The sequence below is a fragment of the Anomaloglossus baeobatrachus genome, chromosome 12 (genome assembly GCF_048569485.1).
Source record: "Anomaloglossus baeobatrachus isolate aAnoBae1 chromosome 12, aAnoBae1.hap1, whole genome shotgun sequence".
NCBI lineage: Eukaryota > Metazoa > Chordata > Amphibia > Anura > Aromobatidae > Anomaloglossus > Anomaloglossus baeobatrachus.
Genome location: NC_134364.1, coordinates 37,986,904 through 38,123,423, shown reverse-complemented (window position 1 = coordinate 38,123,423; position 136,520 = coordinate 37,986,904). Strand labels below are relative to the sequence as shown.

The following is a 136,520-nucleotide window of genomic DNA, read 5'->3' as shown; positions in this document are numbered from 1 at the left end:
TTATGAGGGCTGTTATCTGAAGTGCTGTGAATTTGCATTTTCAGAGGCTGGTGACCCTGATGAACTTATCCTTTGCAGCAGAGGCAATTCTTGGTCTTTTCCTCATGAAAACTAGTTTCTTCAAAGCGATTGAGGATTTTCATGATTACACTAGAGCAGGGATCTCAAACTCAGCTGGGTGTATGGGCTGAATATAGAAAAAGAAAATGAGGGGCCGCACTCTTTGCAGGACAAAGTGACATTTTTAATGATTCCATGGTTTCGTTTTTATACATCTTTGGCTCACTTTTTTGAACATTTTTTTGCTTGTTTATTGCAACAAACCAGCACTTTTTTGTTTCGTTAAGTTTATATATAAAAAAGCATTTTTCCTGGAAAAAAAAAAGTCATACTTTTATTATTTATTTTTTTTTTTTTTACATTTCATCACCTTCTTGTAATAATGTTTTACAATTAGCAGCATCATATAGTAATCTTAGCTAACATCTTGTAGTAATGTCCCCATGCTGCAGTAATGTCCCCCATCCGTGTGCCCTGTAGTAAGGTGTGCACATCCTTGTAGTATTTTTCCCAGTAGTATTGTGCTCATCCTTGTGCCCAGTAGTATTGTGCCCATCCTTGTAGTATTATACTCATCCTTTATTAATACGCAAAAAAAAAAATTCTCACCTTTTCTCCGTTCCCTCTTATTAGGCTGTGTGCCCTCGATCAGTGTTTTGGATGCAGCATGTTTCCGCTACGACCAAAACACTGCATTGTACAGTACAGGCACAGTGGATGGCATTTCTAGAAATCACCTGCCCACTGTGCATGTGCATCCGCAGCGTAAACTAACCTGCGGTGTGGCTTTCAGAGGCCGCAGCATGTCAATTCTTTGCTGCGGAGTTGCAAGTATCCTTCCTAGGGAGACCGCAGGCTCTGAACCCTGATTGCGGGCACAGGCACCTGCGGTCTCCAGTGGAGGAGACTCACGGCCCCGCAGGTCAGGACCCACTGCGACCAGGACGCAGCGGGTCCTGATTGTGGGCACGTACCTTAACCTGCTTGTTGTGGCCCATGACAATCGCAGCTCTATGACGGGGTCGGCGCCGGCAGGACATTACTACAGTTGAATCATGTGCAGTGACGCGCAGAGATGCTGTCTGCGCTATACCAACGCCTGCTGCCAGCCAATCAGATGCAAGGAGGTGACGTCATACAGCGATGTCACCTCCTTGCAACTGATTGGCGGGCAGCAGCCATTGGTATAGCGGAGAGGTTGAGTCTAGAAAGTACGGGCTCCTGATAGGTTATGGGCGTGGTCAGCTTGGTTCATGGGTGTGACCATATGGGTTGGTGGGCGTGGTGATGTATCTTCCTGTCCACTTTAATCTTATGCAAGGGGGGGCTTCACCCCCCCCCCCCATGAATACCCCCCATCTAAAGGTCTTACCACCAGACCCCTGCTTCTATTATATCACCTCTATGCCCATGTGGACTTAGAATAAACATTGTTTTTCTGTCTGGAAACATCAGGCTGGAAACATCAAGCTGCATTTTGAACACTCCCCATCACATGACAAATTACATCATACTTGTCAGGAGCCCGCACATTCTAGCATCTACCATAGCGGAGAGGGCTCCTCTGCACGGCACCGCAAATGATTCAACTGTAGTAAAGCCCTGGGGGTGCCCACCCCTGGATAGGGCCACGATCGTCACGGGGTCTGCAGGCCGCAACAAGCAGCCTCAGGGGCTGCATGCAGCCCGCGTGTTTGAGACCTCTGCACTAGAGGATACCTTCAAGGTTCTAGCAATATTCCAGATTGACTGACCTTCATGTCTTAAAGTAATGATGTGATTCTTGCCATATTCTGGTTTATAACCGTTGTGGAACAGGGCTCTTCTCTGTGGGGAGCTGTGTGCTAAAGCTGCCTCTGCAAAACACACCTGATAGTCAAAAACACTTTCTGAAGGCTGGAGATTTCATAAATGAACTGTACAAATAGTATACCTGTTCATTGGAAGCTATTCCATGTGACTAACTGATGAAGCCAAGATGGTGTAAAACTGTCATCAGAGAAAAAGGGGGATACTTTGAGGAATCTAAGGTTTAACACATATTCTGGTTTGTTCACACGGGTGAATCTTTGTGGTTTTGCTTCCTTCAGTCAATCTACAATGTGCAAATTCCAATAAAAAAGCAAGAAAACCATTGAATTAACTTTTAACTGACGCTATTCCATACAAAGAATATATTTTAAAAAAGGAAGACGACCAACATGAGCACCAAACGTTTAATGACCAGGGTGAGATTGTTAGGGTTGAGCAAAAAAAATTCAAGGACCTTGTTCCTGCAACAATATAGATAGAAAGTTGGCGTGGTGGCCACAGACTATTACTTGCAACATGTCTGGCATTTCTTTTGATTAGTAGGCCTGATCCGATGTAATTACGTTGTGTTGCGATGCATGTTTAAAGTTGAGGTGGCAAATAATCAGAAGAGGAACCAGGGATGCTGCAGGAATTAGGAATTTTGCAGTGCCATGGTTCGGAAACCATGGATTTCCAACGTGGCTGCTGGAACAGGGTCCTACAAATTTTGCTCAGGGTGAAACTGGGTGTTTTTAGATGTGGGAAACAGACAACTGTAGTCACAAATGGTGTAGAAGAGACCCATGCATAGCTCAGAAATGGGGACGTTACCCAGCGTTGACTTTGGGTTGGTACCAAAAAAGAGCCAACTTGGAACTCCTGATGAAGGAGGACACATTGACTGAAAATAGAGACCTGCATGAGTAAATGGTCCATGTGTTATGATCCAGAACCATGGAAGATCACAATAGATCATTGGCAAAAAGGTGACAAGAGCATTGGCAACTAATCTGGCCACCATCCCCTTACTAACCATCAACACTAGAAGTAGCCGAGGGGTGAACTAACATCCTGTGCACCGCGAACCCAGCCGGAGAACTAGCTATCCTAAAGGAAGGAAGGATGAATAACTCTGCCTCAGAAATAGACCGCAAAAGGTATAGCAAGCCCCTCACATTTAAAGACTACGGTGATACAGGAAAATACAATACACAGATGGATGATAGGATTAGCAAAGGTGAGGCCCCACTAACTAAATAGAAAAGGATAGGAAAGGGGCTGATGGTAGCCAGAGGAAAATCCCTACAAAACCCAAATACAAAAGTACAAAAAAGTTCTCAGATCGCACGATCTGCACTCCGTCCTATATCAGGTGCTCTTGTCAAACCAATGAACAGAAAACCGGAACAATTACAAATTCAAAAAGGAACAAACACATGGACTTATAGGAGCAAAACTACAAACATAGCTGCAGGGAGCTTTCCAGCTAAGCAACAAAGAGGGAAGATTCCTGCATGCAAATAAACTGACAATAACCACAGTAAATGACAAACCCAGATAAGAACAAAAATAACAAAACAACTAAGAAAGAACCAAGCACTTATCTGGGGTAGATGTGGTCTGGAGCAAGATGAAAAGGCTGGTGAACTAAAGAACAAATGATAACCGGCCGAGACAGCCATTAAGCAAGAGCTTAAATAGGCAGAGAGTTAGCAATGGAAACGCCCATTGCTCCAGCACACCTGGTCTCTGTCCAAACCATTCCTGGCCACAAGAGGGAGCCTCACAGCAGCAAAAGCATAACTGACATTCACAACATCCATGTATAGTAACTATGATATCTTTGAATTGACTGTATGTAACCCAGTAAGACTATGTTCACATTTCCTGTAGTCATCCATTAGAACGGCTGCATTGGGAAACAGATTTCTGCCAGATCAGTTTTTTGTTGTTTTTTTTTACATGGGAGTCTACGGACAATGGATCCGTTAACGGATGGCTATTGTAATGGATCTGTTGTTTTCTTAACGTATCTGTTACAAATGGACGATAAATAGCAATCCATTAACGGATCTGATTTCCATAGATTCCATATGTTATAAATAGATCCAAACCGACATCTGTTATTTAACAATGGACAAAAAAGTTGTATTTGCACATTTTTGCAAACAGATCTCTAACGGATCGGTGATTACAGATGACTACAGGGCATGTGAGCTTAGCCTAAGAAGGGTGGAATATGGGAAAAAAAAGTCTTACAATATGGGCGGTATTTTAATACGAGAGTTGCTGGTAAAGTTATAGTACCATAGTATAATATACAGTAATATCCTTTTAATGCAAAAGTCCACATAAAAGAACAAATGTCTTTGTATTGAAGATCTCAAAAGACAAAACCCACTCAGTAACCTGGCATGTGTACGTACATAAGTGAAGATGCATGCTTAGTCATCTCTGACATTTTGTCGCCCGTTTCATCTCCATCATTGCGTTATCATCCCTTTGTATTTCAGGGGTAAACAGAAGATCTAATCCTCTCCTGCTAATAGAGCCGACTTGGGGAGCAGGTGTCACCGCTTCATAAATGACTCTGGTATTTGATGGCTTTGCAAAACCATCTGATTGCATCATGTTAGATAAAACAGATTATAAATGAGGGCTCCAGGAATTCTTCTCCCCGAGGAACGCTCCTTGAAGTGCCTTAAGATATCACATTTCTTTTATTTTTTTTTTACTTGAAAATAATAAAATGGTTTCTGGCAGACAGGCCTAATCACGAATCCATATGCCTGTCATGTCGGCCAATTTTAGAAGCTATTTGAAGTGTGGGGAAAAAAATAAACCCATTAAAGTGAAAGATATTATGTGTTGCTCTGCACAATGATTTCTATAAAATAAGCAATGTGTTGTCCCCATTTTAACTCTTCAACCTACAAGCCAAGAAATGCGCAAGACATGAGAATATTAGTTCTATACTGTGATATCCAAATCTTTACAACCATCTGCTCAAGCCTACGTCTTGGAGGAAATCCACAAGATGAGTGAAATGATGCATTATAATTTGTTCACTTTATTTGTAATCACATGCTGTGGGAATATGCAGACACATAAACCAGCTCCATCTTTAATTGTTTTTTTCTTTAAAAATAGCTTTTTATGCTTATGGGATACATTTTCTGCCAGTGATACATATTCCTTAAGGAGAACCGACCAGCAGGATTTTCTTATATAAAGTGAAGCCAGTGCTATACTGGCACTAGGAGGCTGAATGTAAGCATAGCTTGTGTTCTGAGATTGGAGGTTTTATTTCAGAAATATGTGCAAGTGAAGGTCCAGCAATGCACTGCTATATGATTGACAGCTGCAACAGGAAGGGAATATGTGGGTCAGGTCTTGCCAACGATTCCCGCCAGTATAGCACTGCTTTTACTTTATATATGAAAATCCTGCTGGTTTATTCTCTTTAAAGGCAACATCAGTGATTCATATTCTTCTAGTGCTACATTGGCAATTGATATACCCCTAGCGCTACATTGATGATGGGTACTCTTCTAGCACTTCATCAGTGATGGATATATCCCTAGCGCTACATTGATGATGGGTACTCTTCTAGCACTTCATCAGTGATGGATATATCCCTAGCGCTACATTGATGATGGGTACTCTTCTAGCACTTCATCAGTGATGGATATACCCCTAGCGCTACATTGATGATGGGTACTCTTCTAGCACTTCATCAGTGATGGATATATCCCTAACACTACATTGATGATGAATATTCTTCTAGCACTTCATCAGTGATAGATATACCCCTAGCGCTACATTGATGATGGATATTCTTCTAGCACTTCATCAGTGATGGATATATCCCTAACACTACATTGATGATGAATATTCTTCTAGCACTTCATCAGTGATAGATATACCCCTAGCGCTACATTCATGATGGATATTCTTCTAGCACTTCATCACTGATGGATATACCCCTAGCGCTACATTGATGATGGATATTCTTCTAGCACTTCATCAGTGATGGATATATCCCTAGCACTACATTGATGATGGATATTCTTCTAGCACTTCATCAGTGATGGATATATCCCTAGCACTACATTGATGATGGGTATTCTTCTAGCACTTCATGAGTGATAGATATACCCCTAGCGCTACATTCATGATGGATATTCTTCTAGCACTTCATCAGTGATGGATATACCCCTAACGCTACATTGATGATGGATATTCTTCTAGCACTTCATCAGTGATGGATATACCCCTAGCGCTACATTCATGATGGATATTCTTCTAGCACTTCATCAGTGATGGATATACCCCTAGTGCTACATTGATGATGAATATTCTTCTAGCACTTCATCAGTGATGGATATATCCCTAGCGCTACATTGATGATGGATATTCTTCTAGCACTTCATCAGTGATGGATATACCCCTAACGCTACATTGATGATGGATATTCTTCTAGCACTTCATCATTGATGGATATACCCCTAACGCTACATTGATGATGGATATTCTTCTAGCACTTCATCAGTGATAGATATACCCCTAGCGCTACATTGATGATGGATATTCTTCTAGCACTTCATCAGTGATAGATATACCCCTAGCGATACATTCATGATGGATATTCTTCTAGCACTTCATCAGTGATGGATATACCCCTAGCGCTACATTGATGATGGATATTCTTCTAGCACTTCATCAGTGATGGATATACCCCTAACGCTACATTGATGATGGATATTCTTCTAGCACTTCATCAGTGATGGATATACCCCTAACGCTACATTGATGATGGATATTCTTCTAGCACTTCATCAGTGATAGATATACCCCTAGCGCTACATTGATGATGGATATTCTTCTAGCACTTCATCAGTGATAGATATACCCCTAGCACTACATTGATTATGGATATTCTTCTAGCACTTCATCAGTGATAGATATACCCCTAGCGATACATTGATGATGGGTATTCTTCTAGCGATACATTGATGATGGATATACCCTTAGCGCTACATCAATGATGGATATTCTACCGCTACATCGATGACGAATATACCTCTAGCACTACATCAGTGATGGATATTCTTCTAGCGCTACATCGATGATGGATATTCCTCTAGAGCTATATTGGTGATGGATATTCATCCAGCGCTACATCAGTGATGGATATTCATCCAGTGTTACGTCAGTGATGGATTTTCTTCAAGCGTTACATCAGTGATGGATATTCCTCTAGCGCTATATCGGTGATGGATATTCATCTAACGATACATGGTAATGGTTAGTCCTTGAGCGCTACATTGGTGAGGGATATTTTTCTAGTGCTACATCGGTGATGGATATTCATCTAGCGCTACATGGTAATGGATATTTCTTGAGCGCTACATCAGTGATGAGAGTTCCTCTAGCGCTACATCTGTGATGGAAGTTCTTCTAGTGCTACATTTTTTTTATGGCAGTTCTTCTAGGGCAGGGATGGCGAACCTTTTTTTTCCCAAGGGTCATTTGGGTATGTACTATCATTCATGAGCATAGGGTTATCCTCATCTCTGCCTTTCATGACTGAGATGGGGAAAACTACTTCTAGGTTCAGGCCACCAGACGCCAGCATACAAAATCATGAGTGTAGCTGCATTATGCTGTTTGCATAAATACCATAGAAAGATATGTTATATACTGTAATTCCTGGAATTTACGTAACTTTAAAATAAATTTTAACAATCATATCGTCTTAGCTGCATTTTTATGCCATTCATTCTCTGTTATGCAAAACAAGAATGCCGCGAAGACACCATCACGTTTCTCAACGCTGGCAGGAAACTAGCCAGGTCTTTCACCGGGAAGGAACAACCACGGGAAGGGCAGTCTCCAGTCAAGGAAACCGCCAATACCAAAACATGTTATCCATCCACAGACAGTTGTTTCGGGGTATTTGCCCCTCATCAGTGTGGAGTAGGAAACTCTGTTATGGACAGGTAGGAAACTCTGTTATGGACAGGTAAGCCAATACAAAGTGGTGTTTGTTTTAGGATGAAACATGAAAAAATACCGTTTGTCCTGTGTCTGAGCAGATTAAAAATTAAGATAACCTTACCCTGTTGTAAAAAGTCATGTTAATGTTTTGCTTCCTATGAAAATATGGCTCCTATATTTTGTTAGTCAGTTTCAGTACCCCTTTATAATAGAGACCTGATTTACCCTCTTTTAAAAGGTAATCTGTCACCATGTTTTTAGCCAATTTGAGAGCAGCATGAAGTCGGGGCATGGACTCGGATTCCAGCAATGTATCACTTACTGGGCTATTTGCTGCAGTTATGATAAAATTACTGTTTTATCAGCACAATATATACCACTTTTCTAAATGCTGAGCTCTGAAAAACTCTGCCACATCATAGATTGGCAGCTTTTAGTATACAATTGTTATGACTAAGCCCTTCCACTCAGAATGGGATGAACAAACCAGGGGAGACAAGACACCTAAATTCAGGGGAGACTAGGCAAATAAACTAAGGTGGGAGGAGCCCACACTTAGTTAACAACAACTCATAAAGACATGACAAACTAGAGAACAATAATGAGTGCAAAAATTGCTAATTAAACAAATATTTATTATAAATGAAAGTGCACAAAGACACATAACATAGAAGAGGAGGAAAGGGATGGTAAAACTCTGGTACAGACCCAGTAAAAATCTGTTATACATTTATATAGGTGTCCTACTACAAATATAAGGTATCACTGAGGACTGAAGAATAAAAAAACAGGCCTTTATCTAATTTACCAAGTGGCAGAAAAATTACCCTTAAATAGATCGGTCACAAAGTGCAGAGTACAGTCAGAAGAGCCAAAGGCAGTCTAGGATAAAGTAATGCATATAAGTGTTTTAAGGAGGACATAGATGGAATGCAGAAACCCCAACAGTGGGGAATAATTACCAAGCTTTGTAGAGAAAAGAGGCCCCAATGCGCGTTTCACAGCCCTAAATGGGTGACCGGCCGCTTTACCATAGGGAGACAGTCTGTATATAAGAAAACCTGTTAGTAAGGGCATACGTTGAGTTCAGGTTGAGTCTGATGAGTGTAAGCAGAGACCACCAGATCCACAGTCTCTTTCAGCTGCGGCAAAACCTGTGATCGCGGATGCATCACATCCAGAGATAAACTCTGCATCTGGTTTGAAAGAGCCATGACTGGATCCATATTTGAATTCTGGAAAAAAAGGGCCAGTGACAATGTCACGCCAGGGTGGGATGATGTCCAGCATGCAGCGCAAAGTGAAGGGAAAAAGGAAAGGAAAGGGTCCCTGGCAACGGAGAGAGGGGGTATGAGTGACCCCAAAACACTGCCCTGAGGCTGAATTCTCTGCTCCCTATTATCCTTAGATGGCTCATTCCCCTTGTCTGGGATCACATGCCTAAGCCCTTCCTGTTTTGGGAAAGCCCTGGCTAGTGAGCTTGGCAGCAAGACACTAGTCTTACTACTACACAAAGACAACAGGAGGAGAAAAGCAAACACATGGGAATACCAGAACAAATGGATTTCCTCAGCTTTCCGCAAACACAACTTCTCCAGTGAGGTCAGTATAGAAGAACTATCACTGGCATGTGGTACAACAATGAGTGAGTTTTAATAATGAAGGGGGGTGGCAGCAAAGTGCAGCAACTGAGAATAGAGCTATATGGAATCTGGGCAGGATCAAAAAGGAGCTCTTAACCTCTTCAGCACCAAATTAATTTAAATCCACTTTATTCATGTTAAAGAGAACCTATGATCTGCTAAGCGCCGTGATCTTCTAATCCCAGATCCACTTGTGACAGCACAGATTTGTATGACGGTGCATGTCTGTGTATTAGGAGTTAAATAAAAATGAAAAATGATTCAAGTAAGACAATCCTCTCTGCTGGCTCATGTTCTTAGCAAAGATATGATTTGGGTTTTTTCTATTTGGCATGTGAGAAAGGAATTAGCCTCTCGATCAGAATAAAGAGAGATATTGCATTCCCATTTCCCTGCAAAATCGGCAGTCATATAAGCCACAGATTGCAAAGCACTGGTAATTTAAAACCGCAACCAGCTCAGCTTGATGTAGAGGGTGAGGGAGAGACGCTAACACCTCCTGCCTTATAATTAAAGTGGAATAGGCTTAAAATAGGCCTGGTCTCCAGCTAGATCAGTTATATCAATACACTTGTTTTTGTCCATGATGAAAGTCTCTGTGACATTGATACGGCTCGGGGGTCAATGAGAAGACGCCACAGAATACTACTTAAAGTGAACCTGTCAGGTCCAATATGCACACAGGACCACGAGCAGTTCTGGGTGTATATTGCTAATCCCTGCCTAACTGTCCCTGTATACACTAGCATAGATAAAGAGATCTGTAGAAAACATATTTCTAAAGATCTTATACTGTATGCTAATGAGCGCAGGGACTAGTCCCCTGGGCGTTAGTTCCCATTAGCAAGTTAGTACGCCCCTGTTGGTGTACTAACATGCTAATGAATACTCAGCGTCAGAGGATAATCTCACTCACCTCTCCGCTGCCATAGCCACCTGAAGCTGGATTTTGGCTCAGTGCACATGACCCCGGAGTTTCGGTCATGCGCACTATGAAGTCGGGTGTACGTGTCCTGGCTTCATTCTGAAGTAGTGCGCAGGAAGTCCGGGTCATGCTCACTGAGCCGAAATCCAGCGTCGGGCGGCGATTGCAGCAGAGAGGTGAGTAAGATCATCCTCTGATGCTGCGCATTCATTAGCATGTTAGTACACACACAGGGGCATACTAATATGCTAATGGGGCCAACTACCAAGGGTTTCCGGGCTTACATGCATTGGTCAATTCATAAACTAAAAATCTCATTTTTTCATATAGCAGTAATGCAGTACCAGAGTTCCCTTATACATTGATGGCATTTTAGTGTGCAGCTGTATGCATTTTGTATTTGCTATGTTTTTTCAGCTGGCACCTGTACACACTTTTAGGATGAGCGGGTCAGTTTTTTTTTAAATATTTGTACCAAGGGAACTAACGCCCAGGGGACTAGACCTCGCTCTCATTAGCATACGATAAAAGATCTTTAGAAATACTTTTTCTAAAGATCCCTTTATCTATGCTAGTGTATACAGGGACGGTTAGGCAGGGATTAGTAATATACACCCAGAACTGCTCGTGGCTCTGGGTGCATATTGCACCTAACAGGTTCCCTTTAATAGAATTGCAGTCATTGCTGGAGTAAGATTTGTGGCGTAGTGAATGCGGCGGCTCGTTAAGAATTTGATAAGTGGCGGTTCACATACTGTGAGAGAACAGAATCCATTTTATTCTTATAATCTCCATCTTGTCTAATAGCAAATGATGTCATAGGGTTCAGCTAACACTGATGGGTTGGGAGGTTTCACATTTCTTTTCGCGCCCCTATAGCTTTTATTGGTGCATAGTTCAGAGGGAACTAATCCTATAAACTGGTCACATGTACTAATAAAAGGAGAATTCTCTGAGTACATCATACAAAGCATGTGTGCTGTATTTACTCGGGAAAAGCACTCGTAAAACACATTTTTTCATTTGGAGTTCAGGAGGCATAGAAGGAGTGTATTTTGTTCACAAAACGAAAAAGGGTGTTCCTATCTTGGATATTTATGGGATATCCACTGAAGTCAGTGAGGGCCCCAGAGGTCAGCTCCCATTGATCATAAATTGATTTCTATTTTATGAGGTGGTAAAACTCTTGTAAAGGAGGTCTATTAGTTGAAAGTAAGCACATAGCCTTGTAAGGTATATAGCTCCTATAAAAAAACAAACAAACATGTAGTCTCCTATTTTCTGTATCCATGTTCTAGAAAATGTAGTTTGATCAAATATGCTAAGAGGGTGCTCACATTACCCTTAAGGCCGCTTTACACGCAACGACATCGATAACGAGATGTCGTTGGGTTCACGGAATTCGTGACGCACATCCGGCCTTGTTAGCGACGTCGTTGCGTGTGAAACATATGAACGACCGCTAATGATCAAAAATACCATATCGTTGATCGTTGACACGTCGTTCTAATCTCAAATATCGTTGCTGTTGCAGGACGCAGGTTGTTCATCATTCGTGCGGCAGCACACTGCTACGTTTGACACCGCAGGAACGAGGAACAACATCGTACCTGCGGCCGCCGGCAATGAGGAAGGATATTCCGGCCGCTCATCTCTGCCCCTCCGCTTCTATTGGGCGGCCGCTTAGTGGCGCCACTGTGACGCCGCACAAACCGCCCCCTTTAGAAAGGAGGCGGGTCACCGGCCACAGCAACTAGCGATGTTGTGCGCCATGGGCAACGACTTGCCCGTGACGCACAACCGACGGGGGCGGCTGCTTTCACCAGGGACATCGCTAGCAATGTCGCTGAGTGTAAAGTGCCCTTTAGTGTGGCTGAGCAACTCACTGCACTGCTCCTTCTACAGGATTTGCATACGTCTTCCTCCCTCTCTGTTGATTGACAGCATATGCCTGATTTTCTCCACAAATAGCACTTCCTCCGGACAAGCCAACATAGTCAATCAAGAGGGATGTGGTAAAAAAAAGTGTGGGGATCGGTGCACTAAAACACTCCACCATGACATAGGGGCCCCAAGCACTCTATGTAGCATATGAGAGCAAAGTTACATTTTTCTGGAGAATGGAAGAGGAAACTGAAAAGAAAAGGTACGTTTTATAGTAGATGTATTCACTACAAGGTAATGTGCTTACTATAACACTGTCAGTTTGGGCTGGCAGACTCCCTTAGAGCATCTGCGGTTTAATTACTATCTAATACATATACAATGGGTGAAATAAGTATTGAACCCGTCAACAATTTTTTAACTAAATATATTTCTAAAGGTGCTATTGACATGATATTCTCACCAGATGTCAGTAACAAGCCATCCAATCCACACAGGCAAAGAAATCAAATCATAGATGTCAAATTTAGGGATGTTTAATAGAGAAATGAAACAGGGAACAAGTGTTAAATACCGTGTTTCCCCGAAAGTAAGACAGTGTCTTACTTTCTTTTTACCCCCAAAAGTGCCACTATGTCTTACTTTCGAGGTATGTCTTATATTGGAAAAAATCCCACAGCAATCGCAGCAAGTCTCCATGCAATGTACCATATGGGGACTTGCCGCGATTGCGCCCTAAGTGTACCGCAAGTTAAGGAAACTTAACCACCAGCGGCTGCACATGAGGGCACTGAGGCTGTGTGATTTTGTATGTTGTCCATGGTCCTGATGGACCACGGACAACATTACTGCAACATCTCAACATTTCTCGGTAGCCGAGCGCTCAGCTGAGCGCCCGACCGCCGGCATGTGTCAGCTCTCAGCTGAGCGCTAAGCCGCCAGCATGTCAGGGCGTTCAGCTGAGCGCCAGACCGCCGGCATGTGTCAGCCGGCGGCATGTCAGGGTGCTCAGCTGAGCGCTTTGCCGGCGGCATGTCAGGGCGCTCAGCTGAGCGCTTTGCCGGCGGCATGTCAGGGCTCTCAGCTGAGAGCTGTCACATGCCGCTGGCTTGTTAAGGCGCTCAGCTGAGCGCTTTGCCGGCGGCATGTCAGGGTGCTCAGCTGAGCGCTCGGCCGCCGGCATGTTAAGGCGCTCAGCTGAGCGCTTTGCCGGCGGCATGTCAGGGCGCTCAGCTGAGAGCTGTCACATGCCGGCGGCATGTTAGGGTGCTCAGCTGAGCGCTTTGCCGGCGGCATGTCAGGGCGCTCAGCTGAGTGCTCGGCCGCTGTAACTGTACTGTAAAGAGGAAAAAAAATAAATAAATAAATTTTTACTACGTCTTACTTTCGGGGTACGTCTTACATTAGCCGACCCCCCCAAAACCCCCACTACGTCTTACTATCGGGGGTGTCTTACTATCGGGGAAACACGGTATGCTTACTAAAATGTATTTAATACTTTGTACAAAAGCCTTTGTTGATGATGAGTGACCGCTTCAAGACACCTCCTGTATGGAGAAACGATTTGCATGCATTGCTCAGGTGTGATTTTGGTCCATTCTTCCACACAAAGCCTTAAAATCCTGAAGGATCTGTGGGCTCCTTCTATGCACTCTGAGATTTAGCTCCTTCCATACATTTGCTATTGGATTCAGCTCTGGTGATCGCCATTCTAGCAAATGTATTTTCTTCCTCTGAAACCAATTGACAGTTTCCTTGGCTGTGTGTGTAGGATCATTGTCTCGCTGAAATGTCCACCCTTGTTTCATCTTCATGATCCTGATAGATGGCAGCAGATTTTTTATCAAGAATGTCTCTGCCCATTCATCCTTCCTTCAATTATATGATGTTTGCTAGTGCCATCTGCTGAAAAACCACCCCACATCATGATGTTCCCACCTCCAAACTTCAATGTTGGTATGGTGTTTTTGGGGCGATTTGTTTTTTGGCCTCCAAATATGGGGCACAGTATGGCATCCAAATGTTCAGTTTTGGTCTCATCTAACCAGGCTATATTCTCCCAGTAATTCACAGTCTTATCTAAATGTCGTTGAGAAAATGTAACACACTTGGACCTGCTTTTTGTTCAACAATGGAGTCTTGCGTGGTGAGCGTGCGTACAGGCCATTGAGGGTGAGTGCATTACTTATTTTCTTTGAAACAATTGTACCTGCTGACTCCAGGTCTTTCTGTAGCTCTCTACAGGTGATTCTTGGACAACTCTTCTGACAATTCTTTTCACTCCTCTGTCTGAAATCTTGCAGGGAGCACCTGGTCGTGGCCGGTTTATGGTGAAATTATGTTATTTCTACTTCTGGATTATGGCCCCAACAGTTCTTACTGCAACCTTCAGCAGTTTAGAAATTCTTCTATAAGAAATGCCAGCAGTATGTTTAGCAAAAATAAGGTCACAAAGGGCTTGAGATAGCTCACTGGTTTTACCCATCATGAGATGTTTATTGTGAGACACCTTTTTATAGGCCATCAGTTGACCCAGCTGATATTACTGTATTTTTTCATTAAGTGGCAGAATTGCTTTCTAATCATTGATAGATTTCAGCTGGCGTCAGGTCTCTCCATGGCCTTTTGCAACCTCTCATCCTTCATGTGCTCAATACTTTGTCCCTGTGTCATTTCTTATTATTGCACATAACTTAATTTACGGACGTTTATGGCTTAATTTCTTTGCCTGTGTGGATTGCATGGGTTGTTACATTTGGTGCGAAATTCATGTTAATAGTATCTTTAGAAATATCTTTAATTAGGAAACTGGTGATGTCTTCAATACTTATTTCACTTGCTGAATCTAAATTATGGCTATTTTGTAAAGTACCCCCAGGTCCTATGAGTACCCAAGAAACATTAATATCCCAGTAAGACAGTTGGTAAAGAAAATCCATAATGCACCCTGACCTGGGCACATTGATAAAACAATATGGAACTAATAGTTAGCTCTAAATGGATGGCCACATTCACTGTGATGCATGTTTTCCCTTATGCTTTGTCAAGGGCCCATATTACCTTATCTACTATGTAGTTTTTAATGTTGATACTGATATATTGAATAGTCTTATTATTACTATTTATTTATGCAAAAGTCTGTGAAATCTTGACTTAATTAAAATACTTTTTGGCAGACCTGTATACTTGCCTTGGAGTTATGCCTATTAATTGAATGTCCTTATACGTGTCATGTATTTTTCTGATTCACCTGTTTTTGAAAAATGTTTTTCGATGTTTCACATACATCACTGGGGGTATATAGATCTCAGGGGGGCACAGACAGCCATGGGGAGGCCGGAGTGGCACAGACAGCCATGGGGCGGCTGGAGTGGCACAGACAGCCATGGGGAAGTTGGCGGGTCACAGACAGACATAGGAAGGCTGGAAGGACACAGACAGGCCTGGGGAGGCTGGAGGGGCACAGACATCCCTGGGGAGGCTGGAGGGGCACAGACAGCCCTAGGGATACTGGAGGGTCACCCAGCGACACAAACAAATTTGGGAGACGCGGGGCAGCCGCTCTTCTGTGGGACAAGAGTGCATTGCGCGCTTACACCGCCCACAAAGTAGGTCCTCACACTGGCTTTGGACAGAGTGAAGATGTAATCTTGGATGGAGCCCATACATTCTAGGCTCAACCGTGTATGCATCGCAGCCCGGGTACTGTGGTCCCTGAGAATCTGTCTGGGGGGCCGCAGAAAAGGTCACATGGCCCGCGGGCTAGAGATTCCCCACCCCTGTTGTAGATTCAATTAGTATCTCTCAATTAGTGACTTTTTGATTCATGAGAAATTCATCAAACAATTTGCGCCTTTTGTGGTTTACTTGGTTTTCTAATTTTTACATTAATGTGGATTTTACAGAAGTATTGGTGTATGTGCACAAACTTTAAAAATTTTCTGCATGAAATCTGCACCTTCTGGCAGAAAAATGCACCAAAAAATGCATCGAAAAACACATGCGGTTAAGGTGCATTTTTGGTATTTCGGCAGGAAAAACACCCCAACGATTGACATGCTGCGATTTGTTTCTGAACCAAAATCTGCAAGTAAAAAAAGTAAGTTATGCACAGCACTTCAGAAATCTCATAGACTAAAGCCTGCTTTACATGTTGCAATTTCGCATACGATATCGTATGCGATTTGCAACGCCCCATCGTATGTGTGGCACGTTCAATTTGTTGAACGTGCCGCACAAACGATTAACCCCCATCACACGTACTTACCTTCCGTACGACCTCGATGTGGGCGGCGAACGTCCACTTCCTGGAGTGGGAGGGATATTTGGCGTCACATCGACGTCACGCGGCAGCCGGCCAATAGAAGCGGAGGGGCGGAGATGAGTGGGACGTAAACATTCCGCCCACCTCCTTCCTTCCGCATTGTGGGCCGGGAGACACAGGACGTAGGTAAGATCTGTTCATCATTCCCGGGGTGTCACACACTGCGATGTGTGCTACCCCGGGTACGATGAACAATCTAACGTGCAATTCTAGAGACAGGTACGATGTGTATGCGATCAACGTTTTAACGTTCAATCACAATCGCACGGAACTGTCACACACTGCAATGTACCTTACAATGCCGGATGTGCGTCACTTACGACGTGACCCCGCCGACACATTGTAAGATACATTGCAGCGTGTAAAGCAGGCTTAAGGCTAAGAACGCACTTTGCGTTCTCCTACTAGCAGTTCTAAAAGCACGTTTTGGGCTTAATTGATTTGACCAAAGTTGCCTTTTTCAGAACTTTAGCGCTGAAAACGCATGCGTATTTACCGCGTTTTAGATGCGTTTTCAGTGCTTTTTACATGCTTTTTCACCTGCGTTTTGACAGATGCGTTTTGAACATCAAGACACTGCTAAATAAAGTTTAAACAGTCAAACACAATGAAAAAAGAGAAAAAAAAGGAACACAGAATTTTAGAAATAATTTAGAAAATAGAAATAATGAAAAAATATATAGCGGTAATTTAGTATTTATTGGAAAAATAGCAATAATTTATTATTTTTCTTTAATTTAATTGTCGGACTATGTGTGTGTGTAAAGGGACATATGAAATCATTATTTTAATGTCCAAAAAGCATGCGTTTTGGTAGTCCAAAACGCATGTTTTCTGCACATAAAAAGCAGTAAAACGCAGGAATTTGTAGGAATCTTGGTTTTTGCCATTTCTCATTGACTTCAATGTTAGCAAAACGCACCCAAAATGGCAAAAACAACTGACATGCTGCTTCTTTGAACGCATGGTTTTTGCCACAAAATATGCAAATTAAACGCAGCATTTAGAAACGCAAAGTGCGGTCTGAAAATCACCATTTTCCATTGACTTTGCTGCAAAATCAAAACGCATGCCTTTTGGCATGAAAAAGGTGCTTCTCAAAATGGACCTAAAAAGCAGTGGAAACGCAAAGTGCGTTCTTAGCCTTAGATAGCTTCAGGATAGGCATGCAGATTTTTGTGCAGATTTCTCAAAAAATGCATCAAAATCTGCATAAAAAAAAACGCACTGTGTGCACATTTCATAGATCATGAAATGTGACTAATTAAAAAAAAAAAAATCCCAAAATCTGGTACGACTGTACTCCAGCTCCACCCGGAGTGATTTTATGTTTGCCAGTTACTTGTGCACATTTTACAAAAACGTGCTCCTTTTCTGATTTAAAAACTTGCAAAACCAGTTACAGACAGAAAAAAAAGACAATTTTGAGCTTTGTGAAAGATTCACGAATTGCCATTTTGATTAATTTGGGGCAAAAAATGTCAGCGAAAACAAAAAGTCAAAAGTGAAAAGTGACTAAAAAACACTAATGATGAATAAGGCCCCAAACCTTATTGCAAACCTTTGTACTGTTTTTTGAATACAGATGCTTCCTTAAGCCCCCTTTACACGTCCGTGAAAAACACTGACGTTTTGCACCTAAAGTGTTGAAGTTGTGCATGTCCACCCGTGTGCCGTGATTTTGGCACAAGTGTGTTCTCCGTGTGCTATCCGTGATAGTACACGGACAGCAGGAACATTTTACTCAACTGTCCCAGGAGCTGATGTCTCCCGCGCTGCTGCTTCCGGTTCCGTGGTGCAGTGAATATTCATGAGCATAATGAATGGGAAAGGAAGCAAGTGACAGCAGCACCGAAGACAGCAGCGCTGGAGACAGGTGAGTATAGAAAAGCATTTAATTTCACAGACACATGTCTTCTCCGGTACGTGTCACACTGATGTCACATCAGTGTGTGGTCCATGTGACATCAGTGCTGCCAGAGAAAAACGGAATTGTCTCTGTAAGGAATACACGGACACACATCCATGAGAAAACACTGATGCGTGTGCAGACCCGTTAATTTTAATGGGTCTCTGTATGTCAGTGTCTCTGGTATGTATGAAAATGGACGTCACACGTACCGGAATCACTGACATAAGGTCCCATCATGAACAAACTAGGATTCTACTATATATTTTACAAGCGTCTGCCTCCCTGACTCTGCTATAACCAGATCATTAGATTTCATCTTGGGAATGACACTTGATAGTACTTTGCATCGCACTCTCCACATCTCGTTCCTTTCATATATTAGGTTACACCATGATGCAATTGTACGGTCTCTGGCAGGGAAACGGTTAATCTTACTCTCTTATCCCAGACGAGCAAGAATCCTTCTAGCTGTGGGAATCTCATTAGGGAATTCCATGGGCTGGAAGTTAATAAAAAGGGAACTCATGAATGGCTCACATGCACAATTGATGGTACCACCTCCATCTCTGGAGGCCTGGGGATGCTGTATGATGTAACTTGCCTCCCTGCAGCTTCCATTCACATCTATTAGGCAGATGGCCAGGACTCCTCCTTCTATGTAGATGAAGTCATCCTGTCCCTATATTTTTTTTATGGCTACTACGCGGTGTGCACTATAGATCCACCAGGGTTACGCTCCATCTCCTGCTCTGAAGATGCATGGATTTTTCACCCTCTTTCCCCGACGGCTCTTTACATCCTATGACATGAGTTGTCTCTTTCCCTGATTTTCCAGGAAGCAGCATCAGCACCGTGGGTTCTCCGATCTGTCAGTATTCCCACGAGCAGTGATAAGCATTGGATACGAATCCTAGAGAAGCCTATCTGATTTACCGCTATCCTTGCCTTATGCAAGACACAACCTCCCTGCAATCGGTAGCTAGACGGAAGAGATAACCAGCCCTGTATTCTCCACAACCGATGCGGAGTTTATTGGAGAATGCAGTGAGAAGCAGCATGTTTTCCAGTGCCGAGCTAACCTTAAGCACCGTAAAGGTCATTGGTATACACCATTGCAGCAAAATCCGCCGTATTCTTTTGCACTGAACTATGTTCTTTTCGGAAATGGATTGCAGAACGTAGAACTTGGGGTTCACACCTGACTTGGCGGACGTGTCCAGATACACCCAAGGGCTACAGCATGAGAGCAAAATCCGATATCTGCATAACTTTGGCCAAAAAGAACCTCCGAGCTGTTTGTTTGGAGGACCTAGAATGAGAACGTTCTTTTTTCTTCTGTAACCCATTGCAGTATTGACCAGAAGGAATTTGCAATCCTGGGAGAACCGGAAAGAACCGATCAGCATCACGATGGCAAACGAACCGGTGATACTAAATGTTTATGACATGGTAAGTTCTGTCTGCCGCCCGAGTCATCAAAGGGTTAAATATTCAATCTATAGGTGGCAATATGGAACGCTGCAGCTCTTTCTTGGAGAGCAGCACCCCTCTCGCTTGCTTGTTTGCCTGCTGTCTCAGAAACACTGGGTTTCCTGCAAAATATACACGGGTCCATTAATTCCGGTTATTTATAGTTTTTTTTCTCCAGCTGATATCAGTGTGAATGTTTTCTAGTTTGCAATATATGGCTTGGCTTTTTTTTAGTGATATTTTAGGTTGTGAAATAAATTGCAAAGATTGATTGTGGTCTACAGAAGTAAAACACTATGGGTGGCAATCCTTATAAATCATGGCAGCTATTAACTTCAGTCATGACTGCCGACATTAATCTATAATTCATACGTACGGATTGGATTTGTTTTAGGAAATGTTGGCTTAATTTACAAAAAATAGATTTTTTTTTTTGGCTGGCCTATTTCTAGGCGTTTGCTCCTATGAGGTCAGGCGTGGCATCTGTCAGGTTAACGAGAAAGTTTTATAGGCGATGAATAGCTTTTGAGCAAAATGTCTCCAAAATTGAACATATTATTTGTGCCTATTGTACTATATGGATATATTATGCAAAAAACTTTATTCCTGATCTTTAGATTAAGACTTCGCCCGTCTCATCTTCTGCGAGTAGTTGTTTACTAGATATAGGTACTTATACGCTAATCTTGGGGTCAATGCAGTCACCAGTGGGTTAAATAGAGAAGTCTATGGTGCTTATGCCAAACACAGATGGGCTTCTGGCGGCTAGCAAGGTAGTTGCCAACTGTACATAAAGAATTGCACGTGCGTGGTCTTCAATTATGATCCAATTAAGCACTACATACTCTAGGGCTCACTTGTGGTAATGGGTATTGTCATAATTCTGTAAGAACATATGCAGTGTTGGCCTGATATCCACCAAAGGAAAAGATTGGGATTATGGTCCACCCCCACCTATACAAAATGTACATGTAAAATTTTAATTGTAAACTTATTTGAATCATTGCATAGAAAAGAAATGTCATCAATATGGTCTAATAGGTAGAGGTTGTGAATAAACCCGTAAGTAAAGACTCTTGCGGAAATTGGTTAGTTCTAAGGTCGGCCCCAAAGATGGCTTTTCTGTGACGTTTTGGAGCAAGTCGATGTTCAGAGCTTGGGCCACAGAAGGCTCATCTGGAAGGCCTGTACGTAGACTTGTTTTATGGACATGAACATAACTTTCTGATCGCACTACCCAACCGTCTTATCACTAAGAAGAATATATACCATGCCAACCAGAGGGTTATTTTTACACTAAGTAACATAGGCTCCAAATGAAACATAATGCCCTACAGCTCATCTACAATATTGTGGTGTATATTACAGTTGACCAAATAAATTCTCAGGACTCTGGTCCAGAGGAAACGTCAATACTCCATGGCAGGTGGATCAGAGCACTGCAAACTTACATACTACCTGCTGGCATCCCCGGCAACTCTTCTGATTAGTAGACCCTGTGATGGCATAAGTAATAAGAAGAGGTGCCACAAATATAGGCAGGTAGTAGGATGGTTGCAGTGTTTTGATCCACCTGCGATGGAGTACCGACATTACCGGTTGCTGTGTATTGATACACCTGCCACGGAGTATCGACATTACCGGTTGCAGTGTTTTGATCCACCTGCCATGGAGTAATGACATTACCGACAGACCAGGGTCCTATGAATTATTTTGATCAATTCTCGCATATAGGCTTTTCTAATATCTCCTAACTAAAACACACTCTTGCATCAGACCAGACTGAAATGAGACTGGCATGCCTCAGATTTAATCTGGTAGTCTCCTGGGCCGTGGTCATTTTCCCTCTCCAGAGCCACAATCAGGTTTGGTCACTGTCCTGGTTCTGAACACTTTGTTTGTTTTACTTTCGGCCAACAAGTGTTTCCAATTTTATAATTCAGCCTGCCCTATCACCTAGCGGGTGTGACTATATAAATACTCAAATACTCCATGGACTTGCATTTCCTGTTGGTGATATTTCTGAAGTGGACCCTGCTTCGAATTATAGCCTGTCTGCCAAGTCCTGTCCTTAGACATCCAGTTAGAGTTGTTTCAGTATGCACAGTGGCATTTAGGGACTACGCTGCTGGAAACCCTAGTCTGTACAACAACCAGGCAGGTAAGGTGCATTAGTTTTGAGTTGGACCTTAGTTTACTTTATTTTCCACATATGCCCTATAGTCCACATAATAGAGACATTATAGAGATGTCCGACACCCTACTTACCAATATTTGCAGGTCAAAATTGATCAATTGGCCAATCCATGTCCAATGTCGCTCTTCAAAATGGGTTAATGCACAAGTTTAATCATTTTAATACGAAGGCATATACCCATATGAATGAGTCATGTAGTGTTTTAGAGCACTGGTTAGTAGGCAAAGTGTTTTAAAGTATTCATTTACGAGTCTATATAGAGGCCTATTGGTTTAGCTAAAGCATGTAGGCTTCATTGACTTATTGGACATTTGCTAGCAATTTTGTAAAGGCCACTTTACACGCAACGACATCACTAACGAAATGTCGTTGGGGTCACGGAATTTGTGACACACATCCTAGCGACGTCGTTGCGTGTGAAACGCAGGAATGACAGTTAACGATAAAAAATAATCACCATATCATTGATCGTTGACACGTCATTCTAATCTCAAATATCGTTGCTGCTGCAGGTACAATGTTGTTCGTCGTTCCTGCGGCAGCACACATCGCTATATGTGACACCGCAGGAACGAGGAACAACATCGTACCTGCGGCCGCCCGCAATGAGGAAGGAAGGAGGTGGACGGGATGTTCCACCCCTCCGCCCCTCCGCTTCTATTGGGCGGCCGCTTAGTGACGCTGCTGTGACGCCGAACGAACCTCCCCCTTTGAAAGAAGGCAGTTCGCTGACCACAGCGATGTCGCTAGGCAGGTAAGTATGTGTGACGGGTCCTAGCGATGTTGTGCACCACGAGCAGCGATTTGCCCGTGACGCACAACCGACAGGGGCAGGTGCTGTCACCAGTGACATCGCTAGCGATGTCGCTGTGTGTAAAGTGGCCTTAAGGTTAAAATATATATAAGACCCTATAAAAGTATTTAAAGAAAGTAATTTTATATGATAAATTATATTAGTCCTATGAAGGCAGCCTTCGTCCTATTACCTTGTGTTTTCAAGTAAGAGCAGCCCTTGCTCTGGCATACTCGAGCAGGACAACTATTTCATGGTTATCTATTTATTTAAAGGGACTCTGTCAGCACAATGTGATGAGTGTGTCATGGCCTGATGTGATCTCGGGGGATCTGTGATCAGATTGTTGATTGCAGATCGGCTTTAGTGCCCGCTGAATTGGAGCATACTTATTTCCACCCGATACTAAAGGGGTTAAGATTAATTTCTATTCTGCAGTGATCTAACAGGAAGTTGTAGCTTCAGCTGCGACCATTCCCTTCTGCTATAAAGATCTGTGCCTTACTCATCCCTATGACAGCTATAGCTCATACCCATGCTGTCCACTTTGAAGGAGCCAAAATCTGAAGAAACTGAGATGTCGCTTCCATTGCAGATAAGAAGTTCCTGCTGGAGAAGCTGTGAAGTGTTATTTGTTGTGTTTTCCCCACCTGTTTGTCTTTTTTTCCTCCATGTTGTCTTATTGCAGTGGCGAGACTAGTGTCTTTCTGGCCATCACTAGTCAGGGTGAGTTCAGGGCCAACGAGCCAACGAGGGTCTAGGCATGTGACGGTGCACGGGGGGGGGGGGGGGGACCCAACTAGGGATGTTAGGGAGTGCAAAGATCAGCCTCAGGCAAGTAGTTGGAGGTGACCCCGCTCCCCTCTCCATAGTGCCAGGACCTTCTGTTGTATTGCTACCCTGGTTGCCTCTGTGGTTTCCCGCTCGCTGGGAGTCCTATCATACCTGGCGCAACACCTGAAGTCACAATGTGACACACAAAATGATTGTTCAAACCAATCACAGGTGTTTGGTGCAGCATGGCATGGCCACGCAGTTCTCACCTACTTGTTTTGTATCTACTACTGCCCTCCACTTTCTTGATTGAGAGCTCTAACTTTATGTCAACAAGAGAAGAGCGAAAACCAAGAGTGCACCCGGTCGTCTGTGCTTAGTTTTAACAGTAAATTTCTGCTATCAGACTCCCTTAAAACGAGTCACATACCAGTCAAAAGCTTGGACAAACCTGTTCATGCAATGGTATTCCTTGTTCTTATTGGTATGTGCACATTGTAGTTCCTGACTTGAAGTCAGCAAAAAGAGGTACATGAATGGGAACAAAGAGTAAGTAAACAAGTATGAAACTAACCAGAATATATGTTAAACCTTATATTCATCTAAGTACACCCCCCTTTTACTCTGATGACAGCTTTAACTCTCTTGGTATTCTTTCGAGCAGCTTCATGAGGTTGTCATCTGGAATAGCTTCCAGCAATCATGAAGGACTTCCAAGAAGAGCAGAGGTCTTGTTGGCTGCTTTGCCTTCACTCGTCAGTCCAACTCATCACAACCCATTTCAGTTGTGTTGAGGTTGGGTGATTGTTGAGGCCATGTTATCTGACGCAGCTCTCCATACTTCACTCTCTTGGTCACATTGCCCTTACATAGTCTGGAGGAATTGTCCTGATGCAACACAAAAAATGGTCCCACTAAGTGAAAACCAGATAAGATGGCAGAATGCTGAGAATGCTGGGGAAGTATGCCATGAATTTGGAATACATTACTAATAGTGTCACCAGCCATTCACCATCACACCTCCCCCTTCATGCCTTACAGTGGGCACCACACATGTAGGAACCATAGGCTCACCATTTCAACATCTCATAAAGATAAGGAAGTTAGTACACAAAATCTAAAATTTTACATCATCAAACCATAATATAGATTTTCACTGATCTAATGTCCAGTACTTGTGCTGTTTGACCCAATCCAAGTCTTCTTTGTTTGTGGGCCTCAGTAGTTGCATTGTTTTCAGTAATTTTACACTAAAAGCCTGCTTCTCGCAGTATCCATTGGACAGTTGATGTTGAGATGTGTCTGCTACTGTCATGCTTCATGTCTGTGCATCATTTATGAAAACTTATCTAGGTGCTGTCAATTTTTGTTTTCTGAGGCTGGTAACTCTGATCTGAACTTATCCTCTGCTGCAAAGATAGTTTTTGGTGTTCCCTTCCTGGGGTGTTCCTCATGAGAACCAGTTTCATCATAGCAATTGATGCCTTTCATAACTGCACTTGAGGAGTGTTGCGGGGTGTTGCATGCATGCCATCTCTTGCTAAGTGCCATCATTGCAAAGTGCCTGGCAGTTATTTCAATGGCAGTTAGGGCAGGAGGCAGCAGGTAAACTACTCTTTGAGACAGTCTGTTTTAACCATGACTATTATTTCTATCTCTATCATTCTATATGCTTTTACTGTCCACTTTCACCGCCCTGTCACCCCTCCATCACCACTCATCCACATCAGCCCCTCTCTCCTCCCCTCTCCTATGCACAGCTCACAGGCTCTTTTCACCTATCTTAATAATCTCATTCAATCAAGCTCCAGGGACTTAGGGTGGTGTCACACACAGCGATGACGACAACGACGTCGCTGCTATGTCACCATTTTCTGTGACGTTGCAGCGACGTCCCGTCGCTGTCGCTGTGTGTGACATCCAGCAACGACCTGGCCCCTGCTGTGAGGTCGCCGGTCGTTGCTGAATGTCCAGCTTCATTTTTTGGTCATCGCTCTCCCGCTGTGACACACACATCGCTGTGTGTGACAGCGAGAGAGTGACGAAATTAAGAGAGCAGGGAGCAGGAGCCGGCGTCTGGCAGCTGCGGTAAGCTGTAACCACGGTAAACATCGGGTAACCAAGGGAAGACCTTTCCCTGGTTACCCGATATTTACCTTCGTTACCAGCGTCCGCTCTCGCTGCCAGTGCCGACTCCTGCTCTCTGCTCATGTAGCTGCAGTACACATCGGGTAGTTAACCCGATGTGTACTGTAGCTAGGAGTGCAGGGAGCCAGCGCTAAGCAGTGTGCGCGGCTCCCTGCTCTGTGCACACATAGCACAGTGACACGTGTCGTTATGATCGCTGCTGCTTCTGCTGTGTTTGACAGCTAAGCAGTGATCATAACAGCGACTTACAAGGTCGCTGTTGCGTCACAGAAAATGGTGATGTAACAGCGACGTCGTTGTCGCTGTCGCTATGTGTGAACCCAGCTTTACACAAAAAGCCATGCCACAAGTCCAAAAATCATCTGATCTTTCTCCTTCTACTCCTACTTCTTTCAGGTGATATCTCTCCCAATCCCGGGCCACCCCATGCTAACTTTACCCCCTCCCCCACCTCCTATAAAAACCCTGCTAACCTTATTAACATTAGTTGTACACCCTCACTTCCCTCTTTTAATTGTGCTTTCTGGAATCCACGGTCCGTATGTAACAAGCTTCCTTACATCCACAATCTCTTTCTCAATAACTCTCTTAATCTGCTAGCCCTCACTGGGACCTGGATTCAGGATTCTGACACTACTTCCCCTGCTGCCATCTCTCACGGTGGTTTACACTTTTCCCATTCACCAAGACCTGGAAACAGACATGGTGATGGAGTCAGTTTACTCCTGTCTCCACAATGCACTTTCCAGGTCATCCCCCCAGCTCCATCACTCTTATTCCCATCCTTTGAGGTCCACACCATCAGACTCTTCCATCCCCTCTCCCTCAGAGTAGCTGTCATATACCGTCCACCAGGCTCACCCACCCAGTTCCTTGACCACTTTTCAGCCTGGCTGACGCACTTCATGTCCTCAGAGTTACCAACCCTTATCCTAGGAGACTTTAACATCCCGATAAACAGCCCCTCCTCCCCATCTGCATCCCAGCTTCTATCTCTCACCACCTCCCTTGGCCTCTCACAACTCTCATCCTCTGAGACACATGAAGATGGTAACACCCTTGACCTGGTCTTTATCCGCCTCTGCTCAATCTCTGACTTTGACAACTCACCTCTTCCCCTCTCTGACCACAACATCCTCTCCTTCAAACTCACAAACCCTTGCCCATCCCAGCACACTCCCACCAATCACACATTCAGAAACCTACAGGCCATCGATTCTCAGACACTTTCAGACTCTTTACACGCATCACTGTCCCCTATCTCCTCACTTTCCTGTCCTGATCTGGCTGTAAAGCCCTACAATGACACACTCAGGACTACACTAGACCAAGTAGCGCCCCTCAGCCTCAGAAAGACCAAACACAGAGTAAAACAGCCCTGGCTCACATCCCAAACTCGATTTCTTCAGCGATGCTCCAGGAGTGCCGAACGCCTATGGAGGAAATCCCGCACACTAGAAAACTTCATCCACTACAAGTTCATGTTAAGGACCTACAACTATTCCCTTCACCTCGCCAAACAGACCTACTTCACCACCCTTATTTCCTCACTTGCCAACAATCCAAAAAAGCTCTTTGACACCTTTCACTCCCTCTTCAGTCCCAAAGTACAGACCCCTGTCACAGCCCTTCATGCTGATGACCTGGCCTCGTATTTCACAGAGAAAATAGAAAACATCCGCCAAGAGATCAGCTCCCAGCCACCAAGCGCTGTGAATCCCATCTATCCCCATATCCCATCCAGCTCACTTTCCACATTTGACCCAGTCACAGAGGAGGAAGTCTCCAGGCTCCTATCCTCCTCTCGTCCTACCACTTGCCCTACTGATCCCTTCCCCACACCTCTACTCCAGTCCCTCTCTCCGGTTGTCACCACTCACCTAACTAAAATCTTCACTCTCTCTCTCTCTTCGGGTATCTTCCCTTGCTCCCTCAAACACTCTATCATTACTCCATTATTAAAAAAACCCTTCTCTTGATCCGTCCTGCACAAGCAACTACAGACCAGTCTCCAATCTCTCCTTCATCTCCAAACTCTTGGAGCGCCTGGTCTATTCTCGTCTCACCAGCTACCTCTCCTCTCACTCTCTTCTAGATCCTTTACACTCTGGCTTCCGCCCTTTACACTCAACAGAAACTGCCCTTGTCAAAGTGACCAATGACCTATTGACAGCAAAACGTAACGGTGACCACTCTCTGCTTATTCTTCTTGACCTTTCTGCTGCCTTCGACACTGTTGCCCACAGTCTCCTTCTCTCTATGCTCCATTCTATCGGCCTAAAGGACACTGTGCTCTCCTGGTTCTCTTCCTATCTTTCTGGCCGTTCATTCAGTGTATCATTTGCTGGCTCCACATCTTCTCCTCTCCCTCTCACTGTTGGGGTCCCTCAAGGTTCAGTCCTTGGCCCTCTTCTTTTCTCCCTCTACACTGCCCCAATTGGACAGACCATCAGCAGATTTGGCTTTCAGTACCATCTTTATGCTGATGACACACAGCTATACACCTCATCCCCTGAGCTCACCCCCGCTGAACTAAAGAACACAAGTGACTGCCTGACTGCAGTTTGCAATGTCATGTCTGCTCTCTATCTGAAACTTAACCTTTCCAAAACTGAACTTCTTCTTTTCCCTCCATCTTCCAACCTTCCTCAACCTGACATCTCCCTCTCTGTGTGTGGCACCATGATAAGTCCTAGGCCGCAGGCCCGCTATCTGGGCCTTATACTTGACACTGATCTCTCCTTCACCTCCCACATACAATTTCTTGCCCGCTCCTGCCGCTTGCACCTCAAGAACATCTCTAGAATCCGCCCCTTTCTCACTATGGAAACGACAAAAACCCTCACCGTGGCCCTGATCCACTCTCGCCTTGACTACTGTAACTCTCTATTAATTGGTCTCCCCCTAACTAGACTCTCTCCTCTACAGTCCATCCTTAATGCAGCAGCCAGGGTCACCTATCTGGCTAACCGCTACACGGATGCCTCTGCTATGTGCCAGTCATTGCACTGGCTGCCCATATATCACAGGATCCAATTCAAATTGCTTGTTCTCACCCACAAAGCTCTCCACAGTGCGGCACCCCCCTACATCTCCACCCTCCTCTCTGTCTATCACCCCACCCGTTCTCTACGCTCTGCAAGCGACTTTCGACTAACATCCACACTAATTCGAACCTCCCACTCCCGGATCCAAGACTTCTTCCGAGCTGCACCAACCCTCTGGAACGCTCTACCCCAAGAAGTTAGGATAAATCACAACTTACTCAGCTTCAGATGCACCCTAAAGACGCATCTTTTTAGGGCGGCCTATCACACTTCCTAATCAGATTCGATTCACATAGTCCCTCTACAACTTCTCACAACATAACTCCACATCAAACTTCATGGCACCCAAAGGCATCTCAAGGCTCGGGCCCACTGGTCGAGGAAACCACTATCTAGCCCCCATTTCCGTGAGATGGCTGGATTGTCATTGTAAATAAGCACTTGAACCTTGCCTCTCCCCCCCATCTCATTGTAGATTGTAAGCTCTCACGAGCAGGTTTGTGTTTTTTCTTTTTTTTTTTCCCCTCTAAATATTGTATTTCTATAACTGTTACTTGTTTGTATATGATCCTCCTGAATTGGAAAGCGCTGCAGAATATGTTGGCGCTATAGAAATAAAGATTATTATTATTATTATTGAGGATACCTTCAAGGTTTTAGCAATTTTCTAGATTAACTGACAACCATGTCTTAAAATAATGATATACTGTCATTTTTCTTTACCTAGTTGAGTGGTTCTTGGCTTAGAACAGTTGTGGAATAGGGCTTAGTACTCTATGGGACAGTGCAACAACACTTGATGGTTGCAAACACTTTCTGATAAAACTTTGCAGCTGCACTTCTGTTCTTCAATCACCCGCCAATGCAGACAATTACACTATAGTATGACAACACTAACAATATTATATTTATCCCATTTTCACTTCAGAAAGGAAGATTCTCTAGTCAGGCCAAAGTTATATGAGGCTAAATCAATACTAAACTTGTTATGAGGTTAATTCATAAGTGACATCTAGTATGGCCGGACGTCCTGCTGGCACTGATGTAATAAAAGCAGAAAACGATGCCAATATCTCTGTAGATAAAACCATATTGACTGTATAGTCTACTTTAGCAGGAGCATTTCAGGCCAATAATGAGTATTGATCATCTATACTATTGGGTAGCACAGTGGCTGAGTGGTTAGAATGTTATGGGCATGTTACTGTGTTTTCCCAAAAATAAGCCCTGCGTCGAAAATGAGCACTACCAGGAATATTAGGCCTTTTTGGAGCAAGGCTTAAATATAAGCCCTACACCGAAAGTAAGCCGTAGTTGCGGTTCAATAATGAAGCGTCCATGCAGCTAAAAAAGTTAAAGAATACTGCAGGACACTTAATTATAGAAAGCAGACACCCCCAAAAGAGAGAAGAAAGAAAACCCCATGATCATACTCACCAGAAGCTGTACAGAAGGACATGAAGTGGATCACACATCCCCACAAATAAAATTGCACACCCACACACATCAGATCGCACACACACTCACCACATACAGTGATATTGATTGCTTCTGGCCGGCATAAGGACCTGGGACGCAGTGCAGTGGAGCGCGAGAACCTGCGGGTGGAATGCAAGGAGGACACGGCAGTGGAACGAATTGATGCGTTCCACCCGCAGGTCCTCGTGCTCCACTGCGCTGCATCCTAGCATTCTGTGCCGGCTGTAAACAATTGTTATCACTGGATGTGGTGTGTGTGTGCGCGATCTGATGTGTGTGTGTATGAATGTGTGCATGCATCAGTGTGTGTGTGTCTGCCAGAAGCAGGGGAGGACGGCGTGTAGCATACCTGCTAGGAGCGCCCGCCGAAGATTGGAGAAGGACCTGGGAGTGATGCAGACGTCCGGGGTCTCGTAAGTATGACTCTACTGAGAAGGAAGTTCTGCATTTTTTGAGGGGAAAAACGTCCCCCAACCGTGCTTCCCCAAGAATAAGCCCTACCCGAAAATAAGCTCTAGTGCTTTTTCAGGGGCAAAAAAAAAAATATAAGAGAGTGTCTTATTTTCAGGGAGACATGGTAGCTGCCTATAACATGTAAAGATTATATTGGCTCAGGTAAAGGGCCGAATACTTTGCCACTACTCAAACTTCTAATTCCCCAATATACAACAATATGTATAATGAAAATAATTTTAAAAAATTGTGTGCATATAAATGAAACCATATATCAGGGAGCATTATATACGCTCCTCAACAATGAAATTGCAAGTCCAAGAAGAAAAAGTTCTCAATTAATTTAGTATGGCTGCAGGCCATGGATACCTGTTCAAGCCACACAGGCTGCTCACAGTAGCAAGTGCAACATGGCGGACGGATGATGTTTCTGTTAAAAAACTGCTCATTGGATATTTTGAGAAATGTCCGTATCAATGGTGGCAGCACAAAATTAATGTAACACTGATGTGTTTGTGTACCTGGAATGAAGACCGGAAGGGAGTCTGGATACTGTACATTATGACATCCTACACCATCATTTTGAGAGTAGAACGGGAGTATCATTCTCTTGTGAAGACCTTTTCATGGCGTGGCCCACATGGTTCCCAGGTGTAGACTTGAAGATGCAAAGGAGATATATCCTTTTCAATGATACATCCATGACAAAAGCTGGACTCAATGATAGCCAGAGATTGGTCTGGAGACCACATGGGCAACATCAAAAAAAGACCTTCATAAAGGAATGTCACACCAGTCTTACTCCTGGTATTATGATGTGGGGTGGCGCAATGTACAGTAACTTGACCTCTAGTTTTCATTCCAGGTACACTAACAGCTCAACATTACATACATTTAGTTCTGTAACCAGTGGTACGGCCATTTCTCCAAAGTGTCCCAAGAGCTATCTTTTCAACACGACTGCCAGGCAACATGATGCACATGTTACTGTGTGCAGCCTGAGTGGCTCTCAATGTGCTACCATGTCCTACAGTATCTCTGGACTTGTTTACCACCTTGCACATTTAGGATATTATTGGTCAAAAATTGCACAAGAAGCTGCCAGCAGTGGATGGAGATGATTTGCCCAAGTGCATTCAGTGTGGCGGAACATTCCTCAGACAACCATTAATAAACTCACTGATAGAAGCCAGGACCAGGGATTTCGAAGCGTGGCGCTCCTACTTGACATTGAGAAAACCCAGAGAGTGTTGCATATTCAATGTTGAGCATTTCGGACTGGATGTCCTCATTGTATATGGATAGAATGAATAAGGCCACCCAGTCCGAAACGCGTATGTGTGAGCTTGAATGTAACAACTACTGATTATTGTACCTTTGCCTTTTAACATAGAGTGAAAGATTTTAGAGATTTTTCAATAAATTGTGCTATTTTTTATGTATCCTTGGAAGCCGGATTTCTTCTCCTTTTCTTGTTCAATACTTTGGTTGTTCTATAAATGTTAATGTCAATCCACAACTAGAAATAACATTGATTCAGTAGATGTCAGCCCTCAGCTCTGCTTACATTATCATTCTTTTTATTGCATATATGTAGGGGTGAAACAGCAGTCAAGTTTTTGGTAACACTAAGGTAGTGGACAAAAAAAGATGCAAAGTCCAGTCCTCTTCTGTGGATAAAATAGCGCTACAATTTAGAACACTTTGCTGCTATTGAAACGCAACAGAGGATTTTCTATACCTGGTTTGTCCTAGTTTTTATGTGTGGATATAAACTAGCAATAGATAAATTATCCATGGAAGAGTGTTGCACTTGGTTTCTTTTTTTTGCTGCATGGAATCTTGTAATCGGTTTGTGCTGATCTATTTGTGTGTGGCGCCCCTGAGGCTTCAGTCACCACAGGGTACTGCATCTCCCTTAAGATGTAGTACTCATCCCAGGTAAGGAGAGTTTAATCGCTGGTGATTCTCACATTCACAAACCACAAACAGTTAGGGGCCTTCCCACTGGGGGTATGGCTTGGGGTAGATAGGGGGGGTGGCCATCACGAAGCGTGGGACTTTCCTGGTCACTAAGACAACCACCTGGGGGGCAGGCGCCACTTGGAGAAAAGGGAAGGAGCATCTCTACACATAGTTAGTTAGCCCTGGGCACAGCTTGGGGTGAGGCACACACTGGGACCTCGGTCCAATCTTCTTTTACTCACACTTCTGGGAGTGCCATAGGACCCGTGGCTTGGAGCAGACAGCTCAGCCCAGGTTCTCCACAGCTACACGGGATTACAGGGTCTGCAGAGAGTGCAGGAAACACCTGCAGCCCATTCCACATTCCACATAGACCAGGATTGGAGGGACCATGAACAGAAAGGACTCACAGTGAAAACACCGGCAGTGACCTCGAATTGCTCGAGATCGGCTGGGGCCCATCACGGCGGTGACCAGCATCTTCCGGGTAAAACCAAGACTATGCGTAAAGAGACCTTGAATCCGCAGAGACTGTGTCCGCCTGTCCTTGCTGGCTTCGGTGCCTGCCATTACTACTCCCCTCATCATCCTCCCCGGGGCCCGCTCCACCTGTGGGGAGCAGAAACATCTTAGCTGCTACTACCATCAGCCCCGGAGGACAGCGATAGCAGCGGCGGCTTTTCCCTGACCACGTACCGCAGGTGGAGTCACGAAACAATCCTTCACCAGCATCACCCCCAACCCCCTTCTTTTATTGTACACCTCGGGGCCACGAAACCGGGCGAAAGGGTCACCAGTGACATCCCCAGACCCGACATCATCGAGCCTGGCAACAAGTATTTAACCCCTTGCCCTGTGGGTGCTACATGTGCGCTGACAATTCTCCAGTTTAAACAAGAAGCTATTACTGCAAAACTTGTGTGCAAATTTGTCCCAGGCTTGGTGTTTCGTTGGTACACCTACCCCTTGTCATGTTAAAAATGGCCAGTGTTATGTCAGTTATTTTATATTTAGACAAGAAATATGATCTATGCTGTAAAATCTCATAATATACGAGTAAACATATTAGTAGTTCCAGTATACATATACATTAAAGCCTATAAAAAAAAAACCTGAAACACATAATGTAAAGCAATAATTTTTATTATTGTAGAAAAAGGTTTTTTTAAAAGGAAAAACATGAAAATAGAGAGGGTAGAGAGAATGCACAGTGAATAAATAACCCTGAATTGGTCACCTGTCAGTATCGAGGCAAATAAACAAGGGATATGCCAATAGTCAATACATAAGACACAATCGAAGATGTAAATAATGAAGAAATCACGTGGAGTAGGTCAGGTTCATATGATAAGGACTATCTATTCCTAACAAATTAGTCTTAAAGACATGCATAAAGTGCCAAGTGCTTAGAAGGAATAATTAAATAAGGCGGCTTTCACACTACGTTTTTTTAACATGCGTCCTGAACGTTTTTTTTAACGCAAAAACGGATCCAGTGGAAATGCGTTTTCATTTCAATGCATTTGCAATGGACTCGCGTCAACATGCGTTCACCTGCGTTTGCGTGCGTTATAGTGGGGATCCAGCGACTTGCAGTTTTTTAACTTTTTTCAAAAACGCTATTTGTAGCGTTTTTGAGCTGCGTCCAAATACTGCAAATTGCTGGATCCGGACTATACTGCACGCAAACGTATGTGAACGCTGGCATGCTGATAGGCAGGATCCTGCTTGCTTTACTGAGCATGCCCAGAAAACAGCCTGGTGTGATCAGTCTCTCTCTCCCCCTCCCTCTCTCCCCCGCCTGAGAGCTGCGGAGGCTCGTAACCAAGGTAAACATCGGGTAACTTGCTTGGATACCTGATGTTTACCTTGGTTACGTGTGCAGGGAGCCCGACTCCTAGCAGCTGCAGACGCTCGTAACCAAAGTAAATATCGGGTATCCAAGAAAGTTACCCGATGTTTACCTTGGTTACGTGTGCAGGGAGCCCGGCTCCTAGCAGCTGCAGACGCTCGTAACCAAGGTAAATATCGGGTATCCAAAAAAGTTACCCGATGTTTACCTTGGTTACGTGTGCAGGGAGCCCGGCTCCTAGCAGCTGCAGACGCTCGTAACCAAGGTAAATATCGGGTATCCAAAAATGTTACCCGATGTTTACCTTGGTTACGTGTGCAGGGAGCCTGGCTCCTAGCAGCTACAGACGCTCGTAACCAAGGTAAAGATCGGGTATCCAAGCAAGTTACCCGATGTTTACCTTGGTTACGTGTGCAGGGAGCCCGGCTCCTAGCAGCTGCAGACACTCGTAACCAACCAAGGTAAATATCGGGTATCCAAGCAAGTTACCCGATGTTTACCTTGGTTACGCTTGCAGGGAGCCCGACTCCTAGCAGCTGCAGATGCTCATAACCAAGGTAAATATCGGGTATTCAAGCAAGTTACCCGATGTTTACCTTGGTTACGAGCCTCGGCAGCTGTCAGATGCCGGCTCCCAGTCTCACGTTCAGTTCCCCTCACTCCCGATCACATGACTCCAATGCCCGCCCATAAACTTCAAGTGACAGGATCCTGCAAAATAACATGCGTTTGCATGCGTTTTTCTCTGCAAAAACAGGATCCGCTTTTGCAGCAAAAAAACGTTCATGACGCATGCTAAAAAAACATAGTGTGAAAGCAGCCAAATTAATAATTACGTACAAAATAGAACCTAGACTAGTCCACATAATCCTCTCCATGCACAGGAGGATACACTATATGGTAAACCAACATTAAAACAGACATAATAGTCAATGAATGGAAAAATATAATAACGCGCTCAGTATAGTAAATTCATCAAAGAAGGCATATATGGCATAAGTTAACATGAATTTTTTCAGATGAAAGGTTGAAGTTTTAAATAGTAATAGATAAATATAAAGTGCACAGTGCACTGTATACTATATAGGACTAAGTTCGATTATAGGCCATTTTGCATTATACAGCATGTTATATGGCATATATGCTGAGCGCATTACATATAAAGGAACCATATAGAAGAGGCACCACTAAGGAGTATTATGCGGCACCTATAGTATTATATTATGCATTAATACATCACCAACTGGTATCATATTATGCATTGGTACATCACAATACGTTCAATATAAACATTACATACCAGGGACCACAGGGACGCTCCGCCTAATACTAGTCCAGGGTCATTTTGTACGTAATTATTAATTATTTATTTATTCCTTCTAAGCACTTAGCACTTTATACATGTCTTTAAGACTAATTTGTTGGGAATAGATTGTCTATATCATATGGACCTGACCTACTCCACGTGATTTCTTCATTATTTACATCTTCGATTGTGTCTTATGTATTGACTATTGGCATATCCCTTGTTTATTTGCCTCGATACTGACAGGTGACCAATTCAGGGTTATTTAGTCACTGTGCATTCTCTCTACCCTCTCTATTTTCATGTTTTTCCTTTTAAAAAAAAAACCTTTTTCTACAATAATAAAAATTATTGCTTTACATTATGTGTTTCAGTTTTTTCTTTCAAGGCTTTACCGTAAAATATCATGTCAACCCTTGCACAATGTATGCTCAGCCCTCCGTGTCATGCATATCCACACATCCAGCTGCGGTTCATTTAGGCTATTTTATTCTGCACCAATAGTTTCCTCAGTTTACCATAAATGCTAGCCATAATGCTATTGATAACATCATCCTGAGGATTTATACAGCTGTATTATCTATGTGCCATAATTTCATGTGATGAGAATGGCACAAAATGACCTTTACGCTCTGTGAAGACTATGAGGTGTAAGGAGTCATAATGTGGTGCCCACAGATAGCGGACATGCCAGCTCTCCTCCTCCATAACATAGGGGTTACAGAATACCACCTTTACCATCACTGCCTGCAATTCAGCATGATAGCTGTCATCTATTTGCCCTATGTAAAGGGGGCTTTACACGCTACGACATCGCTATTGCGAACTCGTTGGGGTCACGAAATTGGTGACGCACATCCGGCCGCATTAGCGATGCCGTTGCGTGTGACACCTATGAGCAATTTTGCATCGTTGCAAAAACGGTCAAAATCGCTCATCGGTGACATGGGGGTCCATTCTCAAAAATCGTTACTGCAGCAGTAACGAGGTTGTTCCTCGTTCCTGCGGCAGCACACATCGCTCCGAGTGACACCGCAGGAACGAGGAAGCTCTCCTTACCTGCGTCCCGGCCGCTATGCGGAAGGGAGGAGGTGGGTGGGATGTTATGTCCCGCTCATCTCCGCCCCTCCGCTTCTATTGGGCGGCCGCTCAGTCACATCGCTGTGACGCCGCACGGACCACCCCCTTAGAAAGGAGGCGGTTCGCCGGTCACAGCGACGTCTCCGGGCAGGTAAGTATGTGTGACGGGTCTGGGCGATGTTGTGCGGCACGGGCAGCAATTTGCCAGTGTCGCACAACAGATGGGGGCGGGTACCCACACTAGCGATATCGGGACCGATATCGCAGTGTGTAAAGCGGCCTTTAGTCTTTCCTACCAAACTGTGGTCTTAATATATACTCATTTATATCAAGTCCAATTCTTTATAGGTCTGGACATCACGTCTCCATACTGTTTATACCATTTTCCTGACTATAACAATGTGTTTTATACTAAGTATATTATAGGTGTTAAGTTAAATATTAAAATATATATGATAATATGTACAGCTGCTAGCAAACTGTAGGCCCCAAAGTAGCAGAGCCGGGACCATACAGCGGCCAGTGCCATCTAGTGGTCAGACAGATGTTAGATAGGATAGGGCTGAGTCTAGCAGAGGAGGAGTGACAGGTAGCAAGTGGGTTGGCTAGTGGTGCTGCCCTCTTGGGGTGCCAGTTCTGGATAGGGTTCAAGTAAGAGAAGACATGGCTACAGTGTCAGAGCCAGTCATGGAACTCTGAGGTAACCTCAAGACGTCTGGAGCCTACAACTCACCCCTGCGGGCTCAGGAAAGTCATACAACTAGACAGCTGTCAGGGCCCAGAAGAGGACATTGGGAGAAAAAGAGTGGGGCAACAAAGACGCAGGCCCATCTATACAGTGAGAAGAATCGGGGAATGGAGACGTAGGCCCAGCAATACGGTGAGAAGAAGAGTGGTGGAACGGAGACACAGACCCAGGAGTTTCAGGATGAGATCCAAGATAACAGGGGTAGGTCAAGAGAGAGTACCCCAAAATACAGTAACAGCAGAACTGTGAGAAACTGAGACCATGTCTGTCATAGAGGTGTAAAGAAGAAACTGTACAAGTTTGGTTTGCCAAGAGAACTTTGGTGTATTGTGTTTTACTACTTCGTCTATGATGGGGACACCTGACTGAAGAAACCAGTAAGTGTCGTATGTGGTGCCCTGGACAAGCCAGGACGTCACAGGTACTGCAACAACACACCCCACACCCCGGTTAGGAACACCTGAGTCAGACACAAATCCTTGTTGCCTCCCTCCAGGGGCTGATGTCCACACCAGGTGGGGTGGAGCCAGGCGGTTGGCCCCACCCACTGAGGAGTTCACAGTCCTGGAGGCAGGAAAAGGAAGTTCAGAGTAGTTCTGTGAGGGAAAGTGAGAGGAGCAAAGTGGTAAAGGAGCAGACTGACCGTGTCCGGGTACGTGGCCCGGGCACACACAGCAAGGTTGTCAGACGGTGATGACCGTCTGCAGGCGAGGCCAATTGACGCACAACCGTAAGGACCGGGGTCGGGCGGTGGCCCGCCGGTACCGAACCGGGGAGCGAAGACAAGCCAGCACTATTCGGCAGAGCCTACGGACCCCGACCAGGCTTGGAGTCGCCGTTAAACCGGTCAAATCCGTCAGCGACGGGAACCTCCGGGGTTTCCCAGCAGTAAAGACCCGACTGAAGGCAACCGCTCAACCGTGAAGGGAAATACAGCTACCGCCACAGCTAGAGTTCCCAGGGCCAGAGCCTGCGGGCAAACAGAGGCTCCTCTGGCAAACACACCGCTGGGGAGCGGGCTACCGGTGGGAAGCCATCGGAGCCGAAAACACACTGAAGGTGCAGGGAGAGATAGTCACCGCCAACCTACCGGGAGTCACCACCGCAGCCGTCTGTGGGACTCGTCCATCCAGCCATTTGTTTTACCAGAGACTCCGTGTACGTTACTGGCTGAGTGAGTACTACCGTGCCGTCTGGCACTGCGCTGCCCCCGCGACCCTGCATCTAGCCAAGCCCCGCAATCCATCTCCCAGTCGCTATCACCGGGCCCCGGGACCACCAAATCCCCCTACCCAAGGAGGGGAGAAAACATCTCAGCTGCTCCCTGTCATCGCTCCCGGGATCCCCGTCCAGAGCAGCGGTGGTGTCCCAACCTCACCACAAACCGTGGGTGGCGTCACGGACAATATCCCCAAACCAAACCACCCCTTTCACTCACGGGCGAGGAGCGCCGCTCAGGTCCCCGGGATCCGGCCCACCGCTCGAGCCACCGAGCAGCAAGCAAGCAAGCAGCAGTAGTGCCGGACCCGAGCAGTGGGTGAGCGCAGCGCCCTCCCCGCCCGCGACATCGTACACCCTTCCCGAAGTTATACACACATAAAGGGGCTCTTTGTCAAAGGAGCGCAGAGCCTGTACAGCCCAGTGTTCATGCCTTCCTTCAGTACCACATTTTTTTTAATAGAGTTTTCACTTCTTCACCTACCTGCAGCTCCCCTATTGGCTTGCAAATATACAGCATATTACAAAAGTGAGCACACTTTTATCGCTCACACACTCTCTCATACAGGCCACTGGAAGTTCAACATGGCACCTCATGGCAAATAATTTTCTAAGGATCTGAAAAAAATAATTGTTGCTCTACATAAAGATGGCCGAGGCTATAAGAAGATTGCCACCACACTGACACTGAGCTGCAGCCCGGTGGCCAAGACCATACAGCGGTTTAACAAGACAGGTTGCCCTCAGAACATGACTCGCCATGGTCGACCAAAGAAGGAGAGTGCATGTGCTCAGTGTCATATCCAGAGTTTGTAATTTCAAAATAGATGTATGAGTGCGGCCAGCATTGCTGCAGAGGTTAAAGTGGTGGTGGTGGTGGTTGTAGAGGAAAAGGGGGAGGGTCAGCCTGTCAGTGCTCAGCCCGTATTCCACACACTGCATCAAATTGGTTTGCATGGCTGTTGTCCCATAAGGAAGCCTTTCTAAAGATGATGGACAAGAAAGACAAGCAGACCAAGGACATGGATTACTGGAACTATGTCCTGTGGTCTGATGAGACCAAGACAAACTTATTGGGTTCAGATAGTGTCAAGCATGTGTAGCAGCAACCGGGCAAGGAACAAAAAGACAAGCGTGTGTTGCCTACAGTCAAACATGCTGGTGGGAGTGTCAAGGCTTGGAGTAGCATGAGTGCTGCCGGCTGTGGGGTGCTATAGTTCATTGAGTGAACCATAAATGCAAACATGTACTGTGACATACTGAAGCAGAGCATAATCCACTCCCTTCGGAAACTGGACAATATTCCAACATGATAACAACCCAAAAAACACCTCCAAGATGACCAATACCTCTCTAAAGAAGCTGAGGGTAATGGTGCTGGACTGGTCAAGCATGTCTCCAGAGCTAAACCCTATTGAGCATCTGTGGGGCCTTCACAAACACAAAGTGGAGGAACGCAAGGTCTCTAACATGCACCAACTACATGATGTCATTATGGAGGATCGAAAAGGATCCAGCGGCTCCTGTGAAGCTCTAGTGACCTACATGCCCAAGAGAAATAAGGCAGCGCTTGAAAATAATAGTAGCCACACAAAATATTGATACTTTGGGAAAATTTAACCACTTTCATTTAGGGGTGTACTCACTTTTGTTGCTGGCGATTTTGACATTAATGGCTGCGTGTTGACTTATTTAGAGCGCACCAAATTTACACTGTTATACAAGCTGCACACTGACTACTTTATATTGTACCAAAGTGTCATATCTTCAGTATTGTCTCATGAAAAGGTATAATAAAATATTTTCAAAAATGTGAGGGGCGTACTCACTTTTATGATATACTGTATATATAACATATATATTTTATGTATATATATATATATATAAAATATATATATATATATATATATTACAACACACAATTAACTGTGGAATAGTTGTTGCACCTCTGAACGTCAAGTAAGATCAAAGAAGCTCTCAGAATACTCATTGCATATGACCTATTTTGACGTCAATAGCAATTACATCAGCATGAAGCATAGGTTTAGTTAAAAAAAAAAAGGCACCCTAAAGCGTGAAGCCAAGAGGCAATGTAAGCCCGTTATTTCATTTCAGAGACGCGGTTCTGTTCCGATGATCAATGTTTCTTGCCAAGTCTGACCTTCCATCATTGAATTAGTGACACTTTACTGTAAACCATGTTTCCATTTTTTCCCTTTTGTGGCCTCACCGGCCATGCCCTGGTGGCCCTCACCAATGGAAAATGTATTCTCCAACTAAGTCACTTCGATCCAAGAGATCGTCTCGCAGCTAAACCTGCGCTAGTCATCCGTCCAAGCTGTCAGAATCCAGATGGGACATAAGCAGCATCCTTTGTGCTTGGAGTGTTATAGTGAAAAACAATGTTATTTTGTTATGTCGAATGTCTCATTGACAGAGAATGACGCATATTCTAATGAATCTCACGAATCAGGTGGGAAGTTATAACCAGCTGAAGTAAATCCAATTACATAGACATTGTGTCCTCCTTAATTAACCTGTTTGATTGTCTTCTATTCTTCCACCTCCACATTTTTTTATTAGTATTATTTTTTTGCATTATTCTAACACTAGGCATGTTTTTATATATCCTACAAGAAAGGATGGGGAATTGCAGTTTTAGAAAAAAAAAAATTCTAAAAGACAAAGGGTCTACCTCTGCCAGTCTTGCTGTAGTAGAAGGCACCAAACTCATTTGTAGGCACGCGCCACTTTAGTGCCTCAATGCTGCTATGGAAAAATAAGAGTTTGTTTTTTTGGCAGTGTTTGTATCTTCTTCATATATTCTATTAGGAAGGGGTCAGAAGACCATAGTTTCTCCTATGAGAGAATCAGGTCAATTTTGCTAATGTCACTCTGATCAGAGATTGATCAGAGTGTCAGCTCAGTGTGAACCGATTCTGTAGCATGAGAGAATCGTATTGCAGCTGAAGAGAAGATGGAGAGCAGAATTTCTCCATATTCTCCATTCTATGAGTCAACGGAAATCAGACTTCACTCAGATGTCATCTGAGTGCAGTCCGATGAATTTGATGCACCCTTAGGGGCACTTTGCATACAACAACATCGCAGGTGCGATGTCGGTGGGGTCAAATTGAAAGTGACGCACATCCGGCATCGCATGCGACATCGTAGTGTGTAAAGCCTAGATGATACGATTAACGAGCGCAAAAGCATCGTAATCGTATCATCGGTGTAGCGTCGGCGTAATCCATAATTATGCTGACGCGACGGTCCAATGTTGTTCCTCGCTCCTGCGGCAGCACACATCGCTGTGTGTGAAGTCGCAGGAGCGAGGAACATCTCCTACCGGCGTCACTGCGGCTTCCGTAGGATATGCGGAAGGAAGGAGGTGGGCGGGATGTAAACATCCCGCTCATCTCCGCCCCTCCGCTCCTATTGGCCGCCTGCCGTGTGACGTCGCAGTGACGCCGCACGACCCGCCCCCCTAATAAGGAGGCGGATCGCTGGCCAGAGCGACGTCGCAGGGCGGGTGAGTCCATGTGAAGCTGCCGTAGCGATAATGTTCGCTACGGCAGCTATCACAAGGATATCGCAGCTGCGACGGGGGCGGAGACTATCGCGTGCGATATCGCAGCATCGGCTTGCGATGTCGCAACGTGCAAAGCCCGCCTTATACTTGAATCGGTGCGCGCCATCCAGTTTGCGCTGCCACTCGCAACATGCTGTGCTTTTTTTCTCATGCGGAATTGGAATGAGAAAAAAAATGCTGATCGGCACTGCCCAATAATATAACATTGGAGTGAGTGCTATCTGATAAAACATCGGATAGCACTTGTCCGAGTTTTACACTTCTGTGAGCGAGACCTTAAAACAATACTTTCGTAGTACAACAAAAAGATATTGTCCACTACTTGAAAAACCCTTTCTTAACTACTATAATCACAGTTTCATAATTTTTAAGGTTCAAGGTAGACACAAGTCCATCGAATCAACCAATAACCTAACATGTTGATCCAGAGGAATAAAAAAAACCCCATGAGCTGATGTTAATTGCCCCATATTAGGGGCAACATTCTTTCCAGACTCCACAAATGGCAATCAGACTAGTTCCCCGGATCAAGGTCCAATCACAGAATTTAGTGCCCTTAGGGCGGCTTTGCACGTTGCGACATTGCACGTGCGATGTCGATGGGGTCAAATCGAAAGTGATGCACATCCGGCGTCGCAGTCGATATCGCAACGTGTAAAACCTTTTTGATACGATCAACGAGCGCAAAAGCGTCGTTATTGTATCATCGCTGCAGCCTCCGACATTTCCGTAATGCCGATGGTGCGACAGGTACGATGTAGTTCCTCGTTCCTGCGGCAGCATACATCGCTGTGTGTGAAGCCGCAGGAGCGAGGAACATCACCTTACCTGCCGCCGGCTGCAATGAGAAGGACGGAGGTGGGCAGGATGTTTACATCCTGCTCATCTCCGCCCCTCCGCTTCAATTGGCCGCCTGCCGTGTGACGTCGCTGTGACGCCGCACAACCCGCCCCCCTAAGGAAGGAGGCGGGTCGCCGGCCAGAGGGACGTCACACGGCAGGTATGTGCATGTGAAGCTGCCGTAGCAATAATAATCGCTACGGCAGCTTTCACTAGATATCACACGTGCGACGGGGGCGGGACTATCGCTGCAGCATCGGTAACACATTGTTACCGATGTCGCAACGTGCAAAGCCCGCCTTAGTCTGTAATATTATATCTTTCAAGAACGGCATCCAAGCCATCCTTGAAATCTATTAATAAATCAACCATTACAGCATAATGTTCCCATCCAATTCCCAGTGTGAAATAAAAAAATAAAAAAATATATATACCACCTGCACCGTCACCGCTCCAGTGAGGTCGGCACTGGGTCCCCCAGCGCATGCTAATGGGCTGCTCCACTCACACTTCCCTCAGATGAAATTCGGTCATCTTTGGGAAGTGTGAGCTTTTGATTCCTTTCACTGCCGATAATTGACTGCAGCGCTCATGTGGCATAATATTGTCACACATATGCCCCAGGAGACCCAACGCTGATATCGCTCGCAAGAGTGACACTGGTGCGGGAGGGGACGTTTTTTTTGTTTTTTTTTTCTTTACCAGGGGAGTACAGTATTTAGGATGTGATTGTCTGAGTAGTGAAGAAAACCCAATAGAAATAAAAATACAAAGCAAGAAGATGGTTAAGAGTTTCCATTGACTTAAAGGGAACCTGTCGCCAGATTTGGGGACTATAAACTACGGCCACCACCAGTCAGCCCTTATATCCAGCGTTCCAGAATGCTGTATATAAGATCCCTGGCTGTGCTGTATAACATAAAAAATACCTTTATTATACTCACCTAGGGGGCGGTCTGGTCCGATGGGTGTCGCTGTTCTCGGGTCTAGTGCCTTCTCTCTGCGGCAGTCGTCATCCTCCTTCTATCCTACCCAGTATGGATGATGCGATCTACCTCTTCCACACCGTCTGGCATTTCAATCCAGCAGAGGCGCAGTTCTCTCGGCCCTGCTGAGGGCAGATCAAAGTACTGTAATGCACAGGCGCAAGGAAAGGTTAAACACCACCCGCACATGCGCACTGAGTGTGCTATGCCCTGAGCGGGACAGATGAAAGTGCACCTGCACAGGATTGCAATTATGGCCGGTGTGGAAGATGTAGATCACGTCACCCATGCTAGGCAGGATAGAAGGAGGTCGGAGATCGCAGCAGAGAGGAGGCGCCAGACCAGAGAGCAGTGATACTCATCGGACGGGACTGCCCCCTAGGTGAGTATTAGAAAAGTGATTTTTATGTTATACAGAGCGACCTGGGCTCTTATATACAGCATATTAGAATGCTGTATATAAGGGCTCACTGGTGATGGCCACAGCTTATAGTCCCCAAATCTGGTGACAAGTTCCCTTTAAATGAGAGGACAGTAACCAATGGAATGAGAGCAAGTTATGTATATTACTGGTGTACAGGTGTATGTGTAAATCCTCGACAAAATGCGCTCACTGCCAGACTGGGCGTCAATCATGGAGTAGTTAGAAGTGAGCAGGTACTTCGACCATCAAATTCCAAGTTATACTAAAGCTTTTGCCACAAAACTTTATATTATAGCCTACTCTACAATGGCTTGTTCACATGGTGCGCAGGTATTGTGCAGATTCTTCACGTGAAAAATCTGCAGTGTGTTATACCACCAGCGCTTCATCAAATTCCATCAAGGCAGTGCGGAGAAAATCCACATTGTAAGTTGTCTGGCACTGCAGAGTTCACATCCACAACTGATCATTTTGGCTGTGGATATCCATAATGGAATTCACCTTTTGCAATATCATTAATGAAATCTGTGGAAAATCTGCAACATTTCTGCAGCGAAATTCACAGTAAAATTTGCACAAATTAGTGACGGTAAATGGTTAAAAGCGTCACTATTCTAAAAAAAACCAATCATAATGCCCCCCTGCCTGAAGAGGAAGCCAAGAGAGAGCGAGGGACCTTGTCTAGTGAAAAGAAGTGGAGAGAAAGACAAAAAATAGACAAAAACAAACATTTTGATTAGAGCTGGGCGGACTCGCAGATAATCGGGACCAGAGGGTCCCTGCTAAGTTAAAAAATAAAATCTGGATCCTGTCCGGAATCCGGTACCCATATAAGTCTATGGGAACCAGAATCCGGAAATTAAAAATGTTGGCAGAAGGGATAGGCAGGGTAGGAGCGTGCACAGCGTACTCACCGAAGATCTGTCATGGTGGCAAGCTGCTTCCAGGTCACGCTTTCCCTTCCAGAGCCGACAATTAACCCTCATTGAATATTCACTGCTTTCCCCGCCCACCGGCGCGTGTAATTGGTTGCAGTTAGACGCATCCCCACCCTGAGTGGCAGCGTGTCAGCTGACTGCAACCAATCATAGGCGGCAGGACAGCCTGTGGGCGGGGCAAGCAGTACAAGCGTCTGCGGGTCAGTATGGTGGTATAAAAATAAATGAATAAATAAAACCATCAGCGCAGGGTCCTCCATATTCTGATGCCAGCGCAGATAGAGCTGACGGCTGCAGCCCCCAGCTGTCGGGCTTTATCTTGGCTGTATATCAAAATAAGACAGGAGTCACACTCGTGCGAGTCTCACATTGCATCACCCAGCACGGCCTGATGCTCTCCAGACACAAGTGTCTCGGCTGCATAGAAATACATGCAGCTGGCCATGCCAAATGATGTGATGCGAGTCCCTCGCAAGTGTGACTCCAGCCTAAAGCCTGCTTTACACGTTGCAATTAGTTGTACAATCGCATTTGCGATGTGACACGCCCAGGTTGCATACGGGATCTTATGAGATCACACGTAGGTCGTTCATTTGCTGTCACACGTGCGTTAGTAGTCTATGTTAAATTGATCAATTTTATGTGCGATCCTTTAGATCATGTGTTCTGTGACGTATGCATTGGGCACCTTTTTTTTTTTATTTATTGACTTGACAAGCGTGTGTAATGTGTAGGGATGCGTTTTTACTATGTCATCTGCCATTCAGCTCTGCTACATGGCCGCTGACAGCAGACACAGACAGAGCCGCACTGTCAGAATGAACTCGGGTGAACTTCCCCCGACTTCACGGTCATGCTGCGGCTCTGTCTGTGTCGCGCCCTGATTAGCGGTCACCTGTGAAGGACTCACCGGTGACCACTAATCTCCTGAGTAACTGAATTGAGCAGCCCTCTCTCATATACTCACCGATCCCCGATCCCCGGCGCTGCACGGCATTCACACTGCTCCGGCGGCTTTTACTATTTTGAAAAAGCCGGCCGCCCATTAAACAATCTCGTATTCCCTGCTTTCCCCGCCCACCGGCGCCTATGATTGGTTACAGTGAGACACGCCCCCACGCTGAGTGACAGGTGTCACACTGCACCCAATCACAGCAGCCGGTGGGCGTGTCTATACTGTGCAGTGAAATAAATAATTAAATAATTAAAAAAAACGGCGTGCGGTCCCCCCCAATTTTAAAACCAGCCAGATAAAGCCATACGGCTGAAGGCTAGTATTCTCAGGATGGGGAGCTCCACGTTATGGGGAGCCCCCCAGCCTAACAATATCAGCCAACAGCCGCCCAGAATTGCCGCATACATTAGATGCGACAGTTCTGGGACAGTACCCGGCTCTTCCCGATTTACCCTGGTGCGTTGGCAAATCGGGGTAATAAGGAGTTATTGGCAGCCCATAGCTGCCAATAAGTCCTAGATTAATCATGTCAGGCGTCTCCCCGAGACACCCTCCATGATTAATCTGTAAATTACAGTAATTAAACACACACACCCGAAAAATCATTTATTAGAAATAAAAACACAAACATATACCCTGGTTAACCACTTTAATCAGCCCAAAAAGGCCCTCCATGTCCGGCGTAATCCAGGATGGTCCAGTGTCGCTTCCAGCGCTGCTGCATGGAGGTGACCGGAGCTGCAGAATACACAGCCGCTGCTCCGGTCAGCTTCACACAGCAACTGAAGACAGCCGTGCGATCAGCTGAGCTGTCAGTGAGGTTATCCGCTGTCACTGGATGGCCGCGGGTAACCTCAGTGACAGCTCAGCTGATCGCGATACTCACCGCCACTCCTCTCACCTCCACGCAGCAACTGAGGTGAGTAGCGCGGATCAGCTGAGCTGTCACTGAGGTTACCCGCGGCCACCGCTGGATCCAGTGACAGCGGGTAACCTCAGTGATAGCTCAGCTGATCGCGCGGCTGTCTTCAGTTGCTGTGTGGAGGTGACCGGAGCGGCGGTGTATTCTGCAGCTCCGGTCACCTCCATGCAGCAGCGCTGGAAGCGACGCTGGAGCATCCTGGATTCCGCCGGACATGGAGGGCTTTTTGGGCTGATTAAAGTGGTTAACCAGGGTATATGTTTGTGTTTTTATTTCTAATAAATGATTTTTCGGGTGTGTGTGTTTATTTACTGTAATTTACAGATTAATCATGGAAGGTTTCTCATAGACGCCTGACATGATTAATCTAGGACTTATTGGCAGCTATGGGCTGCCAATAACTCCTTATTACCCCAATTTGCCAACGCACCAGGGCAAATCGGGAAGAGCCGGGTACAGTTCCAGAACTGTCGCATCTAATGTATGCGGCAATTCTGGGCGGCTGTTGGCTGATATTGTTAGGCTGGGGGGCTCCCCATAACGTGGAGCTCCCCATCCTGAGAATGCCAGCCTTCAGCCGTATGGTTTTATCTGGCTGATTTTAAAATTGGGGGGGACCGCACGCCGTTTTTTTTAATTATTTAATTATTTATTTCACTACACAGTATGATGGGGCAGCTCCAAAACCAAGCATTTCCGGCTGCCTGCTGTCAAGACCAAGAATAACTGATCGTCGGGGGTGCGGAGTGTCGGACCCCGGCTGATCAGAAATTGACGACACATCCTAAGGATAGGCAATCAATGTAAAAGTAGTGGACAACCTCTTTAATACATGATGCTATCATTTTATTGGGACTTGTATTTTGTAGCCGCTTCATGCTAATGCTTGGATTTCTTCCTTATAGACTCCGGTAGATGCTTTAGGTAATTTTAATAGGGGTAAACAGATCCTCAGTAACCACATCACGTACCGTACTTGGTCCTCATAAAGAACGCAAACACATAAGAGCGCTGCAGTTTTTTTTGTATTTCACTTTAGGGCTTAAAAAAGTGTCTATAGGTAATGATTTTAATAGTTGCTGAACATCCTAATCCGCATAACAATGTGCCGCTGCTGCAGTTCTTCCTATGGCCGCCTCACATGTGCATTATTTTACTTCAGAGACAGCATAATTCCTGTCCTACTCTGTAATGAGTGCGGCAATTTAATTCTCTGCGGGAATCACCGATCTGAAGAAATGCAGCATGAACTAGGAAAAGGCACCAGAGTTTTGGTACATGCATATATTTAGGAGGCTTTTTTTATGTCTTTCATATATTGCAATCAGCAGCATATTGTATTTTAGATTAGAACACAAAAATGGAAAAAAATGAAAATAATCAAGTGCGGCAAAAGACTTAGGCTGGCGTCACACGGTACGATGTATCGTGCGATCGTACCCGCCCCCCGTCGTTTGTGCGTCACGGACAATTAGTTGCCCGTGGGGCGCAAAGTCGTTAACCCTCCGTCACACGCACTTGCCTCCCGGACGACGTCCCTGTGGGTGGCGAACATCCTCTTCCTGAAGGGGGAGGGATGTTTGGCGTCACAGCGACGTCACACAGTGGACGGCCAATAGAAGCGGAGGGGCGGAGATGAGCGGGACGCAACATCCCGCCCATCTCCTTTCTTCCTCATTGCCGGCAGGACGCAGGTAAGCTGCAGTTCATCGTTCCCGGGATGTCACACGGAGCGACGTGTGCTGCCCCGGGAACGATGAACAATCGGAGCACAGAAGGAGGACCGACATTTTGAAAATGAACGACGTGTCAACGAGCAACGATAAGGTGAGTATTTTTGTTCGCTCACAGTCGTTCGGAGCTGTCACACAGTACGATATGTCAAACGATGCCGGATGTGCGTCACTAAAGACGTGACCCCGACGACATATCGCCCAATATATCGTACCGTGTGACGCCGGCATTATAGTCTGGTAGTACACAATTTTCTTCGGACCTACAGTAGGTCTACCAGACTTATGCAACCATAATACCATTTAATTTTAACCCTTAAGGCTGGTTCTACATCTTTTCCTTCTCATGGAAGACATTGATAGATAATTGACCATTTTTTAGTCTAAAGGCCCCGTTACACGCAACGTCGTATCTAACGATATATCGCCGGGGTCACGGATTCCGTGACGCACATCCAGCATCGTTAGCGACGTCGTTGTGTGTGACACCAATGAGCGACCGTTACCAATGGAAAATACTCATCAAATCATCCATCGTTGACACGTCGTTCATTTTAAAAAAATCGTTGATTGTTGAGGACGCAGGTTGTTCGTCGTTCCCGAGGTAGCACACTTCGCTATGTGTGACACCTCGGGAACGACGAACTACAGCTTACCTGCGGCCGCTGGCAATGAGGAAGGAAGGAGGTGGGCGGGATGTTACGGCCACTGATCTCCGCCCCTCCGCTTCTATTGGGCGGCCGCTTAGTGACGCCGCTGTGACGCCGCATGAACCGCCCCCTTAGAAAGGAGGTGGTTCGCTGGCCACAGCGACGTCGCTAGGCAGGTAAGTCCGTGTGACGGCTCCTAACGATATTGTGCGCCACGGGCAGCGATTTGCCCGTGACGCACAAATGACGGGGGCGGGTGCTTTCACCAGCGATATCGCTAGCGATATCGCTGCGTGTAAAGCTCCCTTTGCCTAATTTATCTTTGACTTTATACCAAAGATCTAAAGTCTCAAGGTCTCAGATACTAAACGTCAAATTCCATCCACACATTATTCAAGATAAACGCATATCCTGAACATTAAAGGTGTGAGACGCCGTTACAAAAACTGGGTGGTACAATGCCTAACTACAATGGGGTCTTTATAAGATACCCACTGGGTATCGGATGGTTTTCTTGATCAAAATGCATTGGAGTTTCTCTACACATACAGTGGGGAAAAAAAGTATTTAGTCAGCCACCAATTGTGCAAGTTCTCCCACTTAAAAAGATGAGAGAAGCCTGTAATTGATGTCAGGTAGACCACAGATATGAGAGACAAAATGAGAAAACAAATCTAAAAAAAATCACCTTGTCTGATTTGGCAAGATTTTTTTTGCAAATTATGGTAGAAAATAAGTTGTCATCTAAAAACATGCAAGATTTCTTGCTCTCATACACCTGTAACGTCTTATGTAAGAGACTCCTCTGTCCTCCACTCATTACCTGTAGTAATGGCACCTGTTTGAACTTGTTATCAGTATAAAAGACACCTGTCCACAAACTCAAACAGTCACACTCCAAACTCCACTATGGTGAAGACCAAAGAGCTGTCGAAGGACACCAGAAACAAAATTGTAGCCCTGCACCAGGCTGGGAAGACTGAATCTGCAATAGGCATGCAGCTTGGTGTGATGAAATCAACTGTGGGAGCAATAATAAAAAATGGAAGACATACAAGGCCACTGATAATGTCCCTCGATCTGGGGCTCCACGCAAGTTCATACCTTGTGGGGTCAAAATTATCACACGAACGGTGAGCAAAAATCCCAGAACCACACAGGGGGACTTAGTGAATGACCTGCATAGAGCTGGGACCACCGTAACAAAGGCTACCATTAGTAACACACTACGCTGCCAGGGACTCAGATCCTGCAGTACCAGACGTGTTCCCCTGCTTAAGCCAGTACATGTCCGGGTTCGTCTGAAATTTGCTAGAGAGCATTTGGATTATCCAGAAGAATATTGGGAAAATGTCATATGGTCTGATGAAACCAAAGTAGAACTAATTGGTAGAAACACAACTCGTCGTGTTTGGAGGAGACAGAATGCGGAGTTGCATCCAAAGAACACCATACCTACTGTGACGCATGGGGGTGGCAACATCATGCTTTGGGGATGTTTCTCTGCAAAGAGACCTGGAAGACTGATCAGTGTACATCAAAGAATGAATGGGGCCATGTATCATGAAATTTTGAGTGCAAACCTCCTTTCATTAGCAAGGGCATTGAAGATGAAACGTGGCTGGATCTTACAGCATGATAATTATCCCAAGCACACCACCAAAGCAACAAAGGAGTGGCCTCGTAAGAAGCACAAGAAGGTTCTGGAGTGGCCTACCCAGTTTCCAGATCTCAACCCCATAGAAAACCTTTGGAGGCAGTTGAGTGTCCATGTTGCCCAGTGACAGACCCAAAACATCACTGCTCTAGAAGAGATCTGCATGGAGGAATGGGCCAATATACCACCAACAGTGTGTGCCAACCTTGTGAAGACATACAGAAAATGTTTGACGTCTGTCATTGCCAACAAAGGATAAACAACAAAATATATTGAGATGAACTTTTGTTATTTATCAAATACTTATTTTCCATCATAATTTGCAAAAAAAAATCTTGCCAAATCAGACAGTTTGATTTCTCATTTTGTCTCTCGTAGTTGTGGTCACCTATGATGTCAATTACAGGCAAATCTCATCTTTTTAAGTAGGAGAACTTGCACAATTGGTGGATGAATAAATACTTTTTCCCCCCACTGTAATGTCAGATCAGGACTGAATATGCACAAGAAATAAATTGTGGACATATCAACAGCGTTTCTTATTATGAAGGTATCCTTCCTTGGAAGCATTGCTGCTAAAGGAGAATGTAGTATCTCAAAGAACCCAGTGTACATAGAACGGGGGACATAGAATGGGTAATATAGCCTTGTGTACATAGACTGGTCCACATTGAACGAGTGATGTAGCCTGGTGCACATGGAACGAGTGATGTAGCCTGGTGCACATGGAACGAGTGATGTAGCCTGGTGCACATGGAACGAGTGATGTAGCCTGGTGCACATGGAACGAGTGATGTAGCCCGGTGTACATGCTACCATGCTGTCCAAAATTTACAAGAATTTGACAGTATATATCAATGTACCTAAGATAATACATTACATTTTGATAGCCAGTTTCTTATCACTGTTGCCACAAAACAAAATACTTGCCCAAACAGGCATCCATATGGTAGAGTTGATGGAGACAACTGCCAGCGGAACCAAGTTTACCCAACAGCCCAACTATGACCAACTTTACCCTAAAAATGACCAACTGTCATGAGTGTGTCGCGTCCACATGTTACCTCTGGGGGATCTGGGATCAGGAGGTCTCAATGCTTAATTGATCACAGTTCCTCTGTGTAGTCCACAGAGTATTGGAGTGGATTTATTTTCATTTGACGCTGAAGGAGTTAAGTAATTTTCCTATCTGGTGGAGATTACTCATAGTCTTCACAGCTAGTTCATCTTATCACTCCCTTCCTCTATATTTGCTCATGTATAGATCTTCTATGTTGACAGCTTCAAAAGTAACCCGTCTCTGGAAAAGCTGAGGTGTTTGTTTCTATTGCAACTGTGAAGTTTCCTGCTGTGGAAACTTAAGGCCGCTTTACACGCTACGACAACGCTAATGCGATGTCGTTGGGGTCACGGAATTTGTGACGCACATACGGCTGCATTAGCGATGTCGTTGTGTGTGACACCTATGAGTGATTTAGAATCGTCGTAAAAACGTTCAAAATTGCTCATCAGTGACATGGGGGTCCCTTCTCAAATGTCGCTGCTGCAGGGTGTACGATGTAGTTCGTCGCTCCTGCGGCAGCACACATCGCTCCGTGTGACGTCGCAGGAACGAGGAACATCACCTTACCTGCCGCCGCCCGCAATGCGGAAGGAAGGAGCTGGGCTGGATGTTACGTCCCGCTCATCTCCGCCCCTCCGCTTTGATTGCGCGGCCGCTTAGTGACGTCGCTGTGACGCCGCACGGACCTCCCCCTTAGAAAGGAGGCGGTTCGCCGGTCACAGCGACGTCGCAGAGCAGGTAAGTAGTGTGATGGGCCCGGGCGATGTTGTGCACCACGGGCAGCGTTTTGCTCGTGTCGCACAACCGATGGGGGCGGGTGCCCACGCTAGCGATATCGGTACCGATATCGCAGCGTGTAAAGTGGCCTTTAGGCTAAGTTCACACATCAGTTTTTTTCTGTCTGGCCGAATCCGGCTCAAAAACCTATGCAACGGATGCGGCAAAAAAACGGATCCGTTGCATACGTTTTTCCATGCGGCCCATCCGTTTTTTGCCAGATCCGGTTTGATACTGAGCATGCGCAGTTCAAAAAAACCCGCATCTGGCGGCCGGATGCATTTTTTTGCCACAGGACGCCGCATCCGGCGTCCATAGGCTTGCATTGTAAATGGCGCCGCATTGCGCCGCATCCGGCACGATGCGTTTTTATCGCCACAACAAAAAACGCAGCATGCAACGTTTTATCCGGCCGCCGCACCGGCTAAATATGCCGCATACGGCAAAAAACGGACGCAACGCAAGGCCATGCAGCACAATCCGGCGCTTATGCAAGTCTACGGGGGAAAAAAACGGATGCGGCGACAGCTGTTGCTGCATCCGGTTTTTCAGTAGCGAGACTAGTATCTCATTGGCGTACACATTAGTCAGGATGAGTTCAGGACCATGGCATGTGAAGGTGCATGGGTGGCTGGGGGCTAGGACCTGTCTAGGGACATTAGGGAGTGCAAGGATCAAATTCAGATGCATGTTAGGCGGTGATGCAGCATCCCTCTCCCTATCGCCACGGACTTCCGTTACATTTTCCCTGGTTTTCCTTTTGTGTTGCGCTCCTCGATGGGTGTCCTCTCACACCCAGCGTGACACCAACAGAGGTCTCCAGGGTGGGACATGCCATGTTAATATTTTTAATGGCTGCTCAGTGGTTAGCACTGTTACTTTGCAGCAGTGGGGTCCTGGGTTCAAATCCCACCAAGCACTACATCTGTAAAGAGTTTATATTTTCTTCCTGTGTTTGCGTGGGTTTCCTCCAGGTTCTCTGGTTTCTTCCCACACTCCAAAGACACCAGTGCATGCCCTCATTATCTCCTGCCTGGACTACTGTAACCTCTTGCTCTGATTATAAATATATAATTGTTTTTTTTTTCAGACTACGGTATTTTCTTCGCTTGTTGCTTAGAAATGAAAATGATGCCGGTTATTCTAAGAATGGATACAGTGGGCACTTTTTTACGCGGAGATATAAATAATTCGTTTGATTTGTGAAACTCGGTTGCCAGGGGCTTTGCTTAATTTGCGTCATTAATTAAACAAAGTCTATTCTTAGACACATGACATTATTTGTGTGACTGTGCTGCTGTAGCCTGTCCCACCGACAGGCTTCTTGTATTTAATGAGAAGAAACGTATCTGGGCAACAACATATTAGTGTAGTAGAAGGACTCTACATCCAGAGTAACTGCATTCTAGAATAATCCTGTCCTAGGAGACTGCCTCTGCTCAGGATCACGGCTAATTTTCTGTACCTTTGCAGAGTCAATCCTTCATGTAGACTGTGCGCTGAGCGGGGGGAAGCTCTGTTCAATGGTATAGTCATTTATGTTGGCAATGATTACCATTATAAGATGCTCAGCGCCAACGCTCCCATCTAGGCAGCTGATGGAACTCGTTCCAAAAATGGTTAGCAGTCTTAAGGCCGCTTTACACGCTGCGATCTCGCTAGCGTGGGCACCCGCCCCCATCGGTTGTGCGTCACGGGCAAATCGCTGCCCGTGGCGCACAACATCACTCGGACCCGTCACACTACTTACCAGCCTAGCGACGTCGCTGTGACTGGCGAACCGCCTCCTTTCTAAGGGGGCGGTTCGTGCGGCGTCACAGCGACATCACTAAGCGGCTGCCCAATAGAAGCGGAGGGGCGGAGATGAGCGGGACGTAACATCCCGCCCACCTCCTTCTTTCCTTATTGCCGGTGGCCGCAGGTAAGGTGAGGTTCCTCGTTCCTGCGGTGTCACACATAGCGGTGTGTGCTGCCGCAGGAACGACGAACAACATCGTACTTGTAGCAGCAACGATATTTGGGAACTGGACAGCGTGTCAACGGGCAACGATAAGGTGAGTATTTTTGCTCGTTAGCGGTCGCTCGTACGTGTCACACGCAACGACTTCGCTAACGAGGCCGGATGTGCGACACGAATTCCGTGACCCCAACGACATCGCGTTAGTCTTTAAAGGTGTTGACTGCACTTTTACGAAATGTGGCTGCCATACTGCGAGATATCCCACTCAGGAGGACCCCCTCTATGAAACAGAGGAGAGGATATTTCACTCTCTCCCTAGTGGTCTACAACCAACCAAGTGGATTTATTTTACCATGGTCTTACATTATAAAGAACTGTCTGCCATATGCTGGTTCAGGCCAAGAGCAATTCCTCTTTACCTCCCTCCAGATATACACGCTCATATGATCATGGATCCACTCTCAGTGGGTAGAGAAGAATAAAGGGTGCTTTACACGCTGCGACATAGCACCCGCCCCCGTCGTTCGTGCGACATTTGGTGATCGCTGCAGTAGCGAACATTATCGCTACAGCAGCATCACACGCACATACCTTGTCAGCGACGTCGCTGTGACCGCCGAACAATCCCTCCTTCAAGGGGGAGGGGCGTTCGGCGTCATAGCAAGATCACTGCGGCATCACTAAACGGCCGCCCAATAGCAGAGGAGGGGCGGAGATGAGCGGCCGGAACATGCCGCCCACCTCCTTCCTTCTTCATTGCCGGTGGACGCAGGTAAGGAGATGTTCGTCGTTCCTGCGGTGTCACACATAGCGATGCGTGACGCCGCAGGAATGACAAACAACCTCGCTACTGACCAGACAACGATTTTTGGTAAATGAACGACGTGTCACAGACCAATGATTTTTGCCTCTTTTGCGATCGTTTAAGGTCGCTCATAGGTGTTACACGCTGCGATGTCGCTAACGACGCCGGATGTGCATCACAAACCCCATGACTCCGACGATATATCGTTAGCGATGTCGCAGCGTGCAAAGCCCTGTTAAGACTATGTACACACACTGCATCTTTTACCGCGTTTTTGGTGCATTTTTGAGGTCACAAAGATGCACTTAAATGCACGCATTTTCTTCTCCCAGCAAAGTCTATGAGATTTCTATTTTGCTGTCTACACTGGGCATCTTTTGTTGGCTGCATCTTTTTGCGTTTTTGAAGATGCACCAAGTCAATTTTTTTGCGTTTTTTCCAGCGTTTTTGAGCCCTTCCAGTCAATAGAGTTGACTTAAAAACGCATTGGGTAAAAATGTGGAACAAACGCATACGTTTTTTGATGCTTTTTTGCCGAAGGTACGTTTTTTGGGGCCAAAAATGCTGCATCTTTTTGGTTAAGAAAAGATGCAGTGTGTGAACATAGCCTAAGCCATAGCCAGACATTTCTACTGGAGTCTCCTTATTGAAATAGATCCAACATACCTACTAGCGGACAAAGACAGAAAAGGGCCCCTGTGCAAGAGCATTATATGGGCCCTTTGCACCCAAAGAGCGCATCAAAATGCACAATTCCACCTGGTTTGGGGGTAGAAATGGGCCCCCAGTCTCTTGAGCCCCAAGCTTCACCAATGATATGTCTACCCCTGAACATACTCATACTTATCCCTGCTGGGATCTACAGTCAGGACATACCCATAGAGATTAGAAGGTCAGCCAGTCTTAGGGGTGCTTCACACACAGCGAGCTCGCTGCCGAGATCGCTGCTGAGTCACGCTTTTTGTGACGCAGCAGTGACCTCATTAGCGATCTCGCTGTGTGTGACACTGAGCAGCGATCTGGCCCCTGCTGCGAGATCGCTGCTCGTTACACACAGCCCTGGTTCGTTTTCTTCAAAGCCGCTCTCCTGCTGTGACACACAGATCGCTGTGTGTGACAGCAAGAGAGCGACAAATGAAGCGAGCAGGGAGCAGGAGCCAGCTGAGGTAAGCTGTATCCAAGATAAACATCGGGTAACCAAGGTGGTTACCCGATATTTACCTTAGTTACCAGCATCTGCAGCTCTCACGCTGCCTGTGCTGCCGGCTCCGGCTCTCTGCACATGTAGCTGCTGTACACATCGGGTTAATTAACCCGATGTGTACAGCAGCTAGGAGAGCAAGGAGCCAGCGCTAAGCAGTGTGCGCGGCTCCCTGCTCTCTGCACATGTAGCTGCATTACACATCGGGTTAATTAACCCGATGTGTACTGTAGCTATGGTAGGAGAGCAAGGAGCCAGCGCTCAGTGTGCGCGGCTCCCTGCTCCCTGCACACACAGCTGTGCGCTGGTAACTAATGTAAACATCGGGTAACCATACCCGATGTTTACCTTAGTTACCAGTCTCCGCAGCTTCCAGACGGCAGCTCCGTGCAAGCGCAGCGTCGCTTGCACGTCGCTGCTGGCTGGGGGCTGTTCACTGGTCGCTGGTGAGATCTGCCTGTTTGACAGCTCACCAGCGACCATGTAGCGATGCAGCAGCGATCCTGACCAGGTCAGATCGCTGGTCGGATCGCTGCTGCATCGCTAAGTGTGAAGGTACCCTTACCAATATTGGTTGCTTCAGACCAACATTTATGCAATTTGTCTGGTTACCATAAATTGCTAGCATGTAAGATTACATTTCCTCTGAATTGGCACTGCAGAAATAAATACATGGACATAAGACTTTTCCTGGCCAGAACAGATGATCTTTGAGGTTGCAAGGATTTAATCACTAATCTGGTGTCCATCTATAAAAGAGGTCATCTTTTCATCTGGAACTGCAATGTAGCAATGCACGATAAAGAGGATGAAAAGTGTCTATGTGAAACTGAGGAAGGGGGCACATTAGGGCTCGCACACACTACTGTATTGTCGGGTCTAAATTTGATCCGGCAAATCATTGGATCGCACTTGGGCCAATGTTGTCAGATAGGGCTGTGAACCATGATTAAGGCCTAGGCCGAAACGCGTTGGATTTGGTCCCTATATTTTTCACTCCTTCATGGGGGTTTGTGTTCCCATGTTTGAACTTTAGATGCACTAAACATTTTGTGCCGACCCTGGACACAGAAAAATAAAGTATTTATCTCCTTTATAGCAATGCTTTGAGGTGGGCACAGGTAGCATTTGAAAGGATAAAAAGGTTTCCTTTCTCTGTCGGACTAGTTTTATTAAATTCAATATCTGATTTCCTACTGTATGCTATCAGATAATTGGAATGATACTTCAATACAATGCTAAGACCTACCTGAATTTTGCATTTACTGATCTCTTAAGTCCTATTTCCAATGCATCATCAGGCTTCTGCAGGCAGTGCAAATAACAAAGGGGGAGACTCGGAATGAAAAGTCTTATCTGTTCGGAGCCGCACGACCACCTTCCTGGGAAAGAACCCTGATGCCAGCATTAATATGAGATCGGAGTCGTATCTCTGAATCAGTTCTGACCGCACTGCAGGAACATTACATGTGATGGGGGTTTCCATGTAACTAACAAATGTCAATAATTAAAGGCCGCTTTACACGCAACGACGTATCGAACGATATGTTGTCGAGGTCACGGAATTCGTGATGCACATCCGGCCTCGTTAGCGACGTCGTTGCGTGTGGCACCTACTAGCGACCGCTAACGATCAGAAATACTCACCAAATTGCTGATCGTTGACACGTCGTTCAATTTCAAAATATCGTTGCACGTTTGGTACGCAGGTTGTTCGTTGTTCCTGAGGCAGCACACATCGCTACGTGTGACACCCCGGGAACAACGAACAACAGTGTTCTTGCGCCCTCCGGCAACGAGGTGGACGTGACGTGAATGCGGCTGCTCTCCGCCCCTCCGCTTCTATTGGTGGCCCGCTGATTGACGTCGCTGTGACGCCGCACGAACCATCCCCTTAAAAAAAAAGGTTGTTCGCCGGCCACATCATCGTTGCTAGAAAGGCAAGTCCGTTTGACGCGTCCTAGCGATATTGTTCGCCACAGGCAGCGATTTGCCCGTGACGCACGAACAACGAGGACGGGTGAGATCGCTAGCGACATCGCTGCGTGTAAAGCAGCCTTAACCCTTTAAAGGACTAGGCGATTTTTCGGAGTTTTTTTTTCGCTTTTTGTTTTTTCCTCCCCTTATTCCAAGAGCCATTTATTCTCATTATGCTGTTTACCAATCAAATTAATTTATTTTCCATTTTGATAGATCGGACATTTCTGATCGCAGCAATATCACATATGTGTACTTTTTTGTAATTGTTTTATTTTCAATGGGTGATTTGAACTTTTGTGTTTTCTTTATTTTTCCATATTTTTTAAAAACATTTTTACTGTTTTTTTATTAGTGTCCTTCAGGGACTTGACATTGCGATCACCCGATCGTTTGTGCTTTACAGAGCAAGGCATTACAATCCCCTATCATGATCTCCTACGAATGTCGCTCACAGTCACTGTTCACAGGAGGTTCGTCATGACAGATACAAGGGTTATCAGTTAACCCCTGGCAGTCATAACAACCTATGGCACCCCACAATCAAGTCACCGGAACTCCAATGGGAGCAGGGAATGAGGTGCTCCCTACAGGCGTATGTAAAATGCCGCAGACAGAGATTCAGAGGCAGAAAAAGAGACTGTGGACAAAAAAAGCGCAATAGTGTCTTAAATGGTACACACTAATAAGGAAGATTATGGAAAAACTCACCTATAGGGGTTTTGCCAGTCACAACTCCTATAATAGCGTAATCACAGGGTGAAATAGCTGCAGCCCCGAAGAACTTAGCATAAACGGTTTATCAGGAAAGATGGGTGTCATGCCACTCTCATCACCAAATCCAGGAGGCAGGTAATGTTAATCCATGTCTTTTATTTACAAAGAAGATACAGGTCAACGCGTTTCAAGGTTCACAGCCCCCTTCCTCAGGACATAAATAAAATGACAGGGTAAGACAGGCCGTTTTATTTCCAAGAGGGCGGATCTATGACGAGCATATACTGTAAATACAGGCTTATCTCTCCTGACCGCATTATCCTGTCATTTGATATATGTCCTGAGGAAGGGGGCTGTGACCCTTGAAACGTGTTGACCTGTATATTCTTTGTGAATAAAAGACATGGATTAACATTATCTGCCTACTGGATTTGGTGATAAGCGCGGAATGACACCTGTCTTTACTGATAAACCGTTTATGCAGACAGAGATTGAAAGCGGGATTTAACTGGTTAACAGTCGTAGGCGGATCTCCAATCCACCCGTGGCTGTTAGAGCACGTCAGATCAACTGTCATGTGTGGGGAAAGATGTGGGCTCGGTGTGCAAGCCGCATCAAAGCAGAGAGATGTCCCATGACATGCTATGTCATTAAGAGGTTAAGACACTGGCGCACGCAGACAGAAAAGGGCCCCTTTTCAAGAACAATATATGGGTCCTTTTCAGTCCAACAGCTCATAATAATGCAAAATTGCACCTGATTTGAGGTAAAAATGGGCCCCCTTACGTCTTGGGCCCCTGTGAGGTTGCACTAAGGATATGTCCGCCCCTGGGTTAAAGGGAACCTATCACCACTTTTTTTGGCTATAAGCTGCGGCCACCACCACCGGGCTCTTATATACAGCATTCTAACATGCTGTATATAAGATCCCAGGCTGGGGGTATAACATAAAAAACACTTTATAACACTTACCTAATGGTCGCGCGGTGGGCCTTATGGGCGTCTCTGTTGTCCAGTGCCGGCGCCACCTCTTTTGGCCATCTTTGTGCTCCTTCTTCTCTAGCCGCGGTGCATGACGGGTCCAATGTCATCCATACTCGCCGGCATTCAGGTCCTGAAAAGGCGCACTTTGATCTGCCCTAAGCAGGGCAGATCAAAGTATTGTAGTGCACCTGTGCAGGACCGGCGAGGGTGTATGACATATCCGCGTCATGCACCCAGGCTTTAGAAAGAGGACGAAGATGGCCGAAAGAGGAGGCGCCGGCACTGGACAACGGAGACACCCATATGGCCCACCACACGACCGTTAGATAAGTATTATAAAGTGTTTTTTATGTTATACCCCCGGCCTGGGCTCTTATATATAGCATGTTAGAATGCTGTATATAAGAGCCCGGTGGTGGTGGCCGCAGCTTATAGGCGAAAAAAGTGGTGACAGGTTCCCTTTAAGAGAATATATTGGAGATTATAAAAGGGAACCTGTCCCTCAATCCACGCTTCTCAAATTATGGGCAGCATGAATCAGAGCCCAACTGCATGGTTGTAACCAGGTAAGTGTTAAGGCCGCTTTACACGCTACGACATCGCTAAAGCGATCTCGTTGGGGTCACGGAATTTGTGCCGCACATCCGGCCACTTTAGCGATGTTGTTGCGTGTGACACCTATGAGCGATTTTGAATCGTCGCAAAAATGGGCAAAATCGCTCATCGGTGACATGGGGGTCCATTCTCGATTATCGTTGCTGCTGCAGTAACGATGTAGTTCGTCGTTCCTGCGGCAGCACACATCGCTCCATGTGACACCGCAGGAACGAGGAACCTCACCTTACCTGCGTCCCACCCGCAATGCGGAAGGAAGGAGGTGGGCGGGATGTTCGTCCCGCTCATCTCCGCCTCTCCGCTTCTATTGGGCGGCCGCTTAGTGACGTCGCTGTGACGCCTCACGGACCGCCCCCTTAGAAAGGAGGCGGTTCGCCGGTCACAGCGACGTTGCTAGGCAGGTAAGTAGTGTTACGGGTCTGGGCGATGTCGTGCGCCACGGGCAGCGATTTGCCCGTGTTGCACAACCAACGGGGGCGGGTACCCACGCTAGCGATATCGGTACCGATATCGCAGCGTGTAAAGTGGCCTTTACTCTGAAATATTTCAGATAAAACATATTTTGAAGAACCAGCTTATCCCCATACTGCTCTAGTTGATTGACAGGTCTCTCTCTGTACACACTTGTGAGAGACCGGTCAACCAACTAGAATGCTGCATTAAGCAGCCAGCAGAGGGTTGCACCAGACTAGTCACATATCTCCCTATGATCACCAGTCGGTTTTTAATCTATGCTTTCTCAAGACAAACATACCAGGTTCTGATTCATGCTGCCAGTGGTTTGGTTAGCATGAATCGAGTGATGGGTTCCCTTCACCTTGTCTATAAGAAACCACAGCAATGGGAGTTGATTTTCAATTTCTCACTTGTACAGGGTGGGCCATAAGTATAGATACACCCTGATAAAAAAAAGAGTAAAGTTGAATTCAAAATGGCGGTTTTGCAGATGGTCGCCATGGCCGTGGCGGCCATGTCCTAATATGCCACAAACGGTAAGGTGATATCAGCAACCACTTTTATTTTATCAGGGTGTATCAATACTTATGGCCCACCCTGTATTTGAAGAAGCAGGGTCTGACTTGTTACTAATGATAAAACTTTATTTACATCGGGTGAAATAAGTATTGAACATGTCACCAATATTCTAAGTAAATATATTTCTAAAGGTTTTATTGACATCAAATTCAAAAATCAGATGCTAGTAGTAACCCATCCAATCCACACAAGCAAAGAAATCAAACCATAGATGTCCATAAACGAAGTTATGTGTTATAATGAGAAAAGACACAGATAAAAAGTAATGAATTCATAAGGAAAGAGGTATAAAAACCCACGGGAATTCATAACACCAGCTGAAATCTATCAGTACTTAGAAAGCAATCCGGACAGTTAATAATAATAAAAAAAATATCTGGTGATTCAACTGATGTCCTATAAAAAGGTGTCTCATTACCAAGGTGCCAGAAAAGAAACATCTAATGATGGGTAAAAACAGTGAGCTGCCTCAAGACATTCACAAACGTATTGTTGCAAAACATACTGATGGTGTTGGTTACACAAGAAATTCTAAACAACTGGAGGTTCCGGTGAGCACTGTTGGGGCCATATTCCGGAAGTGGAAAGAACATAATTTCACCATAAACCGACTACGACGAGGCACTCCAAGCAAGATTTCCGACAGATGAGTGAAAACAATTATCAGAAGAGTTGTCCAAGAGCCAAGGGCCAGCTGTGGAGAGCTACAGAAAGACCTGAAATCAGCAGGTACTTTGATTCAAAGAAAACAATACTCACCCTCCATGGCCTATACGCACGCTCACCACATCAGACTCCATTGCTGAACAAAAACATGTTCAACTGCAGTTAAAGTTTGCTCAACAACATTTAGAGAAGCCTGTGAAATACTGGGAGAATATAATCTGGTGAGATTGGACCAAATTTAACTTTTTGGCTGCCATAATACACACCATGTTAGGAAGCCAAAAGGCAAGGAATTACCATAGCAACAGTGAAGATTAAAGATGGGAACATTATGGTGTGAAGCTGTTTTTTAGCATACGGCACTGGTTAACTTTATGTAATTGAAGGAAGGATGAATGGACATTTCTACTGAGACATTTTTAATAAAAATCTGATGACGATAAAACAAGGGTGGACATTTCAGCAAGACAATGATCCTAAACACACAACCAAGATAACTGCCATTTGTTTTCAGAGAAAGAAAATAAAGCCGATAGACTGGCCGAGCCGATCACCTGACCTGAATCCAAAAGAAAACTCATGGAAGGAACTACAGCTCAGAGTTCATAGAAGGCGCGAAGGGAGCTTCAAAATTTGCAGAGTGTTTGTGTGGAAGAACAAGCCAAAATCCACCCTGAGCAATGCAGGCGACTAGTGTCTCCATACAGAAGGTGGCTTAAAGCCGTCATCACCAAAGGCTTTTGTATCTATATACACATTTAAAGACTATTCTCAAATTCTTTAAAGGGGTTGTCTTCTTTCAGAAGTTTCCTAAAGGTTTATCTACAGGCTCATTAGCAGTAAAATAACACAAAAAACCAAACCCATATTGTTGTCTAATTGTCATACTCCAGTCTTAATTTGATGTTCATTGTTGTTAGGTACACTAAATTAAAGTGGCATGCCAAGATTTCTGTCCTGGCCAGTGGCCACTGGAATGGTGGAAAAGTCTTAATTTTATAGAGATCTGTATCCTTTGGCTAATTTTGAAAATTAATTTAAACAGCACCAGTAGTATAAATACTGTAGAACTTGGAAGGTGAAGAGCGCTGTAACACTGGCGTCCCTGCACTGCCCTGCTTCTCTCTCCTGGCAGAGACGCAGACTCACTCACTGCTGTAGCTGCACACGTGGTCCCATCTCCTGCTCCGGTTCCTGCTGCGGTCTTTGATCCCTGGCAGGTCTCCTGGCCACATGCACGTGCTCCATGCTTTTTAAAGGGGCAATGGACTCTGGAAGTGTCCGCAGCCTATGGCTGAGAGGCAAGGCATTCTCCCATGTAGGAAGGTGCCTAAGCAATGTTAGCTCTGAGTCAGTACTGTGTGTACTATTAACTTTGCCATTCCCTGTTCCCGTGTCTCAGTACCCGTGACCCTGTCTATACCAGAACCTGAACCCATCTTGTGTACCAGTACCTGTAGCTGTCACCCACAATCCATCCTATGTACCTGAACTCCTGTTGTTTCCGAGTCTGTACCTGTCCTGTCGGACTCTGGCTTGTGTCTCCGACTCCAACTCGCTTGTTGCCAGTCCGGACTCTGGCCTGTGGCTCCAACTCCGTCCTGCCTGTTGCCAGCCCAGTTTATGACCTGTGGCTCTGACTTTCTCTTGTCTGCTGCCAGTCCAGACTTTGGCCTGTGGCTCCAACTCTGTCTTGCCTATTGGCAGTCTGGACTCAAGCCTGTGGCTCCAATTCCGTCTTGCTTGTTGCCAGTCCAGATGCTGGCTTGTGGCTCCGGCTTCATCCTGACTGTTGCCAGTCCAAACTACGACCTGTTGCTTTGATTGCATCTTGCCTGTTACCAGTCTGGACTCCATCCTATGGCTCCAACTCAGTCTTGCCTGCTGCCAGTCCAGACTCCAACCTGTGGCTCCGACTCTTTACCCCCGTAGTCCCGACTCAGCCCTGTCTGCTGTCATTCGGGTCAGCTGCTGCGGACTCAGGGACTGCTTTGGAAGGGTACCTAGTGGCTACCTACAGCACAAGCCTGACTTCACCACCAGTGGCTCCAGAGAAGATCAGGTAGCCGCTTAGTCTCGCTCTTCCAGGGAAAGCCTAGGTTGTGTAGTTCAGTGGGTCCATTCACCTGTTCTGTGCTGTCCCTTTCACAGATTTCATATTGGGGCCCTATAGATTCAAACGGTAGCTTTACATAAGAACACGGGTTCTGTATAATGAAAACCCCTCTCCTTCTCTACATAAGATGTTTGATTTTGTGCTTTTATTGCAATGCTGGACAGAGGACAAACAAGGCGCAAACAGTATATCCTATCCAGCCACAATTATATATGCAGAGACATTCGGATAAAATCATAGACATCAAAACTAAAAAGAAATAAAGAAATATAGGCAATAAAGCAATCCATCATCACCAGTCTATCGATATCTTGAATGATGAGGCTTATATACGTGCTGTCACAAGGTACCGCTGTCACTTTAAAGCTGTGGCGTTATTCCGATGTGTGACAGATGAGAATCCCATCATACCTGCCCGGTTTTGTGCTACAATGATTGAAGCTGACAGCTGCAGATCCAGTCTCGCTGGCAGAATATTAACATTGTGCAGAGGAGGATTCTTCATTATATTAGATTCCTCTATCATATTTCTGGAATGTGTAATATAAAGGTGCTTGTGTTTTCCATTACGTTAATTGCTTGGAATGACAATATCAATAACTGGTGCTCATAAATTGCTGCCTATGACAAGTTTAATATACAGTATATTTTTTGCCTTAATCTTGCAAGTGAATACATGAAACTTTGTATTATATTGTATACGGGGGAAAATGCATCAATGTCATCTCAAAGCAACCTGCCGCACCCTTTTCCTTTCCGCAAGTTCTGTTAGTGCACAAAAAACCTCATTACTCATCCAAAAAAATCTGTCAAGAGCAATATAGATAAGGGTGGAGGGGTGAGGAGGGGGATGCAGCTGCAGCAATATTTCTTCACTATTTTCCAGATTTCTGTGTGCTGTTAATGAATAGGAATATTATAGGCTAAAGAAAAAAAAAACGACTGCTGCCTTGTTTTCACGTCGGTCTTGATGAGGGGGTGTGTTGGAGTCACAGGCGTCAAATTCATTAAACAATGCATATCTCTTAAAGAATCAGGTGCATCTTAAAAGTGGCATTCACCTCTGGGCACCAGGTCACAATCTTACTCCAGTGGAGTCCACTAAAGGCCCCGTCACACGTAACGACGTATTTAACGATATATCGCCGGGGTCACAGATTCCGTGACACACATCCGGCATCGTTAGCGGCGTCGTTGCGTGTGACAGCAACGAGTGACCGTTAACGATGAATAATACTCACCAAATTGTCCATTGTTGACACGTTGTTCATTTTCAAAAAAATCGTTGATTGTTGAGGTCGCAGATTGTTCGTCGTTCCCGAGGCAGCACACATCGCTATGTGTGACACCGCGGGAACGACGAACTACAGCTTACCTGTGGCCGCCGGCAATGAGGAAGGAAGGAGGTGAGCTGGATGTTACGGCCGCTCATCTCCGCCCCTACGCTTCTATTGGGCGGCCGCTTAGTGACACCACTGTGACGCCGCACGAACCTTAGAAAGGAGGCAGTTCGCTGGCCACAGCGACGTCGCAAGGCAGGTAAGTCCCGTGTGACGGCTCCTAACGATATTGTGCGCCACGGGTAGCGATTTGCCCGTGACGCACAAACAACGGGGGTGGGTACGCTCGCAAGCGATACCACTAGCGATATCGCTGCATGTGACGGGACCTTAAGATTTGTGGTTGTACAGTAATGCACTCCACACCTTGTCACGACCACGCCTTGTTCAGCCCCCATCCCACCTCAGCTTGGCCCATTTTTGCGGAGCTAGCCAAAACTGAAAACTCCAGAAGTCGCAACATTTCTGTGCAATAATTTTTCAACTTTTCAAATTGTTTTACACAGCTTTCTAGCGTAAACACTTTGATGAAATGAAGCCCAATTTGTAGGAAAAAGTTGCATACAGTTGCATCCAATCTAGGCACTCCTTTGTGAGCTAAACAGCTGACAATTTTTGCCTACAATGATCCATTGCAAGAAAGCCTTAGTACAGGAGATTTGTGCTTTTAGGTTACAGATTATTATTGCATAATAATTGGTGGCTTTGGACTGTGTTCAGATTGTGATACCCGATGGTTTCTCTGGTGTCTGGGATCAGCTCATGTGAGTGAGCCCTTATAGTCTATATAGATCAAGGTGGAGCACCGAAACTATCATGACACATTTAATCTCAACTATGCCCCCCCTTCTTCCACAGGAACCTTATCTGAAAGGTGGTAACCATCTATCCTTTCTAATCATGTAGGAGGTTGGTGTCACATAGAGTTTTGCACAAACTTCGCTGACTGTCATGGCGGCATTAGGCGCTGTTTAGATTACAGATTCTGACACTCTGTCCGATGGTTTTTCTGGTGTCTGGGATCAACACAGGCAGACTTGGGTGTTGACCTGCTGTGTGCTGATTCATGGGCAGGCTAGCAAGAGTTAGGGCAGCGTCACACGCTACGATATATCGGGCGATATGTCGTCGGGATCACGGATTCCGTGACGCACATCCGGCATCGTTAGAGATATCGTAGCGTGTGACAGCTACGAACGACTGTGAATGAGCAAAAATACTCACCTTATTGTTGCTCGTTGACACGTCGTTCATTTTCATAAAGTCGTTCCTCCTTCTGCGCGCCGGTTGTTCGCCGTTCCCGAGGCAGCACACATCGCTCCGTGTGACACCCCGGGAACGATGAACACAGCTTACCTGTGTCCCGCCGGTAATGAGGACGGAAGGAGGTGGGCGGGATGTTACGTCCCGCTCATCTCCGCCCCTCTGCTTCTATTGGGCGGCCGCTGTGTGACGTCGTTGTGACGCCGAACGTCCCTTCCCCTTCAGGAAGAGGATGTTCGCCGCCCACAGCGAGGTCGTTTGGAAGGTAAGAACGTGTGACGGGGGTAAATGACTTTGTGCGACACGGGCAACAAATTGCCCGTGACGCACAAACGACGGGGGCGGGTGCGATCGCTCATGCGATCGCATGATATATCGTCCCGTGTAACGCCGCCCTTAATCTCTGGAATGCTCCTTTAATCACATGTTTTGGGAAGGCCTATCACATCTGCTCCCCTCTTATTTATGCTGATGGAATCTTCTACCCATGCCAGCTATAGTTTATTCTATATTGGTCTTTGAGGTGTGGTATCCCAGAAACTCTGGTGAAAGTTGTGCCTATGGCTTAGAGCAGTTGTGGAGTTTATCCCTGTTGTTTTGCAATTCCTTCCTGCTCTTGTTTTCCTCCTGAATCTCTTATTCTCTTTACCTTTGTGTGTGCGTAGTGTGAGACAGAGTTTTGATTTTTCCCTTATCTGTTTGTATCTGTGGGTTTCTACACACTCCTGTCCCATCCCTCCCTGGGAGGAGGAGGAATTAGATCATGACTGGTCAGCAGCAGGGCCAGAAAGGAGACTCAAGTCTCTCCACCATCAGGAGTATCCCTAAGATTTGGGATAGCATAGGGTGTTGTGAATGTCAGTTATGCTTTGGCTGCTGGGAGGCTCCCTCTTGTGGCCAGGAATGGTTTGGACAGAGACCAGGTGTGTTGAGCAATGGGCGTTTCCATTGCTAATTCTCTGCTTACGGAATTCCTGGTCTGATAGCAGGCCATGCCGGATGTCAGTTGTTCTTTGTTCACCAGCCTGCTTCATCCTGCTCTATACCACATCTCCCCCAGATAAGTGCTTTGTTCTTTATTTGTTGTTTGGTTCTTTTACTCTTATCTGAGTTTGTCATTTGCTGTGGTTGTTTTCAGTTTATTTGCATGCAGGGATCTTCCCTCTCAGTTGCTTAGCTGGGAAACGCCCTGCAGTTATGTTTGGAGTATTGCTCCTATAGTCCATGTGTTTGTGACTTTTTTGAATTTGTAATGATTCCTGTTTTCTGTTCATTGGTATGACAAGAGCACCTGGTATAGGACGGAGTTCAGATCGTGCGATCTGAGGGCCTTTTTGTACTATCAGGAATTTTGAATTTTGAAGGGTTTTTCTCTTGCCACCATCAGCCCCTTTCCTGTCCTGTCCTATTTAGTCAGTAGGGCCTCACCTTTGCTAATCCTATCATCTATCTCTGTATTGTGTTTTCCTATATCACCGCAGTCTTTGAATGTGGGGGTCTTGCTATTCTTTATCTATTTTCTGAGGCAGAGAGTTATTCATCTTTTCTTCCTTTTAGGATAGCTAGTTCTCCGGCTGGGTTCGCGGTGCACAGGATGTTAGGTCGCCCCTCGGCTACTTCTAGTTGTGATGGTTAGTAAGGGGATGGCGGCCAGATTAGTTGCCAATGCTCTTGTCACCTTTTACCAATGATTTATGGTGGTCTTCCATGGTTCCGGATCATAACAATAGGGTCCCCTAGCTTGAGGGGCAGATTAGGAGCCATGGATCGCCGCTATCCCAAAGTCATTGTGACACTAGGCAAGACTAAATTATGGAGACCCTGCACACAACAGCCCATATTTCTTTACCCCTTCACTCAGTCTTGAATTTCCAGGTTTGACGAGAGGTATGTATTTAAAAGAAAATGAAAGTTATTTCTTTTATAATTCAGGACAATCAGTTATTAGGTTTTCATAACAGAATGTACTGCAAAAGAAAGCTGGAAATATATTATTAAGCCATGTCCCATTTGTCCTGCCTGTACCATTTGCAAAGTGGCTGCATGTTGTGTAAGTAGTGTGCACATGGAGACTGACGAGAGAGCTATTAATGGATGTCGTTTAACAGGTTTAAGATGAAAATTAGAAAACACAATTAAGGCATCAACCCAGAGGAAACCCGCGGCGGAGGAACTAAGGAAATCACAAAAGCCTAAATGTCGACTCAAACCTAATAATTAGAAATCCAATAACTGGTCTAACTGATTTTGCAGGAAGAGCTGAAAATAAGCGCTCCTATGGACTCACCATTTGTAGGGTATTGTTCCAACACAGCGCCACACTGATCATTCATGCAGCAGCTTTTAGGAGAATACCCCCATGGTACCCTTTAACCCTTGAAGCTTCTCTGCAGCTGGAATTAGATGCAATCAATCCACAATTCATCTCTGACTTCCATTGCAGCAAACTGAAAAAAAGCAAAAGGGCAACATTAAATTTATAGATATTAAAGACTTAAAAAAGCAACTTTGCCATTTAACTCAGGAAAGAAGGATTTTTTTGATTCTATCGCTTCCTGCTTATTGCCTTGGTTACCGTCCACCACTGCGGTCTGAGGTGGCCGTTCTCCTAGGCGCAGTGCTTGGAAGCTTTTTGCTATAGAGCTGTATCTCGTCAACTTCAGTGCACTATGCTCTGTCGATGCTGCAAAAGTGCATCTGATTGCAGGTTTGGAGAGCGCACAGTTTGGGAAAGCGGCTCAGCCGTGCTACTGATCCAAACAGTCAATCATCAGGAGCACACCGCCCCCGGCAAGCTGAAAGCCCGGGGACAGGGAAGTGGTGCACTCTTGAAGATAGGATGATGAGACAAACCCTTTAAAAGAGCATTTTTTATATATTTTATGAAGTGGTCACAAATTACTGAAAATAATTCACCATTATGGTGTGTTTATTTTGGATGGCACCAAACACCAGCATTTTTTTTGCAGTGAATGAATAAATAAAAGTTATTGTAGCCAGAGCAAATAGTCATAGCACCATGCTTCTATCACAAGTCACACAGCTGATGTCACGCTAGGTATGGAGAAGTATCAAGCACACAGTGAAAGGGAAAGGAAACCCTGTGTCTAGGGAGAGGGAAGATGGTGACCCCTGACTAAACCTACTGCTGGCCTCTGGGGTCCCTCACCACCCTAGATAGGTTCTGCACCTACGTGCCGTGCCGGATACCTGACCCTATGTATCCTTTGTGCTGGGCCATAAATAGGGAACAGGTGGGATGAGCTCTTAGTAAACCCTACTAAATAACTGAAGGAGACACAAGAGGGACACATAGGGTAAAGCATGAACTACTTATCATTAGATGGACTCGGGTAGAAGTTCATCAGAGCTTGCAACGATACCACATAGGAGTACAAGCTCCTGAGTATTACATCTAATTTATGGCATTACTAGCAGCAATGAACCCATGGACTGTCATACAGAATTTTTTTTTAAACGGATTACATTTACAGTTATATAAAGGTATAAAATGGAGCTTTGAGGTTAAATATGTAGGTCTGACATAGAGAAGCACAGAAAAGCCGCAGAGCTGATTAGACAGGGGAGGACACATGTGTAATCTGTACGGCAGCTGTTATGCCTCGGATTTGACCCTGCAGTCTCTTGTACTATGGTCAGTTTCCCTCTCCACTGAGCCACCATCAGGTTTGGTTGCTGTCCTGGTTCTGAACACTTTGTTTGTGTGTTCATTGCCTTTCTGCCAACAAGTGTTTCCAATGCTGTAATTCAATCTGCCATATCAGCTGGTGGGTGTAACTATTTAAAGCTTCCCCTTCCTGCTGGTGATATTTCTGAAGTGGACCCTGCTTGGAACCCTCAATGGCCTCTTACGAAGCAAACATCCGAGTAGTTATCAGAGTCATCCCAAGTTTGGGTTGTTACAGTATGTAAAGGGGCCTTTAGGGGACTGCGCAGCTGGGACCTATAGTCTGTACAAGAACTGGGCAGGTCAGGTGTTGTAATTTTAAGCTAGACCATATTTTCCGTTATATTCCACGTGTGCACATAAGGCTAGTTTCACACTTGCGTTGTGCGGCATCCATCGCATTGCATTGTGTGACAGATGCGTTGCATATAGTGGCACAATTGATGCGACGGATCCTGCAAAACAACGCAATCAAATCAAGCTTTTTTTTTTCAGCGATTTACTCAACTGAGCATGCTCAGTTGTGTAAAGACGGATCCGTCACAGGAATCCATCAAATGACGGATTCCGCCACCATAGGCTTCCATTATAAAAACGATGGATGCTGACGGAATCCTGCACATTGCGGGGGTTTTTTTACGCCCTGGGAAGCACAGAAAAACGCTACATGCTGCGTTCTTTCCACCCGGTGGATGCAACGCAGTTTTGGCCGGCGGATACAACGCAAGGCCATCCGTCGCAATGCGTCGTCAATACAAGTCTATGGGAAACAGCGCACATCCGTTAACGGATTGCGCTGTTTCCCAAAGCAGCGGATTGCGACAGCTGACAAACAACGCCAGTGTGAAAGTACCCTAAGTGTGCATAACAGCAGCGCAAGGGCTAATGAGTTCCAGTGCCAGACTTAAAAGTAGCCAGAAGCTTTTTCCTACCTATTAGAGTATGTTCACACTTGTTGAATTTCATGCAGATTTTGGAGCGCAGATCAATGTGACGTCTGTATCCCATGTATATGAATTGGTCTCTGCATCACTTCAAACTTGCATCAAGAAATTTTGTAAACGAATCTCCACCATAGAAAATCAGTAGTCCTGTAATACTATTACATGACAATGAGGCTGATCCTTGTCCATATAAGCAGCAACAAATCCATGGAAAACATACAATGGCATAGCCACCTATTTTCTGTTGCAGAATTGTATTCCAACATATAAGGGACCAGGCTAGTTAATGTCATGATTATTGGATACGTATATAAATTGTGTCTGCCCCTACATTGAGAACACAGATATGCAGTTTATTCTAAACCATACAGTAGGTGCTTGGAATGGTCTACATTAATCTTGGCATTGGGCGGCTAGTCTGCCAATCATTCTAGGTGTGTAAGGACACCCAATTATTTTGGTAACTTGCTAAATGCATTTTCTCATCTGCTGGTAGTGGATGTGACAGTGAACCCATATGTCGGATTCGTATGGGGAGCCATGTGTGACGAGCCTTGGTCTTATCTAAGTGAATTAATACGGTGAATAATCCGTAGCCGACAGTATGTAATGAAGCCGGCAGACTGACATGTCACATTTATCCCATGCTTCCTATGTAAACCTTAGATTTGTCCTGTCACTGTGTACATAATGGATTAACAAAAACAAATTCCGTATGCCACGGATGAGCAGAATACAGATGAGCTGGAACAACGCGGATGGACATGTATGTTCAGTGATGCCGGGGCTGATACCGCTCGCAGCAAAACAAAGGGAAGAAATCGCAGCTTCCATACACAGCTTACCAAATAAAGCACCTAAACTGCAACACATACCTTATTTTTGTAGCAAACATTAATACTATATGATATGAAATCATATCTGGGAAAAATAATATATTACATCGGACTTGTGTTTTCTGTAGACAATATTAGTGGATACATATACGATACAAACAAAATCAGACATTACAGAGTAACAGACGGAAAGAAAAGTAACCAGTAATAAGATGGTGGAAAAGGCTAGTATTATATTAATGACAAAGTATAGAGCACATGTAGGTGATAAAAAGAGGTGTCCAGGTAGATCCTTATGGGGCAATAAGCCTCTTAAAAAGAATTTGTCAGCAGGATTTTGCTATGTACTGTATCTCTGTAGTAAGCTCAGTTCTGGTACTGTATCTATGTTGTAAGCACGGTTCTGGTACTGTATCTATGTAGTAAGCTCGGTTCTGCTCTTGAATCAATATCGTGAGCTCTGTTCTGTTCCCATATCTATGTACCAGCCACCATTATTTTGAAAGCTTTTACCTCTGCTGCTTTAATGTAGCAGTCGGTGATATAAGCCGGCTAAAGGTGAGTTGCCAACTTGCCGCAACTTGAAAGCCACTGCTGTGTGATTGCCCCAGGCCAAAATTTGCCAGCCAGTCCCTATCCGGCAGTCATGGACTACTGACATGGCTGCTGGAACAGGGTCCTGTGAATAATTTTGTTCAACTCTACATTGTATGAATTTAAATGGAATCTGTCATGTAAAAAATGCTACTAACTTGTATATATGTGGATAATAGCATTGTAAAACTGCCTGTCTGCTGATCTGTAAGACAGCTACTGGGAAATACACCATGGCACTGACTACCAGCTGGCTATGTACTGATGCAGTGCTGAGCCGGCTGTCAGTCAGTGCTGAGCGGAGTTAGAACTACCAATCACTATACACTGTAAAGTATAGAAGCACGGTCTGATAGATCGCTAAGGAGGCCACAGTATTGGATTAATTTTTGTAGAATTTATTGTTTTCTATCAGCCACTGACTACTGACACCACACTCCCATCTTATACCGTGGTTGTGCGAGGGCTGCACAACCACATCAGGTGAGCAGATTCTTTTTCTCCTCCTCACCGCTATCTCCCAGACCCTTCACATGCGCTCCCTTGTTTAACTTTTTATTCAATCACTATACACTGGCAGTGACTGAAACTGCTAAGACCTCTATGACTGAAAGCCTGAGGCTGCCGGGAAGAATAAAGTTCATTTCCTCTCAGTAGCTATGCTTTCAGTGCAACGGTTTGGTAGCTTCAGAACACATAAATTGCAGATTAGTCTCCTATCTGCACGTTAATAGCGTTTTTTTGACATGACAGGTTCCCTTTACAATCTGCACCATAGGTCATTTCCACAGGAGCGGAGAATATTTGGTAATGTTTCATCTTCTATGCTATTGCTAGAATACGATGTGGATTTTTTTCCAGCAAATCCAGGTTTGATCCAGAAATTTTATTCCATACCTTGTGGGAGTCCAATCTGCATACACTTAAACATGGCTTTACAATAACTATCGCTCACCTTTTCCAGAATAATGAATGTAATGGGGTTGGAAAATGGTGCAAGATATTGGCATAATTATAGTGCAAATGTGACTTTCAGTGTTTTTACATAATCATGGCATAACCTATTTCCAGTAAACATGGAGACTGAATTGTGTGAACAGCCCCTTAGACTATAATAATCAGGTTTATTTTTTGTTTGTGTAGAATTGTATAGGAATGTACTTTATTATGCCTATCAACACACACTGTAAAAGCCATAAAAATCCCCTTTTAAAGGTAAGTGACAGAACAGAATCCCATAAATGTTAAGTTAAGTATCCTAAAAATACAGGATGACATCAATGAAAAAATGAACCGCTTTTCTAGATTAGCAAACATTTCCTGTTATGTCCAAAATATCACAGTGTTTCCTGAGGAAATGTATTTTTTGTTTAATTCCTAGAATATTAAAAAAGATAACTGTCATTCCCTATATAAGAGTGGTGGATAATGGTGGTCGCATTCCTGCCCCTGAAGACACCGATCACGTCAATTTTATGTAATGTGAATAATGTCATATCTTTTGTAAATATTGTGGTATGTAAAGTGTAATGTATTGTATTGTGCTGTAGAGAGTGATAACTATTGATGCTATGATGTATTTCTGTTTAATGTGTGTTGTGATACAGTAATATATAATGCAAGGAATAATATGCATAGTAATGTAGTAGTGTTGATAATGTAATGAATGTGTATTAGGATAAGATGTAAAAATGTAGGTAAAAGGTTAGGTCTGCCCAGCAACAGATTGCAGGGACAGAAATTGTTAAGTGTTGGGACTTGCTCACCCTGGGAGGGGTTAGCTCACAAGGAAAACACGGTTCATTCTAGAAAGAGTCAGTGAAGGCCTAGTGAGTGAATGTGACAGACATATAGTCGTTCAGTAGTGAAAGTCGCATACAGTGGCTGGTTTGTGGCAATGGAGTAGAGGAGACAGAAGGCAAGATAGCAAGATCCTCAAAAGAGGCAAGACACACAGAGTGTGAACTCGGATGGAGTGGCTCCAGGTTATAGGAGTTGGAGGATGGAATCCATACTTCCAAAGCCACTTGACAATAAGGGTATCGGGTGACTTCTACTGGTATGTTACTCTAGTAGCCAGGTCCCTTAACAGACAAGGTAACGGGTTAGCAACTACTGGTGTGTGATGTAGTTAACCAACCTACCGGTTTCCCGCTAAATGTCAGGGTGTACTAAGCTTTACTCCGGTTGTTATGGGACCCCATGAGGAAACTAGAAGTGTGACTGCAGGAAGGGAAGGTGACTATCACGATATACACAGTAACAATGCACTGGGTTGCACTGTGACCCACAGGCCCAGTTGGACCAGAGGCAGGCCAGAGGGCAGTTGAACTGTGTCTGGTAATGCAAAGTGAAAATATAATGTACTGTAAGATATCTGAAGTGTCTTATCCAGGGCTGTGGAGTCGGTAAGCCAAACCTTTGACTCCAACTCCTCAATTTCCCTTGCACCGCCTCCGACTCCACGACTCCCACATATATTGCTTATAGTTAAGTGAAAAATGTATTGTAGTACAATGTGAACATCAGACATTTAATCATTTTTATGATACAATATTCAAGATATTTAGATAGAACATAAAATATATTTATTGGAATACAGCTTTAGAACACAAAAAAACTGTAATAAATTGTAAATATGTAATATATATTGTATTACATATTTACAGTTTATTACAGTTTTTTGTGGTGAAGTACCAGCAGTAGGTTTGGTCAAGGGTCACCATCTTCCCTATCCCTAGACACAGGGTTTCCCTTCCGTATCACTTGCTACTTCCCTGTACCTAGCGTGACACCAAAAGGATGATACCCAATGGCACCAACCCTCTCTGCAGCCCAGGTTGGGGGGAATAAACTCTAAAGTACAAAAGGTTATAGCTATCCCGGTACCCAGGATTGTCAGATTATCTCATTAGAGACTTCCCATGACTCGTCTCCATCAGATGATCACAGGCCCGTATATGATGTACATGGTTGTCCTTTTGTTCCTGGAGAAAATGTTATGCCAAGTTCATGACATCATCCAATCTGTATATTGCACTACAACTGTGCATTATTTATTTCCGTCCCTTCTTTTCACTTCACGGAGACATTTCTCCTAGTAATTACAACCTAAGTGTGGTGAAGAGGCGAGGCATTACAGGCTTCCCGTCATTTACCTCTATGTTGAGTGCACACAATATTCATCTGTTCTCATCGGAATAAACAGCTGTCATAATATGTTGTTACGGCAAGAAACACAAAGAAGCTAAAAGTCACCTTGTAAGGAGCCGAGAAACAGTATTTATATATCTGAGCCTTTTCTAGAAGCGCCGTGCGTGGGTGACACTTCATTACTGAACTGTTCTCCTTGTACAGTTTAGAAAAAAAATATAGAAAAGACTTCAGTGCATTATTTATACCTTGTAAGAATCCAGAGAGGAAGCCCGAGTCGGCACCCGCAGTATCCAAGATATGTGCAGCTACTTCATCTTTTTTATGCCTATTCAGGTGATCCATACAAAAGATCAAAAGTGATTTATATACTATACTAGCTGTAGCACCCGCCATTGCCCAGGATAGTCTGTCTCTCTGTGTCTGTCTCTCCGTGTCTGTCCCCATCTGTCTTTGTCTGTTTCTTTTTGTCTGTCTGTCTCTTTCCCCGTCTGTCTTTCCCCGTCTGTCTCTTTCCCCGTCTGTCTCTTTCCCCGTCTGTCTCTTTCCCCGTCTGTCTCTTTCCCCGTCTGTCTCTTATAATCTTTTTATACTATGACTGTCCTTTGCTGCATATAACAACCAATCACAGCTCCTATTGATAACCCGTAGCTCCTAGCTCCATTGACTTTAATGGAGGCAGTTTTTTTGGAGAGTAACTGTAAAGCGCGGGATTAAATTTTCCCGTCAAAACATAGTCTACAACGTTCCCTGAGTCACATGAGGCGTCTGTGCAAAATTTCGTGATTGTAAATGCAACAGTGCGGATTCCTTTAGCGGACATATACACATACATACACTCAGCTTTATATATTAGATGTATAACAGATACTTCTACATGTACTCATATACTGACTACATTTGGGACATCCCTCATTGGGAATCTATATAATAAGATGTTCATACATCAGGTTTTCAGACTCACACATTAGACACACGTCTGAAGATGTTGGAAAATGAACTTTACATAATGTGTTACTGTATGGTGTCACATTAGCCAAGGAGCCCTCATTGTCTTTTATCTGTTACATTCAAGGTCTCAGTAGACCTTAGCTCCTGTGAACAAAGTGTCCACTGTCAACATATGACTTAAGGGGTTGGGTGACTGTTCATGTGAACAGCTAAGACAGCCCCCTTCTCTGTCTATAGATCACTTCCTGGAACACTTTTCAGCAGACTCCTTATCAGCAGAGGCAGGATTACAATGGCTGATAGCATCTCTGTTCACAGCAGATTACACAGGGTACATCAAACTCTGCTCCTTCTCCCTTCACAATGACCTTTGCACAAACTCATTAGATGCTCCAATACAGAAAATAGTTCAGGGTCTGACCATTGTGGCTATGTACATGTATTGTTTCCTGAAACTAGAAGATATTAGAGTCTAAAAAAGCCAAATTGGCCAGTGTGAAAATTGCAAGACACATATATGATTTTTAGTTATTTTTTCTTCAAATTCTCTTTATTAAATTTTAAGATAACAAAAACATACAGAATCTTCAAACAAATTAACCGTTGTATGATATTAGGTTACAGGTATTAATCCCTGAAACTCTCAACCCTCCCCCCACCCCCTAATTTTTATTTTTTGAAGGGAACTTGTCACTATATTTGTTCCCTATAAGCTGAGGCCACCACCAGTAAGTCCTTATATACAGTATTCTAGAACACTGTATATAAATACCCAGGTCGCTCTGTAGAAGATAAAAACATTTTTATTATACTCTCCTGCAGGAAGGGGAGGGGAGGTTCGATGAGTGTCCCTCATCATGATCCAGGTGACTCATATCTGCTTGTGATCACCGTCCTTTTTCCTTGCTAATGTCATCCACACAGAGTCCTCCATTGAGGTCCTGCGCATGCGCACTTCTCTCTGCCCTGCTGAACGCTTATCAAAGTATTGTAGTGCGCATGTGCGGGCGTTCTGTGACCTTTTCCCGTGCCTGCGCATAATAGTACTTTGCTCTGCTCGGCGCAGGACAGAGAAAAGAGAGCGTGCGCAGGAGGGCAATGGAGGACTCTTTGTGGATGATGTAGGATGCGTCATCCACACGAAGCAAAAAAGAGGATGGCAATCACAAGAATAGAGGAGGCGTAAGGTGAAGACCAGAGACGCCCTTTGGACCCGACTTCCTTGCAGGGAAGTACAATAAAAGCGGTTTTTTTATGCTCTACAGAGTGGCATGGGCTCTTAAATACCGTATTCTAGAATGCTGTATATAAGGGCTCATTGGTGGTGGCCGCAGCTTATAGGGGATAATTTTCATGACAGGTTCCCTTTAAAAAGATTGTGATACGTTAAAAAAAAAAAACAAAAAAAAACCACAACAAAAAAAGCAACAAAAATCTGATTTAAACATTAGGTCGTTATCTTCTGATAACTTTCCTTTAAGTCTGTGTATTGGTAAAAACCTTTGTTTTGTGATGGATGTAACCTGCTGAGCGGTAAACTGCACCCTCACAATAAGAGAAAACGTTTCAGTGATGGATGATTAAGTAGAAAGTGATAAAAACCATCCAATAAGACAAGATTCAGATCTAAAAAAAGCACATTGCATTGTTTAGTGCTGCCGGCCCTCGTACATTAGATACAGATCTGCTGACTTTGCTAAAAAATGGTGAGCTGTGAGTTACGAGTGGTCAGAAACAACGAGAAACCTTTATACATCGCGTGCTTTCCTTGTTTACACAGTCGAAAAACGATAAGTATTGGATAAGAAAATTTTGTATGAAGGCTGATCAACATTTCTTCCTTAAGGCGTAGTATAAATAATGTAAAATAATAAGATTAAAAATGTTGGCTTCCATAGCAAGCACACAGTTTGTATGTTTTCCCGGTGTTTGCGTGGGTTTCCTCCGGGTTTTTTGATTTCCTTCTACTCTCCAAAGACATCCTGATAGGGAATGTAGATTGTGAGCCCCAATAGGGACAGTGATGATGATGTCTGTACAGCGCTGTGGAATATGTTGGCGCTATTTAAGCGAGCGTAATAAATAAAATGTAAATTTGCTTTAACCTAAGGATTGACCTTTTGGGCTTTTTTTTGTGTTTGTACGTTTTGCCCTCTACTCCTTGTTACAAGAACCATAACTGTTTTTGTATCTTCCTTGGACACAACCACAATGAATTTTTTGTTTTCTGGATGAGTTGTAATTTTCAATGACACCGTTTGTTTTACCAATATACTGAAAAATAGGGGGAAAAAAAAAATCTAAGTGCTGTAAAAGGGTGAAAACAAACTCCAATTCCGCCATTGTTTTTTCGGTTTAGCTTTGACTGTGTTCAGTCTGCGGTAACAATTATTTGATAATGTGGATTCCAAAGTGGAAGCTCGAAACAAAGGTTCCCTCACAGAGCGTCCCTGACCTTGGAAGGCCTCGTGCAAGCATCTCTCAAATGAAAAACAGACTTATTTTCATCAGTAATTAGTCAGTGCGTGCTGTTTGTACCATCAGTCATTTTCTCATATGCCTCCCCCGATTGGTGGACACAGACAGAAGAGGGCCCCTGTGCAAGAACAGTATATGAGCCCTTTCAGTCCAAAAACTCATTAAAATGCAGAATTCCACCTGTTTTCGAGGTTGAATTAGGCCCCCAACCTCTTGGGCCCCTGTGAGGCTACACCAATGATATGTCCGCCCCTGCCTCCCCTCAAAAAACAAAACTGTAAAGCTTCTCCTACCCATTACAATATAAAAATTGGGCAATACATCAATCGTATCCGTTGGCTGTCCATGGTTTTTATGGACTCATTATCCAGTGTGATCGACTTTGATCCGTGACTCAGATCAAAAGCTAAGGCTAGTTTCACACTTGCGTTGAACGGCATCCGTTGCATTGCGTTGTGTAACGGATGCAATGGATGCGTTGCATATAGTGGCACAACGGAATGCAACGGATTGTACAAAACAACGGAATCTGCTTTTTTTTACAGTTTACCGGCGGCAGACTATTGTGAACGATCAGCTGATCACCCGGCTGCCGGGCGATCAGCTGAGCGCTCTCAAAAGCCGGGCGATCAGCTGATCGCTCTCAAAAGCCGGCTGCCGGGCAATCAGCTAATCGCTCTCAAACGCCGGGCGATCAGCTGAGCGATCTCAAAAGCCGGCTGCCGGGCGATCAGCTGATCGTTCGGCCACCAAGAGACAAATTAAAGTTTCTATGATTAAAAAAAAAAAGATGAGCATGTGCAGTGAAAAAATAAAGGATTCCGCCGCTCAAAAAACGCTACATGCTGCATTCCCTCCGCCCGACGGTCACCGACAAAACAACTGATGTGCCGCCGGGCGGATGCACTGCAAGACCACCCGTTGCAATCCGCCCTTAATAGAAGCCTATGAGGAATTAATGGATCCCTGCAACGGTTACCGTAATTCCTCAAGGCGGCAGATTGCAATGGATGCCGCACAACGCAAGTGTCAAACTAGCCTTAGATGGTTTTTTTTGTGGACACGGTCTCGGATAGAAGGGTACACAGTGGACATGAAATTTAAGACACATTTTTTCCACCTTTTAATTCCACCTTCTCGTTGCTTCCTACAATGCCCTCTCATTCTGGATTTTAATCAAGCAGATGTGCTATTAACACATTTTAATTTGCATTCACAGTGTAGTCATTAAAAGGCTTTTTTGGATTTGCATGTCGTAGCGTGAATAATGGAGAAAAGCTGATTGGGTAAGGTTGATTGAAGCTCTTGACTTGTAAATATGTTCTTGTGATAGAGCTTACATAGTGGACACAAAAGAATCTTCTCATCTATCTTTAATTTTAATGTTTGTGTCCTACGCGAGCCATTATGCTATTTAGAGAGGTGGGGGGGGGGGGGGGTGTTACCTGTAATCCCAGAACCTTCATAAAAAAAAATCTACAGAAATGGCAAGGGGTTGACTTTAAATGTATTATATCAATACCACTTTAGAGTTTCACATATCAGCGTTAGGGGTACTTTGCACACTATGACATCGCAGCTGCGATGTCGGTGGGGTCAAATCGAAAGTGACGCACATCCGGCGTCGCTGTCGACATCGGAGTATGTGAATCCTTTTTGATACGATTAACGAGCGCAAAAGCGTCGTAATCGTATCATCGCTGTAGTGTCGGTCATTTTCATAATTTCGCTGCTGCGACGGTACGACGTTGTTCCTCGTTCCTGCGGCAGCACACATCGTTGTGTGAGAAGCCGCAGGAGCGAGAAACATCTCCTTACCTGCGTCACCGCGGCCCACGCCGGCTATGCGGAAGGACGGAGGTGGGCGGGATGTTTACGTCCCACTCATCTCCTTAGGAAGGAGGCGGGTCGCCGGCCAGAGCGACGTCGCAGGGCAGGTAAGTGCATGTGAAGCTGCCGTAGCAATGATGTTCGCTACGGCAGCTATCACAAGATATCACAGCTGCGACAGGGGCGGGGACTATTGCTCTCGGCATCGCAGCAATCGGCCTGCGATGTCGTAGTGTGCAAAGTACCCCTTACACTCTGGCCCGCAAATGGTCCACTTTAAAGGGGTTGTCCACCCCTGTCGAAATTTCTGGCAAGCTCTGAAGCCGTCATGCGGTGTTCTGCTCTATACTCACCGGGTGTCATGGTGACTTCTGACCCTGTTCACACGGCAGAGTCTGACACGCCACCTGGTGCATTTCAGTTGCTCAGTCTGAGCTCGGCATCAGCCGGTTTTGTGCTTACTGGTGATCGGTCTAGCACATGTTAATTGCTGCTGGCTGGTGAATTGCTGCTAGGGTCACAGGTTGCTGAAGACCTATCACAGCCGCCTCCGTTCTTTAAAAGATGGTAGATGCCGATAGCTCTAGCGATACTGGTCATAGTGCTTTGTGATGTAGCTATTAGTGAACCATTGAGTATTATTTGGTGTGCAGTGGAAATATCCTCGTTGTTTGTTTATTTCCTCCCTGCACTTTATTTCTCCCTGAGCACGTATTGTGTTTACCCCTGTGTTTGCTTGCAGTGAGTTTGTGTTTGGTTTTCCCCTGTCTGTCTGTTTTTGTGGGATTCATCACTCCTGTCCTGGTCCTCCCCGGTAGCGAGGGGGTATTAGACCAGGGCTGATCAGGATTCAGGGCTACGCTGGCGGTCCAGACCTCTTCACCATCTGAAGTTCTTTTGGAATAAGGGACAGCTTAGGGTCCCTAGCCTGAGAGCCAGTCTAGGCGCCCCCATTCAAGTTACTGTGTCACACCCCGTAATAGTAGCTTGCTGAATCTAAGCAATGACAAGCAAAGACACGTCCTAGCGGTGTGTACCATATTTTCCGGCGAGGATTGGGCGTATAAGACGACCCCCAACTTTTCCAGTTAAAATATAGAGTTTGGGATATATCATATATAATCAAGTATAAGGCTATGTGTCCACGGTAGAATGTACCTGCGGATTTTTCTGCATCAAAATCCGCAGCTTTCCCCCGGATTTGACGCGGATTTGACGCGGATTTGATGCGGATTTCGTTGCGGATTTTGATGCGGATTTTGTCCATTGTACTTTATTGTGTTTCAGAATAAAGCTTAGTCTGTTTTGAAGGAAAAAAAAGGCTCTTTATGTCATTTCCTGTCCCAACCCTCCTTTCTTCTCCATTATCCATTTTGTAATAAAGGGGCAGAAATGTTTAAAGGGAACCTGTCGCCACTTTTTTTGTAAAAAGCTGTGGCTAACACCACTGTGCTCTTATATACAGCATTTTAACAGGCTGTATATAATAACCCAGTGGTGGTGGCCGTAGCTTACAGCCAAAAAATGTGGTGCCATGTTCCCTTTCACTGGTATTTTTTAAAAAAAAAAAAATGTGCTCCGCTGTATTTTCACTGTCCAGCCCGATGCAAGCAAGCAACTGAGGGCTGTGCTTCTCAGCGGGATAAGGCTGAAGCATTCTCTGCCCCTCCCGCTGAGAAAAACAGTCCTCAGCTGCCCCTGAAAATGGCGGCTCCGTTGTGAAGCGCCATTCACAGGTGCTGTACCGAGGCTCATCCAGCTGCCCTGATGCATTGGCTGGCTGGGTAATATATTACGGGGTTAATGCCAGTTTTCTGCAAACTGGCACTAAGCCCGAGGTTCATAATGTCATGCCTGTGTAGACACGGCCATTATGAACCTCCATTTGGTACTAAATAAAAGAAAACACTTTTTGAAAAATTTTATTTGAAAGAAAAACACACACACATCCCTGGTTGCCATCTTTATTACTCCCTGAATCCCTTAATCCAGGACAATTGTAATCACTGGTTTGCTCTCTGCCGGCTGCTGTGAGCGGCAGAACTCACTGGCCGGGTCAGCTCAGTTCATAGCTGAGCCCAGGTCACAGCGTCAGCCGGTCACAGCAGCCGTCAGTGTATTAAATGCTGCACAGCTCTCTTCCGGCAGCTGGGAACGTCTGACGTCAGAGCCCTGGTCAGCTGACTTAATTCGCGATCGCGGGCGGGTCAGCTGACTGCACACCGACCAGCTGACATGCCGGGCTCCGATGTGCACTCATGTGACCCGGGCATGGACGTCAGCCGGTACCAGCAGCCGGAATAGAGCTTTGCAGCATCTCGAACACTGACGGCTGCTGGGACCGGCTGACGTCCGTGCCCGGGTCACATGAGTGCACATCGTCAGCTGACCCGCCTGCGCTCGCGAATTAAGTCAGCTGACCAGGGCTCTGATATCAGACGTTCCCAGCTGCCGGAAAAGAGCTGTGCAGCATTTAATAATACACTGACGGCTGCTGTCACCGGCTGACGTCAGTGCCCGGGTCAGCCGGGTGCACATCGGAGCCCGGCTCGGAGTTGTCATGGATTATCGTCGGGGGATTCAGGGAGTAATAAAGATGGCAACCAGGGATGTGTGTGTGTTTTTCTTTCAAATAAAATTTTTCAAAAAGTGTTTTCTTTTCTTTAGTACCAAACGGAGGTTCATAATGGCCGTGTCTACACAGGCATGACATTATGAACCTCGGGCTTAGTGCCAGTTTGCAGAAAACTGGCATTAACCCCGTTATTACCCAGCCAGCCAATGCATCAGGGCAGCTGGATGAGCCTCGGTACAGCACCTGTGAATGGTGCTTCACAACGGAGCCGCCATTTTCAGGGGCAGCTGAGGACTGTTTTTCTCAGCGGGAGGGGCAGAGAATGCTTCAGCCTTATCCCGCTGAGAAGCACAGCCCTCAGTTGCTTGCTTGCATCGGGCTGGACAGTGAAAATACAGCGGAGCACATTTTTTTTTTTTTAAAAAGAATTGTGAAAAAAGACCTGGGATCCTGTTTTGCCAGCTAAAAGCAAGCAGCCTGTAACTAGCTGCTTTTAGCTGGCAATCCAGAGTCCGGACACAACACGACTACACTGCCACTACTCTACACTACAAAATGGTGAAACTTCCTCTTCCTGAACTATCCTACATCACTTCCTGCGGATTTGTTTGTGAAATCCGCACCAAATCCGCAGGAAAAAGAGCCTGTGGGAACAGACCTGCGGATTTCTTGCGGATTTTACACCTTGCATTGACTTGCATGTTAAAAATCCGCAACAAAATCCGCAACAATAATTGACATGCTGCAGATTTTTCCGGATCAAAATCCACGGAAAATCCGCCGCGGAAAAATCCGCAGCATGGGCACAGCATTTCCAAAATGCCATTGAAATGGCTTGCAAGTGCCGCTGCTGCAGATTTTCGGCAAATCCGCGGTAAATCCGCGGCAAATCCGCGGCAAAATCCGCGGTAAATACGCAGCGTGGGCACATAGCCTAAGCCGACCCAAGTAATGTGCCCATTGTTTAGTAATGTGCCCATTGTTTAGTAATGTCCCCTGCAGTAATGTCCCCTGAAGTAATGAGCCGATTGTTTAGTAATGTGCTCATTCTTGTCCCCCCTTGTAGTAATATACCCATTGTTTAGTAATGCCCTCCTACTGGTCCCCCTCTTGTCCCCTATTATGCTGTTGTTTACACACAATAAACATTATTCTCACCTCTCCTCCGTTCCCGCGGTGACCTCAGCTGCTTCTTGTAGACCGCAAGGCACATAGACACCTCCATGATAGTGTCCGATGCACGGGGCTGCTGTCTGCCGTCATGGCTTTACTGCACTTGAATGCTTTGCGGTGCTGTACAGCATTCAACTGCAGTAAAACAGACGGCGGCGGCGGCCCCGTGTACAGGACGCTATCATGTATGAGTGCTTCTTGCAGACCGCAGGCCCATAGACCCCGCCATGATAGCATCCTGTACACGGGGCCGCCACCACTGCTGCCATCAGCGCTTTACTGCAGTTAAATGCTTTACGGCACCGCAAAGCATTCAACTGCAGTAAAGCCATGACGGCAGTGGTGACCCCATGTACAGGACACTTTCGCGGAGGGGTCTATGGGCCTGTAGTCTGCCAGAAGAAACTGAAGGCACCGCGGGAACGGAGGACAGGTGAGAATAATGTTTATTGTGTGTAAGAAGGGGACCGTTAGGAGGACATTACTAAACAATGGGCTCATGTAGGACCGTGGACCGCCGTATAAGACAACCCCCGACTTTTGACAAGATTTTGGGGTTAAAAAGTCGTCTTATATGCCTGAAAATACGGTACATAGTTGCAGTCACGTGTTGATCAGAGGCTCCGCTGCGTCTCTACGTTTTATTGAGAGAAGCAGTGGAGACTCTAGCCGAAACCGACAACTATACAAATCACATTTTAGTGGTCACCCAATGATCGCTGGACCCTCTAAGCCCAGGGGTTAGTAATGGAAAGGCATCTATCAAACACCCCCTTTACTAACCCGGTAAGTATACAGTTCATAAAACACACACAATCAGCAAAAATATAGCTTATTTGAAAAGAGACTCCCCCACACTCACTTGTTCACCAATTTATTTATTAAAAATAAATCATTGATGTTCCGACATAGTTCAATGGTGAAATGTCCCACAACGTCAATTGAATCCTATGAAGCTTTGTTCTGAGAATGTTCGAGGCTCCATAGGTCACTCCTGGTCAGCAGAAGACCTGGAATTTTTCATACTCTTGAGTATTTCTGTACCTGCCACTGATCACGAGTGACCTATGGAGCCTCGTTCTGAGACCCCCAGCAACCCGCAATCACATCAAGGGTGCATCATTTAGTGTATAAAATGGCATGCCTATGTCACTGCGTGTTAAATCCCGTTGTCAGAATTTAACAGCGGAATTTAACAGGTTAACAATAGCGGGCAGAGCTCTGCTCCACCCGTGATTGTTAGTGGTAGGTCCTGGCTGTAACAAAAACATCCATTAAGTGCAGGGTATGAAGTAAGCTCACCCCATGAGCCCGTTCCATATACACACTTCTAAGATGTGCCATAAATATACGGTGGATGTCGTGTTGGGGTTAATGCCTATGGATTTAGAATGGGATGTCATAGAACCGTGTGTAGGTGTCCCAATACTTTTGTCTCTACAGTGTATAAGTGTTTGCTCGATCTCTGATGTACCCTAGCACAGCGGCTACGCTTCAGATACCAGCAGTGAAATTAAAAAGTCACCCATGCTAAAAGAAATATCATCACATAGAGATAGCCGGTGGAAAGTCATTTATCAATGTTTCGGAAATCCAAAGCAGGTGCTGTGAATGTATCCGTATCAGGGAGCACCAGACCATAAAGCTTGGCGTGCAGTGGTGATGTGTTACCCGGTCTTATTGTGCTGCCTTATTTAATATTCTACGTTCTGATAAATAATATAGGATTTATCTTATGCTGGGTTTTATGTTAACTTGTAGTATTTTACCTAGTAAAAATTATCCAAGAACAACAATACAACGAAAACAAAGAACAACAATACAACGAAAACATACTATGCTTATCAATATCACTACTGAGATAAAAAGGAACCTAAACCATGATTTTGTCCTGGAGCTATGGAATTTAAGGTCAAGTCTTTAAAGTACCACTCCAGTCTTGTTTTATTCTTTAGAGCTGGAGTGCCGCTTTAAATCCAAGTCCACAGCCCCGTGTCATAAACTCATCTTCCGATTTCTTTACCATTTGTCGTTGCCGTTCCGGCCTAGCGACACTATCTTGTGACAGTAATTTCTGATTGGCCAGAGGTTACGTCACAAGCTCCCAATGCACCTCTATGAGGCCAGAACAAGGCCAGAATAAGGCGGGCTTTGCACGTTGCGACATCGCAAGCCGATGCTGCGATGTCGCACGCGATAGTCCCCGCCCCCATCGCAGGTACGATATCGTGTGATAGCTGGCGTAGCGAAAATTATCGCTACGCCAGCTTCACATGCACTCACCTGCCCTGCGACCGTCGCTCTGGCCGGTGACCCGCCTCCTTCCTAAGGGGGCGGGTCGTGCGGCATCATAGTGACGTCACACGGCAGGCGGCCAATAGCGGCGGAGGGGCGGAGTAAACATCCCGCCCACCTCCGTCCTTCCGCATAGCCGGCGGCGGCAGGTAAGGAGATGTTCCTCGCTCCTGCGGCTTCATACACAGCGATGTGTGCTGCCGCAGGAAGGAGGAACAACATCGTACCTGTCGCGGCACTGGCATTATGGAAATGTCGGTGAATGCAACGATGATACGATAACGACGTTTTTGCGCTCATTCATCGTATCATCTAACATTTACACAGTACGATGTCGAAAGTTACGCCGGATGTGCGTCACTTTCGATTTGACCCCACCGACATCGCACGTGCGATGTCGCAACGTGCAAAGCCGCCCTAAGGCTCTCATAGACTTGCATTGATTTGTGACTTCCAGTATGCTCCATGTGACACTGGGGAGTGCTGGCAGGTCAGAAATCACCGGAGCCTGACGGAACAGCTGTGATGGCAGGTGAAGCCACTGGAAGGTGAGTATCAGGCATGAGGCAGAGGGCTTGCATTTAAAGCACCACTCCAGCAGTGCAATAAAAAAAAACACGCTGGAGTGGTTCTCTAAACTAATTTATTGGGGATCAGCTTAGTACAACAGCCAGAAATACATAAAGAGAAATGAAAACTGCACATGAAATAATTGCTGTCCAGAAGGGTCTGACCCAGTAATTCTTTCTTCACTCCATAGAAGGAGTATACACATTCAGCTGGGATGATCTGGCAGAAATCGGTCATCTAAAGGCCCCGTTACGCGCAACGACATCGCTAACGAGATGTTGTTGGGGGTCACAGAATTCGTGATGCACATCCGTCCTCGTTAGCGATGTTGTTGCGTGTGACACGTACGAACGACCGCTAGCGATCACAAATACTCACCTAGTCGTTGATCGTTGACACATCGTTCAAATCCCAAATATCGTTTATGGTGCTGGACACAGGTTGTTCGTCGTTCCTGAGGCAGCACACATCGCTACGTGTGACACCCCAGGAACGACGAACAACACCGTACCTGCGTCCTCCGGCAACGAGGTGGGTGTCACTTTCCTGTGGCTGCTCTCCGCCCCTCCGCTTCAATTGGACGGCTGCCGTGTGACGTCGCTGTGACGCTGCACAAACCGCTCCCTTAGAAAAGAGGCAGTTCGCCGGCCACAGCGACGTCATTAGACAGGTAAGTTCGTGTGACGGGGACTAGCGATATTGTGCGCCACGGGCAGCGATTTGCCCGTGACGCACAAACTACGGGGAATGAGTGCTTTTATGAGCGACCTCGCTAGCGACGTCGCTGCGTGTAAAGCCCCCTTTACCTATAGTTATTTTCCATGCAAAGCTGGAGTGAGAAGACCATAGGTTCTCTCAAGCTAGAGAATCGGCCAATTATGCTAATATCACTCGGCTCAAGCTCTGATCAGAGTTGGAGCTGAGTGTCAGTTCACTGTGATCAGATTCTCTTGCATAAGAGAATCGTATCATAGGTGCATAGAAGACTGAGTACTTAATTTCTCCATTGTCTATGTCCGCGTAAATTGGACTGCACAAGGATTACAACCCAGCATAGTCCGATATTTTGCACATGCCCATAGACTTGAATAGGTTTGCGTCGTCTGATTTACGCTGCCAATCGCAGCATGTTGCAATTTATTTTTCATGCCAAATTGACTTGAGAAATTGGCATGAGAAAAAAAAGCGTTGGTCGGCACTTACCCATAGTAATATTGGTCTGAGGGCTACCCGATAAATCATCAGACAGCACTCGGTCATGTTATACGCTCGTGTGAGTGAGCCCCTATAGTCTATGTAGATAAGTTTGGGAGCACTGAAATGAACAAGACACAGTTAAACTCAACTGTATTCCCCCTTCCGCCACAGGAACCTTATCTGAAAGGTGTTAGTCATCTGTCCTTTCTAATCATGCAGGAGGTTGGTGTTACACGGAGTTTTGCACAAACTTTGCAGATTGTCATGGCGGCGTTTGGCGCTGTTCAGACTGCAGATTCTAACACTCCACCCAATGGTTTCTCTGGTGTCTGGGATCTACACAGGCAGACTCGGGCGTCAGACACCGCCTGCTATGTGCTGATTCATAGGCAGGCTAGCAAGAGTTAATCTTTGCTGGTCTGCTTGCTCATTTTGCCACATGTTATGGGGAGGCCTATCACATCTACTCACTTCCTACCGTATTAATTCTGGTTGACACCTTCCACCCATGCCAGCTATAGTTTATTCTATTTTGGTCTGTGAGGTATGGTGTCCCAGACTAAAGCCTGCTTTACACGTTACGATTAAGCATACGATATCGTATGTGATCGTACCCGCCCCCATCGTATGTGCGGCACATTTAATTTGTTGACCATGTCGCACAAACGATTATTTCCCGTCACACATACTTACCCTTCCATACGACCTCGATGTGGGCGGTGAACATCCACTTCCTGGAGTGGGAGGGATGTTCGGCGTCACAGTGACGTCACGCGGCAGCCAGCCAATAGAAGTGGAGGGGCGGAGATGAGCGGGACGTAAACATCCTGCCCACCTCCTTCCTTCCGCATTGCCGGCGGGAGCCGCGGGATGCAGGCAAGATCTGTTCATCGTTCCCGGGGTGTTACACACTGCGATGTGTGCTGCCTCGGGAACATTGACCAACCCGACGTACAATTTTTAGCTTTTGAACGACGTGCATGCGATTAACGGTTTTTCGTTCAATCGCAATCGCACGTAGGTTTTACAAGCTACAATATTACTTACGATGCCGGATGTGCGTCACTTACGATGTGACCCCGCCGACACATCGTAAGATTTATTGTAGCGTGTAAAGCCCATTTTACTGGTGATAGTTGTGCTCTTTGCTTGGTGTGGTTGTGGAATTTACCCCTGTTGTTTAGTAGCTTCCTCCTGGTCTTGTTTTTCTCCTGAACCGCTTATTGTCTTTACCTTTGTGTGTACCTGCTGTGTGACAGAGTTTTGGTTTTCCCTTGTCAATCTTTATCTGTGGGTTTCATTTCACTTCTGTCCCATCCCTCACAAGGAGGAATCAGATCAAGACTTGTCAGGAGCAGGACCAGGAAGGAGACTCAGGCCTTTCTACATTCAAGAGTATCCCTGAGATTAGGGATAGCACATTGCCTTCTAGCTTGAGGAGCATCTTAGGAGCCCCGATCCCCGCTATCACATAGTCAACGTGACATGTGGATCAGGAGATTAGGGATGTATCCTTACATAGCACACATTGAGAAATCCTAAGCAAGGGTGGGGGTGTGGTGTGTTTTTCTTTCTTTTGAGTGTTACTGACTGCCTATGTTTGGTCAGCATCATACAGGTAGAAGTCCATGCTCCCAATGAAAACTATCTGATAACACCTACTTAGACTTAAAAAAAAGTTAACTTAATAGGTGCAAAATACTTTGATTGCTAATATCTCCGCAATGGAGAGGAAAAACAAAACAAACCAAAAAATATATATATATTTTCTATCCCGCTCTGCAGCCACTATTACATTGGGTGTCCACTTAATGTGAAAATTTGGTGAAAGGTCCTTTATAAAGGCATTATAAAGGCATGATTGAACCATTAGACTATTACATATATGAGGCTTGGTAACACTTTGATCAGGTGCATTATTAAGGCTGTGCTGCTAGCTCCACAGAGTGATGATGATGATGATGATGATGATGATTGCCCATTACAGTTTTCCTTTCATATATCTCATAAGCCTAGCACGGAGATATATACTTGTGTAAAATTCCTATTTTTCCTTTCCTAGCCATGTATAGTATGGTATAGAAATACCCTGGTCAAGAGTCACTTATTGTCTTACCTAGACCTTATAACAATGTTCACACGCTGCGGAAAATTTCCGCTATGGATTGTGTTAAAAATCCACAACAAATGACAACCCAAACTTTTCAGTGGGGATTAATAGAACTAAATTCCTACACAAACATAGAGCAGATCATCCGATGATAACAGATTTTAGTACTCCAACTACTATTATACCTGTCAGTGACCTATTTCAGAACTCCCGCCCCCCCGACGCATGTTTTTTTTTTCACAGACAACTACGGAGCTATATTAGCTCTCTCCATCCACAGGGAAACATTTTTAGATCAGTGTTGCCCTTCGAGTTGCTCTGCAAGGTGAGGGACCCTCCAAAACATACTGTATCGCTGCTCTACAAAACTTTTATGGAAAGTAGAATTGTGTCAGTAGACCCACCCATCTTCTTCTCTAGATGGGAGGTCGATTTGGGCAGATCCCTGACTACAGAAGATAGAGCAAAAATTTTGCTCTTTACACAGAAATCTTCACTCAGCGCGTTGACCCAGGAGAGGGGGTACAAGATTCTATATAGATGGTACCGTTGTCCCACTGCTGTCCATGCGATGTTCCCAATGACTCCGGACACCTGTTGGAGATGCTTACGAGACAGAGGCTCATATATGCATATATGGTGGTCATGTGAATCCATTAGCGGCTTCTGGATGGCAGCATTTGATCTCATTAACTGGCTTTCAACACGCAGAGTCACTCCCTCCCCAGAGCTCACGCTTTTATTGCTCTGCAACTTTTCGATTTATAGATTAAAAAAAGTCTCCTTCGACACGTCCTACCGGCGGCAAGAAGACTCATACCTAGATTGTGGAAACAGACACAAACCCCTTCTAGGTTGGACTTGATCACAGAATTGAATTAGATTGGAGGAACTGATCGGACAGTCCACGGAAACATCAGTGAGAGTCCTAGACCTATGGACCCCATGGATCTTGTTCAGGGATTCGCCTGATAGAGACTCATGGCTAGCCGAGGGGGGACTAAGATGAGCAGGAACTGGTCCATCCCTGTTTGGGGGGGGGGCCCGCGCAGGCTGGATGACATTTTTTTTCCCTCGGACTTCCCTTATGTTTGTTCCCACTTGCTTAATCTGTGATCCTTCTTGTTCCTTCCTCTCAAGTCCTTGTTTAATTTTGCCCTTCCTACTCCTTTTCTTACTCAGATCTTACTAGCCTACTCACCATCTTAAAACCTCCTGAGCCTCCACGGAGGAGATGTTTATTTTATGTTAACTGTTGGGATATAAATTAGACTAATCATTTTGTAATTACATGCCTTCTCAATGTGATTACTCCATATACTGATACATTGATTTGCAATGTTGATGTTACTTTTTGAGTAAAATTATAATAAAACTTAATTTGAACTAAAAATCCACAACAAATGCGCAACATGGAATGGGCACTGTACAATACTACACTTCCCCTGCAGAGGCTGTTGAAGGGCTGATCTTCAGGGGTTAGAGTAAAGCTGCTTTCACACTACGTTATTTTAACATGCGTCATGAACTTTTTTTGCTGCAAAAGCGGATCCTGCTTTTACAGCAAAAAAACGCATGCAAACGCATGTGTTATTTTGCAGGATCCTGTCACTTTAAGTTTATGGGCAGGCATTGGAGTCATGTGATCGGGAGTGAGGGGAACTGAACGTGAGACTGGGAGCCATCTGACAGCTGCGGAGACTCATAACCAAGGTAAACATCGGGTAACTTGCTTGGATACCCGATATTTACATTGGTTACGAGCGTCTGCAGCTGCTAGGAGCCAGCTCCCTGCTCACGTAACCAAGATAAACATCGGGTAACTAAGATCGCGGTTACCCGATATTTACCTTGGTTACGAGCATCCTCCGCTCTCAGGCGGAGGAGAGTGGAGAGAGAGGGAGGGGGAGGTGGAGAGAGACTGATCACACCAGGCTGTTTTCTGGGCATGCTCAGTAGAGCAAGCAGGATCCTGTCTATCAGCATGCCAGCGTTCACATGCGTTTGCGTGCCGTTTAGTCAGGATCCAGCAATTTGCAGTATTTGGACGCAGCTCAAAAACGCTACAAGTAGCGTTTTTGAAGAAAGTTAAAAAACTGCAACTCGCTGGATCCTCACTATAACGCACGCAAACGCATGTGAACGCATGATGACGCGAGTCCATTGCAAATGCATTGAAATGAAAACGCATTTGCACTGGATCCGTTTTTGCGTTAAAAAAAGTTCATGACGGATGTTAAAAAAACGTAGTGTGAAAGCAGCCTTACTGGATGCACAGAAAAGGGTCACGTGCTGCAGTATCTATGGGTTTTTAGGTTACAATCCTATGATTATGGTTTTAAAACCAATATGTTAATTTATTTTTTAGCAATACTTTGCCCAGAGAAAGAGCTTTGCAAGAATATTTGGCTTAAGAATTCCAGTTCTGCTTCTAAATAGGATTTTCTAAGCTGTTGTCTTTGCCAATATGATGTATGTATGTGTAACGGGGGGCCAGAAATCCAACGACGCAATAAAACAAGACTCACAACAAGTATTTATTTTACAGACACAGGGAGTTGGCAAAGTAAGAGGGTAATCGATGAGCGGTACAAAAGTACAAATCAATTCACAGTTGGTGATATACACAATAGCAATCCACTGATCTATTACATAAAACTACTTAAGATTCTAGTTAACAGAGTTTACTAACGTTATCCCAATCCCAACCTATCAGGGAAGCGTCCGTGTCACGATAGTTTTGGTCAAAGCATTCCCTTTTGCAAAAAACCTCAAGATTTATACAACTGTATCTATTTACGTTGTACATTAAATTTGATGTTGCTGTGTTACAAGTTACTGCGCCACCAGTTCAACTTGGTAACTAACTTTACTTTCTTAGTACTGTACGTAAAGGCGGGAAGTAAAGGCCCGGCTCACTCGGAAACTGCCCTGGAGCAAATGTTCGGTTCCCGATCTTCAGTCATCAGTATTCAGTCTTTGGTACTTGACTCACGAAGTTTGATCCTCCTCTGGAACCAATGCTGAGTGTTCGGTCTTTGGTGCTTGTCCGCGAAGTCTGGTCTGCCTCTAGAACCGGTGCTCAGCCTTAGGTCTTCGGTGCTTGACAGCAAAGTCTGGTCTTCTTCTGGTAAACAGTATTCAGTCTTCGGGTTCCTCATTGTAATCAGTATGACTAAAGTCTTATTCAAATTCTGTTCGCTCCCGGGTACTTCCAATGCAGTCAACATGTGCTTTCTTTGCTGTGTACATGTTGAACTCCTTGCTAATCGTGGCACCAACTCCTCCTCTTATCTGCTGGCCTGGCCTTTTATATTTTGTTACTGCGCCACAGTTGTCACCCCCTTCAAATCCTTCTCTCAAGGAAACACACTCTTCACACTTTAGTCCCTGTTGGTTTTGTCCCAACAGTAGATAGGTGATGTTTGTTTGCAAGTACTGTGGAACGTTGGACACGAGCATCTTCTGTTTCCAATAGATAGGAATACTACCTATATCGTGTTTAATCCTGACAGATGTTTCAAATGGTTCCAAAAAAACCTACAAATGCAAAATGTAGGTAGAACATTACCAGAACATTTCTGGTTTAGTATTTTTTCCGTAATTGATTCATCTATGAAAAAGACCACAGAGAACTAGAAGTGAAAATTATATACTCACCTAGTATTCTAATTCCTGTAAATTACATTTTCAATATCATTAGACGTTCACTGTGATTTCATTAGCAGCTGGGATAGAAAGATTGCTGGATGTAAGGTGTTTTATGAGTAAGCAATAGTATGGGGGAAAAAAAACAACATTTTGCTCAGATGGCTGGATAAATAACAAAATGTTTTATAAAATGGGCATCCCTAACATGATGATAGGTCATCAATATGGGATCAGTAGGGGTCCAACACCCTCATCAATTAGTGGATATCGGCTCGGCGTCATGACAACTGTAGGATAGCAGGGAACTGGGGCTCCTAAGCTGACCCTCAAGCTAGGGGGGCCTCTGCTCTCTCTAACGTCAGGGATATTCCTAATAATGGAGAGGCCTGAGTCTCCTTCATGGGTCTGTTGCTGACCAGTCCTGATCTTATTCCCTTTCCCCCTCCCCCCAGGGAGGGACAGGACAAGAGTGTGTTGATAACCACAGAAACAGACAGACAGGGGAACCAAAACTCTATTACTCAGCATGCACACACGGAGGTATCAGACAATAAGAGATTAGAAGGAAAACAAGAGCAGGGAGGAAGTACAAAACAGGGGTACACTCCACAACCACACCAAGCAAAAGCAACACTTTCACCAAAAAGTCCAGGATACCAAAAGCTCATAGGTAAACACACTAACCTATAGCTGGCATGGGTAGAAGATTTCATCCAGTATAAATAGAAGGGGAGCAGATGTGATTGGGTTCCCCACCACATGTGATCAAAGGAGCCTAACAAGGATACTAAAAGGAGATTACCCCTTGCTGCCCTGTCTATGAATCAGCACACAGCAGGTCAATGCCAGTGTCTGCCACTGTTGATCCCATACACCAGAGAAGCCATCGGGGAAGGGTCAGAATCTGAATATGAACAGAGCCTGAGGCTGCTATGACAGTCCTCAAAGTTTGTACAAACCTCCGTGTGACACTCGGGCAGCAGCCAAATCTAAAGAAATGAATGGAACAGAACTGCTTAGTGGCCACGGATGAGTCCTATTTAATTATCTACCTCTAACTTGCCTAAACCAAGAAAAGTTCACCGATCTACTGTAATGTACTGTATATCTTAAGGGTCTCTTCCCTGTAAAGGAAAGTGAAAGGGTTTTAGTTTAATAATTTGCTTATACAATATTCCCAATATTACCCTACAGCACAACAGAATAATCCTTTGACTTCTAATGATGAGTAATCAACAAATATTTCCCATTTATTCTTCCAGTACTGGATTAATGAATACACCTCAACATTGGGAATTGGAGTGTTTCATTCCGGGATAGAAATCTATGGGAGAGGTAAGTGACAGCTTTTTGTGTTTGCCATTTATTATGATTGTTTTCATTTATCTTGCCTGTTGTAAAATGATCCTACACTAAAGGCCCCGTTACACGCAACGACATCGCTAACGAGATATCGCTGGGGTCACAGAATTTTTGACACACATCCAGCGTCGTTAGCGACGTCGTTGTGTGTGACACCTACGAGCGACCGCTAACAATCCGAAAAACGGCAAAAGTCGTTGATTGTTTGTTTTTTTTTTTGTTTTTTTTTTAAATTCTTTATTTTAAAGCCAAACTCGTATCAAACAATACATCTCCTGCTCCCAACTGGGACGCAGGTATTATTACAGAAATGACGGTAGAATATATACAAACAATAAGCACACATATGCAATTCCCATCCCCGCTACTACTCAAGTCTGGCCCAATTTACATATTTTATAAGCCGACCCAACCTAATGTAAGTAGGGAGAAGAGCGAAGAAAAAGAAATCAAGCCTGAAAAAAGATTGAAGGATTGTAGAGAAAGAAAGAAATAAAGAGAGGGGTAGGAGAAGAGAGCAGGAGAGAAGATCAGGGAGTAGTGTAGAGAGGAAGAAAGAGAGGGGGAGAAAGAATGCGAGAAAAAAAAAAAAAAAGGGGGGTGGAGGAGGATAAATCACGAATCCTGAGGTTCAGAGAACAAGTCCGCGTACTCCGCCGAGTAGGTGAACTCCATCCATGGGAACCATGTCCTATAAAAGTCTTCCTGGCGATCATTAATAGAGGATGTCAAATCCTTCATATACATCAGATCGTTAATCCGCGAAACCCACTGTGTCACCGTGGGGGGGGTATTAGACTTCCAACCAAGCGGAATGCAAGACCTGGCAGACATGACCAGAAATCTAAGCAAAGATCTCCTATATTTAGAGACCGGGAGTTCGGATAGCTGTAGAATGAATAGCTCCGGACCCATTTTTTCAGTAGTACCGGTCACTCGTCTGATTACCTCCCCCACTTCTGACCAAAACCGCTGCAGAGAAGGGCAAGACCAAAAAATGTGCACAAAATCACCCTCCCCCTGACCGCATCTCCAACAAACCGGGTCAACTGAGGGAAACATTCTATGTAGTCTGGTCGGGACCCTGTACCACCTGGCCAACAATTTGTAATTAGCTTCCAACAGTCTGGAACTGATCGAAGTTCTATGTGCTAGCTGGAGGATGTTGTTTCTTTGTGAGTCGGATAAGCTAATCCCCAGGTCCCTCTCCCACTGCAAAAGGTAAGCCGGGGGGGACAAATCCCCCGGATCTGATAACATGTTGTATACCAAGGATAGAGAGTGCCGCAAGACTCCCTCTCCCAGGCACAACTTTTCAAATCCCGTAGGAGGTCCGGCATATCGACTGAAGTGAGGGAGGGAGTGCATGTAGTGCCTCATCTGCATAGCCCTCCAATCCCCCAAGGGGCCCGGAGGCAAGAAGCCCCGAATATCCGCTAGTGAAAACCAATCCCCCTCTCTACCCAGATGACAAGCTCTGAATTTGCCCCCCTGAACCCACCCCCTGAAGACCGGGTCCAAGAGACCAGGACGGAATTCCGGGTCGCCCAACACGGGTGTCATAGGGGAAGGCACTGGCAAAAGGAGTCGTCTGACCTCCCTTCTCGAACAACATTCAACAGTGGCGCCGATGGTAGGATGAGATCTCAGAGCAGGCAGGGAGAGGTTCAAAAGCCAGGGGATGGCCGGGAGATGTATTTCCGAGAAGCTCTGTTCTAGGGCCACCCACGGCTTTGTGCTGGAATGGCGGCACCAATCCAATACCCTAACCATATGCGTGGCCCAATAGTACTTTTTAAGGTCTGGGATACCCAGGCCACCCCTAATCTTAGGTCTGCACAAAAGAGACCGGGAGAGTCTCGCCGGTTTGTTGGCCCAGATAAATTTGATCTGTAAAGAGGCCAGTTCCTTGAAGAAAGAGCTAGGGATCCTAATCGGCAAGGATTGAAAGAGGTATAAGAGACGTGGCAGGATATTCATCTTCAGTATTGCACATCTCCCGAACCATGTGAAGTAGCCCTTCCCCCAGTTAGCGCAGTCTTTTCTAATTGATTGCAGGAGCGGGTGAAAATTCAACTTGTAAATTTGACTAGAGTCCGCAGCCAACTGGACGCCCAGATACTTCAAGGACTGGCTAGCCCACCTAAACTCGAACGCGGATTGTAGCGATGTGACTTGCTCAGGAGGAAGAGATATATTTAGGGCCTCGGATTTTGACATATTAATTCTAAAGTTAGATAGAAAGGAGTATGTTTCCAACTCTCTCAGAAGATTAGGGAGGGAAACCCGAGGGTTGGTAATGAAAAAAAGCAAATCGTCCGCATAAGCCGCGATTTTATAAGTAGAACCAGAGACGTTAGGGCCCGAAATGTTAATGTTGCCTCTGATCCGACTGAGCAGGGGTTCCAGAGTCAATATGAAAATCAAGGGCGAGAGAGGACAACCCTGTCTTGTTCCATTGCGAATGGGGAATCTCTCTGAAAGGAGACCGTTCACTCTGACTGCTGCCGAAGGGATGCTGTACAGAGAACATATCCAAGCAAGCATCCTACTCCCCAACCCCACAGCCCGCAGGACCTCCTCCATAAAAATCCAGTTAACTCTGTCAAACGCTTTTTCTGCGTCGGTCGACAGAAGCATCAAAGGCAGCCCATCGGATTTAGCCTTGTGTATTATGTTCAACGCCTTAGTTGTGTTGTCCCTTGCTTCCCTACCCGTCATGAACCCAGCCTGGTCAGGGTGAACAATCTCCCCAAGCAAAGGGGTGAGTCTATCCGAAAGAATCCTAGTAAAGAGCTTCAGGTCTGTGTTGAGGAGGGAAATGGGTCGGTAACTAGAGCACAACGAAGGATCTTTGCCCTCTTTAGGGATGACAACTATATTAGCAGCTAGGGTATCCCTTGGCAAGGGAGCAGCTCCAGAATGTGGGCCATGGTTGAATGCTGAGAGAAATGGGGAAATCAAAATGGAATCCAACTTTTTGTAATAGAGCAGAGGGAAACCATCCGGGCCAGGAGCCTTGCCTGTGGGGGATTTTTTAAGTGCAGACCAGTATTCCTCCTCCGAGATGGGTCTTTCCAGATCGGCCGCAGCCTCCGGCTTGAGATGTCCCAAGCCGGAGTCCGCGATGTACATCCGTATACGGCTACGCAACTCCGTCCTGGCCCTCTCAGACCGCCCCTCATCAATTGCATAGAGGGCAGTAAAGAAATCTTTAAAAGCGTAGGCAATGTCTTTCGGCAAAGTAGCCCACCTATCTCCCGCGATGTGCACCTTAGAGACATATCCTCTCGCTCTCTGAGTCCTCAGAGCTCTAGCCAGGGTCCTGCCACTCTTATTGCCAAATTCATAGAAATGCCGTCTACACCTAGCCAATGTTCCCCTAGCTTTACAGCATAGTAGGGTCCTCAGTTCCTCCCTCTTCTTGACCAAAATAGCCCCCACATCCCCTCCCAGAGACCCCTTGTGAATTGCCTCCAGCTCTCTAATATCTGCCAAAAGGGATGTAGCCCTAGCTTCTCTTTCTCTCTTCAAGCGTGCCCCATGTTTGATAAACAGACCCCTCACCACACATTTGTGTGCCTCCCAGACTATGCCCGGGGACACCTCCCCCCCCCCACTGCCACTGAAATATTCCCTCAAGGCATCCCTTATTTCCTGCATTGTCACCGGTTCATCGAGTAGCGAAGTGTTCAGGGTCCATTGACTCTGCCTCCCGATGGGGTAGCCGAGGGATAGAGTTATTGTGATCAAGGCGTGATCAGAGAATGATATGCACTCGATTGAAGAAGCCACCAGAGAATGTAGATCCCCATGTTTAAGGAAAATGAGGTCTAACCTGGTGTAGCAATCATGCGCCGCCGAGTAAAATGAAAAATCTTTGTCTGATGGGTGCATCAATCGCCAAGTGTCTATTAGTTGATGATCATGTAAACCCCGTCGCAAGCGTCGTAGTGCCGAATGTGGCACACTGGACACCCCTTTGGAGCTATCCCTCGGCGGCTCCAACACAACATTAAAGTCACCCCCAAAGACCAGAGTACCCTCAGAGAATTCCTCTATCTGCTCAAGGTAACGCAGCAATGTAGGGCATTGACCCGAATTTGGCAAGTAGACCGCCACAAAAGTGAAAGTCTGTGTAGCAATGCGTCCCTTAAGCATCAGAAGCCTTCCCTGATCATCCGATCGAGAGTCCAACAGTTCCCATGGGAGCGTACTGGACATTAAGATGCTCGTGCCCCTGGATCTAGAGTCAGGGGAGGGTGAATGATGCACTACAGGATACCTTCTATCAGCAAGTTTGTATGGTTTTGCCTCACAGTAGTGTGTTTCTTGGAGGAAAGCGACCTGAATTCTGTTTTTCCATAGTAGGTTCAGGAGAATAGACCGTTTCTCCGGGCTGTGAAGACCCTTAACATTCAGTGAGCCCACCCGAAGCTCGGCTTGTTTCTGCTTCGTCATACTCCGTCACTGACCTCTGGAAAAACGAACAACAAATTACCCCCCAGCAAAAAAAAAAAAAAAAAAAAAAACCCGGGGGGAAGGAAAGGAGGGGGGAAACGGATGAGTGGAAGAGGGAGAGTAGAGAGGATGTAGATAAGCGAAAGCAGAGACCCTTTAGCAGGGGAAAGAGAAAGAAGTAGAAGAGCAAAAAGTGGAAAGGCAGAGAGTGGAAAAGCAGCTGTTTTGCCGCACGCAGTACCAGGGACCAGCCCAGAAACTGCTTAGGGATAGTTAGGGACAAGAACTGACATGTGGCCAGAGCTCCAACCCGCGCCTCACTTATGTATGCTTAGTGACCCGGACCCCGATCAAACGAGGAGGGTCTGTCAACTTAACCTCCCGCGGTCCCACCCACCCAAGACGGAAATGCAAACACCCCCCCCCCGCCCCCCCCACAAACGACCCAACGTCAACAAATTAAAGTTACATTGAACGTAAGTCAGTACGCTGTGGTCCGTTGGGCCCATCGAATGGCCAGAACCCTTGCCAGCGGAGCAAGGAGGTCAGGGGACACCCCCAGGCAACCCCCAACCATACTCCTCTCCCGACCACCCAGCCATCACTTTGGTCACTTCCCCGACCCATCATCAACCGAGAGATTTCATGACCCTCCAAGATCATCACAGTGGGAGGATTGGACGTCATCCCTCCTCCTTCGCCGTCCAGTTGGGGCCTGAGGTTCCCACTCCATCCAGTCCGGGATTGAGCAGTGTGGTATTCCAAGAAAGTCATACAACTTTGAAAGCTCAGAGTGCCTCCTCAATGGGAACACGGTGTCCCCCTTGCGGACAATTAGATGAAAGGGGTGGCCCCATCTGTACGAGGCGCCTGCCTCTTTGATTTTGAGCAAAAGGGGGTGAAGCAACCGTCTCATATATAGTGTGCGGCCAGAGACATCCGGGAATAGCTTCACCACAGCCCCATCTACTTCCACAGAGCCACGCGACCAGGCTCCCTGAAGAATCCTCTCTCTGTCCCCATAGTAATGCAAGCGACATAATACGTCTCTGGGGAAGAAAGCAGATCTGGGGCCGGGCCTTGCAACCCTATGAATTCTGTCAAAGAGATAGGCGGCCTCAGGTGGGCGATCAGTGACTTGATTGAATATAGATAAGACTTTGGTGCGCAGCATATCTTGGGGCCAGTCCTCCGGAATTCCCTTCAGCCTTATATTATTTCTTCTGCCCCTATTTTCTTGATCGTCCAATAGCAGAGCAAGCTCCCTAATGCGGGCATTAGAAGACTCACAGTCCCGTTCAATCCTTTCCATTCTAACCTCCAGGGACTCCTGTGCTTGCTCTGTTGCCTCTATTCTATCTTCCAGCACCACCATTTCCTCTCTCAGGGTAGTCAGCGCCACCTGCTGGGAGGATTCTATGCTGGCCACCACATCCTCCAGATCTTTTTTGCTGGGGAGGGCCAATATAAGCTCTCTCAAAGCCTGCAAGTCATCCCGAGAGGGGCCAGGGGGCTGGTCGCCTGTCATCAAGGGGTCTTCTGCTTGCCCCAGAGAAGGGGGTGTACCTGGGGTGCAGAGGGACAAAGGGAATCCCAGCACTGGTGATCCCCCGGATGTCGAGGCCTCCTCTGTCTCCTCAGTGACAAGCTGTGTGGCCGGGCCTGTGGGTCCCCCCCTCCTCCACGCCTCTATACCTTGTTCTGCAGCCGCCGGTCTCACTACTGTGGCGTTCGCTCGTTTCTCCCCTTCACCAGACGCCCGAGCTGCAGAGGCTGTGGGCGGGCGCCGGGTCGCACCAGGAGAATCCCCAGCCGGGGAACGCTGCAGAGACGCCGGCGCCATCTTGTCCTGGGCCGCCGGCGGGAGCTCCCGGCCCGGCCCCGCCAGGTATCTGGAGAGGCTCCCCTGGGACTTCTGGCTCCCTCCGGGGGATGCGGAGGTGGGGGCACCACCCGGTCTTTTCTTGGGGGCCATCCTGGATGCGGAGGGACCGCGGTAATCTGTAGAATTAAGCTGTGGGCGCAGGAGCTCTGGAGGGAAGCTTCCTCACGCCACCATGTCTAGGACACGCCCCCAAGTCGTTGATTGTTGACACGTCGTTCCTTTCCCAAATATCGTTGCTCATTTTGGACGCAGGTTGTTCGTCGTTCCTGAGGCAGCACACATCGCTACGTGTGACACCCCGGGAACGACGAACAACAGCGTTCCTGAGGTTGGGGCAGGTGCAATCTGAGGCGCTGCATAGGACCTATACTGCTTACTAAATCGCTACAGGTAAACTGATTTGCTAATGGGGCAATGGTGTAAATAGGGGCTATCTACTTAGGTTTACTTAACACCATACTGATCACTGGATATTATGCGCATGCAGTTCGTGCTTTCCTTCTAGTCCTTGTGGCTACTAGAGGCAGCTCTGTGTGGTATACAAGTTGCAGTAGCACCCTATTAAAGAATAATATATATGTATACTATGCCCTAATTTTGGCAGTCCCTGTGCCTTTAAGGTATGCCTGTACATATATGTATTATCAACTGAGGTTATATTTGAATGGTCCAGGTATTGCAGTTGCCGCAAGTATTGCACCACTCCTTATAGTGCGGCTTTACATCCCTCCCTATATCCCAAATTTATCATCCTATGTATAATGAAATTAAATGTAATTTTTGCACGAGCACTTTTGTATTAATAAATTTCTCCTTTTTGAATATCAAAATCTGTGATTCCTGAGTCTTTTATAGGTTACAATTTACAGAACATAACTGACATTTTTTTTTTGCAATAGCATTAAAAAGGTAATTTATGCATTCACGCTGAAAAGGCAGAACTATTATTTGTAGTAAATAATAATTTTATAAATCCCTTCTGGTAAAAGGTTTTATTTCGAATTGTCATGGTAACAATTTCCTCCCGGTAAAATCGTTCCCATCATTCCAAAACATCCCTTTTTTATTATTGACTGGATGGGTAATTATCGGTGTCTGTGTGATTGGGGGGGTCAATGTATTCACCCCCGCTAAAATAAAGTCGCGCTGCACCGAGGAACATTTCATGGTGCAGAAAGATGGATCACGTAAGGTGAAATTTAGTTAAACGCTGTAGTAAATGTGCCTTCATCCTTCTCATAGGATGTAATTATATTAAAGTGAGAAATAAATTAATCCTGGAGCTACATGTTATCCGGAGTCTCCACAGCCGGCTGCCCATCCACCACCACTAATCTATATTCACCTTCTCCGCAGTTTTCCAAATGTCAAGTCGGTGACTTTGTAAAATAATTACAGCTCGACTCCCTAGTCATTTATTCAATGTTGCTGACATAAATTGTGCTCCGTTTGTCTGAGGTGGCCCTGAATACAAGGCTAGTTGTTTGTGCCTCTCTTTTTATTGTATACGAGGCTGTAAAAGGTCAGACAGGGTCCCCTACAGAAACGTGTCGTGGAATCTAGCAAATAGCGTTAAGATTTTATTTTATATTAACCTTTTGGGCATCAGAAAAAAAAAACATTACTTCAAAGAGGGAATCAACCAAAAATCTGCAATGAATCAATAACCACTATGTGGAAACGCTACACAAGATCATCATCTAAGGATTAATTGTTTCAGCTCTATATTGTAACGCCTGCCTGGATCCACAGACTCAGATGGGATGTAATGGACAGACTAGAGGGAAGCCACTCACCAAGCAGGACCCCCAGAACCCTGAAACCCTGTAACCCCTATACAGGGATTTGGAATTACACAGGGCCCTGGAGATCACTACCTGTGGAAGGCTGCAGTCCAAGAGAGTAGTCGACAGGCAGGGTCAAACCAGGAATTGCGGAACAGGGACAGAATTGGCAGGCAAGTACGTAATCAGGAACAAGCAGAGGTCAAATCCGGATCGGGCAGCGAGGTAGAAAAACAGCAGGCAGGAGGGTAGTCAGAAAACACGCAGAAGTCAGCACACAGGAATCATTATACAGAACAGGGCAAACCAGGAGCCAGGAAATCAGAACTATCTCTGGCAGAGGTTAGCAGACAGGAGGGCATCAAAAAGGGTGTGGTGTCTTCACATAGGTTGTAGCTGAATGGTGGCACTTCAGCTGGGAGACACCCGCCACCCACAGTCAGCCATTGGCACTGCAGATCCCCAGGAAACCCAGACCAGTGGATGAGCGGAGCCTGCGCCCACCGGCGCCGCCGGCATCGACTCCTCTCCCATCACCAGCACCATCCGCAGCAGGAACACGGCGTCGCCTGGTGATCGGAGTAGAAGTCAATGGAGCGGACTCCGGTGGTGACGTAACATATATATTACAAGTGTATGTAGTTAAAGGGAAGCTGTCACGTTAAAGGTGGCATCTGATCTGCAGGATTGATGTTATGAATAATACACTTTTTTCTTTTCCGGGAAAAGAATCAGTAAAACTTGCATTTTATTCATTAAAATCCATGTAGTTTGTATACATATTGTTAGGGCCAGGTGGACGGGCAGACCCAGGAGGTGGATCCACTGGGCCGAACACCTCACTGAAGGCAAGGGGTCCGGTAGCCAGAGCACTACAGGTAGCAGGACAGTCCGTACAAAGGAGTGGAGTGTAGAAGTCCCTGGGACCACGGAGTCACCGAAGGTAGTCCGGATGACGGAGCTCAGGTTCGGAGGCCGAGATGTTGTCAGGCAGAGTCCGGAACCGACGGAGCGAGAAGACAGGTCACCACAGGGATCAGAGATGGTATGGACTGACGGGATGGCGGACAGTCACCGTTCGGGGTTCGGGAATCGTCAGGACCGGATGGCGAGGCAGGAGCGGCTCTAGGAGAGAGATAGGTAATTATAACGCAAGACACAAGGAGACCTGACTCCTAGCTTAGCAAAACACGAAGAACAGGCCCCGCCCACTTGGAAAGGATTCCCCTATATACCCTGTACCTGATTCTTCAATATCCTGTTGGAGGACACTGGCCCTTTAAGAGAGGGTCAATGACCGCGCGCGCCCTAATGCGCATTCCCGAGGCCCGGGTGCCAGAAGCCAGAGCAGGGAGCGGTGAACAGGAGGCAGGAGAGCCGGGCTGGGGCCGAGTTGCCGACAGGCGCCGGGAGCGGGGACCGGGCTGCCTGGGGACCACAGGCGATGGAGCAGGAAGGCTGTGGAGCGGGGAACCGGGAAGCCTGGTACGGGAGCGGCGGAGCGCGACCTGAGAGCGGGGAAGCGTGGCAGGGGAGCCGGTAAGCAAGGCAGGGGAGCCGGGGAGCATGGCAGGGGAGCCGGGGAGCCTGGCAGGGGAGCCGGGGAGCGTGACACATATCAGTCCAGTGGGCGGTCCTAGTCAGTGATTGACAGCCCTTCTTGTACAACTGTGCATGAAGATACAACTGTCAATCACTGGGTGAAAGTTTAGAGCTTTAAAAGGGTTCTACAGTCTAGAATGAAAAATCTGCAAGTTACTGTGTAACTACAGACTTGTGAGTCTTCCCAGCACATGGACTGTGCACTACAAGGATTCGTCGGTGTCTGCTCTAGAAATGGCAGTCAAGTATGCGATATGCAACTGTATTGACTAAGGAAACACCAACTAGTTGGGTTCTTGCTGGGAGTATGCATATTGCATACTTGAGTGCCGTTCCTGGAGTAGACACAGACGAATTCTTGCAGCATATAGTTTGTGCGCTGGAAGGATTCACAAGTCTTATACAGTGACTGCAGATTTTTCATTCTAGACTACACAACCCTGTTAAAATTTTTTATATGTATTGTAACCAGGCTGCCAGACACGTCATGGAGGGGAGATATGTATCACAGAGGTAGTTTCCATATAAGCCTGGAAGCTGGCTCTAGCACATATAGTACTGAAATTGTAAATAGGGTTTGGCAAGGGCCAGGTTTACAACCAGTTAGGAAGATGGGTAGGACTGGCTACTCACATATTCCCACCCTGGGGATAGGGTTTTATAGCTATAATAAAGTCTAGGCGTATGATTAGGTGCCTGTGCGTGGAGGTTTGAAGGCCTCCCGTGTGAAGTCACCATGTTTGGACTTGTTTACAGGACTATCACTGAAATGCTATTATTAGGCCTGTGTATCCTGTTTTCCTGCACTAAAAGGCTGTATATTTTCTTTATGTATCTTGCTTTATGGAGTTTTAATAAAGCAGCCTGGATATTTTATTTAAATCACCTCCTGTGCCTAGCTCAGATCACGCAAAGTGAGTCGAGAGTCCTACTATATATACATATATATATATATATATATATATATAGTTGATGTGGCTGTCAGTTTCAACTATTATATACACTAGGTCTAGGTTACTGGATTACATCTACCATCTAACTAGTACAGGCACTGTCTTGATCAATGTCTATGCATGTAACTGGTAAGCCACAAAAGGGGTTTGAGGCTTGAATATAAGCCATCAGCTGGCCAAACTGCATTAATACCGGTAAGTATACCCCATTTTGTTGCACTAGTGGCTATCTATATTAGGCTGCATTTACATGTTCAAGTTTCATGTTCCATGTGTGGACCGCAATTTCCAAACCAGCCATGGGTGTCCTGACCCTAACCCAACATAGGCATATATGAGGCTGTCAAGTTTAGCTTAGGAGACTCGTTGCTGGTCCGGACATTGCAATCCACAATTGGACCATAATTATTGAACATGTGAAGTTTATGGACTTATACATTTGCAGAATACATCCATTGTGTGGCCATCTTTCACACAGTAGAGCAACAAACACCTTTAATAATGGAAGCCCTATTTCACGCGTGGTAGAAAGTTGGGTCTGCATCTTAATAAAATTACATAAACTCCTAATAATTGATACATGTTCTTGCTGTTGTTATTTCTTTTATAATTTAGTAGATCAACTTTACTCCATACATCAGATAATCAGACACAAAAAAAATTAGTCTCTCCCACTGCCATATCACAGTCTCTGCCCATAGTCCCTGTATAATATAATCTTCACGGCCAGAATCTGGATAATTTTGGTTTTTTTTTTTAGAAAACTGATCATATTATTGTTATTAGAGTCCAGCTGGTATCCGATACTGTAATGTTCACATTCGCCAACTCTTGTCAAACACTATGTTAACAGGAAAAATATCTGAGAAATGGAATCAGAAGCAGCGAGGCTTGCCATGTGGAGCGCAGCAGCTTTCGTTGGCACAGATTTAGATATAAATGATATTTATAAAGATTTTCTCTATTAAATGGCACTAATGTGACAGTATGGTTGGCTGTAAGATTGTTATTTTAGTAAGATCTGGCAGATTATAGAGCTGATGTGCTTTTCTACAAACATACAGTACATTTATTCCGGGGAGATGACTAATGCTCATGATGAACATTATCATTACTGCTATCATGCTGGTAAAGGCTTATTTGTGTGTAACTGGATAAATACTACATTATTACTGGAGCAATTCTGGAAAAAAGAATGGATACACTGGGAGAGATTTATCAAGGTAAATGCACCAGAATTATGCCATAATATTTCAGCAATTAGCTGCATCAGATAATAAGGCTACGTGCTCACGATCGGTGTTTGCAGCATTTTGGATGCAGAGTGTTTCCGCTGCGACCAAAAGGCTGCGTTGTACAGTACAAGCACAGTGGATGGGATTTATAGAAATCTCCTGCGCACTGTGCGTGTGATGCCCGCAGCAAAAACTGACCTGCGGTGCGGCTTTCCGAGATGCGGCATGTCCGTTCTTTGCTGTGGAGTCGCAAGTGTCCTCCATAGGGAGAACACAAGCGAGAGACCGTAGCGCTCCAAATGCTGATCATGGGCACGGGCAGCTGCAGTCTCCTGTTGAGGGGAGCATTTCATGTGCATTTCTTAATATTTTCTTTGAAGCAATTGCACCTGCTGATTCCAGGTCTTTCTGTAGTTCTTCACAGGCGGTTCTTGGCTCTTGGACAACTCTTCTGATATTTCTTTTCACTCCTCTGTCTGTGTGGGTGAAGGGGCAGTACAGCAGATTGAGCATTGTCACATTACAAACATTTTTATCAATTTTCCTACCATAGTGCTGCTGTTCTGACCCTCCCTCTACACTGACTGTCCTATAATTGAAAGGTGGATGTAACCACTTCTCCAGGCACAATGTAATTACACATAACTCAGCATGTTCTCCTTTCCCCTATGTGTTGATGCCTGTTTATGATTTTAGTGTCATATGATGGGGGGGGGACACGTGCCCCCAAAGGCAGATTCCCATAGATCTTAGCAGCCCATTTAAATATTAAAAAAGCATGGATTGCACTGGAATAAGACATCAGGTTGCAGGTATCAAGGCATACTTTTATTCAACTTTATACAACCTGCATGCCTATATTAAGAAGTATTAAGACAGTTGATCTATCTAACAGATTCCCTTTAACTATCCTCCAGGCATTGCAAAGGTTGGAATTTTTGTAATAACTTCACAAAATTATTATGCTACCTTCTCTCCCAAACACTATGCTATAGTGCTGTTTCAATGCAGAGTTCGTGCTCCTTTACAAGCTACTTTCAACTGCTGCTCAGCAAACATCAGTACACAATAATCAAACAATCTGTTTCTAGGAATCTAAGCTACTCTGCTCCACACCCCCTTTCCCATATAACTACAAAAATACATACAGCTGCACTCTAAAATGCTTACATTGAGTAAGTGAACTCTGGTATTGCATTAGTGCTGTAGTATTATTTGAAAAAAGAGATACTTAGCTTATGTACTTGGCAATGCACGTGAACCCGGTCACCAATGACAAGGTGATCTCTTATATACTGGGACCCCAACTTGAAATGCCTCTATTTGGGTTAAAATATATTCAGATTGACTGATTATAGTGTACATGTGTTTGCTAAGCAGCAGTTAAACGAATCTTCTAAAAGGAGCATGAACTAGTCAGTGAAAGAGCACTAATAGTAATAAAGTTTAGCTGCTCTTTAAGTTATATGTAAGCCCTAACTGTAAATCCCTGTAGCTGATGCTTAGATGCATTAGGATCTATCAATATACAATAACTATGGCTCTGGTCAAAGTTGCTCATATGATGGGGGGTACACGCTCCCAAAGGCTGATTCTCAGGGAGATCTATGTCTAGCATATAGATCTTTGCAGCTCATTTACATATTAAAAAAGCGTGGATTGCACTGGAATAAGACATCGGATTGCAGATATCAAGGTATAATTTTACTCAACTTTATACGATCTGCATGTCCATATAGATGGACATTGCAAAAGTTGGATTTTTTCTAATAAACTTCATAACCTTATTATGCTTCCTTCTGTCCCAAACACTACGCTTTAGTGCTGTTTCAATGCACAGTTTGTGCTCCTTTACGAGCTGCTTTCAACTGCTGCTCAGCAAACATCAGTACATAATATTCAAACAATCTGTTTATAGGAATTGCCCTGCCTGAGCCACTCTGCTTTACACCCCCTTTCCCATATATTCAGATTGATTGTATATATAGTGTACATGTGTTTGCTAAGCAACAGTTAAAAGAATCTTCTAAAGAAGCATTAATTTTTCATTTAAACAGCACTACTATAACTACTACTAATAATAATAACAATAATAATAAATAAAAAGTTTAGCTACTCTTTAAGTTATATGTAAGTGTGATGCCCTGGACTAGCCAGGTAGTCACAGACATAACACACACACCCCCCCTCCCCTGGATAGTTAACACCAGTCAAACAAAACCCTTGTTGCCTCCCTCCAGGGTCTGATGTCCACACCAGGTGGGGCGGAGCCAGGCGGTTGGCCCCACCCACCGAGGAGTTCACAGGCCTGGAGGTGGGAAAAAGCAGGAGATTGAGTTTGGAGTTCAGTGGAAGTGGAGTGATCAGTTGAGTTTGGAGTGGAGAAACTAGTAGTGTCTGGGTAGGAGCCCAGGCACTGTCAGCAAGGTCGGCAGACGGTGGTGGCCGTCTGCAGGAGTTAGTGGACCTCTGTGGAACAGTAGGCCCGGGGTCGGGCGGTGGCCCGCCGGTACCGAACCGGGGAGTGGAGTGAAGCTAAGCACAAAGGCAGGGCCATCGGACCCCGACTAGGCTTGGAGCCACCGACAACGGTCAAATCCGAGAGTGACCGGAACCAGGGGTTTCCTAACACCCAAGACCCGACAGAAGGCAACAGTCCACACCGTGAGGATACCCAGCCAGCGCCATAGGCTAGAGATCCAAGGGCCAGCGCCTGCGGGCAAAGCGGGCCCCTTCGGCACCTATACGCCGGGGAGCGGACTACCGTTGGCAACCATCGGAGTCAACACATTCTACACAGGTGCAGGGAAAGACAGCCATCATCAACCTGTCCGGGGAGAGCAAAGACACTGCAGCCGGCTGCGGGACCCATCCATCCAGCCATTTGGTTTACCAGAGACTCTGTGAATTTGTGCCTGAGTGAGTACCGCAGTGCCATCCGGCACTGCGCCGCGCTGCCCCCTGCACCCTAGCTACCCTGCCTCCCCGTACCACCACCGGGCCCCGGGATCACCAACTCCTACCCACGGAGGGGACGACATCCTAGCTGCTCCCTACCATCGCTCCCGGGATCCCCGTCACCAGCAGCGGTGGTGCCCTTTATCACCACGACCCGTGGGTGGCATCACGAACTATCTCCCAAAACAAACCACCCCCTTTTCACTCGTGGGCGAGGAGCCAGCGCTGCTCGAGTCCCCGGGTCCGGCCCACCGCTCGAGCCACCGAGCAGAAGCAGCAGCCGCGGACCCGAGCGCGGCCCCTCCGCCCGCGACATAAGCCCTAACTGTAAAGGCCCTGTCACACACAGAGATAAATCTGCGGCAGATCTGTGGTTGCAGTGAAATTGTGGACAATCAGTGCCAGGTTTGTGGCTGTGTACAAATGGAACAAATGGAACAATATGTCCATGATTTCACTGCAACCACAGATCTACCAAAGATTTATCTGTGTGTGTGACAGGGCCTTAAGTCCCTGTAGCTGATGCTTAGATGCATCAGGATCCATCAATATACGATAACTATAGGGTGCTTTACACACTGCGACATCGCTAACGATATATCGTCGGGGTCACGTCGTTAGTGACGTACATTCGGCGCCATTAGCGACATCGCAGCGTGTGACACCAAGGAGCGACGATCAAAGAGCGTAAAAATGTGAAAAATCGTTGCTCGTTGACACGTCGCTCTTTTCCCAAATATTATTGCTGCCGCAGGTACGATGTTGTTCACACTGCAGGAACGATGAACATCTCCTTACCTGCGTCCACCGGCAATGAGGAAGGAAGGGGGTTGGCGGCATGTTCCACCCGCTCATCTCCGCCCCTCCTCTCCTATTGGACGGCTGCCGTGTGACATCACTGTGACGCCGCACGAACTGCCCCCTTAGAAAGGAGGCGGTTCGCCGGCCAGAGCGACGTCACAGGGAAGGTAAGTCCGTGTGACGGGTGTTAGCGATGTTGTGCGCCACGGGCAGCGATATGCCCGTGACGCATAACCGACGGGGGTGAGTACGCTCGCTAGCGATATTGATACCGATATCGCAGTGTGTAAAGTACCCTTATGACTCTGTTCACAGTTGCTTAGACCCCTATGTCTGTTTTTCCAATTTCATAAACTATTTCTTTAGCACCTAATATATCCCTCCCCTAGAAAGGTGCCATTGTGACAAGATAATCAATGTTTTTCACTTCCCGCAGTTTTTATATTATGACTGAACACTATATATTAAAGAGACACAGATGAGAAAAAGTATGTAAGGATCATGGGGTTGAAAAAAAATGGTTCACCCTATCGTCAGAAGAAACATCCTTCTGAAGGCTTTCACCACCGCATACCTGAGATATGATGGATGATGCTTTATTCTGCTAGAATTATTGCCAAGATCAGTGGATTTATGACTTTTACAGTAGAAGAACTGCTGACTTCGTAGTAAGACTCGTGAATTATAAGTCTTGATGAGCGTAAATCCGTTTTTCCGGTGGTATCATCATGTGTCATTAGGCAAATACAAACAAATGGCTTCGGTCTCATCAGCATTCTCTTTGACTTGGGAACAATTTGTCACCGCGGTTCTTGATGTTTTGCAATCATCAGAAATTTTGTATAAAAAGCCTTGACTTTCTCAACAATCAAGGGCCCAGTGGCACATTTTCTCTGAAGGCCTCTTGTGTAGCAGCTCATCCAGCTGTGCTAATGTCAGATGCTTCAATATCTACCACTTCAGAAAGCACTTTACAGTTCAACTTGATGCTATAAAGGAACAAAATTGGTCCTTCTGCTTAATGTTAGGTGGTTGATGAATCAATGTTGTGTCTTTTGACACCTTCAATCCTTCTGAATGTTGATTCTCCGGAACTAGAAATGTAGTATGTTTCCTTATGCTATTAGCACCTGTATTAATATTGTTGACATTGATTTCATTTACTATGCACCCCACCTTCCTCCGAGACGATGGTTTAGGCTCTCATACTCGTGTTTAAAGGTAGCTTTACACGCTGCGATATCGCTATCGATGTCGCTGGTGAAAGCACCCGCCCCCGTCAGTTGTGCGTCACAGGCAAATCGCTGCCCGTGGCGCACAACATCGTTAGGAGCCGTCACACGGACTTACCTCCCTAGTGACGTCGCTGTGGGCAGCGAACCACCTTCTTTCTAAGAGGGTGGTTTGTGCGGCGTCACAGCGGTGTCACTAAGCGGCCGCCCAATAGAAGCGGGAGGGCAGAGATGAGCAGCCATAACATCCCGCCCCCTTCCTTCCTTCCTCATTGCCGGCGACCGCAGGTAAGCTGTACTTCGTCGTTCCCGAGGTGTCGCACGTAGCGATGTGTGCTGCCTCGGGAACGACGAACAACCTGCGTCCTCAACAATCAATGATTTTTTTGAAAATGAACGACGTGTCAACGATGGACGATTTGGTGAGTATTTTCCATCGTTAACAGCCGCTCGTTGGTGTCACACGCAACGACGTCGCTAATGATGCCGGATGTGCGTCACGGAATCCGTGACCCCGGCGATATATACGTTGTTGCGTGTAACGGGGCCTTTAGGCTCTCTCTAGGTACGTTTCATCCAGTCTTTATCCAATTCTTTTAGTCACATTCAAGGGCTCAATCCTTATAATATTATCTGTGACATTGCCTGACATTTCATTAGTAAATGCTTACAGCTTTGTTGGTTTTAGATGCGTTCACACAGACTTCAAGAGGCAAATCTCCTTAATAAACATTGCAGGTATCCAAAATAATTCAATGGGTTTTCCATGGAGTACACATGATTTTAAAATGGTACATTTTGGTAAAAAAATAAAAGAAGTCATAAGGATCCTCACTGATTCGGCAGAGTAAACTGGGGATGATACTGTATGGGGATAGAACGATCGATTACTATATAATTACCGTCATAAAAATTGGTGCCGTGGATCATAGTTGTCTGTGTGTTTATTTTAAATAATAAGTTTTGCCTGTTTTAATTCCAGAGTTTGCCTATGGAGGACATCCCTACCCATTTAGTGGAATTTTTGAGATCACACCTGGCAGTGCGGTGGAACTTGGAGAGACTTTCAAATTCAAGTAAGATATAGAATATTACAGCTACTAGTGACATGTAGACAGGCAGGTAGCAAAGCGGTCATGTCCTTCCACTGCCGAGACTGCTGGACCCAACTCACCAGTATTGTCTTTCAGCTTCCCTGCTGATGTAAAATGGTTCAGATATGTTCTTCTGCCCGGGACCTATGGTGTTCCCTTCAGGTTTCACCCTGATGTTTCTTCTCCAACCAGTGACCATGAGAACTAGGATACTTAAAGAAGACCTTTCCCCAATTTTTTTTTATATTGAACTGGACACAAGATCCAATAGTGGCTGCAGAACGGAATAGCTTTTTTTTTTTTTTTTTTTAATTTCGACTCTATTGCAGAGATATTAGCACTAGTGATGAGTGGGCTCTACCATGCTCAGGTGCTCAGTACTCGTAACTAGTGATGAGCGAGCACTACCATGCTCAGGTGCTCAGTACTCGTAACTAGTGATGAGCGGGCACTACCATGCTCAGGTGCTCAGTACTCGTAACTAGTGATGAGCGTGCACTACCATGCTCAGGTGCTCAGTACTCGTAACTAGTGATGAGCGGGTACTAACATGCTCGGGTGCTCAGTACTCGTAACTAGTGATGAGCGGGCACTACCATGCTCAGGTGCTATGTACTCGTAACTAGTGATGAGCAGGCACTACCATGCTCGGGTGCTCGGTACTCGGAACTAGTGATGAGCGGGCACTACCATGCTCGGGTGCTCGGTACTGGTAACTAGTGATGAGCAGGCACTACCATGCTCGGGTGCTCAGTACTCGTAACTAGTGATGAGCAGGCACTACCATGCTCGGGTGCTCAGTACTCGGAACTAGTGATGAGCAGGCACTACCATGCTCGGGTGCTCGGTACTCGGAACTAGTGATGAGTGGGCTCTACCATGCTCGGGTGCTCAGTACTCGTAACTAGTGATGAGCGGGCACTACCATGCTCAGGTGCTCTGTACTCGTAACTAGTGATGAGCGAGCACTACCATGCTCGGGCGCTTGGTACTCGTAACTAGTGATGAGCAGGCACTACCATGCTCGGGTGCTCGGTACTCGGAACTAGTGATGAGCGGGCACTACCATGCTCGGGTGCTCGGTACTGGTAACTAGTGATGAGCAGGCACTACCATGCTCGGGTGCTCGGTACTCGGAACTAGTGATGAGCAGGCACTACCATGCTCGGGTGCTCGGTACTCGGAATTAGTGATGAGTGGGCTCTACCATGCTCGGGTGCTCAGTACTCGTAACTAGTGATGAGCGGGCACTACCATGCTCAGGTGCTCTGTACTCGTAACTAGTGATGAGCAAGCACTACCATGCTCGGGCGCTTGGTACTCGTAACTAGTGATGAGCAGGCACTACCATGCTCGGTACTCGTAACCAGTGATGAGCGGGCACTACCATGCTCACGTGTTTGGTACTCGTAACGAGCAGGTTGGATGCTCAGACGGCTTTGACTCGAGTACCAAGCATAATGGACATCAAGGGGGATCTTAACAATCTCACATCGGATGCTATACACTAGAGTGACCCCAGCCTCATGCAGCTATTATTATATGTAGTGTCCAGCTCAACATGAAAAATTTGGTGAAATGTTCTCTTTAAACTATCCTTCCCTCAAAGCTCCTTCCAGAGAAAAAGGTTTATTCGCTTCTGATCGTGCTAAGGCTTTTTTCACTGTAGTCTTAAAATTAATGACCCGGATTTTACTCTGTCCTTGATTCTTTTCTGCTGCCTGCCTTGAAATTTTGCATTCTCGGACTGTCAGCTATTACTAATGGTGACTTCCCTGTAAAAGCCAAGAACTCCTAGGTCTCCACACTCCTCAGTTTAACCTTGTCCAATGCAACTCAAGGGGTCCCCTACTTCCAAGTTTAGCTTTGTGAAAACCACCAAGAAATTTCAGACACTTTAGCTGAGTTCTTGTGTGATAAGAAACCATTGCCTTGAGGGCAGGGATGGTGTTCACATTGGAGCTGGGCAGCCGTGAAGAATACTGGAAATAACAGGCATACTCGCCATTCTTCTGTCCACTGGTTTCTTACCTAAAGCACTACAGGCATCATCCTAGGAACCCTTCATATGCCTTTAGATAATATTCCGTTATATTACATTGATGACTAAAATGTAACATCTGGGGGCTTTTAGTGCGGCATAATTGATGCACCTGAACAACTGTGTGTCTCTTATTTGTGTCTCCCACAGAGAAGCTATAGCTCTTGGCACAACAGACTTCACAGAAGAAGACATTGATAACATCATGGAGGAGCTGGGGAAGGAATACAAGGGAAATGCCTATCACCTAATGCACAAAAATTGCAATCATTTCTCTTCCGCTCTGGCCGAGGTTAGTGACATGGTGACCCCCACCTGCCCGACACTGCGCTCATCTGTATTCAGCTCCCTTGCCGGCTCGAAATGTGACAGCGATGTCCTCCCCAGTTTCCTTTCTCATTTCAATCAATCAGGGGGAGGGGGTCTTACTAGATTACTTCTGTGGTGGAAAAGCTGGGAGGAAAAGGCACGAACACCAGACAGCAGTGTTAAAAATAACCACATTTATTGCTGATGTGAGATGTGAAATGAAGGTGTCTATAATTCAAAGACATCCACAAACTCATTTCTGTGACTGTGGATAACAATTTTTGCCCTATGCTTAGAGACACCACGGGAAAAGGTGCAGTTTGCTACCCCACTTCCACAATTTTGGTTTTATTTGTCATATTGGTGTCAGGATGGGTGATGTAGAACTGAAAATAGGTCTCCTAAACTCGCCCTCAAGCTAGGGTAATCCCTAACTGTCCCTTATCCTAGAAGTACACCTGATGGTGGCGAGGTCTGGACCGCCATCGTTGCCCTAAGTCTTGAATAGCCCTGGTTTAATACCCTCTCACCCCCCAACCAGGAGAGGGCTGGGATTGAAGTGGTTAATGACACACAAACCATAGACAGGGAGAAACCAAAACTCAAACTCACAGAGGTATAAACAAAACAAGCTCAGGAGGTAAATAAATGAAAAAAGAGAGCAATTAATCAACAAAAAAAGTATCTCCACAGCACACCAGATGCTAGATCACAATGCACAATGACTGGAATCGCATAAGCAATTATTGGTGTGGAAGAGCAGGTTCCACCTTCATTTTAAAAGGTGGAGGTGACGGTGATAGGTGTCCAGAAAACCCCGAACCAAGCAGCAATTTAAAGGCCAGCAGGAATTAATTCCTGCTACACCAATCACCGGCAAACTCACAACTGGTCGATGCCCAGCTCTAACTGAGAAACTCAGAGCACTAGGTGGTGTGTCAGACTCTGCAGTGTGAACAGAGTCAGAAGATGCCATGATATCTGGAAAGTTTAGAGCCTAAAGGGGGCTTTACACGCTACGATATCGTTAATGGTTTGTCGTCGGGGTCAAGTTGTTAGTGATGCACATCCGGCGTCATTAACGATATCGCAGCGTGTGACACTTACCAGCGACCTTAAGCGACCTCAAAAATGGTGAAAATCGTTCACCATGGAGAGGTCGTCCCAAACTCAAAAATCGGTAAGGGTTGTTTATCCAGGTGGTTCATCGCTCATGCGGCAGCACACATCGCTATGTGTGACACCGGAGGAGCGCGGAACGTCTCCTTACCTGCCGCCGGCCACAATGAGGAAGGAAGGAGATGGGCGGGATGTTACATCCTGCTCATCTCCGCCCCTCCGCTTTGATTGGCCGGCCACTTAGTGACGTTGCGGTGACGTCGCTGTGATGCTGAACGTCCCTCCCCCTTGAAGGAGGGATTGTTCGGCAGTCACAGCGACGCCGCCGACCAGGTAAGTATGTGTGACGCTGCCGTAGCGATAATGTTCGCTACGGCAGCGATCACAAACAATCGCATGCGCGACGAAGGCGGGTACTTACACGCTCGCTATCGCTACAAATTGCTAGCGATATCGCTACTGTGTAAAGCCCCCTTAACACCGTGTGACAAATGGGTATAAGCTTGACACTGGCGGACACAGACAGGGGAGGGCCCCTGTGCAAGAACAGTATATGGGTTCTTTTCAGTCCAATAACTCCCCATAATGCACAATTCCATGGGATTTTGAGGTGGAATTGGGCCCCCTTACCTTGTGGGCACAGGTTTCCCCAATATGTTCACCCCTGAAGCTTGACATTCATACTAGTTCACTCTGTTTTCCAGATGCTGTGTGGAAAAGAAATCCCACGTTGGGTTAACCGGCTCGCTTACTTCAGCTCATGCATACCCTTTCTCCAGAGTTGCCTACCTAAAGAGTGGTTGACACCGGCAGCTCTGCAGAGTCACATCACCCTCGGTCTCCAGCGAGAGGACCAAGTCGACACAACAGATGAGGATTCTCCGTCTACATCAAACGTGGCAGCGGGCACAACCACCACAACCTCCTCAGCCGGGCCGTCACGAACCTGTAGACACACTCGAGTGTAAATGACTATATTCTTCTCTTTCCAATTACGAGACAGGACTATATTACTCTATTTCTAAGTCACCGACATTTAATATGTGGTTTATTTGGGGATTTTCTCATTTTCCATGAGTTCTCTCTCCCACGGTGTGATTCTTTGCATTTTGAAAGGATCATGATTATGCAAAAAGAACAATTTTCTTTAGAAGATTAATTCCTAAGGAATTCATGTGTTTGCTGCATTTTTTCTTTTGTGTGTCTTATTTTTATTTCTTCATGAAATGCACATAACACCTACACGGGGTAAAGGGGCACATTTTTTATGATAATTGTCATTAAGTCATTCAATTTGAATTGTAATATATGGATAACAAGCAAAGGATGAATATTCTGGTTCAAAGTTGTGCCTTTCCAACACGAAGGTGACCTGTACAAATATCTTAAACTTGCGAAGCCTGATTGTGTTGCCAGATTTCCTAATTATTAGTAGTGATTGTACGTCACTAAGATACTGCAAGACTAGTGGTGTAACCTGAGCCTTGGGGGCTTCAGTGCAGGGCCCCCAACTATCACAATCATTACTAAGACAGTATTGGTCCCCTGATATGGGCCAAAGCAACCTTTTGGGCCCCCTAGGCTACAGGACCCGGGTGTGACTGCACCCACTATTATTACGACCCTGTGAATCACTTCCTAATGTTGGTTGGGGGTTTTCTACTTCAAAGACTCCAGCCAAACCTCAGAATAGAGAAGGCTGCAGAATTTCAAGTCCAAATGTTATGGTAGGAAATAGACCACAGAACCATTCACTTGAATGGCGCTGCGTCACCAGTTCCCTGCACTAATATTATAGACTCTCCCTACTATAGCATATGGGCACCCTTCCAATAGGAACCTGTCAAGAGCCTTTTACATATGGAATTAGTGGTATGGCTATATAAGCGCTTGTCCCGCAATAAAAATAATACCATTTATAAAAGACATCCAATGTGCTAGTCAGGAGAAATCTACCGTAGAAGCCATAAGTAAATCAGGCTGGCAGTGCCCTGAGGGTGTCAATGCACTTATATTGCATCAACTTACTTATATTCTCTCCCCTCTCTTCTCCAAGTACACAACCCCCACTCTGCAATCATTCACACCCACGCAGAAATCTCAAACACCTTCATTTACACTCAGTTTCTCAGCCCCTTCTCCCACTTGCAGACATAGCTTTCTTACACGATGCAGATGATGCCACCACTTTTTATATAACCCCACAATTTCTACAGCTCATGAATTGGCCGTCCACCTCATGCACACCAAAGCGCACATGATCAACAGGCAAACCTGGCACAGCAGCCCGACTAAATAACTAAGACAGGCTTCCAGGGTTGCTAAGCGGAGATGGAAGAGGTCTCATTCCACTGAACACTTAATTACATACAAACAGTTCTTCACCACTTTCAAGTCCACATTCACTGCTGCAAAACAAACCTACTTCTCATCTCTCATATCCTCCCTGTCTCACAAACTTAAACAGCTATTTAACACTTTCAACTCTCTCCTCCATCTCCAGGCGCCTCCTTCCTTGCCTCTCAGCTGAAGACTTTGCCTCTTTCTTCAAGCAGAAGATTGACAACATCAGCGTAAGCTTTGGCCCACAATCCCCACAGTCCCTCCTCATAACTACTCAGCCATCTTCCTCCAAATCCAGCTTCTGCACCATTACAGAAGATCATCTTTCCATTCAACTCTCAAGATCTGTCCACTCCTATCCATCTTATTCCCAACCTTCCCGCTATATTCGTCCCGGTCCTAACCCATCTTTTCAACCTATCACTAGCAACTGATATATTCCCTTCATGCTTTAAACATGCCTCGATCATACCCATTTTCAAAAAGCCCTCCCTTGACCCATCTTCTGTGTCTAGCTATCGCCCCATATCACTTCTCACCTAGGCCTCACAACTACTGGAACAGCATGTCCATCTTGAACTGTGCTTCCACCTCTCCTCCTGCTTCCTCTTTGACCATTTACCATTGAAACTGCCCTATTTAAAGTCACCAATGACCTACTAACTGCCAAAGCCAAACAACACTACTCTATCCTACTCCTACACTTGTCCTCTGCCTTTGACACAGTGGACCATTCCCTCCTATTACAGATTCTCTCATCTCTGAGTATCACAGACTTGGCCCTATCTTGGAACTCTTCATAAGTAACCGACCGAACTTTCAGCACATCCCAATCTCACACCACTTCCTCATCTCACCCCCTATCTGTCGATGTCCCCCATGATTCCGTTATTGGTCCGTCCTCTTTTACATCTACACTTTTGGCCTGGGACAACTCAGAGTCCCACAGCCTTCAGTATCATCTCTACGCTAATGATACGCAGATCTACCTCTCAGGACCTCATATCACCTCCTTGTCTGTCTGCTATTTCATCCTTTTTCTTTGCTCAATTTCTAAAACTTAACATGGACAACATGGAATTCATTATCTTTCTTCGTCCTCACTAAATGCCCAACAGACCTGTCCATCAGAGTCAGTGGCTGCTCACTCTCCCCAGTCCCATGTGCTCCCTACCTTGGGGTAATCCTCGAATCTGCTCTATCCTTCAAGCCACACATCCAAACCCTCTTCACCTCCTGCTGACTCCAACTTAAAAATATTTCCCGAATTCGTACATTCCTTAATCAAGATTCTGCAAAAATACTAGTGCATGCCTTCATCATCTAATGCCTCGACTACTGTAACTTCCTTCTCTGTGGCCTCAATTCTAACACTCTTGCACCGCTCTCCAATCTATCCTAAACTCTGCCATCCGATTAATCCACCTCTCTCCTAGCTATTTCCAGGCATCTTAACTCTGCCAATCTCTTAACTGGCTTTCCATTGCCCAAGAATCGAAGTTCAAAACCATAACCATAACATACAAAGCCATCCATGTCTCCTCTATACATCTGTGACCTAGTCTCCCATTACCTACCTGCATACAACCGCCAATACTCACAAAATCTTCTTCTCTACTCCCCTCTTATCCCCTCTTGCCACAATCGCATACAAGATTTCTCCCGTGCTTCCCCCATACTCGAACTCTCCACCCCAACATATCAGACTCTCAACTACTGTGGAGACCTTTAAAAGGAACCTGAAGACCCACCTCTTCCAACAAGCCAACAAACCTGCCGTAACCCTCAGACCACTATACCGCTGCATGACCAGCTCTGCCCCCACCCACTGTATCCTTATCCATCCCCTGTAGACTGTGAGCCCTCGCGGACAGGCTCCTCTCTCCTGTTTTACTAGTCTATGTTTTGTATGGTTCAGGATTATTGTACTTGATTTTATTAAATATACCCTTTATCACCTGTAAAGCGCCATGGACTAAATAGCAGTGTAAGTTTAAATAATAATAATCTTTCAAGTGCACTGACACACCCCACTGCTTGTCCAGCCGGTCTTAAAGAGGTGGTTCACTACTTATTTTTCCAAGCCACATAAATATAATGTTGAGAAACAAGGCTTCTGTCAAATACCTTGTGTTGGCAATAGTGCCTGTGAGCGGCGCTATTGCTGTCCGCTCACCCCCTTCTCGTGACTCCCCGTTCTCCGTGACCTCTGATGTCCAGTGATGTCATATCAACTTCCAGTTGACCTGACATCACAGAGGCCGGCCTCAGTCTTCCGTGAGTGACTGGGCTGTGGGCGACGTTTCACCGTTCCTCACAGCCCAGCATTGCTCCTGCTTGCGGCGCTCTGTAGTGGAGAGAGCAGGGAGATGCTGGGCTGTGATGCTCGGCTATGACGAGCGATGCAAAGCCAACCACAGCCCAGTCACTCAGGAATACTGGGGCCGGCTGCGCTGATGTCAGGTCAACTGGAAGTTGCCGTGACAGCACCGGACATCAGAGTTCATGGAGCCCGGGGGGTCACGAGAAGGGGATGAGTAGACCGTAATAGCGTTGCTCACTGGCACTATTGCCAACGCAAGGTATTTGACAGAAGCCTTGTTTCTCAACATTATATCAATGTGGCTTGGAAAAATAGTAGTGATGGTGAACCACCCAAGTATGACTTCTACTTTAGATATCACATGACTGGCACATGGGATCTCTACAAAAAGGTATAATTTTTTGTGGTGAACGAGCCTATATAGCCGTACCACCACGAATATATGTTTCATATGACCAGGAAAGGGATAGTTGTATCCATACAAAGAGCCTATGATTTAATGCAGTAAATATCAGAAGCAGGACACACAGTTTAAAACATAGCGCTCTATAATTGAACTATTTTCTTTTGTAGACCATTGCAATAGGGAACCTTTGGATTTCTCTTAAACACAAAATAATGATATGAAAGTCTGTGGTCAATATACATTGGTAATGACAAGAGCATGGTTTCTGAGAACTTCTCGCATCATTTCTTCATCACTCAAAGCAAAAAAAGTATTTATTTCTGTTTTGTTGCCTTTATTACATTTATTTGTAAAAAAAAATAAAAATCACAGAAATGTTACAATAAAAGCGTAGAATGTGAAGAACACTCCATTGTCAGACGTATTGTGTGAATGACTTTTCTGTGTACAGGACAAGCTCCGTAATGGATTCCTCTGATAACACCGGTGGGAAATGAACATTAAGTACTAATGCAGTGTATGTACATTATGTATATATATATATATACACACACATATACATACACACACTGTGTATACGGTATGTATATATCTATATAGCTATTATATATATATATATATATATATATATATATATATATATATATATATATATATATATATATATGGTAACGTATATAGCAATTTTCTTTAACATCCTGCAATAGATACTCAAGTTTCTGAAAATTTGCAAGTTATGTGTAATAAATAGTTTTCGGTGGACCCGGACTGTAATAGTCCACATCCAAAGCTATTTCAAAAGTATCTGAGTGCTGGTACCGGGCCCAGAATTCTCAGGGAACTCCAGGTAATGATTGGGGTCTGTCAACTCTGGAAATAAAAAAATAAATAAAAGTAAAAATAAAGCAAGTGCTCCATACTTAGCGTACCGAGTCTCTGGCGCGGCTGTAACTCCTTTTCAGGCTGCTCACGTTACTTCTGGCGCCGCTCATTATTGCTCATACATATTCACTGCTTCCCCCGCCCACCGGCAGTCCTGGCATCTGTGATTGGTCAGACGTGCCCCCAGCCTATGTGACAGCATCTGACTGCTTGCAATCACACACCCACTCTGCAGGTCACTATCGTGGTATAAAAATAAAGAAAACAAATTGGCGTAGGGTCCTCCCGTATTATGATACAGCACTGATAAAGCATACAGCTACAGGCTGCAGCCCCCAACCGTGATTTTATCTTGGCTGTGTATCAAAATAAGAGGAACCTCACGAAACGTCTTTTTTAAATTATTTAAATATATAATTTAAAAAAATGGCGTGCTGTCCCCCCAATTTTGATACCCAGCTAAGATAAATCCTGACAGCTGGGAGCTGGAATTCTCAGGCTGGGGAGGGCCATGGTTATTGGGCTCCCCCAAACTAAAAATAGCAGCCCGCAGCTGCCCATGATTGCTGCATCCATTAGATGTGACAATCATGGAACTTTACCTGATTCTTCCCAATTGCCCTGGTGTGGTGGCAATCAGGGTAATAAGGGGTTAATAACAGCTCACAGGTGCCACTAAGCTCTAGATTAGTAATGGGAGGCCCCCATTACTAATCTGTAAGTGAAAATAAACACAAACACTAAAAAAATCCTTTATTTGAAATAAAATATAAAAACCACCCTCTTTCACCAATTTATTAACACCCAAAACACACAAGTCCGCCGTAATCCACACGAGGTCCCACGATTCCAGCTCGGCTACATCTGAAGTGACAGCTGGCGGCCGAGGAAATCCCTGCACATGTCTGTGCGCATGTGCAGCTAACAGGTACAGGTGGATCAGAGATCCACCCTCGTCTGCTAACCACTTAGATTGTGCTGTCAAAATCTGAAAGCGCAATTTAAATGCGATCACAGGGCGCCATGGTGTTGTCATGGTAGCGTGGGGACAGCTCATGACCCCTGATGCAATCCATGACTCACTTCCTTTCAGAGCCAACAGAGCACCGGCACAAACAGGGACACTGCATTTATGATGATCAGAGCGATGCTGCAGCATTGCTCTGAGCGGCACAAGCAATCGCAGTGTACAGTGATAAAGTCCTCTAGGGGGACTAGTAAAATCAATAAAAAAAGTTTTAAAAAATATGAAAAAATAAAGAAAAAAAAGTTCATATCATCTCCTTTTGACCTATTGAAAATAAAACAATTAAAAAAAAACAACACATATTTGGTATCGCCACATTCAGAAATTCCAGATTAAAATATAAAATCAAATATTCTGATCGGTACACAGCGTAACGAGAAAAAAATTCCGAATGTCAAAATTAAGTTTTTTGGTCGCCACATCATTGCATTAAAATGCAACAACAGGCGATCAAAATGTGTCATCTATACAAAAATGCTATAATTAAAAATGCCAGCTCAAGACGCAAAAAACAAGCAGTCACTGAGCCCCACATCCTTAAAATGAAAACGCTACGGGTCTTGGAAAATGACGACAAAGTGCATTTTTTTATGAAACTTCTGAATTTTTCCCCCCCCTTAGATAAAAGTAAGGCTTTGTGCCCACATGGCATTTTTTTTTTGCATTTTTTCATGTGCTTTTCCTTGCTTATTTTAATCAATAAAAGCAGCAAGGAAAAAGCATCCCAGCAAAGTCAATGATAATTGTGACTTGCTGTGCACACGCTGCTTATTTTTTACTTGCAGAATTTATTGCTGAAAAAAGAAACAGCATGTCAATTGTTTCTGCATTGATTTCCTGCGTGTCTATAATCCTCTGCAATGCTTTATCACTACAGGGGATTATAGTGCAGCACTTCGCCTCACACACCGTGCATACAGTATGGTTTGTGAGGCGATCCATAGCTCAGTAACCCGGGGTCATCATGGTGACGACCCAGGGTTACTATGGCAGTGATTGAGTCCCTGTGATCGCATTACAGGTACCCAATCGCCAGTGAGAGGTAAGCGCTACCTCTCCCTGCCTTCTGAATACTGCAATCGCACTGATTGCAGCAGTCAGGGGTTAAACTTCCAGCAGCGGCGCGGGCACTGCTCTGGGCAGTAAAAGCCGGATCCTGGCTGTAACATCAGCTGGAGACCAGGCGGCGATCGTGGGGGTACAGCACCTGAAGCCCCATGATTGCCGTGACTAAAAACAAGCACAAAAAGAAGGATGAAAAAAACGCGCATGTGAAAAAAATGCGCAATAAAAAATGCCCATCTTTTCAGTTGCTATTCATCTGCCAAAGCATGCTTCATGTGCAGAAAAGAAGGACATAAAAAGCAACGTGGGCACATAGCCTATTAGCCCCTTTACACACTGCAATATCACTACCGATATCGCTAGTGTGGGTACCCGCCCCCATCTGTTGTGCGACACGGGCAAATCGCTGCCCGTGTCGCACAACATCGCCCAGAGCCGTTACACATACTTACCTTCCCTGTGACGTCGCTGTGACCGGCGAACCGCCTCCTTTCTAAGGGGGCGGTTCGTTCAGCGTCACAGCGACGTCACAGCAGCGTCACTGAACCGCCGCCCAATAGCAGCGGAGGGGCGGAGATGAGCGGGACGTAACATCCCGCCCACCTCCTTCCTTCTGCATAGCGGCCGGGAGGCAGGTAAGGAGAGCTTCCTCGTTCCTGCGGTGTCACACGGAGCGATGTGTGCTGCCGCACGCAACGGCATCGCTAATGCAGTTGGATGTGCGTCACAAAATCCGTGACCCCAACGACAATGCATTAGCGATGTCGTAGTGTGTAAAGCCCCCTTAAGTACACGTTTGATATTTACGAACTCATACCGACGTGAGGCATCATACTATCACATCAGTTTTACTATATAGTGAACGTGGTAAATAAAAGACCCCCAAAACAATCATGCAATTGCACTTTTTTTTGCAATTTTATCACATTTGGATTTTTTTTCCTGTTTTCTAGTACACTATATGGCAAAACGAATGGTTTAATGCAAAAGTAAAACTCGTCCCGGGAAAAAGTAAGCCCTTATATTGCAAGATTGACGAAAAAATAAAGTTATGGCTCTTGGAAGAAAGTGAAGCAAAAATGAAAAATCGCTGGGGGAGTGATGGGGTTAAATACATTTCAGTAAGCGTATTCAATACTTTTTCCCTGCGTCATTTCTCATTATTACAGGTAACTTAATTTATGGACATCTATGGTTTGATTTCTTTGAGTGGATTGGATGGGTTGTTACTAACATCTGGTGAGAAATTAATTTCAATAGCACCTTCAGAAATATATTTCCTTAGAAAATTGGTGACATGTTCAATACTTATTTCATCTGCTGTATGTGTATATAGAAAAGCCTGTCAGTCATAAGAAGCAGGCAGGGAGAAGCCTTCAGGGACTTAACTTGACATAGTCATCCAAGACGCTCATTCCCAGCCTGCTTTATAAGGAATGAGTTTTTTTCTGAAACGTCGCAGCATTTCAGAGTAAAGGCCGCTTTACACGCTCCGATATCGCTCAAGAGATCTCGTTGGGGGTCACGGAATTTGTGACGCACATCCGGCCGCGTTAGCGATGTCGTTGCGTGTGACACCTATTAGCGATTTTGAATCGTCGTAAAATCGCTAATCGGTGACATGCCCCCCTATTCCCAATTATCGTTGCTGCTGCGTGTACGATATAGTTCGTCGTTCCTGCGGCAGCACACATCGCTATATGTGACACCGCAGGAACGAGGAACCTCACCTTACCTGCGGCCGCCGGCAATGCGGAAGGAAGTAGGTGGGTGGGATGTTACGTCCCGCTCATCTCCGCCTCTCCGCTTCTATTGAGCGCCAGCTTAGTGACGTCGCTGTGACGCCAACCGAACCGCCCCCCTAGAAAGGAGGCGGTTCGCCGGTCACAGCGACGTCGCTAGGCAGGTAAGTAATGTGACAGGTCTGAGCAGTGTTGTGCGCCACGGGCAGCGATTTGCCCGTGTCGCACAACCGATGGGGGTAGGTACGCACGCTAGCGATATCTGTAACGATATTGCAGCGTGTAAAGCGGCCTTAAGGGTACCGTTCCACTTGCGTATGACTTGAGTCTCACATCGGTATCACCCGGCACAGCCTGATGCTCTCCGGACAGGAGCGCCTCAGCTGCATAGAAATACATGCAGCCAACCCGCTCTTGTCCGGAGAGTGTGCGGCCGTACCTGGTGATACCGATGCGAGACTCGCACAAGTCATACGCAAGTGGAACCGTACCCTAACACATCCACTGCTACAATAATGCAGCAAGGCCAGATTCATGTTGCTCGTCGTTCAGACAGCATGAATATCATGACAGGTTTCCTTTCATGACAAATAGTACGAGTGGAGTAGACCTTCTATCATGTTTGCATTGTGGCCCACGAGCTCTACAATATACCTCTGATACCAATCTGTTTTTCAACATGCTATAATAATAAATTACCCTAGACCTCTTTTAGAATACCTTTAAAAGAAACCTGTCACCAGATTTTGGCTTTTAAACTAAAACTAGCACCTTAAACAGCGCCTGTGCTGCATTCTATAAAGGTGCATGTTACCCCCTGACCAACCAACCTCTCGTAGACCCAAAAAATACCTTTATGTAAACTGTCCGTTCCGATGGGCTTCCTAGTCTGCGCCTCCTGTCCCTCCTTTTACCTTCCTCCAGTGCTGATTGACAAGGATGATGTCATCCACATAGGCGGGCGAAATCTCCATATTCCCAGCTTGCGCAGGTGCACTTTGCTCTTCCCTGTTGCGGGCAGAGCCGAAAACATAGGTGTACCTGTGGAAACCGGCAAGTTCTGTGAACAGGCGCGAGATTTTGCCCAGCGATGTGGATGACGTCAGCCGCTTCATCCACATTGCCGGGCAAAATCTTGCGCCTGCGCTGAGGACTCGCCAGTTTGTGCAGGCGCACAAACGGTTTTGGCTTTGCCTGCAACAGGGCAGAGCAAAGTGCGCCTGCATAAGCCGGGAATATGGAGATTTTGCCTGCCTATGTGGATAGGCGTCATCTATGTCAATCAGTACAGAAGGAGGGTGAAAGGAAGGAAAGGAGGCGAAGATTAGGACGCTCATCGGACCAGACACTTTACATACAGGATGGGAGATTTTATAAAGGTATTTTTTGGGTCTACGGGGGGAGTTAGGGGGTAACGTGCACTTTCATGGAATGCAGCAGAGGTGCCGCTTAAGGTGCTGGTTTTAGTTTAGAAGGCCAAAATCTGATGACAGGTTCCCTTGAAATGTTCTAAATGATAAGAAGTCCCTTGTGATTTTATAAGAATTTCTCTCTTATGAGCAGCAATTATTCCAATAAGAGAGGCTGATGGCAGCTTGCATTCTGCTGATGGCGCCTGCTGGGAATATTAGATGCTCATATTATAACCTAATAATATAGTTTAAGAGGTTTCAAACAAGAACTTGACCACCACTACAAGAAAGGGCCTATTACTGCTAACATTAGATATTTTATGAGGGTCTAAAAGAGTTAGAAGCCGCAATCGCTCCATTTCTTCAACCATCACTATGTATCATCCCTAACTAAAGCCTTTGGATGAACAAACAGACCGATTTCACTAAGTGCGGCTTCTATACTCTTATCTGGTTCTACATTTTAGGATTTCATATTGGGTCCCAGAGGGACCTGCTCCAATAATATGCTATTTACCCTCACCCCTCCTCTGTCACGGGATCTAAGGGGAGAACAGGGCACTGGGTCTCCTAGACTGGCCCTCAGGCTGTCCCTAATCTCAGAGATACCTCTAGTGGTGAAAATGTCTGGGCCGCCTTTCTTGTCCTGCTCCAGGCAAGCCCTGATCTTATACCCCCACTCCCCCAATCCAGAGACAGGAGTGGTTGAACCCACAGATATAGACAAACGGGGAAACCAAAAATTATCACACAACAAGCACACACGGAGATATAAGATAACACGGGATAAGGAGGAAATAAAGAGCAGGAAGGAAATAACCAGATAATGAGAGAATTTCCACAGCACACGATAAATCACCAGCAACTGGAACACAAAAGCACACGAACCAGATTAGCAAAAAGCTATAGTCTGCATAGGAAAACAGGCTCCATCATGTTAAAAAGGCAGGAGCCTGTCTGTGCAAGTCAGAAGCACCAGAGAAGGCATAATGTGGAGTGTCATTCTGCAGTGTAAACAACGTCAGATGCCACCATGACACTTGGCGAGTTTAGAGCCAAACACTGTGTGACATCCTCTCCTGTATGCTGCTGTTTTGTAAGGTTTTTTTTAAGGATCTGTCTGCGTGACCTAAAAATCAGGACCTGTCGGCAATCTCAAACTACTTACCTGGTCTAAATGGTGCTTTACATGCTACGACATCGCTAACGATATATCGTCGGGGTCACGGTGTTGGTGACGCACATCCGGCGTCGTTAGCGACATCGCAGCGTGTGACAGCTAGGAGCGACATTCAACGATCGCAAAAACGTTAAAAATTGATGATTGTTGACACGTCGCTCCTTTCCCATTTATCGTTGCTGGTACATGCTGCAGGTTGCTCGATGTTCCTGCGGCAGCACACATCGCTATGTGTGACACCGCAGGAACGACGAACATCTCCTTACCTGCGTCCACCGGCAATGCGGAAGGAAGGAGGTGGGCGGGATATTATGGCCGCTCGTCTCCGCCCCTCCGCTTCTATTGGGCGGCCGCTTAGTGACGCCGCTGTGACGCCGAACGAACTGCCCCCTTAGAAAGAAGGCGGTTCGCCGGCCACAGCGACGTCGCTAGGCAGGTAAGTCCGTGTGATGGGGACTAACGAGGTTGTGCGTCACGGGCAGCGATTTGCCCGTGTCGTACAACCGATGGGGGCTGGTGCTTTCAGCGATGTCGCAACGTGTAAAGCACCCTTTAGGCCATGGCAGTCAATGTGGGCATTAACACATGTTTATACCAGTAACAAAGCCATGGTCAAGGGCATGATTTCATCAAATATATATATATATATAAAAATAAGAAAAATGTCGACCATACATCAAGGGGCTGAGAAGCTTCCTTCGAGGCCTAAATCAGTATGGTGCCTGCAGAGCTTTTCTCATACATCAAAGTACAGGAAAAATATTGATTTCTAGGAACACATGACAGCAGAGGAATCAATGGAAGCTGAAGCATTCGTTTTTCTTACCTTCTTTGCAAAGAAATCAGATCATTCTCAATGTAATAACCGCGTGTCACACATGACTGACCATCGCTGGGGCCTATAGAACAAGCAGGGAAGAATATAATACAAGGAACTTGTATCTTTTCATTATGAGACATTATTACAGTCCATTATGTATCTGGCGTGTCTAATCCGGAAGCAAAGATAATAAATATCAATTCAATTAGGATAATTAAGAAAAGAAAGAATTGAAAGTCCAGCGCCACTCGGGTTTTATTATATTATATAGTATAATAAATATCTGCTTGCTTTTGGTGAGTAGACATTTTTTTGCGTTCATTTGTGAAAATATCGGAAATTTGTAAAAAAATGTTAGCAATTTTCATTTGTTTCATTTTTAGGCTTTTAAAGTTATATAAGATAACATAGTTAATAAATAATGTTTCCCGCATGTCTACTTTAAATCAGCACATTTTTTTTTTTAAAACATTTTTTTTTTTTGGTTAGGAAGTTAGAAGGGTTCAAAGTTTATCAGCAAATTCTCATTTTTCCAACAAAATTTACAAAACCCATTTTTTTTTTTTTTTTTCTGGGGCCGCATCCCATTTGAAGTGACCCTGAAATGCGTAGGTGACAGAAAACACCCAGAAGTGACACCGTTCTAAAAACTGCACCCATCCCATCCAACAAGTTTATTAACCCTTCAAGTGCTTCACAGGAACTGAAGCAATGTCAAAGGAAAAAATTTTTTTTTACTTTTTCTCTTTGCATTTTCACAAGGGTAAAGGCCGCTTTACACGCTGCGACATTGCTAGCGATCGCACCCGCCCCCGTCGTTTGTAAGTCACGGGCAAATCGCTGCCCGTGGCGCACAATATCGCTAGGATGCGTCACACATACTTACCTTCCTAACGACGTCTTTGTGGCCGGCGAACAACTTCTTTTTTAAGGGGGCGGTTCGTGCGGCGTCACACAGCGGGCCACCAATAGAAGCGGAGGGGCGGAGATCAACCGCATTCACGTCACTCCCACCTTGTTGCCGGAGGATGCAGGAACGCTGTTGTTTGTCGTTCCTGGGGTGTCACACGTAGCGATGTGTGCTGCCTCAGGAACGACGAACAACCTGCGTCCAGCACCAGCAACGATATTTTGAAAATGAACGACGTGTCAACGATCAACAATTTCTGATCGCTAACAGTCGCTCGTACGTGTCACACACAACGACGTCGCTAACGAGGCCGGATGTGCGTCATGAATTCCGTGACCCCAATGATATCTCGTTAGCGATGTCGTTGCGTGTAAAGCAGCCTTAACAGTAGAAAGTAGCCCATACAATTTGTTGTGCAATTTCTCCTGAGTACAGGGATACCCCATATGTTGCGGGAAACTACTGTTTGGGTGCACGGCAGGACTCGAAAAGGACGGAGCACTATTTGACTTTTGGAATCGATAACAGATGCCATGTTAAGTTTGCAGAGCCCTTGATGTACCCAAACAGTGGACTCCTCAATTCATCCCATTTTGAAAACTAGACCCCTCAAGGAATTTATCTAGATGTGTGGTGAGCACCTTGAATCCCCAGGTGCTTCACAGAATTTTAGAACGTTGAGCCGTGAAAATAAATTAACATTATTCCCTAAAAAAAAAAATTGTTTTAACTTCAAATTTTGCATTTTCTTATGGGTAAGAGGAGAAAATGCACCATTCAATTTGTTATGCAATTTCTTCTGACTATGCCGATACCTCATATGTGGTGGAAAACTACTGTTTGGGTGCACGGCATGGCTCAGAAGAGAATGAGCACCATTTTGGCTGGAATAGATTGCAGATGCTATGTCACATTTGAAAAGCCCCTGACATTCCAAAAACACAGAAACCCCCACAAGTAACCCTATTTTGGAAACAACAATGGATCCATTCATTATAATGAGGAAACAGAGGTACTCCGGACACCGTTTGGTCTCTGTTCAGCGGTGTCTGTCTTTTCAAAGGTACCTATAACTGGTGTTGATATGCTTTTGTGTAAGCCTAAAAAGATGAGTAAAAAGATGGATACCGCTGAACCACAGGCCAGATGGGAGGTCAAACGGACTCCCTGTGCGTCATTACAGTGAGTTTTCCATTGGAAATTTTGTCTGAATCACATTTTTCAGAGATTAACACCTAATACTCAGTGTAAGTGCTCAGGTAAGTGTGAGCCACATATAAAAATAGCAGCAAAAAGAGGAATAAATATCCTCCAAAAATTAAGTATTACTTACAGCAAAGATGGGATACAGTGTGTACATCGCCCAGGCCAAAAACTAATACTAGCATGGGCGATGTACTCTCTGCTGTAAGTGTGAGCTGCGCCGTACTGCGATCTTTCGCAGGCAGAATGAATAAATCAACAGCAGTTGAAGAAATGGCTTTATTACTAATTTTTATGTTGTTCACCTTGCAGTATACAAATGATAGGGTGGCTTTATTTTTCAGGTCAGTACGAATACAGCGATATTGCAGTTATATATATTTTTTTTAATGTTTTGCTACTTTTACACCATAAGAACAATTTAATAGAGAAAAAAATAGTTTTTCTATTGTTGCATTCAGAGAGCTATAGCTTTTTTTATTTTTTTCGCTGATGGTGCTGTGTGATGGCTTGTTTTTTGCGGGACAAGATGCCGTTTTAAGGGGTACCATTTTTATTGCCAGATTACTTTTTGATCATGTTTTATTCCATTTTTTTGTCAGCTGTATGACGACAAGACATAATTTCATAGATCAGGTTGTTCCGGAGACGGGAATACCAAATATGTGTGTGCGTATATGTATAATTATAATATATATATATATATATATATATATATATATATATATATAAAAAACATAGATATATTATATATTTATTGGTATAATTTTTTATTTATTTATTTGTATGTATATATATATATATATACATATACAGTCAGGGCCAGAAATATTTGGACAGTGACACAAGTTTTGTTATTTTAGCTGTTTACAAAAACATGTTCAGAAATACAATTATATATATAATATGGGCTGAAAGTGCACACTCCCAGCTGCAATATGAGAGTTTTCACATCCAAATCGGAGAAAGGGTTTAGGAATCATAGCTCTGTAATGCATAGCCTCCTCTTTTTCAAGGGACCAAAAGTAATTGGACAAGGGACTCTAAGGGCTGCAATTAACTCTGAAGGCGTCTCCCTCGTTAACCTGTAATCAATGAAGTAGTTAAAAGGTCTGGGGTTGATTACAGGTGTGTGGTTTTGCATTTGGAAGCTGTTGCTGTGACCAGACAACATGCGGTCTAAGGAACTCTCAATTGAGGTGAAGCAGAACATCCTGAGGCTGAAAAAAAAGAAAAAAATCCATCAGAGAGATAGCAGACATGCTTGAAGTAGCAAAATCAACAGTCGGGTACATTCAGAGAAAAAAGGAATTGACTGGTGAGCTTGGGAACTCAAAAAGGCCTGGGCGTCCACGGATGACAACAGTGGTGGATGATCGCCGCATACTTTCTTTGGTGAAGAAGAACCCGTTCACAACATCAACTGAAGTCCAGAACACTCTCAGTGAAGTAGGTGTATCTGCCTCTAAGTCAACAGTAAAGAGAAGACTCCATGAAAGTAAATACAAAGGGTTCACATCTAGATGCAAACCATTCATCAATTCCAAAAATAGACAGGCCAGAGTTAAATTTGCTGACAAACACCTCATGAAGCCAGCTCAGTTCTGGAAAAGTATTCTATGGACAGACGAGACAAAGATCAACCTGTACCAGAATGATGGGAAGAAAAAAGTTTGGAGAAGAAAGGAAACGGCACATGATCCAAGGCACACCACATCCTCTGTAAAACATGGTGGAGGCAACGTGATGGCATGGGCATGCATGGCTTTCAATGGCACTGGGTCACTTGTGTTTATTGATGACATAACAGCAGACAAGAGTAGCCGGATGAATTCTGAAGTGTACCAGGATATACTTTCAACCCAGATTCAGCCAAATGCCGCAAAGTTGATCGGACGGCGCTTCATAGTACAGATGGACAATGACCCCAAGCATACAGCCAAAGCTACCCAGGAGTTCATGAGTGCAAAAAAGTGGAACATTCTGCAATGGCCAAGTCAATCACCAGATCTTAACCCAATTGAGCATGCATTTCACT

At 45.4% G+C, this 136,520-nt stretch overlaps 1 protein-coding gene across 1 annotated transcript; it reads left to right on the top strand.

Moving 5' to 3' along the window:
* The first annotated feature begins 19,132 nt into the window (after positions 1-19,132).
* Positions 19,133-123,626, top strand: LOC142258477 (deubiquitinase DESI2-like). Its single transcript, XM_075331097.1, has 5 exons — positions 19,133-19,991; positions 97,596-97,668; positions 115,589-115,682; positions 117,892-118,033; positions 119,874-123,626. The coding sequence occupies exons 1-5, from the start codon at positions 19,953-19,955 to the stop codon at positions 120,135-120,137; spliced, it is 612 nt and encodes a 203-aa protein (XP_075187212.1). The 5' UTR covers positions 19,133-19,952; the 3' UTR covers positions 120,138-123,626.
* The last annotated feature ends 12,894 nt before the right edge of the window (positions 123,627-136,520 follow it).

What these genes read in the sequence shown, in the direction of transcription:
- LOC142258477 (XM_075331097.1), top strand. Translation starts at nt 19,953, where the DNA reads ATGGCAAACGAACCGGTGATACTAAATGTTTATGACATG. An exon ending in GATAGAAATCTATGGGAGAG is followed by an intron (nt 97,669 to 115,588) that starts GTAAGTGACAGC and finishes TTTTAATTCCAG; the next exon opens with AGTTTGCCTATGGAGGACAT. An exon ending in TCTCTTCCGCTCTGGCCGAG is followed by an intron (nt 118,034 to 119,873) that starts GTTAGTGACATG and finishes TCTGTTTTCCAG; the next exon opens with ATGCTGTGTGGAAAAGAAAT.